Raw genomic sequence first — 141,585 nt, forward strand, 5'->3', positions numbered from 1 at the left:
GCTTTCTCTTTTGCGTCTCCTTTGTCTTGCCTTGTAGGTTCTTCTTTCTCAGTTGCAGGCGTTTCTACCTCTTTTTCTTGCTCTGGCTCGATCACTGGTTCATCAACCTTCACTTTCTGAACCCCTTTTTGCTTGTCTTGAGGAGTGATCACAATTCCACTCCTGGTTACAATAGATTTGCAGTCTTCCTTAGGATTCACAATAGTATCTCCAGGAAACTGCCCTTGAGTTCTTTCAGCCAACTGCCTAGACAACTGGCCTATCTGACTCTCCAAGTTCCGGATGGAAGCATCCTGGTTCTTGTGGTAAGCTCTTGTCTCATTAATGTGATCATTAGTGGTCTTTGACAGTTGTATCATTGCTTTCTCCAACTCAGATGGCTCTTTTTGTGGCAGAGGAGGAGGTTGTAGATAGTTGTTGGATTTATAATCCAAGCCACTCCCTTGGTTCCTCCTTTGAAAGTTATTTCCTTGGCCGCCATTCTGATTCCTTTGGTAACCTTGAGTATTCTGTGGAGGCCGTGGATCATACCAAATTCCATTGACCTGGAATGGTTCAGCTTTATTGAGTGTAGGGCATTCATTAGTGTCATGCGGCTCCTTGCAATACTCACAGTTAAATATATCAACCTTGGATGTTGAGAGCTGCATCTTGTCCAGCTTGGCATTCAAATTGGCCAATTGCTGGGAAATCACTTTGTGCTCAGCTAGTGATGCATCATTATTCCCCAATTGTAAAATTCCTTTTTTGGGCTGAATAGATGGGAATGCTGCTGCCATAGACGCATTCTCATTCCTTGCCATTAAATCCAGCAGCTCTAAAGTCTCATCTGCTGTCTTCTTTCCTATGGTGCCACCAGCTGCACCATTGACAATCATTCTGCATTCTGGCGTCATCCCATTATAGAAGACTCTGACCTTCTTTGTATCTGGCAAGTCATATTGTGGACACTTTCTGATCAGCTCCTGGTATCTAGTCCAGGCTGCACATAAAGTCTCTCCTGGTTGTTGGGTAAAGTTGGTGATTTCATTCACCAACTTATTGTACTTTTCCATGGAAAAGTGCTCAGCAAAAAATTTAGCCGCCAAATCCTCCCATGTTCTGATGCTGTTGGGAGCTTGTCGATCCAACCATTTGAGAGCTCTCCCGGTCAATGCAAACGGGAACAATCGGAGTCTGATCGCATCGTCTGACACTCCGTTGTGTTTAGTTGTATCACAGATCCTTAAAAATCTGTCTATGAAGTCATGAGGATCTTCATAGTCCTCTCCACCAAACTGAGTTTTCTCAACCAAGGTGATGAGTGCTGGCTGGATGTCATAATTATTAGCAGCAATCGGCGGTTTGACAATACTCGAGTTTGGCCTTGTGAATTGAGGAGCCAAAACTGATTCCATCAGCTCAGCTGCTGGTGGATTTTCTTCTGCCATCTCTGTTTCTACTTCAAAGTGTGGAGTAAAATTTTCTGCTTCAGAATGTGAAGTAGAAGCCTCTGCTTGCCTCTTTTGCTTGGTATGTTGTCTTATCCTCTTTGCAGTCCTTTCTATCTCTGGATCGTAAATCAAAGTTGCAGGATCAACTGTACCACGCATAAACTAAAGCAAACAGATTAGTAACACAAAGATCCAAGCAAGAAAATCAAAAGTTATAAATAACTTGGCGTAGTCAATCCCCGGCAACGGCGCCAAAAACTTGATGCGTAAAATCGGCAAGTGCACCGATCGTACCAAGTAATAAAGAGTGAGTAGAGTATCGTCTCCACGAGGATTGAGGCACCTATGTTGTTATAACTATTCCTCTCTTGTTGGATTAATCAAAATAGGTTGAGAATGATTGTAGTTCATGAAACAAACTAAAATAATTAAAGTAAAAATGTAAATGATTCCAAAAGTGTTTTCAGAATACAAGAACAAAAGATTAAGAATTGAGAAAATATTTGAGAAAATATTGCGGTAAAGAGAAACAAACATCTTTCTGATCCCCACCTTGCAACTTGGATTACGTTTACATTTACCTATTCAATTGATCGAACAATTCATCATCTTTTATATGAGTAGTTAAGCCCTAATCCCTTAGTGACTTTAACCTTGTTAACTCTATTAGAATCCTAATCCCTTAGAAATCCCTTTTCGAGTTAACCCTTAGAATCAATGAACCTTTAACGTTCGCTGTTCATGTAGCCTATCCCTAGTGCGTACATGAACAGTTATCTTATTCTTTGTCAGGAATTAGAATTCCAACATCCCTGTTGTAAACCCTAACCCTCGCAAACCTACTAGATTGATCAGTTCCAATAGAATTATAGAATGAAGAACAAGAAAAGATAAATGCAATTAAAATAGATAAACATAAATTTCAACCAAGGTACAAGGGGTTCACATCAAGGGTTGTGACCCTTACCACAATGATAAAACTAGCCAGACATGTTCATGTCTGACAAAATAATAATAAAAGAGAGTAGCATTTAAAACCTAGAAGAGAAAGGGAAGATGAAGATCTTCCGTCTTGATTGATCGAACCCTTGAATCTCTGAGAAGCTCCAAGGAATCTCCGCTCTATTTGTTGTTTTTCTCTCCTTGATTCTCCAAAAGTCCCTCCTTCTTATGTTTCTGATCCTTTTCTTAGGTTTTGGGAAAACCTATTTCCCTTAGCACTCCAATTGGGCCTTATTTTAGCTGATTCGCACTTAAATATATATCGCCCGCGCACGGGGCGCCAAGCCTGGCGCCCCAAACTTGGGAGAAACAGAAGCTGAATCTGTAAACGGCGCCCCGGGCGCCAACTCTGGAGTGCCGTGCGCCAGTCCCGCGCTCCGTGCGCCAACTCCCGCGCTCCGGGCGCCAGGTTGGAGCGTCGTGCGCCACCTCCCGCGCTTCGTGCGCGACCGAAACAGAAGCAAATCGTCGATTTGGCGCCCCGTGCGCCAAGTACCGCGCCCTGTGCGCCAGTTTGGCGCTCCGTGCGCCAACCTCCGCGCGTCGTGCGCCAGCGGGAAATTTTGTTTCTCCGTTTTTGCTCCTTTTGCGGTGTTTCCTGCTATTTAAACATATAACTTGAGTGAGAACATGATTGAGAAGGAATAATCAATATTTCTTGCATTCAATGACTATTTTCACTCATTTATGATTAATTCCTTGCTTCTTTCAAGTTAGAAAACATCATATGCTAGACGCACATCACCAAACCAACTTATTTCTCATGCAAGAATTTCTTCTATGATAGCACAAATGAGAAATATGTCCTACTTTACCACAATAATTACATACAATGTGTTTGCAAGATAACTTGTTCTTTTCAAGCTCAACTTTCAAATTTTTGGCTTTCTTGCTATTATCATTATCCAAGCTATTATTTCCACAATCATTTATAGGTTTCCCATGTACAAAAGTATCATTATTATTTTCATTTTCAAACATGGAATATGAGCATGTAAGATTATCAATTATGGAAAATTTGGATGATAATTCCTTAACTTCATTATCAACATCAATGCAATTTTTAAGAATGGTTGAAGGTTCACAATTCAAGGATATGTCCTCTTCTTGAAAATCATATATATTTTTCAAATATTCAATTTGATTTTCAATGAAGCAAATACTTTGTATAGAAGCCAAATTTCTATTTTTCAAGTTCAACAAGCTATCATTCAAATCATCATAAGCACATTGCAAATTATCATGTGAAGGAATATAATCAAGTTTGCTATTTGTTACCTCAAGTTGAATGTCATCATCCTCAAAAAGAGATTTTGAGATTCCTTGATTACTTTCAATTTCTTCTTGAATATTTCTATTAAGATTGTCTTCCTCCAATAGGTTTTGCTTTACTTGCTCTCTATATACATCTTCATGCACAACGTTATCATTAACAGAATAGATAGCAACAAGAGTATCCCATATATCTTTAGCATTCTTACAATGTTTGATCTTGGCATATGCATCATCATATAAACTTTTTCTAAGCATTTGCATAGCCTCTAAATTGAAGACAAAACATCTTTTATTGAAATCATTCATGCAATCTTCTATTTTCAATGAAAAATCTTTATCTACAACATGTCACATATAAAGATGAATTGATTGAATAAAAACTTCCATTCTTTTTACCCAATATTCAAAATCTTCACCATCAAAAAATGGTGGTTTATCACATTCAAAGTCTTGCATTTTTTTGTTTGATTTAAAATTAAATTATATTGGAAGCCCCAACAAGGATCTTTAACTCTAGGTGGTTAAACCTCTAACTGAGTACTAAGCTCTGATACCAATTGTTAGGAATGTGGCTTTCATACTCAAGAGGGAGGTGAATTGAGTATTACAAGATTTTTGCAAAAGCCTCATTCTAGTTTCTAAATAATCATTTCAAGCAAACTTTGATATGTAGAAAGTTAATCAATATATTCAGACAATCCATAATATATAATACATCACAATTATAGAACTCATACTAACACATACAACATATCAGAGAAGCAATTAAAGTGCTAAAACTAAAGAGTTTAGAGTTTATAGAATTGCAAACACAATATATCCTGGTTCGGTCACCACCACTTGTGACCTACGTCAAGACTGAAGCCGCTCGATCAACTCTTTCACTAATGGTCAAGCTTCACGGATGCTCGACAAACCTTTACAATCTTCTAAGACTTCGAGTTCTTGGATACCTTACAATCTCCAAGTTTACGGGTAATTGGTAACCTTACAATTCACGCCAAATTTACTTAGGTTGCCACCTCTCAAACAATGGGTCTCACAACCCTTTCAACTCAAGAATACAAGGAGGAAAGTATTTAGAAATGAATATACACTGTCAAAGTGTGGATATACAACTTGAAGCACTATGGGTATATGAATTTTCAAGATATGAGGTCAAATATGTTTGATTTTTGAAAGATATGAAAGAATATGCAAGTGATAGTATAGAAGCTCTCAAAGTATGCTTAATATGTGTCGGAATGGTGCCCAATTATTTTTAGAGTCATTGAGAATGCATATATGATGTTTCCAAAAACTAGCCGTTTATATCCGTTGGAAAACTAGCCGTTTATAGCCGTTAGGAAACTAGTCGTTTATAGCTGTTGGGATCTCATTTGAAAAACTAGTTGTTTTATAGCTATTTATAGTCGTTGGGAACACTTTTGAAAACTAGTTGTTTTATAGCCGTTGGGATCTGTTGCAGTGGTAATCAATTTCCAACTTGACAGCAAGAACATTGTTTCGTATTTTCGCTATAATTTGAGTTATACTTGTCGGATTGATGTAATCTTGGTCTCGTTGAAAAGATAAAAGAGAGATCTACAACATTTATGAAGAACACAAGATCCAAATCCATCATCTTAGAAACGAAAAATTGTATGGAAGACAGCAGCAAAATTAAACAACAAATTTTAAGTTCAAATGTGTTCTAGCTTGCTTCCAACTACTTTTGTGAAAGATATTGACTTGATAAATATGTTTTATAGTTATAAAATATGTCAAGGATCTTTTCCTTGAATTTTTCAAATTTCTTTCAAGTATATAAAGGTTATGATTATGCAATTTGAAAAACACATTTACTTTGAGAAAAACTTTGAGCTCATGCAATGCAATCTGTCATATACCCTCACATATATTCTATGTCTTAAAGATATATTCTAAATATGATTTTAGACGTAGCTTCATGTCTTGTGTCTTGGATCTTTTCTTGAACTTGATGCTTTGACTTGTTGAATATGACAATGCTTTACACTTTGTTGATTTTGATCATTTTTCATCATGGTTATGATATTGAGCTTCTCTTAGATGTTGTCCATGGTTAGTTGTCTTTGATCTTATTATTGCTCTTCTAATTATTCCTTGTTGCTCTTGATCCAATGATCTTGTCACTTTTTTTTGTTGCCATTTTGTTATCATCAAAACATACATTGTATCTACACATACATATGATAATAAGCGCAACATGTTTAAATAATTAGACGCAAAATCTCTTTTCATAAATCACTAAACTAAACCTAGTATAAAAACGTGATTAACTTTTTCCTTTTCCTTATGTATTGCAATATTTATAGCCGCTTTGGTCAAAATGAAATAGACGATATTTTGCCTGTATTTTTAACCACTGAGAGTAGTTCCCACCATGATGAATTTGACATGATTAACATTTTAATATAATCCAGGCATAAATATACATACATAAATCATATTGCCCAGCCATCCATCATAACCATCAGTTCTTAAAATAATGTCTATAATGTTACTTACATTATTACATCAACTACGCGAAAGAGATGTAATCACCTAAGTAACATAGACATGTGCGTACATCACTAACAACATATACAAACTATCAACATGGCATAGGCATACCCTATGCTCTCCAAAAGAATAACATGGCATATATAACTTAAAATAATAACATATCATGTACATATCAAAATAGCAGTCAAAGTCATGACTATCATGTCAGGTAATATCTCTCCTCTGGCCTCTTGTCGAGCGATGCCTCAACACCATCAGCTATTGTACCTGAAATGGTAATCCCCATAACATGGGGTGAGATAATCATCTCAGCAAACTAAGGGTCTTTGGAGGGCTCCTACACCCCTAGGTTTACTTTAGGCATAACCATAATATAAAAATCATTCATGCATCAGAATATGTATATAAATGATGTGTGCTATAAAGAATTATACTGGCAAGAAAATACAACATGTATGCATTATGCAAGAAAACACCGTTTTGCAATATACCCGTTTAAGGAAACATTGTCTCATACTATGCATAAGGAAACACTGTCTTTTGCATCTCACAAGAAAATATCGTCTTGTGTGGCACACAAACATTTATATATATATATATATATATATATATATATATATATATATATACACCATATAACAAATCATTTTTAACATACCATGTCAAACAACCATCTTCTTTCGGAGTCTAGTGGAACATACGGGGGATTAACCTCATCGATCGAAAGCTTACCTGTCAAGCAATATCCTCCAATACTCATTGTATCCAAAGGGTCACAATCTCACCAAATATCACAACCTATTTCAAAGATATGAAAATAATTAGTATATAAACTAATCTACCACATTCAATTCAACATTATCTTTTATCTATTTGTTTAATATGTGTCTTAACTCATTTCACAAGGTCCCATATTAATTTCTTAAGGTTTCCCTATCTTAAATAATGTCCCACAACTCATTTGAAGTGGTTCAAGTTCTCATTTGACAAGGGAAATCAGTTTCAGCAAATTTTCCAGGAGGTAATCAATTACCTACCCAGTGGTAATCGATTACATATCGCAGTGTAATCGATTACATAAAAACAGACAACAGAAAATCCAGCTTTTCATGGTGTCAATGGTGTTCCAAGCCCATTATTCATCAAAACACAACTCTTCCAATAACTTATCATGCATTATAACTCATAGGTATATAATTTAATTTTTTACATATCAAAACCCCAATTTACAAAACCCTAAATCATACCATTTCCATAAAATCAAATATAAAGGGTTATGCTTTCTTACTTAGGAGCTTCAATAACCAAAAAGGAAGGAAATCCAAACTTTCAACCAAGAAAAACTCCTCCCTCAAGCTCCAACCAGATTTTCGCAGCTCCAAAGGGTGAGTTTTCTCACTGAAATCATTTAAACTATTGTTGTTTCAAGGATGGGGTGAAGGAAGATGGAAGAGAGTGATGATTTCTTCTTGTTTCAATAGTGAATAGTGTAGCACAATGGGAGGGGAAGAAGAAAGCTCTCCTTTGTTTGAGAGAAAGAGGCAGTCGCAGGTGAGGAGAAGAAATAAGGAAAGATTAAAGTGTTTTAGTGCTTTAAATGAGTTATACTAACCAGGTGGGTATACATTTATCTATCCCATTCACTTAACTCTCTTTCAAGCTTAACACATTGACTTTAAATATTTTTGTGGGAATTTTTACTTTTTTGCTTTTAACTTTCAGATAACTTTTCCTACCCGCATTTTACCCCATGGCTGTCACTTTTAACTCTTTTTCCCACAATGACTTTAATTCTTTTAATTAGACTTCTCCTCTAGTTAATTCTTCATTAATACTATTAATCCTTAATAAATTCGAAACTTCATTAATTACTGGTTAGGGTCATTATATTTTCAATTTTTCAAAAAACCTAAAATTTCAGCTATACAAATCACTAGCTATATCAGAATAAAGTCATTCAAAGTTACAAATCACTGAAAAATTCAAGTCTTCAAACTAAAATAAATTTTAAAACTCTTGCAGAGTTAAAAAGGATTAATAAAAAATAAAAAAGCAAAACAAGATAGTTTGCTATCAATAACATCCAAGATACCAAGTCTATAAAACAACAAGATTTCAAGTCATCATCTTTCAAAAATAATAAATACATAATACATTGGATTGGTTTGGATTGGATCGGTTATCACCAACCAAACAGAAAATCGATCCAATCTAATTAAAGTATGCTAATTTTTTGTTTTGTTTTTTGGTATCGGTTTTTCGGTTCGGTCACCACGATTTGAATCAGTTAATGAACATCCCTATAATCAAGCATGTACCACTTGAACCAACTCCATTTGGTACATTCCTTATTTTTTGTGATAGAAAGAGTTTGAAACTATTTCCCACGTATTACTTTTCCTTTTTGTTTCTTGTTAGATTATTAAACCTAATTTGGACCTTCCTCATGCAAGATTATAGGCCCAATCTGTGGAAGGCCCAATAGGCCCAAAAAGATCATTACTTAACGAAGAGGGAACGCGAATATCCCCCGCGTAACTTGATGATCTCACAACCGCCTGACTATATGATCAGTTGCTTAGACAATTGGGGCTACACGACATCAGCTGCTCAAAGCACCTTGACCCACATATAAACCAATGCCTAAAGATGGGCACCTGCAAGCCATAAACATCTATTAGATTTAGCCTAACTATAAGCATCACGCCTAGAGATTAGCATGAGAAGGTGATTACTTTCCACCAATAAAATTGAACACCGCCGTATTAAGACGTCATAAGCAAGGAACTCATTTACTATAAATACAGAGGCATATTAAGCCCAAGTATAATCATTTTTCTCATCAATACTTGAACACCTTAAACTCTTATTGACTTAAGCATCAAAGTGCCTTGCAAATTCCCTCTTAGTCTCCTCCAAAGTACCAGTGGTGGCTCAACCATCTCGCAAAACATCTTGCCAACCAGCCAAGCATCTCCTAAACAACATATCAATGCAGGCAACTTCAATAGTAGCTACCTTTATCATTGTGTATAGTTATTGGACTGATCAAAACCATTTTAAGTTTTAGTATTTTATCCGTAAAAAACAAATCAAAACAAAGAGCAAGGGTGAGTTTGATGCATTTTTTTAATATATATATATATATATTAATAATTATACAAATACGACATTATTTTTATTTTGTTTCCTGTTTTAAATTTTGAATTTTTTTCTTTATTTTCTTTGTAGATTTTAAAAACATGAAATTTAGTAAAAATAAGGTGGTATTTAGATAATTATTAATAAAAACATAAATTAAAAAAGAAATAAAAAAACAAATCTACCCTATGTATTCACTCTCCCTGATCAATTTTCTTAAGCTTTCTATTTTTGTGCATGCGTATAATTGAATGTAGAAAGCATTTTATTTAAATTTATTTAAAAATTTTTAGGAGCCCCACTATACTATTAACTTTTTTTAACTGTCATTTAGATTTAAACTTATAAGCTCTCACACATTCAACAATTACTTCACCACCACTAACTACAATCACGAAATTTTGTTATGTCTTAATTAATTTGTTCGTTACAACTACTAGACGGCTAAAGGAGTTAGCAATGATTAAATATAATTACTTAATAGTATAAAATGATTAAGTTCGTTCATTCTTCTACGAGTTAATAAGTAGTATCCGGATATGCATATCCGGATATCTCAAAGACCATATCCGGATATCAATATTTGGATATCAATATCTGGATATTCATATCCGAAAATTTCGCGACAAAATGCAGTTTCTGCATTTCGCGAGATATCACTTCAAAGGTTGGGTTTTTAACCCATTCCAACGTTAAAGCATGCATTTTTATTATGTTCTAGGTTCATATATCAGTTGGTTACTTGAACAACTCATTAAACATGCCAAGACTCCACTTTTAACCAAGGAAACTCAAGAACAAGAGTGGTGATCATACCATAAGCTCAAAACAGAGGTGGATGATGCTCTTGAAGCTCTCACAACAGCTCCACAAGTCTGACCTTCAAAGAACACGAAAATGGTGATCAAGGTTGGTCCTTCCTCGCCAAAGGTAGCTTCTTGGACCAACACCAACAAGACACAAGCTCTCAAACCACCTCAAGCAATGAAGTCAGCCCACAACTCACTTCACACAGTACCACAACCCAAAAATGGAGCTCACCACACCCTTACCAAGATAGTTCCCACTCACCCAAGGTGTTTTGATGAAGGTTCCAAGAGGAAAATGGCCTCTTGGCTCACAAAGAAAGGGAATGAGGCAATGGAATACTTCACAAGCTGACCAGCCACCAAAAACTCCCGTAGGATAAGTGTTATGGCCTAGGGTTTAGTGTCAAATGTTGTATATATAGTGTTTTAAGAATTAAACACACAGTATTAGCGCTAATTGCTACGCTTAACATTTTAATCCCAAACTTAGGATTCTGAACCTACTCACTTTTCTAAGATTTATCATATTTTTATTTTATTTTTCGCAGCACCTTTCCGGTACGCGCTTTTCCGTAGCCAGTATCATTTCTGGCACCATTTCTCATTATTTTAACTTGAAACTTGTTTTACAAGTCCTCTATATTATTCTAGTGACATATACAAACTTTTTCGTAATTTTCCAGGATACTTCATCGGTACGCATTTATACCGAGTAGCAGAACCGGTATCTGCACTTTTTGTCAGAAAAGCGACTTTAAGCATTATTAATTACTTCCTATAATTATTTAAGCCTTCCCATAATTATTAGGGTAAATTATGGAATCATTTCCTAATTTCACATAATTAATTAATTAACTTCCTTAATTAACGGTGCGGGTTCTTACAGCTGTCTGTCACGACATCCATCTTCAATTTTCCATCTGGAGTCGAATTATTCAAGGTCACCACCAGAGTATCCCAGCTTTCTGGCAACGAGCTCAACAGCAGCAAGGCCTGCATTTTGTCATCAATTTTCATCTCAGCCTTTGACAGCTGATGCACAATACCTTTGTAGATGTTGAGGTGTTCAATCATACTCATGTCGTCCTTGTATTCAAGCTTCACAAGTCGGCGAACCAGGTGTGCTTTGTTCCTGTGAGTCTTCTTCTGGATCATGGACTCTAACTTTGTCCACAGCTCGTACGCGTTCGTGAACTCGGACACATGCTCAAAGAGGCTTTTGTCAATATATTTTCTTATTGTAGCTACCGCCTTACGACTCTGAATCTCCCACTCCTTATCGGTTTTGCCTTCCGATTTCTTATCAAGGATAATGGGCTCATATAAATCTTTGCAGTAGAGATGATCTTCCATTATCGGTCTCCAATAGGTGAAATTGTCTGCGGTCAGTTTGAACATGTCCCCATTATAACATCCCGAGCGCTGACAAGGGTAGGGAGTGATCGCCGGTGCGAATGGGCATGGTGCGAAAGCGCACAAAAAAGGAGCGGCTCCTGGCAGGCTTCTAGGGACGGGGGTACATGAATGAATCGAATCAACACCCGAAAGAGAGGGATTCCAGAGATTGTGCTGGTATGGGACGATACAGTTGGAAATAGCTTATAATAATTAATTGGTACTACCTATACTAACAAGATGCATCTACTTTTCGGTAGCCCGGAACAGAAGAACTCCATAGTTAAGTGTGCTTGACATGGAGCAATTCTAGGATGAGTGACCTCCTGAGAAGTTTTCTCAGGAAGTGTGCGAGTGAGGACAAAGCATGCTGAAAAGTCTCGTGTTAGTGTGAGAGGACAGTCGTTGATCCTTGCAAGTTGCCAGGCTTTACAAGTGGTATCAGAGCAGGGCCTCTCTTCCAGTACGGTGTGGTTTGAGGACGAACCAGGCGAAAGCTGGTGGGCATGTAACATCCCGGGCGCTGACGAGGGCGGGGAGTGATCGCCGGTGCGAAAGCACACAAACAAGGAGCGGCTCCTGGCAGGCTTCTAGGGACGGGGGTACATAAATGAATTGAATCAACACCCGAAAGAGAGGGATTCCAGAGACTGTGCTGGTATAGGACGGTACAGTTGGGAATAGCTTATAATAATTAATTGGTTCTACCTATACTAACAAGATGCATCTACTTTTCGGTAGCTCGGAACGGAAGAACTCCATAGTTAAGCGTGCTTGACTTGAAGCAATTCTAGGATGAGTAACCTCCTGGGAAGTTTTCCCGGGAAGTGTGCGAGTGAAGACAAAGCACACTGAAAAGTCTCGTGTTAGTGTGTGAGGAAAGTCGTTGATCCTTGCAAGTTGCCAGGCGTTACTCCCATCATTGGTTATGCCACTGGTCTCCATCTCGTCTCCCTCAGAACCCGTTGAAATCGAGCTCTGATACCACTGTTGGGAACTCGGTTCCCTCAAACTCGGCTTCTACAGCCTTTTGCAGAAGTAAGTCAGCAAGATCCTGATCTCGGATCTCGGTAATACCTCGGCCTGAACTTTATCAGGTCGGGCAGCGCAACGAAAAAAAATGAAAACAAAAACAGGAGAGAGAGAGAGAGAGAGAGAAGGAGAGAGAGAGAGAGAGAGAACACAAGCAGTTTTAAAGTGCGAAAACCTTCTCCAATGAAGAAGTAAAAACTCACAGGACCCTAGTCCAGATCAAAAATCCACCATGAAAATAATGGTTACAAAGAATCAAATTCACCAATGTGGTGGTTAACTCAACCTCTCCAACAATGGTGATAATCAAACCTCCCTATAGATGTTTCACTCAAACTCTCTCTAGAGATATCTCAGATACAAAGCATAAAGCTTTGCTCAAACAATTTTCTCTCAAATTTTTAATCTCTCTCTTCTTAACCTAGCCTCCACCCTCAACTAATGAATATATAGAGGAGGTGGAATTTAGGGTTTAAGGTTTAGGATTTTTGGGAAACCCCTCAATGGGCTTGGGCTTAGCATTGAAGGAGGAAGCCCAATATATATATATATATATATATATATATATCTTTGTCCTATGCATCATTCTTAAACATCAGCTTTTATTGTTTTCTTTTCATTAATTTGCAGTTTAATTTGTTTTTGGTTAAAAAAATGTGATTGCCTATCGGTTTTACCCTAATTCGAGAATCAAATTCAGAATTATATGGAATGAAAATTTTCTATTTGCTATTGATTAAGTTGATTATATTTATCATTTACTGTTCACTGATTATATGCGTATATGGTGATCCTCCGCTAATGTTATTTTTGTTGAGTGCCTCAAGTCTTGGCAGTTTATAATATTGAGTCTTTTAACCTTCTTTTCTGTATACTTGCATGGAAAGGTAAGGGTATTTCTTTGAAATTACTATCAAAAGTGCTCCTCACTGCATCATAAGTTAACTTAGGATCAAAAACAAATATACATATACTAATGTATCACATATTCATTCATATTTATCTAAATAAATAGTTAATTACTCGAAATATAATTGTTTATATTATTTAGCTCTAGTCTCATATCCAATATATCATGTACGTTGTTAATAAGAGACAAAAAAAAAGCTTTATGTGATATGAACTTTAATTTCTGTGAGCTTATTGCTAGAAAATTTTGATTAAGTAAGCTGTATTTTTCATTATCGTATTAAGTATCATTCTGATACATCACTAGGAATTGCACTTAATCTTAGATTCTTAGTCAAACAAGGTGTTGTGCATGCTTTGATCCTGGTATTCATATATGAGAAGTTTTTTTTTTGTGTGGCACTTGTGGTTCTTTTTGTTTGTGTTTCTTTTATTTGTTATCTGGCTTGTTTGTCGTGTAAAATTTGAACTTTTTACTACAATTTGCAAGCCTTTCTAAGGCATTTGTTTATTTTTGTTGGTCATCAGGTACCATATAATGCAAAATCTAATTTAATAACTTCATTTGTGATTTCTGTAGTGCGAGAATGGGCATTTTGCTTGTCGTACCTGTTGAGCTCTTGGAAGGGAGTGTCTTGAATGCTCATCTTCAATTCCTCACAACGGTTGCAGAGCTATTTAGAAAGTGTTGGGATCTATTAACATATCATGCCTTAATGCAAAATATGGTTGCAAAGATACATTGAGTTACAGAGAAAGGAATAACCATGAGAAGAAATGTATCTACATTCCATGTTTCTGCCCACACAAAGGTTGTTGCCTCATCAAAGGAGTTATCCCTCCACTTCAGCAATAAACATAAAACTTCTAAAATCCAATTTCTATACAATAACTCTTTCCATGTATCCGTGAATCCTTATGATGAATTCCTTATTCTTCAAGAGCAAACAGATGAAAATTTGTTTATTCATCAGTGTTGTTGAGAATATGGGAAATGTGGCACTAGCTGCATCTCAGCCATGGTATGCTTATGCTATAGTCGCCACGTCTCAGGGATGCTGTCTAATGTTAAAGTCTTTTACCAAGAACATTCAAGGGGCACTGCAGATATTCCTTCATCATGGTTCCTTGTGATTCCATTTGACTGTTTTGGTTATTATGCATCTCTCCATCTGGAGATTTGCACAAGAAGATAGAATGCATCACACTTGTGGGTTCATTTTTAGATATAGAAATTAGTCTTTGTTTCTTTATGTAATTTTTATCTTAGAGTGAGATGAATCATATTCCTTATGCGATCAAATGTGCTCTATATACATATGTAGACAAACAACCTTGACTTTTTTAATGAAAAATGTTATTAGTACCTAGTTAACTAGAAAGTACGTGCATGAATACATAGGTTTGGTGTTTTAATATTTTAATATTTAATTATTTATGAGGAAACTTGTTTAGTCAAACTCAGTGGCGGAGCCAGGATTTAATTTTAGTCGAGGCCAAAAAATTTGACATATTAAATTATCAAAATATTTTCGTAATTATACAAATCTACTAGGAAAAAAATTTACTTAAAATTTTTAAAGTGATAGGATTGATGTTATTTTAACAAATAATAAATATTTCTTTAAAATTTAAAAATATAATATAAAATTAAATTAGTCAAGAAAGTGCAAATTATATGTATATATACATATATGAAATTTTCATGTGATTTTTATGAACATTTTCATGTGATTTTTATGAACATTATTTCATGTAATGTTAATGAAAATTTATTTCATGTGATGTTAATGAAAATTTATTTCATGTGATCTTTGTGAATAATTTTTTTTATCTTGTACATTTTAATTTGGTTTTAGCCTATAAACTTTAGTTTGCAACTTGGTAGGCCTTACAAGTCGTATTAGGTTTTTTATAATAGGTCAGGGCAGACCTATAAATCAAGTCTTTAATAGGCCAGTATAGACTCTAAATATTTTACATAGGCTTAGGCTATCAAAGCCAAAACCTGGCCTAACTTGGCCTATTTATACCCCTAGTCATGACCTGTGAAGAACATCAATGTAGAGGGACAGCAAACTTCATAATTAAAAAGAAACATGAAACAATTAGTGAAAAATGTCTAAAATCATTTAAATGACATTGGATTCACATAAATTATTTAATCAGTGTTTAGATATTTTAAAAATTTTAAAAATACAAAAAAAAAAATAAGTTGTTAATGAATATGTACAATAAATTTTCATACTCCGTATATATACATATTTCTTCATTGATTTTTCTCTTTAACAGTTTTCACGGATTAATCGCCAAAATTCTCATTCCTGTTGTGAAATCAAATACAAAAAACACCAAGAAATAATTCAATTCCATTACCAATAATTGTAGCTCTACATTAAAATAATTTTTTAAAAAAAAGGTAAATGTAAAACAATACTCTATTTTTTAAAAGAAATAAAATCAATAAATACAACCACACAAAAAAAGTTGTGAATAAAAAAAAGGGCATCAATTTCATAAGTATCTCAACGCTTACCAAAAAAAATAATAAGTATCTCAACTCATTTAACGGTCTGTTTGGAGCACCTGATAAAGAAGATATGATATAATAACTTATCATATCCTACTTTTATCTCTTGTTTGGTGGGTCAATAGGATATGATTAGCTTATCCTATTGTCTCATTTTATCCTATTCAATACATGATTTCTTATCCTGTGGGGGGAGCTGGGTTAGGATTCAATAGGATAGGATACCAATATTGGATACCCAATATATCCCCACGCTATCCAATATATCTCCACGCTACTCAATATATTTATATTTATTGCATTATATTTTGTTTTCTCTCTCTCCTTTCTCCTTCTACATAATCTTATCAGATTGCTAATCAGGTGCTCATCAAACACATGACATAATATAGACTTATCAACCCCATATCATATCCTATCCTTATCGGCCTCGTATGTTTATTGCATTTTTTTGACAAACTAATTTTAACAAATAGAATTTCTCGTTTCATTTCATTGATAAATACTTACATAAACATAGCGCTCCTAAGTTAGCATACTAAATCAACTACATCATTTATTCACATATTCATATATAGATAATCATTACGGCTAATCAATAACAAATTATGAAAATTTATTATATGATTGATCTAGGGCACTCGATTTGGGGCATATATGTTTAGGTAAGTATTTTTCTATCATTTCAACATTTAAGGTAGGTTATATTCACTAGCAATGGCGGAGTTAGGATTTGGAGGTGGGCGAAAATTAAACTTTTATCTTGCATAATATTAATATTTTCTCTACTTCTTGACCTCGTACTTTTATGGATCTCATTTAGATAATTTCTTACTAAAATATTAATATTTAACATGTCAAAGACTGAAAAAATGTACTAATGGCGAGATCCAAAAATTGAATCTTTTAAGTTAAAGCAAATCCATTTTTTCTATATGAAATCATTACACAAAGAGAAACACAACCAAGCAAACGAAAAGAGAGCAAAAATGTGGCAAAAAGGCAAAGCTTTCATTAACCCAAACATACCAAATAAAGATGAAAAAGAAAATGCAGAGAAGAGTACACATAATACATACATTAAGTAAAATGGAGGTAGATTTCAACTTGAATCTCAAACCAAAACTTCCAGAATAAGCACGTTTAGCAACAAAAACAGTACCATGATCCCAAACCCTTCTAGCAAAATTCAAACTCAACCTCCTCATCTTCAAACCCTCCTCCACAACACAGTTCACCTTAAAATATGGTGACCCTAGCCTTCAACTGCATCAATTTTTTTTCTTCAAAGTTTTTGAGTTGGGGGTAAGGGAGTGGCCGCCCACCTTAACCTCACCTAGCTCCGCCCCTGTCCACTAGGATTAAATAATTGTGAGGAGCTTAAATGGTTCGTGTGAAATAGCAATGTCATCGTTTGAAAATATTTCAAAGTGTATTTTTTTTTTTTTTTTTTGGGGGGGGGGGGGGGGGGGGGGGGGTTTTTTTTTACATACGAAGTGTGTTGTTATTACGTCCTAATTGGGCCATAGCGAGTATTGGGCCATAAAATTTATTACTGTCAACATCGGATGGCCAACTTCCAAACTTAGGGAATTGGGTCCAAAAGTGACTGAAATTATGGGTTTATTTGATTGTATTTTATTTTATTTTTAAATTATTTTGTAAAATAGATATGAAAATAGATATTTTTTGTGTTTTTTTAAAAGTTAAAATTAAAATACAAAACAAAAACAACTCAGATATATTATCTAAATTTGATTCTACAAGAAAAAAATAATTACAATTTTTAAATTTTTTTTACAAAACAACCCTTATCATTATCAAGCAGGTTTTTTTTTATTTTTTGTTTGTTTGTTCTGAAAGCTAAAAAAACTATTTTTAGAAACGTTCTGGCCTGTGTTTCTAATGCGTGGGATAAAAACGTTAGGCGTAATAATTTGTTCATTTCCTATTCAGGTGCGTATACAGACAGGGGCTTCGGGTGACCAATATAAATTAAAAAAGAAATCGAACAAATCAATTGAGAATAAATAAAAGTTCAGTGAAATTATGCGTAATTAATCAATATTTAATATCGATGAGGTAAAAATCACTGTTTTAAAATTCCACTGCATCTTGGAGTCAACCTCGTCGAGTCACTGATCCTCTCTAAGGGTTCAAGTTAGTAGTTAGACCCTACTTGCACATTGAGTCGTTGATCTCTCTAGTCCCTAAAACCCCCCGGTTGAACCTATAACTCCCGAGTCAGAGGGGTCAAAAATGTCATTGCATTTTTTTAAAAAAAATTATACACGAAATGACGTCGTTTGATGTGTAAAAAAATATAAAAACAAAAAAATCGTTGCTGCCTAAATTTAGAACTAGATTTGAAATATGAATTGTTTTTTTTTCTCTTCTGATCTTCTCTCTCAAATCCAGACTCAGTCTCCCTGATCCAGTGATTTTACTCTAGAATCTCCACCATGTTCGATCTTCTCTCCCCGCTGATAATTTATCGTGCCGCTGTTTCTCTTCTGCTATTCTCTATTGGGTAAGAGATTTCCTTTCAGATGCTATTTATGGTGTATAAGAAGGATAAGAAAAGCATGAGTTTGATGATATAACTTTTTATTAATTCCGTTGAAATATGTGTTTTATACGTTTAATACTTTGATTAGCTTGTGAATATTGATTTGTGGATGTAATTGGTTGAATTATTTTAAGTATATTTTGAATCTTTAATAACTGGTAATTTGATTTTTTTGAAATTTTTATATAAATTATATATTTTTATTTTTTTAATGTATGAAACCGAGTCAGGAAAGTGACCCCGTTACCTGTCCGTTAAACATGTAACACCCTGTAATCTCTAACCTTCGCCGGACCGAATTTGTAAACAACGATAAAAATGACCTTCGGTATACTCTGATTAATGAAGGTAATGTTTTGTAAAGTTTCCTTTAACGGTGACGGTGGTTTCGCTATAAGCTCCTAGAGGGCAAAGGGAGAAATTACTTGTAGGGACTCCAATACTGCTAATATTTGAGCAAATAGGTTTAAGTAAATAAGGGAAAATATCTACTTTGAGGTCTTCTTCATATTTATAGACTTTGAATGACCAACTTAAAGGTTGTATGACACGTTTCAACGAGTGGATACCAAAGCCGAATGTCATGCATGATGCATGTAACAATACCATTTACTATAATGTTGGTCGTGATGTGCTTGCATGTCATCTATGTGAAATGTATTGCCACGGTGGTTCAACAGGAGGCAGCGACAATTTACAATAACACATATTATAAAGATTCAAAAAATAGTTCAAAAATTGCATTACATTGCGTTACATTTTTAATTTCAATTATTAAATTTATTAGATTATGATTATTATTTTATTGAGTTTAATATAAATACTTATGATATTTTATTTTTTTTGCAAAATTAATGAGTATTATAAGTTTAATTTTATTTTTTATGTGAAATTATTGAATATTAAATATAATATACATTACATAAATTAAAAATATTATTTAATATCAAAATGTATCTTAACATATCAAAATTTAATATTTTTTAAAATTAACATATCAAAATGTCATGTCATATCCCGTGTCTATAACGGTACAATATAGGTGACAATTGACTAAGGTGTCGTTGCAATTTAGGGAAATGCTTAATTTCGAAGGTTAATAGACTGGACCTTAAAGTTTGTGGATTGGCCCAGAGTATGTTAGGTGATAGATCTATTTTTATTTCTCTGAAATTTATGCTGAAAAGCCTGCATGTTTGGTAGATTTTTTATATTTTTTTGGATATCGAAAAAAATGAGAGTGAGTTTTTAAGAATATCATATTTGGTATCATTTTTTAAAAGATTTATCCAGTAAAGTGATTTAGCTGGTAATTCATTTTGTGTGTAAATGAAATATGTAAGCTATTGTTAAAAATAGCATCTAGAAGGTGATATTGTTGGGTCGATGGGAAATTAGAAAAAGTGATGTGAAATTTTTGACAAAAATAGCCCTTTTTTTAAGAAAGTGATTTAGCCCTCTTTGGCAAAAAGAAAATAGCAAAGCGGGGGTATATTTGTAAAATCACATCAAATTTTGGGTTAAATTTTGGTCTATTAAACAAATTTTTGATCACATTCTTGAAAATCTCATTTTTCATCACATTTTTTGTAATCGTGATTCTCGAATAAAAAAAAAATTCTCCTATCAAACACCCTTTTGATAGTTTTGATAGTTAATTGGCTAAAATCAAGGCGTCTATAGTAGAAATTTCATAATCTTAATCGTTAACATAAAGCATGAAGTGTTAAGTGGACTTGCGTTGTAAATGATCAAAAAAAGAGTTTATTTTAGCGACACATAAAGCATGAAGTGTTAAGTGGACTTGCGTTGTAAATGATCAAAAAAAGAGTTTATTTTAGCGACTTGTCTTATTTTAGGCTTAATAGATGTGCATAGAATGGTTCAGATCTGTTATTAATAAAAACCGAAACTAATCGGTCTTAATGGTTTGTTTTTTAAATTAAATCGATTTTTTTTTCAAAATCAATTTTTTTGGAATCAGTTTGGAACTTTTCCCAAATTGGATTATGATTTATAACTGGTTCCATTTGTAACCTGTTATGAACTGGTTTTAGATCAAAAATAATTTTTTATAAGAAAGTTCATGCAAACTTATAGCACCAAGTTGGAGCTCATGAAAAATCGTATCATCTACAAACAAAGAAAGAAATAATTTCAAAACAGTTTTGGGGAAAAAAGGTATAAACAATTATCTAATGATCGAGCTGAATTTTGAATAGTTTACTCACTGCAGCACTTTAAGGAACAGTGACTAAAATGTCGTTGGTCATCGAGTTTTTTACTTAAATGTCACGTGAGCAAGTTCGCTGGGCACTGTAGCGAACTCTGTTTGCTGACGTGTCACGTTTTTAGTGGACACCAAGTTCGCTACACGTGATAGCGAACTTGGTTGAAAACTTGAAATACATATTCCAACCAAGTTCGCTACCCAATGTAGCCAACTTGGTACCTTTTTTTTATTTGGTACTTGTTATCCACTAGAAACGTGACACGTCAGCAAACAGAGTTTGCTACAGTGCCCAACGAACTTGTTCACGTAGCATATTGGGAAATGACACTGTTCGCGTGGCATTTAAGTTAAAAACTTGGTAAAAAGCGACATTTTGATCGGTGTTTCACTGATACAGTTTTTCATTGGGACCCTTGAAATGCCATTTTTTACTATCAATTAGTTTGATCTTAAATTCAACATTAAGTAAACACAATAATAAAGGGGGGGAAGTTAATAATGATGTCAATAACATAATTACACTGTAAGGTCTGTAAGGGAGATCCCATTACTGTTCCCCATATGCCTTTCTTATCTTCATGTGATAACTACTGTGTTTGTTTTTTTGTTGTATTTTCGTCTTTCAAAACCCAAAAAATATATTTACATTGCTCTAGTTTATATCTCAAGTCTCAAAGCTTTAATTTGCCCCATTTTCCAGTTTCTCAATTCATTTTTCTTAAAATTCACAAATTCTTCAAACTGTTTTGTAAAAAAAATATTGTAGGAATAATAATATGAATTCATTAAATCTCATATTATTTGTGATGCGAAATAACACCTCAACGTTTGCTCCAACTTGCCCCTTGGCAAGCATATGACCCCTAATATTAGGTCCATTTTAGAGGTGACAATTAAGTTGAACTCGACAGGTTAATTCGTCAAAACGAGGCGAGATAAATTATATATTTCAACCCACCAATCCACCTCAACCCGTCCCGCTTAATTGAGGGTCAAAACGGGTTGATGATGGGTCGGGACAGGTTGGCTAGTGGGTCAGGTTTTTTTTTTTAATATTGGGTAGTACTTTATTTGTTACTAAGCTTTTGTGATATGAAATTTTTTGTATCTTGGTACTCCCCTAGAAATAAATAAAGAAGAAAAACTTTATTTATAACAAAGGTTATCCATATATGGAGGCAAGAATAAGTTTCTAAGAAATGTATAACTGAATATTAGTATACATTTAGGTTTGAGATTGAAAAAAAATTAAGGGGATTGTGAAATGAAAATAAGTAATAGTATAAAATTAATAAAATATAATTTATTTTTAATTTATTTTATTTTTTAGGCGGATTGACCCGGCAACCTACCACAAAATGGTGAGGGTTGAGATTTTTAACCTATATCAAAATGTGGGACGAGGCGGGTCAATCTGTTTTTTAGCAAGTTGGTGGCGGGGAAGAGCGAACCGACCCATTTTGCCATCTCTAGTTCATTCCATTGATCGAGAACAACACAATTTTTTTTATTACTTTTGTTTTTCTCAGGCACAACTTGTGCATTATTGTTTTCTATTTTTCTTTTTGGACCCACAATCAGAGGTTATTTGACCATTGTGCCCTTTTTTCATTTAAAAAATATCATTTTGCCATCGTTCTAAAATTATACATCTGTTTGACTAATATACTCGAGTATATGACAATATACTCGAATATATCAAGTCTTATGAACATATATCCGAGTATATGATCCAGATACTCGAGTATTTGTTGTTCTTAGACATGTACTCGAGTATATGGGCATGTACTTGAGTATATGTTTAAAAAAAATTTTACAAAACTTTTCCAATGCGTAGCTCTCAAAAAGTTATGTGAAATAAAAAAAAGCATCTGACTTGGACAGTCAAAAGTTATGGTCTTCCGAATTTTTATTAAAAAATTCCAAAAATTTATAATGCCAATAGATTTTTTGGTACCCACGAAGCTCTTCCTCACGTTACTCATAATATTGGACTTGACTCAGGTAACCTGAGGAAGAGCTTGGTGGGTATCCCAAAACCTATTGACATTATAAAATTTTGGAATTTTTTTAATAAAACTTTGGAAGGCCATAATTTTTAATTTGGGTGTCCGAATCAGATGCTTTTTTTTAATCCACATAACTTTTCAAGAGCTACATATTAAAAAAGTTTTGTAGAAATTTTTTAAATATATGCTCGAGTACATGCCCATAAACTCAAATACATGACCAAAAATAACAAATACTTTCATATCTAGGTCATATACTCGAGTATAAGTTCATAAGACTTAATATACTCAAGTATATGGTTATATGCTCGAATATATTAGTCGGTCAACACTCAAATAAGAGCAGATATATATTAGCCCACAATAAGATTGTGTGGTTGCAGATTCGTACTTCGGAGATATAAATAGTATGCAAAATAAAAGTTGTTACAAGCCTACATCCTTTAAAAAAAATTAAAAAGCGGTGACACTTTTTCGAGGTTAAGAAGAAGAGAAAACGTTACTCATGACGTAAATTTGCGTCATTGTAGACGAAATAATATTATTTTATTTGATATATAATTGATGATTTTTTACAATTTTTTTCTATAAAATTAAGAAAAGAGAGAAAATAAACAAAAGATTATAAAAAATAATCAATTATATACTAAAATAACAATGTTTTATCTAAAATAACACAAAGCTATATCATTTAAATGACAAATACTTATTTACAATAATTTAACAAGATTTTGATGCCATGATTTATGACAGAATAAATATGTGTTTTAATTAATTTGATTAAAAAACCACTTGTTAATAATTTTTCAATTTTTTTTTATGAAACTAAATATTAGAAAAAATAGTCACTTTTTTTTATAATTTTTAAAAAGTTAAAAAAATATTAATTTTCTCTCTTCGTTTCTCAAATCCTTTATAGAGGTAGAAGATCACATAAAATAAGTAAATCTCTTCTAATAATATTTTTTTTCATACATACGATCAAGGATATGAACCCTTACTAACATACTCACTATCTATCAACCAACAATGCTGCACTTTGTTGCTAATAAACTATGCTTTTGGTACTGAATTTAACAGCCCGCCAAAGCTGTAGGGCGCGTACCGTCTCTGGTTAACATCGATACGTCACCGTTTTGTGAGTGTTGGCGGTTCTATTATGCAATTGTTCTGATTTTCTGATTCCATTTCATTCCCTTCTCGTTCTTCTCAATTTGCCTGCGAAATTCGTGAACGAACCTCACTCTGCTGCTACACCCCATGGCCTCAGGATCAGGTACAATTGGATTTCCTCTCCCCACTTCACTCCTCATGTTCTTCAATGTTCTAGATTTTGTATTGGGCATGTATTCATACACGATTGATTTTTCGAAGTTATCAAATCTTTACAATTCTGGGTTCTGGGTATCAATTACTCGTCGAGAACTTTCTCAATTTTGATATGGGTTTTCGAATTTTAGATAAATTAACAATTTAAGGTCAGCTCTTCAGCTGAATTTGCATTCAAGGTCATTTCATGTTTAGAAATTGGTTTTCTGCGAATGAGTAATTAACATTGAGCATATCTGAATCGATTTTAAATTGTTATGTATTTTGGTCTTTTTGCAGATTTTGCGTTAGCAGTCCCTTCTGAACTCGAGTCAGTTTTGAGGTTGAAGACTGTTGACTACTTTGTTACGAGGAGGCCATGGCTTGGTATGTATCACGCTGCTGAACTGGTTATTTTGGCCTTTATTTTTCTATTGTAGTAGTTATATCGTTTGCTCTGTCTAGCTGTCTTATTATATTCATTTCTCATTGATTCTCTGCGTTTTTTTTTTTTTCAGATCTTTATGGAGTTAATGTGAGACCTGTTGCGCCATTTGGAAGTGCTAGTAGAAAGCCTTATGTGGATTCTGCACTTATACATCGTTGCTTACCGGATGAGCTGCTCTTTGAGGTATTTCATATCGTCAAGTTACAATTTTTGGTTTTGACCTAATGGCTATTGTTGACAGTGAATTGTGTGGGACTAGTTACTTTGTGCTGTATACTACTTCAGATCAGTCACATGTGATCTAAGTATTTGATGTAGGGCTGTTTGGTCATGTTTATGAAATTATTTTAGAACACATTATTAAAGAAAGTTAGCAAATATTCTCTCCCTACACTGGAAACTTGTGAGGTTATCCGTTTTACATTCTTGAAATCAGCTCTCTCTCTCTCTCTCTCTCTCACACACACACACACACACACACACACACACCTCTTTCGAAAGAGAGAGTCTGTGCATTAGATAGTAATTTTTGCATTGTTTTTGGTCCTACAGCATTGAGTGCAGAAACTGTTTTTATAATAGGAACCATAATATGAATCACCTAAATCTTTCACTTGTTTAAAACTTGCATGAATCTCTCTTCAAAGCCTTTTTACTGATTTTTGCACAAATCAGATGCAGTGAAAATTCATATGTAGAATGGCTATAGTTGTATACAAGAACAAACTCTCAGAGAGATATTTACTGAATTTATTTTGTAGGTATTTGCTCGAATGACTCCATATGACTTGGGAAAGGCATCTTGTGTATGTCGAAAATGGAGGTACACAATTCGTAACCCTGTATTTTGGCGCAATGCATGCTTGAAGGCTTGGCAGGTAAACTCAATAGAGGTTTTGAATATGGAAGTTTTACTGCATAAGTCTTTAACTTCTGATTATGGAGCCTCTTTTATGAAGCTCTCTGGAGTGGTAGAAAACTATAAGATACTTCAATCAAAATATGATGGCTCATGGCGGAAAATGTGGCTCTTACGACCGAGGTTGCGGACTGATGGTAAGAGAAGCTATCTCTTATTGTATAATCTTATTTTCTGCTCCTCATATTGATTGGCAACGTGTGATGGTTAAGTTTTTTTATCCTAATTTAAATAAATGCTGCATAGAAGTGTATCATGTTTAAAGGTTGGATTCTGATGTTGATTAATTACCTCCCTTCCCATCCACTGCAGAAGACCAAAAATAAAATAAATAAATAAATAAGTAACTTAATATGAAAGTGAACTGTAATGCCAAGCTAAAAAAAGATGCACATGATTTTCCTATTCCTTTTAAGTTCTACTTTGTTGGCTAAAGCTAAAAAGAGATGCACATGATTTTCCTATTCCTTTTATGTTCTACTTTGTTGGCTAACCCTTTATCTTATTATGGGTCCCTGGATTTACCCTTTACCCTTTATCTTACTATGCTCCCACCTCTCAGGTCTTTATGTGAGTAGAAATACCTACATTCGAGTTGGAGTTGCAGAGTGGAAAACCACTAATCCAGTTCATGTGGTATGCATTTATATTTACTTGTATTGCTAGGCAATAGACCAATACTTTTACTTTTGTTAATCTTTATTAGCTTGCCATTAAGTAGCATGTGATTGACTAGCTTTTCTGTCAACTACTTATCAATATCATGTTTTTGGAATAAGATGCTTGCAGCAGTGTGCTTAGTTATAAATAAATTCGAAGTTTTAGGGAGTGTTTTCTTTACTTTTGTTTGGTTAATACATTTTCATTAATAATTACTAAAATGTTACATTGTTTTTGTTAGAGAAATATAATATAAAACCATTAATGTGACTTTACTTAACAGTTTAAGTTTTTGGGTTGAATTGGTTCTTTACATGGTATCAGAGCCCCTCTGTCCAAGTGGTCATGAGTTTGTTCCTTATTTCCCCCCATTCTTTTACAATACTCTCAACAGAAATAATGATGGACCCAAAGAACCATGTGGGCCTGCTTTTGTTAGTTAGGCATAGTAGTGTTAGTTAGGGTAAGGGGAATTTCAATAAAATTAGTTAGTTAGGTGATTGGTATCTGAAGTATGTTGATAAAGGTAAATAACATAGTTGGGGGTGGTTAAGGAGAGAGAAATGGAAGAAAGTTAGTTAGGGAGGATGCTGCATGGCAGGCTATGAATGGGGCATAGTTATCAAATGCGGATTACGGTCGGTCGCTGCCGACCCCGAAAATGTTATAGCACTATGCAGGTTGCGGTATAGTGGAATAAAATCTAGATATATCACACATATAAATGCTCAAAAATAAAGACACTCATAATGAAATATATAATCAAAATCTAGATATATCACACATATAAATGCTCAAAAATAAAGACACTCATAATGAAATATATAATCACTATCATATGTATAATATAGAGAAATATGAGTATTTGAAACAAGTTATATGTATAATATAGAAATGAAATTTGAGGTTCACTATCACTATCTTCCGGTGTTTCTTTCTAGTTTTTATTTTCTGTTTCATGGCTTCTCTCAGCCATAGTAATTCATATTTTCGTTGATTGGTGACTATAAGGAGCTTGTCTCCATTTTTGTTTCTTCAATTCTAAATCAGTAAATTGAGGCTTCATCATTTTGGTATCAAAGCACTTCCGATCCAGCGGATGCTTACTGGTCCAAAATTTTGAGGGAGTGAAAACCATGGAAGTACATCTTGAAGCTCTGGAGAAAGCAAGCATGTCAGAATTCAAAGAAATGATGCAAAAAATGTTGAATATTTTAGATGAGTTGATAGAGAACAATGAGACACCAACCTTTGAAATCAAGGTGCACGTTTTCAATGGCAATGTTCTGACGGAGAAGGTGGAATCAAGTGTGGTTTCAAAACCAAAAACCGCTACAGGAAAAAGGGATAGAAAACAAAGATGGGTTTCACGATTGGTTTAACAGATCATAAAATATTTTCAAGGCTTGCTCCAACAATGATTGCATTCAAAACCAACAATCATTGAGGCAAAAAATGGGGAGGCGCTAGAGACCGAGAATGGGGTACAAAAGATTGAGGCGGAAGATGAGTTGTAGAAAAAGTTCATGACAGAAGGAATGGAATGGGGAGGTGCACTCAACTTCCACATATGGATGACAATGGGTCATGCCTAGTTGAATAGCTGTTATGCCTTGTACATGATGGAAGAAGTGAGTTGGGGGAAGAAGGAAGGGGAGAATTGGAACTCTGCCTAATGAGTCTGAATTTTGACCTAATGGGTTAGACCCAAAAGAAAGGGTGGTTGGAAGGAAAAAATAGGCTCCACCAACCCATTTAGGTCACTTCAATAGTTATGTTGGACTAGGACCCACAAGTTGTAGCGATTAAATCTTTGGAATGGATTGTGAAAATAATAATGGGTCAAGAGAAAGGCAAGCTGCAGGGGCCACAATTAGTAGACCAAGAACACGAGAGACAATTTGTGTGGGATTTCCTTCCACGATTCAATCATGTTAAGGTTAATGTAGCTAAAATTACTCTGTTTTGTGGCAAAAAAATGCCATAGAAAACAGAGCACTAAGGATAACGAAGACACAACAATTTTCAATGGTCCAGTAGGATCCAATGCAATTCTTCAGCTTCAAGCATAACAGGGTCAATATGCTTCAAATAATGGGATCGGGGTGGAATACACTTGTGGCATGATCTTGGCTCTTCTGTCACCTTGAGGACAAGGTGAATTTTGGAGGGGGAGTGTTGATAGGCATGTAAAGTATGTTGATAAAGGTAATATCAGAATTCGGGGTGGTTAAGGAGAGAGAAAAGAAAGAGAGTTAGTTGGGGAGGATGCTACGTGGCAGCATAGTTATCAGTATTGTACAATACACGATACAATACAATTCACAAGTTCAGCAATACGTATCGAGGGGGTGTATTGGAAAGGGTGTTGTATCGGACAATACAATACTGTGTCGTAACATACGATACATATCGTGTATAATACGATACAAAAATTAAATCAAAATTTGTAACTTTTAATATAAAAAAATAAATAAAGATTTGATTTGTGATTTAAATTAAAAAAAAAATTAAAAATTATTATTAATAAGGTAAAGAAAATAAAAATTTGATTTGTTATTTAAACTCAAAAATCAATCCGAAAAATATGTATTAATAAAGGAAATAATTAAATAAATATTGTAAATCTCTTCAATTTTCAGAATAAAAAAATAAATTAATAAAAAAACTGATTCAATTGAAGCTACAAAAGGTTGCATAAATAGAAAGCAAAAAAGTGTGTTTTCAAAATATCTTTACTGAGTTTACTTTAGCCTTATAAAGTCAAAAAGTTTTCAGCAAGAAAGATTTTTTTTTTTTTTGAAAACCATTCAAAGGCTATAAGCTTCGAGCGAATATAGCCAAAACCATTCGGTGCCTTTTTGAAATTTGGATTTATATAATATTAATTATATTATGTAATTTTAAATTATTTTTTATTATATTTCCGTATCTTACGATTCGACACGATTCACAATACACGATAAAAAAAATCAGCCAAACAATACACAATATTTATTGCGATTCAACAACCTTGCATGGGGAAGGAATTTTGTGGGGTATGGGAGGTGAGGATTATTTGAGAATGGGAAGCTGATAAAAGTTGGGGAATATGTTAAGTGGGGTAGGCATGTATTGAGTAATTGGGAGAATTAGGGGGTAAGAGGCACGGCTGGCAGTCCTCTGGTGTTTCTATCTAGTTTCTAGTTTCCGTTTCAAGGTTGTTCTCACTTCTCAGCCATATTAGTTCATATTCTTGTTGATTGGTGACTGTAAGGAGCTTATCTCCATTTCTGTTTCTTCAATTCTAATTCAGTAAATTGAGGTTCATCATTAGGTCATTGGGATTATAAATATAGTTGAGAGAATACATGTAGAGGAGTTAGATAGTTAGTAAGAAGAGAGGCAAGGCCAGAGACTAGGATTTCTCTGGAGGTTAAGTTGGAAGAGAGAGTCTATTATTGTCTACCTCACTCATCTCGAAACTCATCTGTTCTCTGATGAGAGGAATTTATCAATCAAGATTCAACTTGTACTCTGTATTTTCTCATTTCTAAATTCTTGAGTCAGTTTTTTATCAATGAAGATTCAAACGCAATTCTTGAGCCAATTTCAATCATATAGCTGTAGCTTGTTCCAGATTGTTCCTTGGAGCTTATGTGCTGTTTCATTTGACCATTTCTCTACTTAAATGTCGGAGTAATAAGACAAAATGTGGGCCAACTCATCCATGTAATGAAAAGCCAAAAACAAAAGGAAAATGTGGAACAAAAGACAGCTAATCGTGAAAAAGCCATCATCCACATATAACAGGCTTTAAAATGGTTTTCATGCAATCATTATTGCATGAAAAGAAGCATGCATGAATATCATTTTCGGTTTGAAAAAAATAATGCACTTAAGTGAATTTCAGCTCATGAATTAACGTATATGAATCAGAGCTCAGAAGATAATGTGGAAACTGAATTTTGGGTATGAACCTTTGATTGATGAATCCCATGAGACTCTAGAGAATGCTCAACATTAGAGGGCTTTTCATGTAAAATTTGGTCCCCCCCCTCCCACCCCCACCTGCAAGTGTGTTTTGCACATTTATTCTGTATGTGCTAGGATAGTTGCTTGATCTGGATTTACCACATACTATTTGGTGCCTCTTTGTCACTCGTAAACTTCAATTTACAAAGCGAAATCATTGTTTTTTTTTTTTTTTTGCAACTGAGCAATGCATCTAGGAAGTTTCCTAGACCCATTTAAAGTTGTTTAAGAATGTGGGTTTTATATATGTTTGTCAAAGAATTTGAGTATACAAGTAATACCTTTGTAATAGCAAACCATAAGTAAATCTTATTTTGTTTTTCATTTATTCACATATTTTTTTATATATAATTTTTCTCCCTATTCTGCAGGTCTGCTATTTCCGGTACATGAGATTTTTTCCGTCTGGGCGATTTCTTTACAAGGTTATAAATCTGTGCTGTCTTAATGCATTTAAATTATATATTTTCTTGTATCTGATTGTTTGGGATGTTAATTTTGTGTTATCTAGAATTCTTCTCAAAAGATCAAGGATGTGGTGAAGTTCATGAACTTTCGATCATATAAAGCAGACTGTGTTTATAGTGGCCACTACACATTGTCAGATGACAAGGTTATGTTTTAATTTTTGTCAAATTATGTAATTGAGTTTTTCCAGCTACTAATCTGTCTCCTTATATTCTCTTTAATCTTAATTATATGCAGAATTGAAATTTTCTTTCAAGGAAATTATTGCATATGATTTATATTTCTTTATTCAGATGTTGATGCATTTGCAATTGATACTATCATTGCAGGTTGAGGCTGCTGTCTTGTATCCAGGCATGCGACCTACTGTTCTGAGGATGCGCCTGAGGTATTTGAAAAGAACTCTTTTATTCCCTGTCTAATTAGGTTGGAATTTGATGTGCCATTATACTCTTGATAAGAGAATAGATCAAATATTCATTAAAATTATCTTCTAACTGGTGGAGGATGAGATGTTGAATTCAGAGAAATGTTTCCACTTTGATAAGTTAAAGGTTGTTTTGAATTGGAGTTTACCAATATTCCATTGATGCCCCGTAAAACAATTCTCTCGATTCCCTCCCATCTCCAACCCCAAATATTACATACCTCTTCAGTATGAAATAAGAAGCCAGCATTGTTTGTGCTTGTGAAGTGAGCAAAACAGAAAAGCAGGATAGAATAAGTTGTGATTGGATGAGAATGATCTGAGCTGAGGACAGTTTGTTATTAGGAATTTACTACCATTGTGTTGTCTGACATTCATTTATTATTTCTGAAGCTTCTTCTAATGCTTTAACATCTGTACTGGTTTAGAAGAATAGGACCCGTGTGACCCAGGAAAAGTAGTAATAATGGAATAACTATAGGTGAATAGTCAATAAAGATAGAACATAGAAGATTGAAGTGGACTATGGAACAATGAAATTTAGGCCAAATCTATAGTGTTTCAGATATGAAGTCTTGGTCAGTATGATATTCACTTAAAATTGAATTTAGCCACCCAATGGGTGTAGCTCAGTTGACAACACAGGCTGAGTAGGTGGGGAGAGAACCTGTGTTCGATTCCCATCGAATACATTTTTGGAGAGGGGCAAAAAGCTTTAATTGTGACTAAGTCCCGACTTGGGATTAGTCTCATATCTAGTTCAAAGAGTTGAAGCTTATGGGTATACCCGGAGGGCCATTTTGTCTCAAAGAGGTAATTAGAGTCGGTATACTAAAAAAAAAATTGAATTTATCCAAAAACTGATTACAAATACAAGAGTTCCCGAGGGCATTTTTGTAGATGGGTTCTAATAAGCCTGGCATCCTAACCATCCAATTACACATGCTAGTCACGTGACTTTATAAATGACTTTAGAACAACATAATTGACAAGAAAAAGCCGGAAACTTGAAACGAGACAGCAGAAAACACTGTGTCTTCAGACAAAATCAACTGCAAAGCTGACTGAGGTTGATCCAAAATACAGAGATTGAAGGAGTTAGCTGAACTCTGTTAAGGAAGGAAGTCAGATTTCTTCTACAAAACACATGAATTAGATTAATATTCCAATCTCGTTGGAGATGGAGGCGAATGTCCCCAATAATGTTACCACACAGGTCGCAAGAAGAACACTATCCTTTACCAGATGCAACACAACACTTCTGAAGAGTCAGACTCAAAAAATATTACATACCCAGATCATCAAGCTTGGATGAGACCACCTTTGATAGCGCACAATTCAGCCTGCATGTTAAGTGAGTATCAGCAAAGAACCAAAAAAGAACGTATTTGACCACTACAAATAAAACATAAGAGAAAGTGTAATATTAAATAAATAAGCCTGACCTGTACAACATCCTACCATGACAATATTTGTACTGTGATTACCTTAATAAGTCTATAAATCACTTAAAAAATAATTTGTACAAAATTATAATAAAATCATCGAAATCCAAAATATAATTATAATTTATCCTTCTTTATCTTACATCACTTTGATATGTCCACTTGGCATTTTATAGTTGTGGAAGATTTGTTTGCATGAGCTTAAACAGTTGTTCTCTGAAAAATTGAATATAGAAACAGAAGAGTTTTTTATCCTTTGAAATTAGCTTGCATTTAGAGAAAGAGAAGGGGAAGTGTGTAGTTTGTTGGATTTTGCATCTTTTTTATTCTTTTGAAACTCAACTTTCCTGACAGTAAGAGTTGAACTTTTCTTTTGCACTATGCTTTCTTCTATGGATCTACCTGTGGTATAGGTTAAGAGGAACAACTGCAGGGGCTAACAATCGGATGGATTTGATATCACTTCTCACTAGTGGTGTGAACAGTAGCGAGGCAAGTTCACCTGAGGAGGACATTCTTGGTGTTGTTGGAGGATGGCAGGATGATGAAACACACAACCCAGATGTGCCAGCAGTCTCACATAAGAGGGGCATGACTGCCTTTGTCTTTGTTCCCTTCGAAGAGGTACATTTTTGTCTCACTTTTAGTCTTTTTCCTATTGGCTTTCAGGTTTCAGCAACCTAATTGAGCAATAAACTTTTTAATGAGCCCCTGCCTTCAATGAGCGTTTCATCTCTATTTTTGTTTTTGTCTAAATAATGTCTTCAATGGTTTTTAAATTAATGTTATAAAGTAAAAAATTTCCTTAAACTCTATTTTAGGCTTTATATTATTTTTATTAAAGGGATAGTTTTCTTTTTCCTTCGGTAGACAAGGGATAAAGTTCATATATGTAATATCATGCTTTAATAAGTCCTTTAACTTCAATTTTAGTCAATCAAGTACATTAACTTTGTAAAAGTTATTAAAATTGAAATTTTTTTGCTTAACGTTGTTTAAAAATATACATTAGTTGCTAGCATATAAGTAGGTTACGGTGGATGACAGATTAATATTACTAATAAGTACAACCTGATTCTCATATTTTTAAAATTACTTTTCTTTTATCTTATGTTTGTAGAGGAGCATGTTAACACTTAACGCAAGTGATAATACCCCACGAAAGGCCAACGAATAATTATTAAAAGAGATTCTTTGGTTCCTGTTTAGGCTCTTATCACACTTCGTTCTCTCTGAAATCTGAATACTGCTTAAATTTTTATTTTATTTTTTGTGCAGGTGGAGACATCTGTTTTGAATCTTCCTGTGGAGAAAATGGATTATTTTGTACCTGGTTGAATGATGCCTCAAAATAAAGCTGGTGCATTCGTAAATATTCCGTAAGTTTTAATATTAGGCCATTGGAATTTGTGTAATTATATGTATGGATGACAATGGGGTGTTGAGATTGATTCTGGGTTCATGTTGCGGAACTATCTTTCTATTCTGCTTTCTGCACTTAGATTGATGATGGAATCTTATTCTCTATAATAATACCGATTTGTACATAAGGGGAATAATGTAGTTTGTTGCAAATAATGGATTCAGATGTTTAATTGTTGTCTTTCGAATCATAACATTATTCATTCGAGAATTTAAATAATTTTTTTTCTCACTGCGTACACTTTTGATTTACACGAAAATGGTCCAGATATGTGATGCGCTGAGAATTGACATGATTTTTTTTTTTCTAACCTGTAGTTTGATTTAATTTTTGGTGTCATTTTGCAGTTCATTCTTTATAACGTAATTATTTTGTATTTTTATATGTTAACTTCAAAAAAAAAATTGACATGATGTGTGTATATATAGACTTAGTTATAAAGAGATTAGATGATAAATTATAAAAATGAATTCTCCGGCATAAAAAATCAGAATGGTTGCTTTTTTAAAAAACGAATTTACAAAAACTCAACTATAAGTCAAGGGTTTTTTTTTTAAGGTAGTCAAGTTATTTTTAGTTATCCATTATTTTTTATTTATAAAAATCACTTCATTTAGGGTGTGCATGACAACCATTCTATTTCCGAGCATTGTTTCTGAAAAGAAACAATTCCTTTTTATTTTTGTGCCTTGAAACAGTTTCTGAAAAAAAAAATGTGTTTGATAACATGTTTTATTTTTATTCCGAGAATGAGAATTGTGTTTGATAACACAACAAATAATATAATAAAAAACAATTCCTATTAAATATAAAAAAAATTTGGATCATCACTTTTCTTTTCATATGGCGTGGTTGTGGTGGTGGCGGCGGCGACGGTTGTGACGGCAGTGGCTGCGATGATGGTGGTGGTAATGGTGGCAGCGGCGGTGGTAGTGGTGGGGATGGTGGTGGTGGAGGTGACGACAGTGACTACGACAATGGTGGTGGGTATGGTGGTTGGTGGCGGCAACAATGGTAGCAGTGGCATGGTGGTGGTGGTTGTAAAGGCATCATGGTGGTGGTGGTGGCAGTGGCTGCAGCGGTTGTGGTAGATGATAGTGGTGGTGGTGATGGTGGCGGTGGTGTAATGGTAGCGATGGTGGTGGTGGTTGGTGGCCGCGACGACGACGACGGTGGTGACAGTAGTGATTGCGACAATGGTAGTGGTGGTTGGTGGTAGTGGTGACGTCATGGTGGTGGTAGTGATGACGATGAGGGTGGTGGCAGTGGCGTGTGATGGTGGTGATGACGATGACGGTGATAGTGGTGATGGTGGTGATGACGATGACGGTGATAGTGATGGTGGTTGTGGTAGTGGTAGTTGTGGTGGTGGTGACGGTGGCATGATGGTAGTGATGGGTGGAGGTGGTGGTAATGGTGGCGGTGGCATCGTGGTGGTGACATCGGCACTAATGGTACAATGGTGGCGACAGTCGTGTCGGGATGATGGAGGTGGTGGTGATGATGGTAGAGGTGGAGAGTGATTGAGAGAGATAAGTGTTTCTCATTTTGTACCCGAGAACAAAAAAACAAAAAAAATTTGATTCTTTTTTCTGTTTTCCAGCACAAAAATTAAACCGGTTCATCTCGGGAACATAAATTAAAAAATAATTGATTCCGGGATAGTTGTCATACACGCCCTAAGAAGAGAGCTTAGTTCTCATCACTCCAATCCAAGCAACAAGGGAAAGTTGTTTTTTTTTTTCGAATCCTTAATTTCACATGTGATCATGTGAAAATTGATCCGTTCATATAAAGTTTTAGGGGTTTATGTCTGTAATGTTACAGAACAAAACCCCCAATTTCCTGCAGACACAATGTCTGTGGGGTCCACGGTATATTTTTTTTGAAAAAAGAAAAGAAAAGGGCTCGCGTTGTTTTCCATGTATCTGTAGGTAAAAAAAATTATGTTCCTATAACATAACTTTTCAATTTCTCAAAGTTTTAACATGAGTGGATTGATTTTTTTTCTTTTTCTTTGAGAATCAATGAAAAGGTGAAACAAGCAAATCTATCACGGTAAGCAAAGGACATGTGTCTAATTAGTTGTTAGTCATACCAAAAGCTTTTTACTTACAGTTGTTAACTGCAATTTGATAATATCAATATATCATGAACCATAGTTTTCAAAAAAAAATATCATGAACCACCTCCAATATACCATAAATAACCACATCTAAGTAATAGAATAGCATCAAACACTTTTGGCACAAATGGTAAGGACTAAGGAGTTTGAGTCCCTTAATCAAAAGTCTCGAGTTCGAACATTGAGAATGAAAAAAAGAATTTGGGAGAGTTGTTCCTTTTAATAGAATCTGACAAGTGCTCGAACCGAATATAGTCCGAAAGATGAACCAGTTAGTAAACTAAAAAAAAGTAATAAAATAACGACATAAGAGCTAAAATTAAAGAGTCACATTAAGAATGGTAATTTGGGTTGATATGAGATCATATAATCCGAATTTAATATGAATATAAATATACTTAGTACAAATTTAAAAATAAGTTAAAACCTTCCACACACATAACTTAACACAAATAAATGTTACTTTCTCTAGTGTTATGTTAATACGACATGATGCAACACAATATGATACAACACGAAATGGATAATTTGTAAAAAAATCAACATAGATTAATTTTGTGTCCCCTGGTTGACACACAATAGACACAAATTTTTTCATGCCAATTTTTTTGTTAACACAAATACTATACGAATTTGAAAACACATCAAGCTGAACCCGAATTTTTTGTATGGTATTCATGTTGTTTTAGTGAAGATGTTGAAAATTATAACCCCTAATAACCATGTAATTTTTGCTTTGTTTACTTAGGTTTTTTTTTTTTACGAGAAAAAAAGTGAGAAATATTTGCGAATAGAGTAATAAAACTTGGAGAAATAATTTTTTTATTTTGTAGGAAAATAATTATCTTATATTATAGAAACAAAATTACAAGGGGTGTGTGGTAAGAGAAGAGAAAAAAAGAAGAAGGTGGAATTCACCCCTCCTCCCTCCTTTGAATGTGTAAGAAAGTTATTTCTCTCGTGCAAAGTGAGATAAGTATAATCGTAAAACATAAAAGCAACGGGGCTTCAAATAATGGTTTTATGGTATTTATAGAAGGGAAAAGTGTTTGTTACTTTAAATGACATAACACTCTGTCCTTTTAAGAGAGAGACAAACACAGAAAAAAAAGTTATTTAAATTTTAAATTAAAAAAAAAACACCCACTTTCTATCTCTTATGATTTCTATTTTTCCGTGTCTATCTCTCTCCTAAAATAAGATATCTTACATGATTTAAACCGTATCCATTTATAGAATTAACTTAACCCTCAAGCAAGAGAGGCAAGTCAAAATGCTTTAGACACATTACAATCTAAACGTTGTATCTGCTATTCTACTCTGGTCTTTGGCAACAGAGAAAGAAAGCCATGGTAGAAACAGTTGCTAGATTAGCCCAGTGGAAAATCGACGACTTCGGACCTTGTTCCTACAAGAAATCGGAGCCTTTCAAGGTCGGAATCTGGAACTGGTACTTTTCAATAGTGAGGAATAGGTGCCTCTCCATTTATCTTTTTCCAGAACCTTCTAAGGAACATCCACCTTTTGCTCGATTCATTCTCCGAGTCTCCAATGCCGGCTCATCCCGCAGGTTTCATATTTCCCCTGGTATGCTATGCATCATTAATTAACACCTCTTCTTCTTCTTCTTCTTCTTCTCCTTCTCCTTCGTTTAAACCTATTGGGTCTTATCAAAACCTAGTTATGATCTTCTAACATGTTTTTCTTTAATTCACTTCTTTTATGTGTCTGATATGATATGTTCTTTTTTATTTGTTAAAATGGGAGAAGGGGATAAACTCTTTTTTTTGAAGATCAATGGTAAAGTAAAGGCTTCTTCTTTTTTATATGAGGTTTAGTTTAGTTTAGATTTTTAGACACTGAAATTTTGACTAGAGCATATTCTTTGGTCTTGTTAGGAGGTAATCCCCATTTATATGACTTTTGTTCTGAGGTTTAGATTCCATTCCAAACAAAAATGAATGACAAGAGCATTTTAATGTGAGCTCTGAAGATAATAAAGCAAAATAACGATCATCCTTTGAAGCAACAATTCTTCCTAACCAATGTTTATTTCAAGGCCTTTTATTTATACCTGAAGTTCTGAGCCTGGTGCCCTGTTTTCCTTACTCGAAGAAGAAGTATGGATTATATAATGAAATTGCAATTACCTGAAGCATGTTTCATATTGCAATTCAAATTGGCGAATAATTTGAAATTGCAATTGTCTGAAGCTGTTCCAAGATTATATAATGAAATGCTGACATAGGTCGTGTCTTCATTTCTTTTTGCTTGTAATGCTGCAGTTCATGAAAGGCTGCTTAGGAATCATGATGACTTTGTCTGGCATGTTGATACTACTTTTGTTGGCCGCTTCATTATTGATGTTGAGTTTCTAGACCTGAAGATAAGCCCCCTGAATGTGAGTTCTCCTATACTTGATTTTTATTATTATTATTTTATAATACACGATATTGATGTACATAAATGATTCTATATTTTCTTGAGGAATATAATGGTTTCCCTCTAACTATTTAATCGTTTAGCCTAGACACAGAATATATCTAAATTATTGCGATTATTCGAATCCAGAAAACAGCCTCTTTGCAATTATGCAAGGATAAGGCTGCGTACAAGGATTTTCTCCACCCGCCACTCGCTAGTCGGGTTTAACGGGGAGTGGTTTTTTGTTCTGGCAGATGACATTCTGAATACATGCCCCTGAAGTTGGTTTGAGTTACTTGCTTAGCATAATTTGTTCTCTATAGACTAGAACTGTCCCCAGCCCTCTGAACTAGTTTCAGGTAGTTGCTGCTTAACCTTTGATCTTTTATTGTGAACTCAGGGTGGAGAAGCACGTTCAATATGGCCATCTGATGGAAATTTGCAATCCATTATAGCTCAAAGTAGTACACTTCGTTGCCTTGCTCGCATGCTTGATGAGGCTATACATGCTGATCTAACCATTATCACTGCTGATGGTACATTGAGAGCTCACAAGGCAGTTTTGTCCGCAAGTTCTCCTGTGTTCCAGAGCATGTTTCATCACAACCTGAAGGAAAAAAAGTCGTCTACAATCCATATAGAAGACATGTCACTTGAATCCTGCATGGCTCTTCTAAGTTACTTGTATGGAACAATCAAACAAGAAGATTTCTGTAAACACCGGCTTGCATTGCTTGGAGCAGCAAATAAATATGACATTGGTGGTCTTAAAGATTTCTGCGAGGAAAGCCTACTGGAAGATCTTAACTTAGTAAATGTTCTTGAGATGCTAAATGAGGCTTGGTTTTATCAATTACACAAGTTAAAGAAAGGATGTTTTAAATTCTTATTTGAATTTGGTAAGATATATGATGTTAGAGATGATGAATTAAGTTCCTTTTTCCAGCATGCTGATAGGGAGCTAATGCTGGAGATGTTTCAGGAGGTGCTTAAACTTTCGAAACCAGTATAGGTTAGCATGATGAGAGTATTCTTGGCCCCTTGGATCCTGTAAATGATATATTGATGTGTATAATGACATTTCCTCTTTCTACATTTCTGCACAACAATGATAAGGATTCATAAGCCTTCAACAACCCTGTGCTTATAATGTCAAATAAACAAGTATATTATTCAGTAGTTGATGTGTAGAGTTATTAACATTTCTAATTTTTAATGGACCGAGTCCTTTCCACTCACCCTAACACACATTAGTTTTTAATATTTTTATTTTTTTTAATGATCTTTACTTAATACTTTTTTAATTTATTCTCAATTATAGATATTTTCCATTCGTTTTATCTCATTCCATTCTATTTTATTCACTATTAGATATCTAAACATAACCTTAATTTATTTTTATTAAAGAATGACATATATCATCATGCTTAACTTTGCGAACACTCAGATTTTGTTCTAAGTTGATGGCAGTGGAAACGTACACGTTTTGCACCGCAGACCAGGGAGGCTTCTGTGCCTTGTTATGAGATCTAGGCAGCATTAGAAAAGTGTTGATTCTTTAATTACTATTTTCATGAAATAAACTTCATTAGTTACCCTTAGCAAATATAAAAAGCAATAGCTGGAGCAGAAAATATAACACTTGATCCCCAGTTCCGCATCATAAAATATAGTGGTGGTGGGTATAAGAATCTTATACATTCACACTTATATGGACATGCCAGCGATTTGACAAATTGAGTATATGATTTACCGAATACAAAAGCAACCCTCTTAACACTGGGAAGTCAAACGTTATTAGCGAGACAAACGGACATTAATAATTCTTAGGTGAATTGAAGATTTTAGATATGCTTTGCACCATAAATCTGTATACATGTTTAGCAGTTTAATTAAGGAAAATAATTATCTCATGTTATATCTCATGCAACAGAGACAAAATAGTGGGTCTACTATTTTTATTTTTTTTTAAATAGTGGACCCCACAATTTTATCTCTGTTGCATGAGGTAATTATCTCGTGCAACATGAGATTAATAGATCCTTTTAATTAATGTATTTATACATCTTAGACTCTTAGTATTTCTATGTAGCATAAACTACTATTTTGATCACTTAAAAAATAAGTTAACATCAAATTGATCCGTAAAAGATTAATAACATTAATTTAGTCTCTGAAAAATAGAAAGTGATATCCTGCTAGTTCTTCTATTAAGCTCATTCAGGATACCGTCAAACTTCATCTTATGTAAACTACTGTTATTTGCCTAATTTAATTTGCAAAAATTAAATGAAACTACCTTCACAGTTCACACACTTTCCCCACGTAAGCACTGTACACTTTAAGAGAAAAACAGAGTAGAAATGGTAGCAAGAATAAGAAGGTTGAGGATAAAAAATAAGGCTTGGGGTACCTCTTGTTTAAAGATTTTTAACTGAGATTTTTCAACATATTTGTCTTAAATGAACCAAAGTATGGGAAAACTATTCTTATGCCGCATGTGATAAATTTCTCTTCTACATACTTTTCGATAATACTTTTTTTTTTCTTTCTTTTTTTACTTTTCAGGTGGTGGAGCCCACAAGTTTATCTCTATGACATGAAATAACTTGTCTTCTTTAACATGAAATTAATAAAACTCCCCAAAGTATACACATAAACAAAGAAAAACAATCACCTAGTACCCTTTGCCATAGCCACCATCCTCCTACATCTCAGACCTTATTTGCTGATTATAGCTGTTGTATAACCTCCACATTCAGCCTTCATACATAAACAGATATCTCATCCCTCATGGAACCCTATAATAACAGCCTAGTAACTCAATCATTTCACCTTTTATAGTTTGCAATTCTCAATTCTTATGGTGCACCTTTCCATCATGTCTTCCTTCCTACTCATGAAGGCTAAACACATGGAATTTGATGCGGTTCAAGCTCGATTTAATAAACCACATAAGCATATTAAATCCACAAAGGACTGAATTTGATGCGGTCCTAACTAGGCTTGATAGAAGGACTAATGTAATGTCACATTCCACCTTCCAATAACCAAATTGATGTGAGCATAATCTTTAGGGATAAAAATAGTAGTTCACTCTTATTATTACATATTATAATTCACTCAAGTCCAATGCTCAAGTTGTTGATTCAGTTCTTTTTATTTTTTTTGTTGGACAAAACTTTTATTCCGAAGTAATCAAGTAAAGATGTGTTTATATTTAAATCTAAGTAGTTGAAATCACAATATACTTTAAATTAAATTAAAAATGAATATATTCTAACGTATTAAAAAAACTCATATCAAGGTTTGTATACCCGCGTTGTATCAATGGCGGACCCAGGTGGTTGTCATTGTCTGCACTTGCAGACATAAAATTGTAGGGGAAAAAATTCAAATGGGATGTGTGATTCAAGTCAAGTAAAAAATAAATAAATAAAAAAATTGAAAGAAAAAAGGTAAAGAGTGGAGGAGAATCACATGAGATTTTTCACCTTTTTTTGGGAAACAAAACGGGCCAACTGTGGATCAAATAGACATCGATAAAGATGGGTTTTTGATCGATTAACCCCTACAATTATACTATATTTTACAAATGTCTTTTTGTGGTGTTTATTTATTTTTTAGGAAAAAGTTCACCAATGCCATTGTAGTTTGCTTTAAAATCATCTATGTCCTTGTATTTTTTTTTATCACATATGCTCTTGTGGTTTGTAAAAAGTAAAAAACCACAGGGGCATATGTGATAAAAAAACATACTCTTTTGTAAATCACAGAGGCATATGAGATAAAAAAACCACAGGAGCATAAGTGATTCTGGAGTAAACCACAGGGGCATTGGTGAACTTTTTTCTATTTTTTAATTATCATTATCCATTATTTCCTTAAAACTTTGGTTGATTCATCGAAGTTTTATTTTTGAAGTGGAAGCAAAAATTGAATCATGATTATGATCTTTAAAAAAAAGATCGGGGGCGCCCCCGCCCTAAATGTGCAGACATAAAGAAAATTTTCTGAGTCCGCCACTGCGTTGTATTATACTTTATTGACGAGGATATTAATTTATTGTAGTCTTAGTTCTTTTATATGTGCTAATCATATATTTTACTTAATTTATTTCTTAAAACGTTTTTTTAATTATAGAAAAAATGAATATAAGAACATAAACTTATATTTTTACATCATTGATTAGATCTAAAAAATTATAAATGTCAAATAATTTAAAGAACCGAAGATATGGTCCAGCAGACCAATCTACTGAACCAATTCAAAACCTGTCTTATGATGGCAAAACAATTTACATATTATTATTTAAATAAGAAGTTACGAAAACATAGTATTTTGCAACTAATTTACGAATTTATAGCAACCACTCGCATTAAAAATGAGCGTGACTAGTCGCACCCCAATTAGGCGCAATAGGGTGCATGGTCACGCCTAATCTAGGCGCGTTCTGTTCAGTGTTGACACGTGGTACAAAAAAATTAATAGTTTGACCGTAAAATTTCGAAAATCATAACTTTTGACTCGGGTGTCTGAATTAGATAATATTTTTTTATTCCACATAACTTTTCGAGATCTACATAATGACATCTCATTAAAGGAGATTTGGTAAAAAAACATTTCGAATTTTTTTTCGAATTTGCAACAATGATGCCACCTCAAGAGCATTTTATGTCCCGAAATTATCCAAAAAAATGAACTAGTACGTTTATTTGGATTTTGGACTCATTTGCCCATTTTTAAAACAAAAATGTAGGTCCATGTTTGACCGATGACTGAATGATATAATCGATTACATGGTCTGTGTAATCGATTACATGAGCTCAAGTTTACCATAAAACTTGGGAAGACTATAACTTTTGATTTGGATTTTTTTTTTATTTCACGTAACTTTTTGAGAACTATGCACTGGAATATTCCCGGAGGATTATTTGTTAGTTTTGGAATAACATCATTCACAAAGATAAAATATGTCAACAGGGCACACAAAAATATTTTTTGGGAATTTTTTTTAACCAAGGGAATTTGCCAACACGTAGCTCTCGAAAAGTTACGTGGAATAAAAAAACACCTAATTCGGACACCCGAGTCAAAAGTTATGACTTTTAAAAGTTTTTGCAGTTAAATTGTTAACTTTTTTGTGCCATGTGTCTACACTGGACCGATTGTACCAGATTGGGGCAACCTTGCACCCTATTGCGCCTAATTGGGGGGGGCGACCAGTCACATTTATTTTTGGCGCGACTGGTAGCTATAGATCTATAAATTAGTTCAAAAATACTATATGGGTTGACCTCTTATGATCACACTGTTTGAAATATATAAAACCATTAATATAACCTCACCTACTAGCTTAAACTTTTGGGTTGAATTGGTTTTTTATATGGTATCAGAGTTTCGTGTCACGGGTTTGATTCTCACCACCCTCACATTTTCTCTTGTGGAATTTCTTAACATAAGTAGGTGATTATCTATCCTTCAAGTCCAGTGGACTCTCATGTGAGTGGGCATGTTAGAGATATATAAAACCATTAATATAACATCACTTAATAGCTTAAACTTCACGCCTAACCCATAGCCCCGCGACAATGTACACAAAATCAAGACTTCAACACACCACGAATAAAGAGTTTTGCCCTGTGACCAAGATTAGCCAATCACATGTTCCACGATGGCGTCCTCCCAACTTACTGTAGGAACTATTGAATTTACGCTGAAGCAATTTAAAACCTAGTACATTGATATATTTACCGAATCATCATTGTCTCACTAACACACAAGACATACATTTTTAAGCGCAGATCTATGAGCAACCTCCTTGTGTGTAAAATCCCTTCACGAACTGATCTCATATGCGTCACAACACGAACAATCTCCTTGTAGCTGGTTGGCAGCAGACCTTCTAGACTATCTCTCAAGGGGGAATAGGACAGTGTGTGGGCACTCTCTCACTTTTAGGAAGATGAACTTACCTCAACCTCTTCTACCACAAAGTAAAGACTCTAGAAAGGCTGATGACGTTAATTGTAGAATATATATAGGTTCCAAGAAATCCTAGCCCTAAGGTGAAAGGGCTCTAGGTTTCTTAGGCTTTTCTTACAACTAAGCCCAATTGAACTTTAGTGAAAGAGCAAAACCCAACATTTACCTATATATACAAGGATTTCACCCTATGTATGCATTTCATGACGCTTTTCACCTCACTGTTAACTAACTTGAGTATCAGAATTCTTACAAGTCCACATCCTTTTTTACCTGCCAAAAATCCAAAATCATTACACTTGAACAAATTGAATACAACTGAGGGGAATGGTCTTAAATTATCTATTGCCAAAGTGAACCTTTAGCTTTTACACCATAATAAGAAATGAATGAATGTTTCTCATGTTGAAAGAGATAATTTTATCTCCTACACATAAATAAAAGTGTGTAGGGTTAATATTTTCTTTCTTTCTTTCCTTTTCACATGACCCTGAATAGGCCCCTCACACATTTTTATGGAGATAAAACTATCTCCTATAATATAAGAAATATTAAATAAGAAAATCAGGAGGTTCTGAAAGAATAATTTTGGTTGCAGCAAGTCATGAGAAACTCAATGAGATAATGCACCCCACAATGTATAAGGATGGGATATCATGTGACTATCTTTGAGTCACACGAAATCAACCTGCCCATATTTTTTATTGGAATGGAAAATATTAAGAATTGAATATAATTTCATTTTTTAAAACATTTTTCAGTTTTGATTGCTTTGTTATATAATTTAAATTTAATTGATAATGTTGTGGTGATGATAGTGCAAAAATATGTGTTGTTAGTTATGGTGATACGAGTGAAAACACAAAAAATGCATAGAACATAATGCAATCACATAAAACAAAAATGCAATATGCAAGGTAGAAAAATTACAGAAAATTAAACCCAAGTAGTATTGTATATTGTGTCCTTAAGGCAATTTTACCCCCTAAATGGTGCCTAAGGTTCGTTGACGAATACCTCTTAGAATAGAACGAGTTACCTTTGTTTTGACGGTGGCACAACCAGAAGAAACAACATCGGCGGACATGATGAATGCTTGATCAATCGCTAGCAAAGGCAATATATGAGGATTAATTTTGACAAAGTTCGACAATAAGTTAGGAAAAACAAGTTGTTTAAATTTACTAAACATCGGTATATATAGGAGATGAATGATCACTGAAAACACGTCGAAGAGGTGCGACTGTTCACAAATGAAAGGCATGACTATTCACAAATGAAGAGGCGCAACTATTTTGTTACGACTTCGGCAAGTGCACCAGTCATAAAAGTAATAAAGTGTACTAAGTACGAGATCGTTCCCCTAAGGATTAGAAATTCAATCACTAATTCACTATTTAAGCTTAAGTTGGACAAATGATCAAGATAATTTTATGAAAACTAAACCAAATAACAAGCAAAAAAGCAAAATTTGAGTTACTTGACAATCAAGAAACAAAGTTAGGATTTCGATTTTCCCCAATATCTCATTTATGTTATGAATTAAAACCTTAATTAATCACCCTTTTGTATTGCCAATCAATTCCCTATGTTAATTAGAATTCAATTCCTTGACATCCTAATTCTTTATTATCTTGAAAGAATCCTAGTTCCCCGACTATTCCTTAAGAAAATAAGCATTAAAATAAGAATCATAAGATTGCATAAAACCATATGTCTATCCTTAGAATCATAATGATTATGATGAATTCATCATGCATGATTCATGTACCAACATCCTTTGTTATACAATCACCCTAAATCATTTTACAATATCAAACTCATAAAACACATTAAGAGAAGATAAATTCATTCAAATAAAAAGGGAAAATTACATTAAAGATCAATTCATAAACATAAAGGTTCAATTGGTTTCTATCTAGCCTAATTACAAGAAAAATCTAGCCTAACATGGTGGAATCAAGAAAACAAGAAAGCTTCTCCAAACTCCATTGGTATGATGGTGTGACAAATCTTCAAGGCTTCCAACTTAATCTTGAATCCAAACGATCTCCGACTCTCCAAACCATGAACAATGTGCCTCTATTATGAAACTGAACTTCAGCCATCAAGTCTTGTTTGTTTTCTTAGAAAAATAGCTTAAATATGTGTAGGAATCCTTGTTTTAGGTGAAAATTACGTAATGGGCCTTAATTGGATCACAACTGGGCTTTAAAATGCACAAACACACTATTTTGATAATAAAAATATGGTTTCGTATTTTGGGCATAACTTGATCTATAATATGATCTTGGTTTCGTTGAAAAGATAAAGGAGATATCGACAACTTCGGTGAAGAACATAAGATTGAAATCCATCATCCTGGGTACGAAAATTTGGTCGGAAGACAGCTTCTGAGATATTTTCACTAAATCATTGCTCCTCGTTTGTAGCTTTAAGTCTTTCTAGCTTAACTAATGCTCCAATTCAACTCAATTATCCTACAAAGCAAGCAAAAATTATTCACATAAATCAATAATTCAAACTCCATATTTTTAGTCAAATAACTCAAAGTTTTTATGTTTTTGACTAAATATAAAAGTGATTTTAGTTCTTAAAAACATGATATAAGAGTTTATCATGTTCTAACTTCTTATTCATAACCGCTTATAGAACAAATGTCATATTATGAATTTAAATTGCAAATGTTACATATATAGTAGCTATATAAATTTCATTCTTTTTAAAATTGATGTGAATTTCCCTATGAAAGAGACACACAACTGTCTAGGACAAAATTGCTTGTGTTATGTAAAGCAAGCTATTTATTTCAGTTCTTGACGGCTCCACAAGGACCCTCCTTAGATGCCCTTTAAGGTGCATCCGCTAATTAAGGTGCATCTTCAATATAGTAAACGAATGAAAATGGAATGTTACAACTGGTTTTAGCTATTGCATATCAGAAAAACGCTACACAACAGAATTTTGATAACGAATGTAACACAACAAAAATAAAGTTGGCATTTTCGTAAAGCAAGAGAGAAAACAAGGTTAGAAATTCTTATGGGGATCTAATGTACAATTGTCGCAGTCGCAACTCTGTCACGTGATGGCCATCGTCATTTTGTCACGTGATGGTTTGTCATCATTAACGTTGCAACAGCTTTTAACGCTTACATTTTTATTTATTTTTTTAAAAAAGTATTATTGCATGTGATCCCTGCAGTTTTGGCGTGCACTTGGAGATCTAACCATTCAAACAACTTGCGCTTTCTTTTTTTGCCTTAAAATTACTAAACATTAAAATTAGATTAATGATTGAGATCTCCTGTATATACAACTATAGAGGATATTCTAGATTTATATTTAATTATGGGAAAAAATATCTAATGTTACTTTAGATAATTTTGTCTAATATTCTCAAAATGGTATCATTTTGAAATTGATAAATTAAAAAATTAGAATAATAAAAACTATTATAATCCTGAAATAAACTAAAATTACAAACACACCATGATTTTCATCCCAAAACAACGTCATTTCGGTGAACATTAGACAAAGTTATTTAAAATAACTTTATATATATATATATATATATATATATATATATATATATATATATATATATATATATGAGGTATGATATTCTCACTACTAATTTTTTCTACTATCACTTCACTACCACTTTAATCACCATTGGATTCAAAATTTTTTTTTTTCTCTTCATTCAACTTTTCCTCTAATCCAATGGTGATTAGAGTGGTAGTGAAGTGATAGTAAAAAAAATGGGTAGTAAGAATATCCTAACTATATATATATATATAATATCTGCAGACTATAGTGTAACTGTAATGCAAAACTCCTCATATACTATCGCACAAGCTATTATTAATGCAGTGGATAATACATTTGTCCTATTTTTATTTTTATTTTTGGTAAAACATTTGTCCTATTTTAACTAATTTACAAAGAAAAGTTATCATGAAAAAAATTATGATTTCTTCATGACAGTGCAATGTATAAAAGAAGAAAAAAGTTTAAAAATATGTTTAATTAGTTATTGTATTTTTTTTAACGAAAGCCCTATTTTAGTTCCTTACTATTTTTATTTCAAGATTAAATCTTTCACCAACTAATTTCTATAATTTAGTCATTTAATACTTTTCAAGTTTAATTTACGCCAAAAACACTAGTGCACTCAAATTAGTAAAACACTAAATATTATATATTCCTTTCTTTTTTTATGTATCATTTAATTTCATTTTTGTCCATCTGTACTCTTCTAATAAGAAAATATTTTATAAAATGAATTAACATCCTTATAACATTATTTGTTTCTCCTTATGTAATGACACGATGTAGAAACTATAAAAAGAGTGTACCAAAAACAAAGTTTCTTATACAGAGTAAACAGTTGTTATTTCTTTAAAAAATTAATCATTTTCCCATAAATGAATATATAATTCAATAATTAACCTAGAACAAGGGTATACCATAAAAATAACAATTTCTTATATATAGTTACAGTTATTTCATGTAGTAGGATAAAAGCTGTCTTATGTTGTGAGACAAATAAAATGGGATCTATCTATTTTATTTTATTTTTTTTAAAAAAAAGGCATATTTTTTTTATATGAATGTAATATAAGAGATGAATCTCATGCAATACGAGTCGTATATGATTTCCTTAAAAAAAATCCTCAAGCTAGTTACAGTTAACCCTGTCTATGTGCAGTGGCGGAGCCACATGTTAGCTGGGTGGGGTGGGCTCGGCCCGGCCTAAATTTTAACAAATTGTATTTATCATGTATAATTATATAATTAATTATAATTTGGCCCCGTTTAAAATTATAATTTAGCTCGGGCTAAAATTTATAGTTTGGCCGTATCAAAAAAATAAAATATATTTGGTGAGAGATTTGGATAAGTTGTATTAAGTTATATGTTCCATTTTCACTTATTTAATAAAATTAAAAATATGTAATAAAATTATAACCTTTTTGATACTGTCTATTCAGGTATTTTGTATTTAATATAATTTAAATATATTATGATATGAACTAATTAAAAATAAATACACATATAATTTTTTGACCTGGGCTCCGGTTGGAGTCTGGCTCCGCCACTGTCTACGTGGCAAATATTTATTCGCTTGATTTAATTTCTTGCAATATAAAATAGTTATTTCCATATATTATATATGAATAATATATGTAGCTAGCCATCCAGAGAGAACCAAGTCAATACAAATGACTGTTACAACTAACAATTCCAAACAGATACACACACAGAGAGAGTCCAAGTTTCTCTCCGAGGGAGACGCACCCGCTTCAGTATTTACACTTTGACTGAGAGAAGCGATTAACAAGTTACAACAAGGGAGGCTTTAGAGAATGGTGAGGTTGATGAAGGTGTTGGTGGAGTGGTGGTGGTGTTGTTCTTCCCTTGCACTTATTTTAACAGCCGTCCACGGTGACAATGTCACGTACGATGGAAGATCCTTAATCATTGATGGCCAACCTAAAATCCTCTTCTCCGGTTCAATTCATTATCCTCGTAGCACTCCTGAGGTACCTTCACTACTTTGTGTCTTTTTTCCCTCAAAGTTCATAATTCATATATGCTTTTTTGGTACAAAAAGTTCATATACTATTACTATGTTTTATTGTATGTTTATGGGGTTGAGAGCGAATGTTAGAAACATAACAAAAGAGAGATAGAGACGAGGGAATCATCTTATTCTCATTGTCATTGTTAGGTAAGAAATATTAAAACAATGTTGCATTGTCCAGAAAAACTGTGAGCATTGACACAGATAATTCTGGCAAAGGGAAACTTTTGGCATAATCTGACAGGACAAGCTGTTTTTCTTTGGTGTTATTGTAATACGTGCAACTGTTGGGCTTCTAACTCTATTTTATGAAGTATTTTAATTATGTTTAACTACTTTGTCATAATTTTGTACTGTATTGGCATGTATGTTATGTGTAGGATTCACATGGGCAGGCCCGTGAGAAAGCTAGAGTTCGTCCTTTTAAATTATATATAGTTTGACTATTATGTGAGTGGTAGTGAGCTTATACTATTTTAATGTGCTCGTTTCGTCCCGATTGTCTTCAGCGTTTGACTGGATCTTGTTGGAGTAAAGCTAATAGGATTGAGTTTTTTTTTTTTTTTTTTTTTTCCACTTCAATATATATATATATATATATATATATATATATATATATATATATATATATATATATATATTCTGCCACCAGTGATAAAATTATCTACATGATTGAAAGAATAATGAAAGATATTTTATGAATTTTATTTATTTTATTTATTTTTTTGTTATACAATTTTAAAAAAATATCCTTTATTAATTCTCTAACCCTCAAAATGATGTGATTTTGGGGTCGCTATAGATAAATTTATCTTCTGTGGCAGAAGAAACAATATGGTCAGGATTATTTTACACTATTATAATTTACACATTTAATTTTGGTCATTGATTATATTTATATTTAACGGTTCTAATTTACTAGATATGCGAGTCGTTAGATGCAAGCAATTTAATGATCAAAATTTGGTATAAAACTCCTTATTCTTATATCATAACTTACCCCATATATATATTTTGGGGGTGCCGATATCAAATTAGGCATGATAATTAATATAAGCAGGATTAATTACAACGTTATTTAGGAATGGAAAAAATTTATATCCATTTTACATTGAAAAGGACGGTTATATTAATACAAAATTCTGAAAATCAGATAGTAATTTGCTCAAATTTAAGACCACTTAGGCTCAAATGAAGCCAGGGACAACATGCTTTCGTGTAGAAAAGTCATGTGTTTGAAAGGGTAAGAGCCAGATGAAGAAAAAAAACACCTTTAAATTGTGAATTGTAATGTTCTTTATTAATTTTAACAGATGTGGCCTAATTTAATTGCGAAAGCTAAGGAAGGGGGATTAGATGTCATACAAACTTACGTGTTTTGGAACCTTCACGAACCTCAACAAGGCCAGGTGACCTCAAACTCGTTAATATTTTCTTCATAATTATTAAACTTATTACTTACAAACAGAATGACACGGTTGTGATTTTTCACTTGCTTTACAGTATGAGTTTAGTGGAAGGCAAGATTTAGTGAGATTTATTAAGGAAATTCAAGCACAAGGTTTATATGTGACCCTTCGAATTGGACCATACATTGAGAGTGAATGCTCTTATGGGTAAGATCCCCTTCCCGCTATTACTTCCTAACATTTTCCAACACAAAGAAATTGCTACAAATTAAAACATAGTCTGATTCCATTATTTTAGTTATATTGGGGACTTCGACGATACTAATCAATGTGATGATGATTACGAAATACATAGAAGAGATTGACTTGCGCTTTTTTTATTTTTTTGTGCAGGGGTCTACCAATATGGTTACATGATATTCCGGGTATTGTATTTAGATCTGATAATGAGCAATTCAAGGTACCAATTCTCCTTATTCTTAATTCTATCTAGTATACTTTGAACAACATAAACGTGTCTATCTATTATAATTTTATCCAACTTGGTCTAAAAACTATTTAAGTATTCGGGTTATGTTTCCCTAGACGATAACACATGATTTACTCTCTATGCAATATTTTCCACTCAAACTTGGTATTCACATACCATTCATTCATTAACTCTTCCTTCATATTATTAATAATGACAGTTTCACATGCAAAGGTTCACTACCAAAATAGTCAACATGATGAAATCAGCCAATCTTTATGCTTCACAGGGAGGGCCTATCATATTATCACAGGTTTAAACTTTAAGGCAACAACAAAGACTTTGCAATTATATATCACTTTAATTCATATACAGTGGTATTTATAAATGGTTCATGGTCCGTGTAGATTGAGAATGAATATGGTAATGTTGAAAGGTCGTTTCGCGACAAAGGACTGTCCTATATTCGTTGGGCTGCCCAAATGGCCGTGGGACTCCAAACTGGGGTGCCTTGGGTAATGTGCAAGCAAGATGATGCTCCTGATCCGGTGGTTAGTCTCTATATGAGTTATTTTACTTTCCATTGATTTATCATAATGTTTCACATATGAAGAATTTTTGTAACAAAAAAAAATATATATGAAGAATTTGGAACACTACTAACTTGTGCTTCATTCAAGTTCAAGGGTAATATTATTAATTTGTGACAGAAAAGAAGATAATAATTAGCACCTATCATTGGATTATCTGCTCAAATAATTAGTAATTCTTACTAATTCTTATCAAGCACAATCTTTGATTCATAACACATAATTAGTTATTAATTATATTATGACATCTATAAATTAAGTCATGCAATCTGCAGATCAATACGTGCAATGGTATGCAGTGTGGGAAAACATTTAAGGGGCCAAACTCACCTGACAAGCCTTCACTGTGGACAGAGAATTGGACAAGTTTGTATGTTCTTGTGGAATTCTTATTACAATTTACAAACCATTTTTCTTGAAAAGGGTAATTTTGAATTATCAAAGCGTCTTACTATACTAATGTCATTTATTTCACGTTAAAATTTGTAGCTATCAAGTCTTTGGTGGAAAACCATACTTGAGATCAGCTGAGAACATTGCGTTCAATGTTGCCTTGTTCATTGCAAAGAACGGAAGCTATGTCAATTACTACATGGTATGATTACTGCCCTGTACCTTAGCCGTGACTGTTTCTCTCATTCTTTCTCTCTTCTTCTTGCTGAGCATGTGCGTAGGTAGTTCAACACAGTTGATTATGGCTATTTTTTTCTTGTTAACTGACGTGATGGATTTGATGCAGTACCATGGAGGAACCAATTTCGATAGAATAGCTTCTGCTTTCGTAACAACAGCTTATTATGATGAAGCCCCACTGGATGAATATGGTATATGCTTCTTTCCTTTCTCCATTTACGTAAAATTGCAGATATTGAATCACTACGTGATTGACTATGCTAAGTTAACCAGGTTTAGTTAGGCAACCAAAATGGGGCCATCTTAAGGAGCTTCATGCTGCAATCAAGTCATGTTCTGAATCTCTACTTTATGGAACTCAAACTACGTTCAGCTTGGGTTCTCAACAAGAAGTAAGAAAACTAATTTCTATATAACTAAACTAGTACTTGAACAAGTGAACCGAGGGCGTGGTGAATAACCATTGATAAAAATTTCAATGAAGTTATAAAGGGAAAAGTATTTCTCCACTCATCGGAAATAAAGTTATCTCTAGTAAGCTCAAAACGACATAATTTTAAAATTATAAGATTAAAAAATTATAATGATCTAGACTAATATAACCCTGCAATATATTATAATTACAAAAACACCTTGATTTCTGTCCAAAACGACGTTGCTTTGGGCTCACCAGAGATAACTTATCTCCGAGAAATCCTTTACCCATTTATAAATTACTCTCCAAAAGCTGAATCTTTTAAACAAAATTAATCATTTCCATTCCTCTTCTTCAGGCTTTTGTTTTCAAAAAGAGCTCAACAGAATGTGCTGCCTTCCTTGTAAATAGTGAAGATAGGGATGTCACAATACAATTTCAAAATATTCCATATGGATTACCCCGCAAATCAATCAGTATTCTACCAGACTGCAAGAATGTAGCATTCAACACCGCCAAGGTAAAAAATCAAATGCCTCAGTATATACTACATTTATTTTATATGAAAACACCTCTACTGGGTAGTTTCTTCTTTCTTGCCATCTTCCTTTAACCATTATTTTTTGTATTAATTTAATGAGTTACACAAATATAACGATGCCAGTGAAAGGCGCTTCATATTTTTTATGCTTTTGTAGGTAAGCACTCAAAACAATGTCAGAGCAATGAAACCACAGTTACAGTTCAATTCAGCTGAAAATTGGAAAGTATACACAGAAGCCATCCCTTACTTTGATGATACTTCATTAAAAGCAAATATGCTATTAGATCAAATCAGCACAGCAAAAGATAGATCTGACTATATGTGGTACACTTTCAGGTAAAATAGCAACATAAGTACATAAGCCAGCTTCCACTTAAAGATGTTTGCTATATTATAAATGTTATTCTTTACTAAGATAGTTGTTGACTTCTTGCTCATGCAGGTTTTATGACAACTCTCCTATTGCTCAATCTGTCCTTAGAGTACACAGTGCAGGACATGTTTTGCATGCATTCATCAATGGAGTTTTAGTAGGCAAGCTCTAATCTCACCCCCGAGGATTCTGTTTCTTTGGATAGAAGGAAAACATCTTTTTTGGATAGAAGTAACAGTATCAATATTGTTACAGACTTGGCCATTACATAAGCATCACTTTAGATTATAACGCACATATTTCTTTCATCTTCAATACATTATACACCGCTTGCTTCACTTTATCTTTCATACTAAAATTTGAGACGTTGGGCTCTATACATGCTTTTCACTGTAGGTTCTGCACATGGAAGTCACAACAAAGTATCTTTCATCATGGAGAACAATGTTAATTTGATAAACGGGGTGAACAACATTTCCTTCCTTAGTGCAACAGTTGGATTGCCGGTAATTGTCTCAATTGTTAGAGTTAATACTTCTTTTTCATTCATCGTCAACAAGCAAAAGAAACCACATAAAAATGACAAACGTTACATATTGAACTAATCTTCATAAACATTGTCAATTTCAAGGATGATGTACCAAGTAACATGCAAGCAATTTTTATTTTTATTTTTCTGTACATAACATGCATGGCTATTTCATTTGCTGTTTCTTCTACCAAGATTTGAGATCACGGTAAAGACTAAGGACTTATAGCGAAGCATCCTGTACTACTGAACAAATATCTGCTAAGCATGCCCTTGCAGAATTAGACAAAGTTTGTTTAAAATCATACAAAACAAATATTAGACAATATGATAGCCAAAGAATGACAATGGATTACATAAAATGTGCATTTATTTCTGCATGAAGAATTCAGGAGCATATCTAGAGCGCAGAGTTGCTGGTTTGCGTAGAGTGGAAGTTCAAAGCAGAGACTTCACTCATCAATCATGGGGATATCAGGTGATTATCTCTTAACAATGACATATTGATTTAGTAGATTGCAGTTAAATGAGATCTCAAATATCAATTATGTTTCTCTAATCATAAACCATCTTGACATCTATGCGTAATGTACTTCTCAGAATTTAGTTAACATTGCTTTTCCTACAACTGCTAACAAATTTCTGTTTAATCTACCCCTATGTACTATCATTATATACTGCTTAAAATTTAAAATTATAAGAAACATAAGTGTGTTTGAACTGTCTGATTACTAATCATTTAAACTAAATATTATCCACTGCATGCTGATGTTAAATTTTTTAATGAAGGTTGGATTGTTAGGAGAAAATTTGCAAATCTATACAGCTAGCGGATCAAGTAAAGTTCAGTGGGAAAGTTTTCAAAGCTCTACTAAACCACTCACATGGTATCAGGTATATTATCATCGTTAAAATTTGTTGTTCAATTATTTTTCCTAAACAATGAATGGATAATCATGGAAGGAAGCCAACTAAATATGTTAAAAAAGGTCATAGTTTTTTGTTTCTCCTACTACTTTGTGCTAGAGTCTGTCACTACCCTTTTTATGGATTGGAAAGGAGATGAAGATGTTAATTACTTCCTCATCATAAGTCATAACTGCTGAGTATTTATGTAAATGTTATTCTAACAGTACATTAATATCTTATTTCACTGCTGATTAACAGACCACATTTGATGCACCAGTGGGCAACGATCCTGTAGTGCTTAACCTTGGCTCTATGGGAAAGGGAGTAGCTTGGGTTAATGGCCAATGTATTGGCCGATATTGGGTATCTTTCCACAAACCCAACGGAACTCCTTCACAGATATGGTATGTTCCAATGCCACAAACTTTTTTTCTTTTCTTTTTAGATTCCTACTTACGAAAATAAATTGTGAAAAAACACACAAAGGTATAATGATTTCATCTTTCAAGGGGTCTTCCTCCGCTCCTCCCAAAAAATGATTAAAATTTAAAATATTTATATAATTATTTAAAAACAAAAAAGATGATTACATTTTAATTAAATTCAAAAAATAGGTATACTTTTTATGTCGTTGTGTTATTTAGTAGCTACTTTTAGATAATATTTGTGAAAGAAAAAAAAAGATAAATTTCTTCTACCAAACGATTTTTTTTTGTCCTTTTAGTAGTTCTGAATCATCATTTTCTTAAAGTACCTGACTTTTCAAACGAAAATAACAGATATTTATGGAGTACCTTGTGTTTGAATAATTGATTTTCTATTTTTCTTCCCACTTCGGAATTTGGATTTTACACTACTTATATAACCAATAATATAATTAGTTCCCTACCTGCGTGTCAAGCATTTATTTACTAACAACCGAACGTTTTATTTAGGTATCACATACCCCGATCTCTGCTAAAATGTACTGGGAACCTACTAGTTCTACTGGAAGAAGAAACTGGGAAACCACTTGAGATCACTCTAGACACAGTTTACATCACAGTGAAAGATCGCACATCATGAGTAAACAAGAACGCTCTATCATGGATACTTTTTTGGAAATAACAAACATCATTGGATTGATATCTATTTTTGTAGCATTATTCTTCAGGGTTATTGTAAAGGGGTTACCTATTACATGGACAGAGAGCGCAGAGGTAACAGCTAAGGGAAAAATATATGTTTGCATGGCTCTCTCTCTCTCTCTCTCTCTCTGATACAAATTTAGATATTTTTTCCAAAATATAAAAAAGAGGGTCAATTTAGAGACAAACTAATGGTCATTAATTGTGACAAATTTTCAATATCTTCGTTAACTGCCCTTGTCAACAAAGGGCATTCTCTTGGCAGATGATATTTGTCATCGATAAACGGCTAATACGAATTATACAATATAAATCAGAACAATCAAATAGACTTTGGGGTTTTACATAAGACCCCTATAACATATTTAGTATTTGATCATAATCATGGTGATATAAACAGTTAGAAGTATATGGGATAAATTCCACTTATCTAGAATTTCAACTACGAAAGAGGAAGCACAGGGCTTAACAATACTATTTGAAGGAGCACAAGTTATGAGCTAATAATAAATAGAAAAGCAACCTAAAGTAATGGTATATAGTAACAAACCAAAGTGCAATGAAGAACTCAACAAATCACATTATGTTAGGTATCTGAAACTGAATCTGTATTATTCATCTATAAACTGTCTTTATATGAGCTTCTGGAACTGATATCAACAAGATATTGATAGAGAGACAGTGTAGAAATTCACCAAAATATGGAGGTACAGCAAGAAAAAAAGAGAACACTGCAGGAGCTTCGAGGGTCCTGCTTCATCCCAACCTAAAACCAACCTCACTTCTTTCCTAACCCCCTTTTCTCACCCCCACTACCCCTTATACTCCCCTCTGACCCATTTTCTTTCAACCATCTGTCCATTTTGTTATGCTGCAGGTACCCAACGTGAAAATATTCTTCATGTTTCCTTGTTGTTTCCCTCATGGCCCCCTGGGACTTGATCCCCTGCTTCTCAAATTTTCCCTCATAGAATATACCTTAGTTATGAGGGATCTATTACATTATTTTACAATATCAATCCTAGAAGTTGGGGTTTTACATAAGACTCGTATAATATATTTAGTATTTGATCATAATCAAGGAAACATGAGAGAAATCCACTCATCTAGGATCTCAATTATGAAAGAAGAAGCACGGTGCACAACAGAAGTATTTGAAGGAGCACATGTTATGAGCTAAAACAATAAAAAGGAAAAGCAACGCAAAGTAATCTCTTATAGAAACAAAGCAAGTTCCAATGAAAAATTCAACAAAACACATTACTTTTCAATACCAATGCTAGAGTGAACATCACCCTTTCAAAGTACCTATTGACATAGCTCATAAAAAATAATGGAGAAAAAGGCAAAATGTGCTGCCACTTGATGTCATGCATGCAATGGTACTTCACAGTAAAAACATCAAGGAGTAAGTGTCAAAGACTGGAAATTTTATACATCAATCCATGCCACTAGAGGAAGTGCATAGGTGCATATCAACATTCATTAGACAAAAGAACATGTTCAAGTACACATTTAGAGAATGATAGAGCAAGTTCACGAGTTGCAGCAAAACCCCCAGTTTTTTTCCCACTAATTAAGCTATAAGAACTGAAAGAGCAAAAGTCGAGTCTTTTATTCTTTAGGAGCTAAAATCAAAGGAAATAATCAATTAGGCAAAGTATTTATTTACATGGAAAGCAAAATCGGAAGTGGAAAAATACATCTTTCTTCTTTCTCTTCTGATAAATAAGAAAGATACAAATATGATCAATTACAACAGATCAATTTGAAGCTAATAATAAAATGCAAAGAACAAGAATGAAGGCCAGACACCGATCATTTAACAGTATGTATAATGGAATAACCTGCATCTAGCAGATTAGACATCATCCTCCATCCAGCAGTGTGATTGCCACCATGATCTATCTCATAAATTCTTGACAGTAGCATGTCTCACCTATGTCTCGTGCTTTTATATCCTGAGAGCAACACCATCAGTAGATCTCACTCTAGAGCAGAAAAGGAAAAGGTAAATATCTTAAATAACTGCTGTTGCAGAAGCCAGAAAGTTGAATGTCGAAGGGCCTAATTTATAAGGTCAAGATTGACTGACTACAATTGCTTTTCTTACCAACTTCTTCACTGTCTTCTATCTTTGCGGGTTTGTGCTGTTTGATAGTCAACAGATGTGAAGGTAGGAGGGCCTTTTGTGAAGGTAATTCAGCTATGAATAGAAGAGTTTGAGCCCAGCCAGCATATTTACCATATCTGGTTACAAATGCCTCTGCAACACGATTGCAGAGCTTTGGTGTCAACTGGGAACCTGCAAGCTCAGGTAAGAGATACTTTGTGGCAATCTTACCCAAGTTTAAAATTGATACATGCAAATTAACACTCAACAGTACGGAGATGATAAGTTTTTTTGTATAAAATAATTCAATTAAGAAAGGAGAAATTACAGACATGAAGATCAGGAATCCTCCTAAAGCTACACAATGAAACTTACAGATAATTTTTTTCCCCTAAATGATAAAATAAATCCACTCTTTTGCTTTCATCTTTTTCTTCTTATATATCCAAATTCCCTTTCATTAGTACATTTTAGCACCTCACTCTATTACAAAAAGGGATTAAGTTGACATGCTTGCTGCATGCTGTAACTATATCTATCATCTAGAAAAGAACATTAAAAGGGCAACCCGGCGCTGTAAAGCTCCCGCTACATATAGGGTCCACTGAGACCCATTGTGTGCATCTATAGTAGGCAGCCTTACCTTGCATTTGCAAGGGGCTAATTACATGATTCGAACCTGTGTCATGTGACAACAACTTTAACCGTTGTGACAAGACTCAAGCATTGAAAAACAGACAAAAGACTTGGACATTGACACCAAAATGAAACAATTCGGTGACAAGTTTCAACTTGAAGTACTTGTTGGTGAAAGTAAACTAGTAAAGAGCTTACCCGCCACACATGGGTGTCAACAGGAATGGCATGGTGCTGATCAAGTGAGAATAGAGCTATACAAGCAGCCACTTTAGGACCAACACCAGGTAACGTAGAAAGGGCACATATAACATCTTGAAGTTCCATCTTACGAAGAGAGAGAAGCCATTCTTCCCCTCCACCAGGTTTTGATTGCAAAACTTTTAACGTGCCAATTATATACTTAGCCCTATTACAAGGAAGACAATTTAGTCATCATCACATGACATTGATATGAAAAAAAATCAGAACAGTTATAAATATAGGAATAGGATAAAGATAAACCAACCTGTAACCAAAACCAGCGTTTCTAAGCTGTTGCTCTGAGATCAATGAAAGCTGTTCCAAAGTGGGGAAAACGTGGAACTGAAAACCCCCAACAGTACCCAAGTAAGTTCCTAAAGATGAAACGTAATCGACCATCTTGGTAATCCTTGAAATGTTGTTATTGGAAGAACATAGAAACTGAATCAAGCACTCGAGAGGGTCTTGCCTGAGAACCCGAGCACCGCACAAATGGCGTGCCAGCTCAGCGAACCTTGCATCGGAATCCGAGAACACCTTCCACGTGTCAGCGAGACAAACGCTGGCGTTCAGGAAATCAAGCAATGAAGTTGTGACATCGGAGTCTGTATCGGAGTGAAGGCAGTAGCAAACGTCGCCGTTTTGAAGGTGCTTGAGGGATAGCAGGTGGGACCCAACGACACCTGTGTATTGTGACGGTGCGGTGTTTTTCCAGCGGAAGGTTTGGCCGGTGGGGAAGGTGAGGGGCAAAGAAAGCTCTTGTCGTGTCACATTGAGAGGGACCCACAAGGAAGCTTTTGCGGTGGTAATGGAGCGGCGGGTTTGGGTTTGTGGAGGCGTTGAGGGAGGTGGCGCCACCGATTTTGGGGATCTTTTCCTCTTCATGAGGGGGAACGGGATGGGTCGTCTCAAATTCAATGAGTTCATGTGCAAACGCTTCAACCTTAGGTAGCAGGGACAAGGTAACGGGCTCACGGCAACATAGTGACGGGTCGGGTCGTTACTCATTATTGGGTTGTGATTCTCTGGTTGTTGGGCTTTCAAATAAAATCATAAAAGAGATATGATTAAAAAAAATAAGCTAATAACACCGTCGGTTTTCTTTTTCTTTTTTTATTTCTTTATAAGGGAATATCTTTCTCACCTAGATAATTTTATCTGTAACAAACAAACAAAATGGGACCCATTATGCAAGATAAAAAAAAAAAAGCTAATTGTCTATTTTAGTTATTTTTCATCAATATCATCTTCTAATATGATAATGATTATCAAATATTAAGTTAATAAACTTAAAAGTACTTCAAGAAACGATTTTATAAATGGAAAGAAACAATCAAACTGTAAATGCGCTTAACAAGCAATACTAGAGTTCTTATTTTTAGGTTCTGTTTTTTTTTTATAAGTAGAAATTTAGTTAAATATAATTTTATAAAAACTCTTATCTTTAAAATAATTTTTTTATAATGAAAAAATAAGTTAAAAGCTAAAAGATTTCGGGAGTAGTTTTTTTAATATGTATGTCTCCTTTTGGAATTCTCAAATTTATTTTTCAATTATACTCTTATTCAAAACTTTTTTTTATAAATTTTATCATTTGCTCTTATAATTTAATGTAATCATAAATCATTTGACCTCTTTTTTCAGAACAATTTTATATAATTATAAAAAAAAATATATTATTTTTTAAACTCTTTTTTTAACTTTAACTTAAAATTAAATTTTAACTTACAAAAAATGTGTCAAACATGCTCAAAGTTTCATATTTGTAATTAAGGAAGATTCAAACTTCAATTTCAATGCATTTTAGATAGCTAATTAAGTTTGGGCATCATATTATTTTGGAAAAAGTTCAAATAGCCCATGATTTTCCTTTGAATTACTTATCTGTAATATCTGCCAACTAGAAAGGATTAATAATTATTTCCACCAACTAATACGAGACTTGCGTGTTTTATCCTTATGCACACACTTTTTGAAAAAACTTCTTAGAAAGTCATTCATTGTATAATCACTCCAAGTGAAACACACTTAATTATGAAGTTCTTCCACTCCAGGCTATCGAAAAGTAGATACATCTTGTTATTGTAAGTAGTACCAATTAATTATTATAAGTTATCCTCAACTGTGTTGTCTCATACCAGTACAATATCTGACATATTTCTTTTTCGGGTGTTGATTAGATTCATTCATATACCTCCAGCTACAAGATTTGGAATGAGTTGCTTATTGTCCATGCCTCTTTTGCATGAGCGATCACTCTCTGCCCTTGCCAACTCTTGGGATGTTACATGCCCACCAGCTTCCGCCTGATTCGTCTTCGAACCACATCGTTTTGGGAGAGATGCTCTGCTCTGATACCATTTATAACGCTCGACAACTTGCAAGGGTCAATGATTGTTCCCACGAACTAACATGAGATTTTCAGCATGTTTTATCCTTACTCACACACTTCCTGAGAAAAACTTCTCAGAAGGTCACTCATCTCAGAATTACTCCAAATGATATGTATATTTATATTTTCATATAGGATATGTATATTTATATTTTTTTAATATATAAAACTGGATCAGCATAGTGATTCTGTGACCCCTGACTTCGGCCGGATCGATGATCGGGTCGAATTTTTAAGCACCGATAAAAATGCAATTTTTTTGTCAAGGCACTACACCAACAAATTATTACTTTTTAAGTAAGTTAGGATTATTATTTACTTTTTAATACAAATGGAAGGCACATAAGAAAATAAAATAAAAAATAGCAAATAGATATTTGAGATTTTATTTAAAGAAAAAGAAACAAGAATGATGAGGGCAGCTCAAGCTTCACGTGTGTTGCACTCCCAAATAGGAAAGTCGCGTATCAATCACGCGCTAATGGAGTCAGCCCGCCAGAATTTTACACTACACCCACCACCATTCTCATTCTGGTAACATCAGCAGAGACGCACATCAACACAGTTTTTGCCCCAAAACTCAAATCCAGTGTTGCCTAACGTCTCTCACATACACGCACACATACACACATCTGAGAAAGAGAGAGAAAGAACGATCCTCAAAACTCAAAATTATTTTTCCCAATAATTCCATTTCCTTTGCGCCAATCAACGACCCCACAAACAATCAAAATTTTCCCACAAAAACGCACTCTCTCTCTCTCTCTCTCTCTTAAACCCCCCTCTCCCTTGTTGCCATGCCAGCTTCCCCTTCAGGTATTCTCTTACTCTCTTAAACCCTCACTTCTCTCTCTCCTCCATTTCTCTCTCTACAATGCCAACCCTAATCTTCCAATTCATGCAAATTTTCATTTCATCTTCAATCTAGCATATGTTTTCTCAATTTCCTTTTTCCTTTGTTATTATTATGGCAGAAAACCGAACCAAATGGAGGAAGCGGAAGAGAGAATCTCAAATCAGCAGGCGTCAACAAAAGCACGAAGAAGACGACGACGACGAAGAAGAAAACCCCAATGCGGAGGAAGATCACCTGGAACGCGATTACGATTCGGAGGACCAAACCCACCACAACCACAACCACCCTAATTTCGAGATGGAGGTTCTCTCTGACCACGTGGTCCAGATTTCGCAGTTCCCTTTTGTGATAAAGCGCTCAGTGAATCGTCCTCACTCGTCTGTTACCGCAATCGTGGCTCTGGAGCGTGTTATGGAGTCCGGCGATAGCAGCAAGGGTCAGCTCCAGAATCCTCCGTTTTTGGAGAATGTGTCACATGGACAGCTCCAGGCACTCTCCACCGTGCCCTCTGATAGCCCCGCTTTGGATCATGATCGCAGTGATTCCTCTTATGTCATTACTTCACCTCCCATTTTGGAAGGCCGTGGCGGTGTTAAGCGATTCGGAACTAGGGCTCTCGTACTCCCCATGCATTCAGGTTCTCTCCTCTATCTCCTTTTCCTATTTTCTTTTACTTGTTCGGCATCTTCCTGTTGGGATGAATTTCAAAGTTCTATTCTGGGTTGGTGGGGTGGAATAGTTTTTGAGATTTTTAAGACTTCCGCTTCAAGTTTGAACTTTGAGCACTTTGAATTGATGTTAATTTTGAGTTTCTATGAGCAGATTGGTTTTCACCGGCCACGGTTCATCGACTGGAGAGACAAGCAGTGCCACATTTCTTTTCAGGGAAATCGCCTGATCATACTCCAGAGAAGTACATGGAATGTAGGAACTACATTGTTGCACTATACATGGAGGACCTGGGGAAGAGGATTGTCGTTTCTGATTGCCAGGGAATATTGGTTAGGGTTGATAATGAAGATTTAACTCGAATTTTCCGGTTCCTTGATCACTGGGGGATTATCAATTACTGTGCAAGGATGCCAAGTCATGAGCCTTGGGATGCTTTGTCCTGTCTGAGGGAGGAGACAGGTGGAGAGATCCGTGTGCCATCCGAGGTTTTGAAATCCATTGATAGTTTGATTAAATTTGACAAGCCCAAGTGTAAGCTCAAAGCAGATGAAATTTATTCGTCTTTGACAATACGTAATGCTGATGTCTCTGATTTGGACAACAGAATAAGAGAGCATCTATCTGAAAATCATTGCAATTATTGTTCTCGTCCTCTTCCTGTTGTATACTATCAGTCTCAAAAAGAGGTATGCTGGATTTTTGTTTTAAATTTAATAATATATCATGGTCCTATGGGTGTCCGTTTCTTTTTGTCATATAGGTAACGTGCTGGATGAAAAGATGAATAGAAAGTGCTTCAGTTATTTAATAAGACCATATGACAATGCATGTGTATGGAGAGCTGTCGTTACATTTAATGTTCAGTATATATATATAGCTGCTGTAGATAAACCCTCTTTCAGTTGAAAGATTATTTGGTCAACTTTTAAAACTGGTTAATAAAATCAAAATTAAAAATCCAGAAATAGAAGTTCTTTAATATTTCTGGGAATGTTGCATTAACCTGTAATAGAGTAAAGGCTACCAATAGCCTTCGTTGAGTTGTTTGTTAAAGCTGTTCTGTTAGCTGGGTTTGTTAGGTTCTGTTTAGAGTTTGTTAGACTGTCTCACATTGTAACTGACATTAGAATAGATGGTTCCAGAAGCTTCTCTGCCAAGCTTCAGCTTGTAGTCTCTATATAGTTCCAGTTTCACTTTAGAACTGGGTCAAGACATTCAGAAATGGCTTACTCTCTTTTCTCTCTCTCCTCTCTCTCTGTGTGTGTGTGTGTGTGTGTTCCTCTTTGAAGCTGACATTCTGAATAAACTCTACCTTCACTTGGGTCAATACACAAACAAATCAAAAGATAAAAAAGAAGTGAGATTTGGTTTGTCATCTGAGGGGGCATCTAGCGATGTTTTGTCGCAAGATGTCATTTAGAGGGAAACATACTATGCTGATTATTTGCTGCTACTTCTTGAACCTGAGTGTTTGTTTATAACTCTTGCTCAGTGTTATGAAAGTGACTCCCAAATAGTCAGTAAACTGCTACTGAATTGCTTAGAAATGTTATGTTTGTGTTATGTGAAAGTTTATTAATCAATTTACAGGGAAAAGCACTTATGTGAAACTATTTTTTCTGATAGGATCAATGCATCATTAGGTCTTGTTAGAATATTGGGGTTCTTATTGTTTTAGGAGTCCTATTATGTTTAGCGATGTATTAGGTTGGGCTTGTACTATATTAGTACTTGACCTACAATATTTGTGTTGATAGGAGTATTGGATTACTGTTCTCGGAATGCCTTTTACATTATGTGGTTAATGTATACCAATGTGCACTATATTTTAAAGTTATTTTCTTTGTTAGGTGTGTTCATTTGTAACAAGTTGATGTTTACGAGCAAAGTATAAGCTTGAAGGAGAGTGTTAAAATGTTAGTATTTATTGTTTTACAAATCATATTTTGTTAGTAGTGTTTTTAGGCTAGGCTTATATTAGTTGTACTACACTAGTGCTTGACCTAGATATTAATATAAATAGGAGTACTGGATCAGTGTTTTTGTATTAGACATTTCATCTCTTTAATAATATTTTCTATCTTCTCTCTTTTCCATGTTTTCCTTCATAATTTCCGATAGGTATTTTTATATGAAAGGAACTCCCATTTTTCCAGGATAGAAGAAGTTTTTAGAAAGAAAGTAGAGAAAGTACCACCAGTGGAAAATAAGGAATCCTCATAAGTAAAATAGTAACAAACATTGAGCCAAACTGGCTCAAACATATAATAAAAGCTGTTCAATGTCATGCCTGCAATCATGGCTGTGATGCACACTAGCCTCAATGTCAATTGGGTCTCCTAAGTTTTCTTGTGGTTTGTAACTTCCAAATGATGTTCTTGATGAACTTGGAGAAGTTTTAGTTCTTGCTATGTTGTCATTCCAGCTAAATCCATTTCTACAACGTCTCCAGCCATGTTCGTGGAGCTTAGATATATTATTTGATTGTTTTTCATTTTTCATTGCCTTCCCCTTGAAGTTCAACATTGTTCTAAAGTTTGAAATTGGGGATTCCTCTTGCAAGAGAACTTTCGCTGGTCACCTTCTGACAATGCTTCTCCCTCCTGAGTCTGGGAATCTCCCCATCCTCATCCTCTTGTTCATATTCTGCCAAGATTGTAATCCTCATACTTTTTTGTGGGCACTTGTGCATGGGGACCAACTATGTTGTACCGACATGGGACATGACACGATACGACACGCCGACATGTTAATTCTAAAAAATATTAGATTTCGACACGTTAGGACACATTTTGATATTAAATAATTTTTTTAATATATATAATATAGTTTACATTTAATATATATAGTAGCTCATAATAAGTCATATAATCAATCCAATATTCAAATTCTATAACATAAATATAAAGAAAAAATAATTTTTCAAGTCAAATTTCATAACAGAAAATATTTGATTTATAAATTAATTTTTCATGTTTAGTTAAAAAAGATAAAAATAAAATAAAATTTGGATATAAACAAAAAAAAAGTGTCGGAAAATGTTGTCAGCGTGTTGAAAAATATTGACTCGGTGTCTGAAGCGTGTCGCGGTGTCGGTGTTCGACACATTTTTTTCCATGCATCAGAGGGGACCAATTGGTTACCCCACCGAAAATATTTACCCAGTTGCCTTCTAATATATTCCTGATATGGCAGCTGTTTAATTCCTCTATTTTGTTGTGGGTAGTGGTACACACTAGTGCTACCCAGTTCCCTTATAATATATTCCTGATATGGCAGCTGTTTAACTCCTCTATTTCATTGTGTTCACGCTAGTGCGCTACTAGCACTGGAGTTGGTTGTCTGAGTGTATTGGAGCTTTATCCCTCCCAACGTGCTCCTGTCTGAATAATTGACCGGGCTTGCAACATCGCCAATTGGGCCCAAAGATGACTGTTCTTGAATTAGGCTGGTTAAAGCCCATTGGAGCTGCTCCAATGAACCCCATTTGGGAGACAATTCCTCCACCTATGTCATGCTGGAAACTTGCTGTCAGAGCATTCGGCTGCTCTTCCACATCTTTAGCCAAATTTGTGGCCTTTGTGATGTTGTTAGGGTCATGCATCCACCCACTGCATTTCACTTTAATCATTGATCCTCCCAAGAAATACCCCAAGAGTTCCTTTGTCGCGGAGTAGATAACCTTTCATATACATTGCACAAATTTCTTCCCCTGAATATTTGTATCATTGCTGCCATCAGCCTTTCCCAGGTCAAGTCCAGCATTTTCTTCCTCAAAAAACAGAACTATTGTACTGTCAAACCTTCTATGCTTACAAACCCTAGTTGAACCTTACAGTCAGCCTCGTCTGCTGCACCTCAAAGAATTTCTCGTCATGAGCATGCCCCCCATCTGGTCGTTGCCATTGTGGTTTGCAATTCGACCTTTCTTGCCCAAGACAGGCATTCATCGACAAAGTACTCTGAATCCCGTCCAGTTGTGTCTCTGCCTTCTGCTTATTCGGCCATGAATTCAATGTCTCTCGAGTGGGTTGTTCCTTGTCTTCCTCCACCTCAAGGCATTAACCTGTTTTTCATCCACATATCAATAGTTTCTGAATTCCTTCTAAACCATCAATATTCTTCTGGACTTCTGCCCCATTTGCATGCAGAGCGTGATCACATTCTGTAGTTGCAGATTGTCTTCTTCAAAAACTCTACCAAACTATCTAATGCTTCTACCTTTGTTCAATTTCTTCTCCAATAAGAGATGCTGCAAGCCCGACCAAATTGTTACCCTCCCAAAAATAGAATTCGAGATTTCAGAGAGGGAGAGCTGAGAAAAGAGAGAAAGTGAAAGAATGCTTCTATGATGGTAAAACAAAGAAAAGTGAGAAATCTCCTTCCAAGGGTTTTTCCTTCAACAAAGGGTTTCCCTTTTTACAACTGTGCTAGTACTTGGTTCTCCAGTATCAACAATTCATAATGAATCTTCTTCTACCCGCTTCTACTACTTAAGCTAACCACCCAACCAATTTTGTGACTAATCTTAATCACCTAATTAATTCTATAACTACTTTAACTGCTTTGCCTCAACTTTTTTCATTCTTGTGTCCTGTGTCGCATCATACACTAGAATTTTTTCTGCTCTTAGTACTTATGTCTTGAAATTAAGATCTCATTAAGACGTCAATAGATCATCTGTCTTTTAACCATAATAAAGACTGATCTGACAGCTGAGAAATCTTTGCTATTTTGTGTTGATGTGTGTGTGAGAGAGAGAGAGAGTCTTTTTGCTTGATTAATTCAGACTATTTCAAGTTTTATGCAAAATTACTTTTATATGTTGAGTGTTCCTTTGCCTGATGAATAGTACCAAAAGTTTGTAAATTATGGGCCCATTATGATGACCCTTCTCTATACTAAGTAGGCTGCAGAGTAACTTTGAGCACCTTTTTCATAATATGTAATTAGCATTTCATGTTACAGGTTGATATTTTACTCTGCACTGATTGCTTTCATGATGGGAGATTTGTCATTGGTCATTCGAGTATAGATTTTATAAGGGTGGATTCTACCAGGGATTATGGAGACCTAGATGGGGATAGTTGGACTGATCAAGAAACTTTACTGCTACTGGAAGCAGTGGAGATTTACAATGAGAACTGGAATGAAATTGCTGAGCATGTTGGTACCAAGTCAAAAGCACAATGCATTCTTCATTTTCTCCGTCTACCTATGGAAGATGGAAAATTGGAAAATATCAATGTTCCAAGCATGTCTTTGCCATCCAATGTGATGAATAGAGATGATAATGGAAGATTGCATGGTTACTTGAACGGAGATTCTGCAGGTCTGTTTTATACTTCTAAACCAACTTTCTTTGATATGGTTTTGATTTCATATCCTGTTCTCACAGGACCTGTCCATCAAATCAGAGATTCTGACAGCCGGCTTCCTTTTGCAAATTCTGGAAATCCTGTTATGGCTCTGGTAGGTGACTGCTAACAATATGCCTAAGTTATTATTTAATTAAAAGATGTTCTTGAAAACATGTTTATAAATAAAAATAGGATTTGGTCATCAGTAGTGCACCTAACTTTTTGTCCTGAACTTATTTATTCAAGTTTATTTATAAAAAACATTTAAAAGAAAAAACTAATTTCTTCAAGCTGCGTTGCTTTTCCTTGAAGGAGCAAGTTTATTGATCACCACACTTGCTTAAAAAAGCAATAAAAGTATGATATACTAAGAGGTTGTATCTAGATATGTACCTAAGTTTCACAACAAACTAAACTGCCTTTTTATCTGCAGTTCTTTTGAAGAGATTCTTACATGTCTGGTTTTGGTTGATGTATTCTAAAGGTTGCCTTTTTAGCCTCTGCGGTTGGACCGAGAGTAGCAGCTTCTTGTGCTCATGCTGCATTAGCAGTATTGTCAGAGGATAATTCTGGCAGCACGTCGCAGATGGAAGCACCAGGACATGATAATAGGTGAATGTAATTGTCATAGCACATGTTTTATTAGATAAAGCATTTTCTCCTTGGTTGTTCCTCATTGTTTTTTGTACACATCTTCTGCTTCTGTATTGTTCTTTTTTTTTTATATCAAATAATTTTCTTTTATTAAAAAAAAATGTTATACAGAACAACCGAACCTTACCTAAAACACCCCCAAAAGAAAAGAAGGGAAGACAAGATTTATTAAGTTGTACTATAGTAGCATCATATGGGTGGGTAGAGTGGGAAAATTAATTTGAACTTTTGTTTTTGTGGTTGCTACGTTTTTGTGGTTACTACTTTATGAATTTTGTACTAAAAATCAATATTTTTCACCCATGAAGGAAAATTCCAGAAAACACACATTGTAGAGATGGTGGCTCTCGTGGAGAAACTGCAAATTCAAATAATCAAAATGGTCAGTCATGGTCGCTGCTTTTTTCTTTTGCTGATATGCATTCATGCCCCAACCTCCAATAAGACCGAGTATGTAGTTTTCTTCTTTAGAAATGCTTCTTTTGATTTCAGACGATAAGGCAAAAGTACTTGGTTCATGGGGTCAAAGTGAAGGTAGGATAACCCCACTCTCTGCTGAGAAAGTTAAAGATGCAGCTAAAGCAGGCCTCTCTGCTGCAGCAATGAAAGCTAAATTGTTTGCCGATCATGAAGAACGAGAAATTCAGAGACTATGTGCTAATATAATTAATCATGAGGTATAGCTGTTGCTTTTTAACTTTTCCAATCTTAGTTTATTCAACTAAAATATCAATATACTTCATCTCTCCTCCGTCCGTTTCTATTTGGTTGGCATGCATGTATACACACCAGTTAAACATTTTTTTGCAGAATTAGGTAAATTAAGCTATTGGAGAAAACTCAAAATCAGGTGCAGAACTAGTATTTTGATGTGTTTAACTTACGTTAGTGGCTTGCTGTTATTGACAGTTGAAAAGATTGGAATTGAAGCTGAAACAGTTTGCGGAAATTGAAACATTGTTGATGAAAGAATGCGAACAAGTCGAGAGGGCAAAGCAGAGGTTTGCTGCTGAACGGTCCCGCATTATATCAGCACGTCTTGGAACTGGGGGAGTCACACCTCCAATGAATGCATCAGGTGTTGGTCCTTCAATGGCTAGTAATGGCAGCAATAGGCAACAAATGATCTCTGCTTCTCCCTCGCAGCCTAGCATCTCAGGGTATGGCAACAACCAACCAGTTCATCCACACATGTCCTTTGCCACACGACCTTCAATGTTTGGGTTGGGGCAAAGATTGCCCCTATCTATGATACAGCAATCGCAATCAGCTTCTTCAAATGCCATGTTCAATGCCCCTAGTAATGTGCAGCCCACTACCAATCATCCATTGTTGAGGCCTGTATCAGGAACTAACTCTGGTTTAGGTTAATTAGTATGGAGTAGATGTAAGTTTTGAAACTTCAATGGTGCAATTTTATTTGGTCATTGATTTCAGCAGTGAAGAGGAAATTAGGGTGATGTGCCAAGAAAGTTATTTATAGAGCCTGTAATTGGTTCCAGTTGATTGTGAAACTGTTGCTTAGAGGAAATAAGTAGCATTTGATGTTCCATAGTTCTAGTTTCTTTCCTGTGGACTTTAGGTACCGTGAAAATTTATTGTCTTCAGTGACACAAATCTTGTTTAGTTAGATTACACAAAAAACTAATTACTTGGATGAATAAATGACCAGGATATGGTGACTTGTGTCTCCACTGCCTATGCTGTTGTACAATTTAGTCCACGTTACTTGGTAATGTCTCTATTGTGCGGCTTGTCCCATCTCATGGACACTGTTCTGATTCTATTAGGTGCTCAGCGTTTTGTCTGCAAATGAGTTTTTAAGATTTAAGTCCTCTATTTAAAAATAGAAAACAGTTTCACTTGAAATAAAAAATGAAAAGAAGCTTCATGGGAGGGAGGAATGATCAGGAGAAAGGAACAATTCTACTGAAAATGGTTGCAATACGACCATTAAAGAATGTATGATCTTCACTTAATTTGTGCCTTCGACTTCAATGGAGTAATTGTCGCAACCGCATATGCTTGGGGTTTTATTATTTCGAGAATTTTCAAGACCATTTGACGACGGGGCTTACACTAAACTAGTTTTCTTATTAAGTAAATATTCTTTTTGGTCCTCAGCAAATTTTACGATGTTCGCTTTAGTTCCTAGCAAATAAAAAGGCTCAGTGTGGTCTTTAAAAAATTCAAGATGAACTCATTTTAGTCCGGATTAATATGTATTTTTTTTGAATTTGTGAGAAACTACAATTTCAACTAAATGAGTCTATTTTGAATTTTTTACGGGTCTATTTTGAATTTTTTAGAAACCACAATGGATCTTTTTATTTGTTAGGGACTAAAACGGATATTATAAAATTTGCTAAGGACCATAAAAGATATTTACTCTTCTTATTAACTACAAAAGTAATTCTTTTTGTGAAATTTGTCACTTTTGTTTTCAATATACTTGTTACTGGATGAATTTCAGGTGAGTTTTACTAAACAGAGAATAGCCTAGATATTTTAGTAGAACTCACATAAATTAGCAAAATAATATAGAATATTATAAAACATGTTGGAAGAAGTGTATCATTATTCTCAGTATTAATGTTTTACAGTAATACATGCAACATGCACATGTGGGACAGCTCACAGCATGGAACTCTCCAAGTGCAAGGTCGTAAAATTAGGGGTGTCACTTGATCGACACACAATACAAAAATTTGTGTTTGGATTGATCAGTAAAAAGTTCATATTAAAAAAATGACTCACAAAATTTATGTTGTGTTGTGCGTGTGTTATATCATGTCAAATTTGTGTCGATATGTATTTTTTAATTATTTATTATTATTATTTTTTTAGATTTTGACCAATTTTTTAAATTGTTTTGGTCCATTACTATTTTGACTCTTAATTTGCATGTCATTCATGTTATGCGTGTCAACTCATAAAAAATTTGTGTTATGTTTATATTGAAGATTTGACACGAATAAAATTTTTTGTCATATTTATTTTGCATGTATTCGTGTAATGTCAAATTCGTGTTGTGGACCTATTTTGACACGCCACGTGAAATTACAATCTTTTTCAACTAATAATTTTGACAATTAACCATTATCATATTGTCGTTGCTCACTAATATGACTAAAAATGATTGTGAAGTTTGTTGTTTATAAACAAAACCCCTTCATGATTGGGGATGCATTTGATCAGTAGAAAAGCAACACGTCCCTATTTTTATGTATATTTTATTTATTATTTATATTATTTTATATAACTGATCCTAGTTTTAAAACATTATTATATTTTATTTTAGGGAAAAAAAATATTATTTTAAATAAAATTACCGTGTTTTAATGATTTTTTAGAAGATTTTATACTGTTTCTCATCAACAAAATTAGTCCAAGGCGACCTGTGAAAAAACCCTTGCTACTTGTATAGACTGTTGCTGCTAATCCACGAGAATCAATTGGTAGTGAAGCGTCAACACCATTGTTGGCAATTTCACCTTTCTCAATGAGTATAGACAGCAGCACTTCTTTAGCCACACAATTTCCTGTTTCCCAAGTCAATTTCTCTTTGGAAATCAAGGTATGCATGGCTTTCACTTCATTCCTCTTAGGGTTTGGAAACTATGAGAAAATGAAAGTTGAAAAATCCCTCTGTAAGTTACTTCCTCTGCTACGTGTTGTAGACAAGCAGCGGTAGAAGGATTTGATTTTTTCTTTCTTTCTTTTAATAGAAAAATAAATTCCCTTAGAAACAACAAACTCTGTATTGGCAAGGAACGTCCATGAGCAGTTCACATAGATTTAACACCCATTCTACGAATTCTAAAACTCTGCCACGTTTATTATGTCTTGAAGCATTGGCACGGAAAGATAGGAAGAGAGAAAGAATAACATAAGGAAATGTTGAGTTTTAGAGTAACAACAACTTAGCCTTATCCCAGCTTCTTGGATCAATCAATGATTTGATGCTTACTGGGCTCTATTTAAATCCAAATTGAGTGAAACCATTTAGAGTAAGGTCTTCTTTATATGGTTTCTCCTACTGTTATCCTAATTCTTAAGTCTTTGTCTACCCCTTTTGATTTGACTATCTTCCATTTGATCAAGTGATCAATACCAAGGTTGTCAAACTTGGGATAGATCGTAACAAAAAAGTAAGATCATACTTATTGCATGTAAGTAACACTTTAAAATGACAATTTTTCAACTAACATTTAGGTACATTCTAATTCATAATACATATTGCATGTTAGTTTGCAAGAAGTTCCTCACTACTAATATTAAAATTTTGATCATTAATGTTGTGTAATATAAAGAGCCAATTCAACCCAAAAGCTTAAGCTTTTGGGTGAAGGTCTTTTTAATGGTTTATATTATACTCTAACACGCCCTCTCACACGAGAGTCCATTGGGCTTGAAGGGTAGACAGTGCACAGGCCCATCTACCTGTGCTGAGAAACTCCACAAAACTTGATTAATTATTAATTAAATGGAGGGCGGTGAGAATCGAACCCGTGATACCAAGGCTCTGATAAACCAATTCAACCCAAAAGCTTAAGCGGTTAGGTGAGGGCCTCTTTAATGGTTTATATTATACTCTAACATGTAAGTTGCTTACTTGTCAGGGAAACAAAACAGAGATTATCATTTTTGGTTATGAAGATCATTTTCTGGTGAGTACTGGTGGAGCTGTGCATCTATGTTTTTATGGTGACAGTTCTTAACTTTCTGTCTACTTATCAGGTCATTGCCACTCAAATAGGAACCATGGGGACAATACTGCATGCCAGGTCTGCATTTGACTTCTATGCAATATCATCATTTATATTTATTGAGAAATATTTTTTTTTAGTTAATTTCTAAGTAATTAAACCATACCATCACACTCCTTGGTCATCACAGAATAATTTTAATTCTAATAGTATATGTTTTGGATTTAAACTGTGGAACCCTCATTGTTTTCCCCCCTTTTCTTTCTTCTTGGCTATTCTTCTATGAGTGCAGTGCATTCTGGTATTCCCTCATTATTTAATTATTTTCTGACCATTATTTTTCTATACATATGCTATTCAAGGCATTCTTAGTGATGAAGGGATGGAAATTCATTAGACCATGGAATTTGGAAACATAAAATGTGGCTTATGGTTATTCAGACACATTATCATCAAATCAGTAGCTTTATGGATGATATGTTGTTATTTTGATAATATGTACTGGTATTCTACAATTAGAGATGAGATAGACTATCAGTCTTTTTAGGAAAGGGATGATCATGTAGGATATCGTAGATCATTCTTTTTATGAGGTTTGTTTGGGTGGTAAAATGCTAGCATAGAGATGGAAAGTGCATCTGAGTTCGATTATTTCCTATACCAACAAAGTTAGCCAAATATTGGGCTTTTGAAGTAAATTTAGGTGGGAGGACCTAGATAATCGTTGTACATCTTGCATAACGTGAGACTTCATTGTGTTAGATTGGAACATAAGTTTCAATATACCTTATAAAATGTTAACAATGTGTAGCAGTTTTTTTTTTTTTTTTTTTTTTTTTTGTCAGAAAAAATTGGTGCTTGACAACTTGGGGCGTCTCTGGGTTCGGTTGGAGGTAGTTTTGGATCCAATCTACTCATCAAAGCTGTGGGTTGGGTTGGGGTAATTTCTTTTTTCAGCTCAACCTAGCCCAGCCCTCTCATGAATGGGTTAAACCCATGGGTCTGATATACATTAAAAGAAATCACTATTAAAATAAATTTCAAGATACAACATTGGAAATTCATTACACATAACAAATTTTAACGAAAATCAACACAAGAGTTAAACAAACATATGTAAGTGTAAAACATGGTTATCAAATCATGAATCCAAAGGCATATTTTCTGAATCACAAATCAAAACGAATGGTAAATCATAAAATTGATAATCAATATTTAAAAATAGCATAAAATATATTTTGATAACATACTGGTATTCTACAATTAGAGATGAGATAGACTATCAGTCTTTTTAGGAAAGGAATGATCATGTAGGATATGGTAGATTGTTCATTTTATGAGGTTTGCTTGGATGGTAAAATGATAGCATAGAGATGGAAAGTGAATCTGAGTTCGAGTATTTCCTATACCAACAAAGTTTGCCATAGATTGGGTTTTTGAAGTAAATTTAGGCAGGAGGACGTAGATAATCGTTGTACATCTTGCATAACGTGAGACTTCATTGCATTAGATTGGAACAGAAGTTTCAAAATACCTTATAAAATGTTAACAATGTGCATGCAGTTTTTTATTTTTTTGTTTTTTTATTTTTTATTTTTTGGGAAAAAATTGGTGCTTGATAACTTGGGGTGTCTCTCGGTTCGGTTAGAGGTAGTTTTGGATCCAATCTACTCATCAAAGTTGTGGGTTGGGTTGGGGGAATTTCTTTTTTTCAGCCCAACCCAGCTCAGCCGTCTCATGAATGGGTTAAACCCATGGGTCTGATATACATTAAAAAAAATGGATAAGCTATTATGCCTATCTTTTCTCATACCTACTTTACCTATTTTTTTCCAATACCGTTAGATCAGAATCTTAAGAGGAGAGACAAAGGATAAAGATTGGTTGAGATTCTAATCTAATGGTGTTAGAGATGAGTGGGTAGAGTAGGCATTAAAAAAAGGTAGGCACAATATCCTATCCCTAAAAAAAATAATTGTAAAAATAAATGTCAAGATACAACACTGGAAATTCATTACACATAACAAGTTTTAATGAAAATCAACATAGTAAGAGTTAAACAAACATATTTAAGTGTAAAACATGGTTATCAAATCATGAATCCAAAGGCATATGATACGAACCTTGGGAGAACCTCATCCCAAAAGCTAGCTCAAGAGGTAGGAATGCCCAAAGTCTATATAATCTCCACATTAGTCACCCATATAACCAATGTGAGACTCCAAATCCCATACCTTGCAATAGGATCGTAACAACATACTTTCCCAATGAATGGTAAATCATAAGATTGATAATCAATATTTAAAAATAGCATAAAATATATCTTGTCATAATGAAACATTATAAACATCTAGATAATAACATTTTAAAGCCAAATAAAGCATTTTATAGTTAGCAAATTGAAATCTAGATTTCAAAACAAATCAAAATTCAAGTCAAATCCACTGGTTGTCTTCCTCAAGGAATCCACTGATTTTTTCAAAGCCTCTATCCTTGGGTCTAGATGGTCGGACCAAACTTGTTATAGGCTCAAGGTAAAAGTTCTTAGATCTTAGAAAGAGAACTGAGAAATAGTGAAGATAGAAAGAGAAAGAACTATTCTATAATGGTTTATTAAATCACAAACAGAGATCAAACATAAGAATCTTCCTTTGAAGGGGCCTTCAAAGAGGAAGCATTGCTCAAACAGTCACATATATGCGTCTTTTTAATGCCAGGAAGGAAGAAGGGGTGTCAACCAATCCAACGTTCAACGTTTCTGTTATATTTGGCAAAAGGGATGAGGTAAGTTTGCCTATGTTTGGAATTATTTGTTTTCCTTGATCATATCTGTGAAGGTTGTGCTTCTTGTTTACTGAATGCTTTGATGCAGCCAATGTTAGTAGCATGTGCACGTCAGTTGATTGAGCATATGAGGTAGGTACCCTTCCTTGTATAGAGAAGCTCTCTTATTTGTTATTAGACATGTTCTGGAGTTTTCAGCTTCAATATTGTAACTTCTCCTCCAAATTAATATAGGTTTCAAAGATCCTTTCAAAACAGTTGTTAATACGTGAACCTTTTGCTTGAATAATTTAGTAATTCGTTTTTGGAAATCTTATTGACTATCTAATTCCTGGTTTGCAGTTTGTCTGGCTCCTCCAGGTCATTGGTGCTCTCACTTGGTCTTAAAGACCATTCTGCGGTACATTTTACTAATTTGGTCTTCTTTACTGGAAAGTAAAATTGAAAAAAACAAAAATGAATAAAGAATCCTCATATTCCAGTGTTACGCAGGAGACATTGAAAGGTATTGTTTATGCTGTGATCGACAAAAGGCTGTGGTAACAAATTGCTGATGAAATGTCAAATTTCAGAATTTAGTATTCAGAACTGCCACGTAGCTCAACCAAGTGGAGTCGGTAAGTGATATTTAATTACAATATGCGGACTATTTTTCTACCGTATTACTTTCAAAAGTAAATCCATTAGTTTATTGACGTCTGGCACTTTCAGATTGTAGAAAGCAATTGACATTTATTATTGCAAATTAATCACATTTCCTGCTGATAGATTTGACGGATTGAAGTATTCCAATTATTGATAATATGTTGTACAAACTTGAGTTAATATTATTTTCAATGAGTCATTTATTTACTGTAATTACATTCAACGAGTCAATGCAGTGATTCGATTTTAATGTCAAGTGTTGAAATTTATAACAATTTTTTAATATGAAGTGTTGCACACTCTAAATATGTGTGAAAAAAAAAAGTTTAATTGATCTTTATACTGGGGTTAAAGAATAGGAAAGTGGAGAAATCAACACAGCAACTTATTACTGGGGTTTCTTTATTCAAGAAATTTCGAGACCATTTTATCGTGGGGCTTACGCTAAACTAGTTTACGTATAAACTTCTGCAATACAAATAAAAATCATAAAATTTTACACCTTAGTACTGTAGTACACACAATTTGCACATGTGGGACAGGGATAGGGTTGTTAAGGTCGTAAAATTTCAGTCACTTTCAACCATTCATTTTGAGAATCATCCATCATGAGATTCTCATTGGTCACTAAAATGAATGGAAAGCAATGTGAAATTTCCTGTTTATGGACGAAACCGCATCTTGGTTGGTGATGCATTTAATTCATAGCCTAGATTCCCTATTCTGGTAGTGGTATATCAGCTAAATCTTCTCTATAAGGAGTATGAGTCAACTCTAATTGACCGTTATTCAAAAATCCCTTTTCCAAGTGGGTTTGCATTTCAGGGTCATTCTTCGTCTCGACAAACGTCTTAACAGTGTCTTTTCTGATGGTTAGATAGATAACTGAGATGATATAGATTGCCATAAGAGGAAACACTATAATCCCAACGAACACATTTGCCACCTTTGGTAGACTGCTGTGAATTAGCCAATCCACGAAGGCAGTACTGAGGTAGTACACATTGATACCAATGATTCCCGAGCCTAGTATCCATGAGATGATAGTGATCTGCAAGAAAATTATGCCACATTTTTTTTTTCATATTTTAATTAAAAATATCTCTAATCTTGCTTTAGGTTTAATGGCTAGTGGCCAATAATCACTATATAGAGGGATAAAGTGGCATACATATATAGACGAGGTAAGAGAGCAACTTACTATCATAGAATTCTTGTGAGGTCCCATCTTGGTACTGCTGCTGCTAAATTTAAGGAGTGGAATTAAAGCGAATGGAAGCTCAAAAGAAAGTATCATCTGCAAAACTATTTTAATTAGTGTTCATGCATAATTGAATGGATACATATGAAAAAAATGTCAAATTCTAGAATATACAAACCGATGCGATGATAATAAGCCGACCAGCCCCTGAAGGACCACCAATGATGGAGACAATAAGACTAGGTGTTATGGCAAGGCTTCTAGTTATCAAGTTCCTTATCCATCTCTTCAACTTTAAGTCCAAGAAACCCTACATCACCATCAAAATAACAATCCAAATTCAGTAAATCCTTCTACAAAACCTGTTAATTTTTTTTAAGCAAAAACAAAAGTGTTTAATGATATTTTCTAATGACCTGCATGATGTACTGCCCTGCATAGGTTCCACTAATAGCAGAACTCTGTCCTGATGCTAGCAGTGCTATGGCATAAATGGTTGAGCTTGATCGCCCCAACATATTCTTCAAGTAATGGACATCAAAATTTCATGTGAGATAACTTGGTGCTTAATTAGGCTATTAAACTTAAATATTATGATTGGATTATAGCAACTGAATTGTGAATTAGCTTAAGAACCTCGAGAAAGAAAGAAGCGGAGTTAAGTGTAAGATCTTTGCAGTGATCAGTATTTTCTGCAGAAAGGTTGCTGGCAGAGCAAACAGTGCCCGACACAGAAACTACTGCAACGTTGATTAAAAATGCCACAAACAGCGCGAAACCACTCTCTATGAGAAAGTATCTACATGCATCCTATATAATCAAGTAGATATGTCACGTAACATGAGTCTATGTGTATTATATTAATCAAAGATAGCCCTAAGAGCAAGTAAAGCTAGCTACATAGAAATTAGATGTTCCACTAGGCACAACTATTTGAGTGGCTGGATTTGAGTTTTAAGTTGTCGAAACTGTTCTTTTCAAATTTAAAGATTAACACATATATAATTCTTTATTTTTTGAGTGCCTTACATTGATTCCGCGCACGGAATTGGGTATTTTTCTAGACAGCACAAGAGCAGAGTGGAGGAAAAGGTTGTGCCTGCATTTTGTCAAAAGCAAAATTTGAGGTAGTGAATAACTTAGTTTACTTGGTGGATTATGTCAATGAAGTTTTAACACGTTAGAAATTTACTAGTTAGCATAATATTTACTTTATGAAATTTAATAATATTATAAGACTTTATGAGATTAGTGTATGCAAATTTGGTGTTTTAAATTTGTTAAAGAATATGGCATATTTAAGTGTTTTTAGTGGGAAAAAACCAAAATAAGTAAAGACCAAAAAGTACTTGTTATGGACAAATGAAATTAAAGGAAAAGGAGAAGAGTACGGCATGACAAGGGCACCCAAAACAGCAATGGCGTCGCCTGTGGCTCCTTGACCACTGAGTTTTGGCACAAACATTCCCTTCAATACATCAGAAGCAGGTGGTTTTACGTAGCTCATTTCTCCAAAGAAACATGCAGCCATTACAAATACTAGCGTTGATATCAACAGTTCCAGCTTTCTTACCTGCAATACCCAAAAATAAAAGATAAAAATAATGTTAAAGGTCGACAAAACGATTTCCAGTGAATTTATTGCTAGATAGTTTAGCTACGGTGCTGTTGAGAAAATATAGACCAAAGATAAAAAACAAAAAAAATGTAACATATGTAAATCATATTCAATTTTTTTAAATTATGATATCTAGGAATAGTAGAGTAAGAGTATCAATTCAGATCGAGCCGGTTCATTTGGACTGGCTCGATATAGGCTAAGAATATATTTGAATTCTCTCTTTTTTAAGCTAAAAGTTACTTATAAAATAAAGCTAAAAAAAGAGCTTAAAAAAAGTTAAAAGTTGTTTGGTAATTACATAAAATTTTTAGCTTAAAAGTTACTTAAAAAAACACATATTTCAAGAAAACTATCTCTCTTTCTCTTTATCTTTATAGCTCTTCATTTAAAAAAAATCACACACAATTCAAAAAAAGCATATAAGAGCTTAAAAAAAAACTCCTCATAGGAGCTTTTATCTTTTAGCTTTTTTCTTCATTATAAAAAAAAAGTTTTTCATTATAAGAGCTTTCTCAAAATCTGTTTGGTCTAGTTTATACTTATATGTAACTTCTAGTTTAAAAAAGAGAGAATCCAAACAAGCACTAACTAATAACTTCTAGTTTAAAAAAGAGAGAATCCAAACAAGCACTAACTAAAATGGGTGTTGGCTCATAGTGGATCCACTAAAATTCAGGCTAGTAAATTATTACTCTATATGGGGAACAATTTATTTTGGGTTGGCTAATTGGTTCGCATTTCCTTACTTATTTATATAATTAGAGTTTAAAATTGTTCATATTTCCTAATTATTCCAAAAAGGTAAATTACCCCAAATCTCTGCAGACTCAGGAGCAAGAGAGTGCTGCAGCCAGTCGTTAGAACTCCTGCCCATAATGGAATGTTGAAGAGTATGTTCAGCGCAAAGGCTGTGCCAATCACTGCCATAATCAAGTTTGGAGAAAATTAAAGAACATAGAAGCCTAAATAGGAATAGAAAGTGTATCATATTGGTTTAATTGAATGATTTTGATTGAAAGGGGAGAGAACAAGACGATGATTTAACAATAATAACAAATTAAGTACCTTCAGGTATGTCTGCAGCTATGACAGCAATCTCGGCTAATACCCACAAGCAGTACCTAACAAATAATGGGTACTCAGCTTTACATATTTCTGCAAGGTGTTTCCCTGCCAAATTCAAATATCAATTAACAATATCTCATAAACAACACTTACATTTTATCACAACTATCCCCTTCTCTCTCATTTTTTATTTTTTTTTTATTTTCTCTCACATAAATGACTCACTTTTCCTTTATTAAGGTTCTAATTTTTTATGCAGCTTCTTTGGATGGAAAAGGTTACATATTACAAGTACAATCACACTCATATTCGAAGCATAAACACAGTGTGTGTTGACCATTTAAGTTCACTGAAGCACGCAATAACGCATGAATTGTTGTATTAGTTTTGGATCTTACCAGTGGTAACGCCAAGATTTGCAGCCAATGACTGAATTATAAGCGCAAACACCAGTCCAATAAGTATCACCCACAGCAGCTGAATATAGCAACAAGGCAACAACTTAATTTCAACTTTAGAGCTTTATTTTATATTATTTAAGGTAACAAAAACTTAAACCCATAGATCATTTTGGGTTGTGTGGTTTATATTGTTACTGTGAGAGAAATATAAAACTATTGATGTATCATCATCCAAAAGCTTAAGATGATGAGTGAGACTACATAAATAATTTTATATATCTCTAATATACCTCATCATAAGAGAGTGTAGTAGACTTGAAGGGTGGATAATGCATAAGTTCATCTATCCGTGCTAAAAAATTCCACAAGACTTAATTATTTATTAATTAAACGGGAGATAGTGAGGATTGAATCTGTGACACTGAGACTCCACTACCATGTAAAGAATTAATTTAATTCAAAAGTTTAAGTTAATAGGTGAGATTACGTTAATGTAAAACAGTTGGTTTGTTTCTTACTAGTATACCTTATGGAGTTTAATTTTACGCAATTATTGCAGAAAAGGGTTGCCTATGACTCACAAAAAAAAAAGGAGTTGTCCCACAAAAGTAGAGTTAACTTTTGCTGTTACACTGTGTAGTTTGGGGAGTACATAACGTGTGGCAGATAAATATTTACGTAACAAATGGATAAATGTTTTTCTGATACCTTATATCTGTGATTAGCTCCAGCTTGCAAATCAGTTTCCACTGCGAAAACGCAATAATCAGTAAGCACACGAACGCATATATATAAAAGTCAGACAGGGAAAAAGATGGAGACACATATAGAGAGAGAGACAGAGAGTTACAGTTTCCAGGATCAAGGTAAGCCAAGGAGACGAGGAAACCAGGACCTACATATGTCAGAAACTTTCTCCACTCACTTTTCTGTGTCATTGCATCAAGTGTTATATACAACACTTATTGGCTTCACTGAACACTGAATCAAATGTGTGGGTATTTATAGTTATAAAAAGATCAAAACCGCCAATTGTTTGGCATTGACACTGATCGATGTTCCATCTTCTTGCCTCTAATTACTCATGGCAAACCAGCACGTCGCTGTCTTGAGTGTAAGCAAATTAGGCATAGCGGGAAGACATTTAAACCTTCACATGGTTGAGATATATAGTCCTACATTGGTTATATGTCCAACTAATGTGGAGTTTATAAGGCTCTGGGCACTACCATTCTTTGAGCTAGCTTTTGGGTGGTGTATCGCAAGGTTCTTTACATAGTATCAGAGCCTCGCCGCCCTCCAATTTCTCTTGTGGCGTTTCTTAGCACAGGTAGGTTGGGCCTGCTGCATTGTCCACGCTTCAAGCCCAAAGGACTCTCGTGTGAGGGGGCGTGTTGAGATATATAGTCCCACATTGGTTGTATGTCCAACTAATGTGGAGTTTATAAGACAGGGCTCTTGTATGAGGGGGCGTGTTGAGATATATAGTCCCACATTGGTTGTATGTCCAACTAATGTGGAGTTTATAAGGCCTACCACCCTTTGAGCTAGCTTTTAGAGTGGTGTATCCCAAAGTTTTTTACATACATTGATTGACACGTACACCAATAATTCTACACCTCTTAATTAATCCACCCAGTAATTATTTAAAGGAGAAAATATTAAATGACTTTTAGATTATCAAGATACTAAATGCTTTGTTTTTTAATTTTTATTAACAGCCTAAAAGGGTGATGAAATATTTGGTGAATATAATATAAATTGTCTATCAACAGTGGTGGTTTGAGTTCCTCTATATGATAGAATTAGATTAGAGCCTTTACAATCACAACTCCATTATAGGGAAGCAAATCGACACTTAAGCTAGGGTCCTACTACACATGACATTCGACAATATAATCAACTAATAATCACATACTATCAAGAGTATAATCTTTTCTGAAACCCACAGAACTGTTTATATGGTGAAAACGGGTTTGTTTTCGGCGTAAAGTACGCTGATGTAATAGTAATCTAGTGAGTCATAGCTTAAGCTCAACCAGAGAATTGCCAAAGGCTAAGAATAACGGGGAGGTGTTAGGCACGGTGACTCCGTATTTTAACAACATAACAACAAGTTGAATTGATTTGCAAAAGGTGTCTCATTAAAAGTAGAAGAAAGGTATATACTGGTGGAGTCGTGGAGAAGAAGATTCTCCGATGACGAGCGAGTTGTGTGGGCCTCAGCGGCGGATCCAAGAAATTAATGAAGGTTGAGCACTCGATAAGTTCAAGTACATATAGATTTGGGTATGATATATATGAAACGCGACTTGCGAGCAGCAGCTGTCGGCTGGTTGAGTCTGGTTTAGATCTAGATCTGGACGGATTGTGACTCAACTAGACCGATGATGGAGGAAGAAGCAAATGTTTCAACTTCCAATAATGGAGATTGAGGTTTGAGAGGAGATGAATCAATATGTAGATGCAAACGATGAGTCTGTTGTTAGGTTTGGATAATGAAGGTGGAGGAGAAAAAAAACGAAAAATAAAATAGAAGGAAGAAAATTAAAGGGGTAAGATATCATAACAAACAACTAAGGTTACTACCAATCAATTTCACTGTGTTGATCCAACGGTTATATTTATTTCTTTCTTTGTATGGTTATGATCCTCATATTTAATGTAAAAGTATTAAATATGGAAAATTATAACCATACAAAGATGAAAATAAATATAAAGTATTAAATATGAGAAATCATAACCACACAAAAATGAAAATAAATATAACTGTTGGATCAACATAATCGATCTAACGATTAAATTAATTAGTAGTAATATTGGTAGTAACTCTAATTGGTTGTTATAATATCCTACTCCAAAATTAAATTGGAAAAACTTGAATTTTAAGATAAAAATATTTTTATATTTTTGCATCATATTTCAAAAGTGGGTATTTGCCTCCCTTTTTCATCAACCTACATCCGCCGCTCTGGTGGGCCCACTAGTTGTGATACAAATATTCTCACCTAATGCATAAGATATGTGTGCATGAGAAGTGACATTTAGTGTGATAAAGCAATATTTGTCTTATTTTAGAGATGAAAGGATATGATTTCTTGGGAGAACATTTTGGGTACAACAATAATATTGAGAATTTGGTGCAAGAGTGTATTTTATACTAAGTTTGACTAGTAATACTTAGTCTAAAGTACAAAAGTAATTTTTTTATTCTCTTTCTTAAAAAAAAATTGCTAATGTGGCACAATATCATTGTTTTGTCGTAGGTACAACGGTGGTATTATAGATTTTTCCCGGATCTTAGTTGCCGGTTCAATGAAACAGGCATGTGTGGCCGGTCCAAGAACTCCCAACTTGATTACTTCGTTGGGTGCTTGTAGTCACTAGGGTCTAATATAAAACGTAAGTGCAGTGTGAACTCACAGCATGATTATGCCTTTTTAATAGCAGAATATGTGGGAGGGATTATTTGCTAGTTGCAATGTCATAACTATGTAAAAAGAATTATTGTTTTTAAACTATGATCTGGCATATTCATATTTGAATAAATTAGCTCAAGCAGTTGTACTAAAATAGTCGATAAGTTGGTTCAGGAATGAATTTATATATATTAGAGTAACAAACTTCATGTTCCCACCCAGTGCTAGTGTAGGTTTAGTTTGTGGTTACCCTCTGTTTTGTTCTATGTTTATAACAGTAAATGAGTCAATATCAAAGCCACATATCGTTGCCCTCTGTTTTGAAGCAGACTGTGGGTGTGTTATGTATGGACTTACAATAAATTTTCTTCAGAACCCTGTATTGATAAATTTTGTGATGGTGCAGGTTTTGTTTGTTGTTGCTTTGCTTTTGTCATTCTTTTTCCTCACTCTTATGTGACTGTGTTTTGTGTGTTTCTCAGTTCAACACTGATTGGCTTCAATGAACACTGAATAAAAAGAACGTGTATTTATTTGTAGTCCAAGACCACCACTTGTTATCATTCAGACAGGTCAGAGTTCCATTTACGTGTATCATGCATGGAAGAGCGAGAAGACATTTAAACCTTCTTCACATTAATTTGATACTTAAACCAATAATTCTATGCCTGTTGATTAGTATTCCATGCAGTTCCATTAACTATCAACGGATGAAAATATTAAATATTTTTTAGTTTATCAAGACAATAAATGTTTTATTTTCTTTTTCTTTTTCTATTTTAAATAATTAAGAAAATGTTAAAAGATTTGTAAAGAAGTTGTGCTATTATTCTTTCTATTATATTATGTCTTTTGATATAAACAATAGAACAAGGCAGATTGACTATTTTATCTTCTTATTTTTAACAGAATTACTATTTTATCCCTCTTCCCAATTTATATATCATTTTGTCTGTTTTATCAAATTACATATCTATATGTTCCTATTTGATGAGAGATTGACCGACACAATAAATATGTAAACTTTAGCCAATAGCTGCAGTTTGATATCTTCGACATAGTGTTCCCGTCCGTCTAATGAAGGGGAAATCAATACCTCATACTTAGATTTTTGTTGTTGTTGTTCGAAACATTAGACTCAGATTGGTGGTGGCGAAACTCCGTCGGTGGTGGCGAAATTTTTCTATGACTGTGACTGTGTGCTGCGAAAATGGTACATTGATTACTGTGAAAATATTGAAAGAAGAATGCAAAACTGGTAGGGAGCTTCAATTTCAGACTGTAATAGAACTTATATGAATGGCTGTGCATCAAAGTCTTCTTCGTTTACATCTGATCAATATGATGCCAACTTAAAAACATGGCTAATGGAAGCGTTGCCTCAAAACTGGTGGTGGCGTGGCATTAGATGGGACACAACAGTAAAGGGCACAATGAGGAAACGGTCCAATAGTAATTTTATACTGTTTCTTTATTTTAACATCCAAATAATATTTTTAGTTAAAAGCACTTTTTAAATATTATATTCAAACATAAAATAACTTTGGCTTTTAAAAAAAGTAACTCACAAAAAGTTCTTTTTTTCAAAAGCTTATCCAAACGGGCCCTTAATTATTGAAGAAACAATACTAATTACCTTTTCAATCCCAAAAGTATTAAATACTTCTATTTTCTTTTTCTTTTTCTTGATAGGAAATTTATGGAAAGAAAAGTTGACTCATTTAATGCAATATTTATAGGTAGGGGTATAAATAGGTTAGACTAGACTCTGATTTAAATAAATCAGATTTGTGTAAAAAATAATGGGTCTGTCCTGGCCTGTTAGCTTGTGTAGGTCCTAAATTATAAGTCTGGTCTGACTTATATTTAAAAAATAAAAATCTTGGCTTAGGCCTGTTAGCCTGTTTAAGCCTATTAAACATTTAACAATTAAAAAAATAACTAAAATAATTTTACTTTATTATTCAAAATTTTTAAAATAATAATTTTATTGATTTTATTTATAATAAAAAATATTATATAGGCCGGCCTGTAGGCTTATAGGCCCGGCATGTACAAAAAAACCTATGGCCGATTTTCTAAATAAGTTTTTTTGAAAGCCTAGGCCTGTTATATTTTACTATTTATAATAAGCAAGTCTGACCTAATATAGGCTAGGCCGTAGCCCCTGTAGGCCGGCAGCCCATTTACATCCCTACTTATAGAAAAATATGTTTCTCATGTTCATGCACAGTTAAAAAGTGAGTGAGACCTATTTTTTTTCTTTCTCTTTCTTCTTCTTATTGAATCCCATCCATTTTTTTATTTGTTGCATCTCTTACTTGTGAAGGAAAAGGACCAAATCAAATTCAAGAGAGTCTCATTTATGCAACAAGCAAGTAATTTTGTATATTGTATGAATATTTTAAAAATTAAATAAAATGATATATAATTAATTTAAGTATAATTTAAAAGGTATAAATTAAAAATGAAAAATATTTTTTAGTAAAATAATAATATTTAAAATTATAAAAAAATACGAATAATTAATTTAAAAGAATTTAAATTTAAAATATAAAAATAGAAGTTAAAAAAACATATATCATTTTTTGTGTGAAATGAATAATAAGATATTTAATTAATTTTAAGAGAACATTTTAATTTAATAAATATATCAAGGGAATCTTGCCTCCATTATTATAATCTATGTTGCACCAACACTGACACGAGAAACAACACAACACTCTGACACGTTAATTCTAAAAAATATTAAATTTCGACACGTTAGGACACGTTTTGATATTATATAATATTTAGTATTTAATAATTTAACAAAAAAATAAAGCTAAACTTATAATACCCATCAATTTTGCAAAGAAACATAATATATCCCAAATATTTATATTAAACTCAATAAAATCGTAATCATAATCTAATGAATCTAATAGTCGAAACTCAAAATGCAATGCAACATAACTTTTGAACTTTTTTGAGTCTTTACAACGAATATTGGAATGTCAGGAAGTGTAACACCCCAAATTCTAACAATTTATAATAGCATAAATAATTTCAATAATTTTTGTAAATAACAGCGGAAGTTCAAAATAATCAAATTTGGAAAGTGTTACCGCCGCACTTGTACTATGGACAGGTGTAAGGCTAAATTTATTACATTAAAAATAAAACCAAAGACTAAAGTTTAAATAAAGGAAATATGTCTTATGCATTTATTTAAATCTCATAAAATTTCTAAACTTAGAAACTAGCTAGAAATATAATATCCGAGTCGTGATCCTCACTGCCCACAGCTAGCCCCATCCTTTGCAACATGCTTCACTGAAAATCTGCTCCCCCGTGCAGGATCATTGCAGTTAAATAAACATAAAAGTCAGCAAAGCTGGTAATCCAAATCCGATATACAAAAATAAATAAATAAATAAACAAATAAAAAATGTTACTCACAATAATCCAAAATAATAATATAACTCAAAAATTCAAATCAAATATCAACTTGTTATTAATTATATTAATCTTTATTTAATTTAGTCTATTTAGTGGGAAGAGAACCATGATAGACCCGGGAAACCCTGTCAGTCTACCCTGTGACCCGGGAAACCCTGTCAGTCACAAACAAATCACTTTGGCCATAATCAATTTACATCTTCCTAGTGTGCACACTTCTTCCCAAAGTTGCTACTAGTATCTCGGGGAACCCTGCCAGACACCACTTTGGGAAGAACGGATACAATCTTTTTAACATCAGTTTCGCATCGGAGGCATAAAGCCCAAAAGTTGTGTTCATCACTTTGAGAGGTACCATCCCAAAGCTATCCTCCCACTATTAAATTTATTTTTTATACAAACATAACAAAATTTTTTCAATATATTTCAAATATATGTAATATCTATTTTCTGTCGCGAATAATTAATTCCCAATTTACCAAGACATATATATATATATATATATATATATATATATATATATATATATATATATATATATATATTAGTGCCTCAATTTATAAAGTAAAGCATAGAATATAAAAAAAAACAATTGAAACTAAATTCATATAACTAATGTATTTGAAATATGTTCATCACGTAAATCGAAAAGTCAGAATTGCAAAGAAACGTATCAGTAGATGGTGAACATACATCTAAATGAAAGTGACGCACAAAAATCGAGAAGGAGGTTTTTTTTTGTTTTGTTTTATGAACAATTAAAAGCAACGAAGTGTAGATGCACTTCCGAAAGAAACGACCATTACCATTTGAATTCAATTAAAGAATTGCACAGAACGAAAAGAATTATTTATAACGAATGTAATTATATATACAGGTCAACACAATTATTTGGGATTATGATTACATACAATATATTTCATATAAAACAACCCTATGATATATATTTAGGATCATAATTACCCTATCAAAATTCATATAAAATTAACCTAAGACTTCTAAGGATTAAGATTACATATACCAAATTTCACATAAAAATATAATCTAAAAATACCTAGGGATTAGGATTACCTGGTCTCCGTTTTCGCTAACTTTTAGAAGAAAATAGTAATTTGGGGCAGAGAACCGGTTGATAATCAAAAAAAATATAAAGATTGAAAATAATTAAAATAAACTTTTTGGAGTGAGAAGAGAGAGAGAGTAGTAGAGGAGAGTGAATTTGTTTGGTTAGGCTAGGTCTCTATTTATAGTTGAAGTTTAGGGCTTATACATTACTGACTCAATGCTGACTCATATATCTAAACAATTTATGTTTGTTGACTCATCCTAATCCAATCAAACATTACCAATCAAATAATCAAACATTAAAGCATAATGATCAATCAAATAATAACAATTTATCACCCATTATTATTATTACTAATTTATAATTTATTACAATTATTAATTTATTGTATTATAAATTACTATTATTTTTCTGGGATATTACAGAAAGTGTCAGACACAAGTCACGACACATCAGAATTTTTGAAGAGTCGGTTCATAGATTATAATAAAGCCTTGGGATATTTAAGAGTAGTAAAGTCTCATATTAATTAATAATGGATTAGGTTAAAATCAACTAAGTAGAATGATGTATCAGAGTCGTGTTCGAGCTAGGCTAATTTGGTATTTGGCAAGAGGTTTCAATGCACTTATAATTAACCCATTGCACATAGCTCAATCATTGTTTAGAAAAGTTTGGAGTCAAACAGAATTATGGCCCATATTAAGCATGACTCGCATGTTCAAAGAAGCAATAATTTGAAATCTAATAGATTATGATCAAATACAAGTCCAAATGAAGTAATACCATAGTTGTAAAACCCGGCCCGACCCGGCCGGGTCGACCCGGAACCCGGTGAACCGGTCATCGGACCGGTTCGGGTTAAGCATTAGAACGGTCACGCATCGACCCGGTCAAACCCGGATAAAACCGGCCAAACCCAGTGACCTGGTGACCTGGTCGGGTCATGTATTTAAAAAAAAAAAAAAACCAAAATTGTTTCATCTTGTCAAAAAAAATGTAGAACTCATTTTAAAACTTTTTGTAATTTTATTTGCTAGTATACTATTCTATAACGACCTCAAATTTTAGCTTTTAATACTGAAGCAATTTGCGGAATAATAAATTAAGAGAATGTGATATATGTCATTTTAATGTAGTTGAATTTGAAAAAATGAGTTCAATGTCATTGAGAGGTATGTTTATGGGGATTTTGAGTTGCAATTTAAATTGTCATAGTAATAGCATTCATTTTTATTTATTTATGCTTCTTATTTTTAAGTTTATTTAATGAACATTGTTTAATTCATTTTAGATATGGAGAATATAATTGAATTTATATGTTCATATTTTTATATATCTATATATATCCGGGTCAACTGGTCCGACCAGTGACCCACCGGTCCGACCAGTGACCCAGTAACCCAGTACCCCGACTGGGTCGATGTCCGGGTCGGGTTTAATAACACTGAGTAACACATATGATTGGTAAAAAAGAGAAAGCAACAAATATGACGTGATTTGAAATCTAAGATTTGGGAGGTATTTTGAATGATTTTATTTTTAGAAGTTAATTATCGTTATATTTATTTTTAGAATTTTAAATTTTAAATTGCTTTGTAATTAGTCTATAAAAAGGAGCTTAAGACCCGTATTAAAGGAGTTGAATTTCATGATTTTTTTTGATAATTATGATTGAGAGCCGCAAGTTATGTCTTTTATGAAATCCTAACTTTTTGTTTAACCACATTTTGTATATGCTTTCGACTTCAGGTTTTGCTGGGGAACAACAATACAATATGAGCTTCACACTTAGAGGGAGATTGATGAGATAGATGACGTTCCACGTTGGTTGGTAATAAGTTAAATGAAGATTATATAGATGAAAGAACCCATGAACCTAATATTTTGAGACTTTGGGTTGAGAGATGATGCCAATTAAGATTTTATTTGCTTTCTTTGGGCTCTTAGTCATCCCTTATTCTAAAAAAATAAATAAATAAAGTTTAACTTAAGGTCTATATAATATTCAATTTTTTTATTAAAAAAAATTCATGTCAGTTTAAGATTCTTTTCGCATACGTAATAATAAGTTTTGCTTTTTAGCATTGAATTTTAGTGATGGGTTAATTTATCATTCCTCGTCCAATTAAACATCGATACATCAAAAGTATCACATCTTTAGTCAATAGCCATGTCATTATCTGCCTCCCTAGCTAGGAATCGTTTGTTGTTTATCAATTTTCTGTCACATAACTTCAAATCGATGTGTATAGTTTAATGATCTAAGAATATTCGGTATATTATTGTGTGTGGTACATAGCATTATTCTTGTATTTAATCATGGACACATAACTTCAGATCAATTATGTGTGTATAATTTCATGACCTAAGATGATTTGTATATAGGTTTGTAAGGTGGATAACATTATTCTAATATTTAATCATTAGCTAGCATAATTTAATGTGAATAACATTATTTTAAAATTTAATCGCGAGCTAGCATAATTTAATCATATTCCAATATTGAGACATGATATTTAACTTGTCAATGAGTTATTATTGGATTTGGACTAACGTTATATTCATCAGGTGATTAGGGATATGTTTGAATTCTATTTTTAAAAATAGTTTTTTGATTTTTAGAAAATAAAAAATAAAAAAATAGTTTGATAAGACTTATTTTATAAAAATAGTTCTAAAAAGTATAACTATTTTTTAGCTTTTAGATTGAAATTTAGAGAATATATTATTTTGGCTTTTAACTTTCAAAACAAAAACAAAAAATACTGAAAACACCTATTTCATTAACAATTATAAGGGAAAAAAAAAGTAGAACTCAATCAAACGTGCCCTAAATCACTAACCGTTTGCATGAAACAGGCAACATAAATCTTGTAGTTAGGACAGAAGAGACAAAATTAATTTTCAATTTTCTTTGACTATTAAATTTTAGAGCATGTTATATTTATAAACTCTTACAAATTATATTATATATTCTGAGAACTACAAACATTTAAGTGTGTACTCCTCGAATTACATAGTATAATTTGTAAACAAAATTTTATAAATATAACATACCTCTAAGTTTTATATGCAATCAATTTTAGATATAATTTTGATACACTATTCTGGGTAAAATAGGTTTACACTTGAAATTTGACAAGAATTTTAATAGTCTTCTTGAATTGGAAATTTGTCTATTAAGTAACCGACCTCTATTTATCTCTTTCTAATATAAGTCTATATTTGTAATGAACTTCGAATTCTCTAGCTTCCTGGTTTGCACGCGGGTCAGATGGCTAATTAATCGAATCGGACAATGTCAATGTGATTTATGTGGCGCAAGAATTCTATGTATCGAAGGCCATTAATTTGTCACAGTTCTGTTCCAGAGTCATTTTCATGAACAAAACAAAATGATTAATTGGTTTAGGTAGTCAAAAAGTTAGTGATCAATGACAATATATATATATATATATAGACACCGGTGTCAAATTTAAAATTTGACACTTTATCTGAGAGCCGTTAGATCAAAAAAGATCAACGACTCTGATTTGTAAGCATATAATACCATTGATTTTTTTGATCTAATGACTTTCAGATGAGGAGTCAAATTTCAAATTTGACACCGGTGTCAAATGATCCTATCTCATATATATATATATATATATATATATATATTCAATTTACTAGTAAAAGGCACCCGTATTTTTTTTTTTTTTTTTGGTACATTGCCAGGAGGTATCCTCATTCAACCTTCTCCGGGCACCATGCCCTCGGAGTACGGCCCGTTTGGGCTAGCCTCTCATTGTAACAGTGGGTGCACTAAGCTTCGCAACCGGAGAAATGACGAGACTAATCCCCCGACCGAAGATTTTTTGGCTTATCCTCTGGCCCCCAAAGATTTTCCAAGAAACTGCTTGAGGCAGGGTTTGATCCCTGCACCAAGCAATCCCTTGGGAGCTCAACTGCCAACTGAGCTACCCTTGGGGGTTTAAAGGCACCCGTATTTTAAGCAAACCAGAGAAGGTAGTGTTTGATAAAGCAGACGCTACACGCTAGTTCATCCATTAGTTATCTTATCGTAGGCCTTAATTTTTATTATTATTAAAGGGAAAAGTTATACTTACAACTTATTTTGATTTACAACCTCTTATAATCATATCTTAACCGTTGATTTTCGTCAATCAACGATTATCATTTATAGCGAATTAATAATCATGATGGATTGGTAGGAGGGATCATGAGGGATTGGTAGGCAAAATAAGGGTTCATATCTTTACTCGTTCCTTATTACGATAATATGAAAAACTATGGTTTATCACATTCTCTAAAAAGAAACAAACAAAGAGGAGCAATTGTGAACCCTTTATTTTGACACATATTATTATTATTATTATTATATTTAAAAAAAATAAAAAGGATGAAAAGAAAAAAAGAAAAGAAAAGGCCCAAGTGAAATTCAACCCAGAAATCCATTGTGACCCAACCCATGACCCATCACTTAACCCACCTCAAACCCTAGCCACCTTACCATTTGCAACTTACGTTTGCCAGCATCACATTTATCTCTTCAGCAGCTATCAACAACTACAGAGAGAAAGGCTACAATCATCTAACCTTCATCCACTCTTTTTCACTCACGCAGCTACTTAATCACAATCTGAGGAAGGCGCCAAACTTCACCACTTAACAAGGCAGAGGTGCCACACTGTAGAGTTGAAAAAGTCTGCACGACTTGAATAAGGTAGAGGCGCAACAAACCATCATACAAAGAAACCGTCCTGGATTTCTTCCTATAAATACCCAGGAGGCTCAGATGAAAAAGGAGATTGGAAGAACAGAGGCTAGAAAGTTATTTTTTTAGAGAGAGATTGTAGTCTGTATGAGAAAAAAATTGTATTTTTAGAACACTATAATAGGTGACAAAGGATAACTGGAAAAGAACATTCTGAATCGTTCAAGGAGCCTCTATTTGTGGATTTTTAAGCCTTAAACATTGCGCGGCATGAAAAAGATAATACCAATCAAACCAGAGTTCATAACACCAGATCTCACACAAGAATGGAGGCGAGTAATCAAAAAGAGTTTTCCAATTTTTCCAAATTTAAATAAAATTGGTGGCGACTACATTTTTTATTTATTTTAAAATTTTGGGTCGTTACAAAGATGGAGGGAGAGAGAGCCTCGGGTATGCAAATAATGAGGGGGCTGTTTGAGCAAGTGAGGAGGAAAAAATAAAGGAAATGATGATGTGGCATGGTCTATTTAGTTACTTAAGTGGGAAGCTACAAATTTACCCTTAATAAACCCTATTAATCCCACATAGTCCATGATTTAAACAATCCAATGTTTATTTTGACATTCACCAAAACTATTTAACGGTATTTCACAACAATATCTTAAAGTTTCTGGTAACTTTTGCGTAGTTGCATTATACCTGGTAACTTAATAATTTTGTCTGAAAATTAACTTTATTCGTATAATTAGATTCTTATCTGTTACGATCTGATAGATCGATATGTCTAATCAGAGATTGATAATTTAATATTAGATCTGTTTGCTCTCTCAGGTACCTATAGGAGAGGTATCCTAAAGATAAGCGGATCACTGTGCACTGTAATACAATGACATAGTCAAGACGTGGGGTGTGTGCTTAGTGACAAGCTAAGAGAGAGGCTTTAGAGTGCGTATACCTTATTAGTTTAACCCTTTATTTATAGATGGTTTACCTGGCAGGAGCGGATTTTTAGGCCTCTTAGGAGTATTGGGGGTCCAATTGTTGATCCATTGCTGTCGTAGTAGGATTAGTATAATTAAGGAATATTTTCTTAATTCCCTCTTAGTTGTTAGCCCTATTTAGGCCTTCTAGAATGTGGGCTGCTTAGCTGTCTAGATAGGATCGTCATTAATAGAATATTCCCTTCCTGTTTGTGTTGTCCTTTATTGGACTTTCTAGAATATAGGCCTTTGTCAGGTCCATAACAGTTGCCCCCCAGCCCGGTAGTTTGGTTGTCCAGGCTGCCGGGATGTAATAGCAGTAATCTCTGCATTTGAATTTCCTTTGCATGTTTTATTCAAGTTTGCAGTTGAATTCTTGCTTTGACTTGGCATCTTCATTGAAGCAATTTTCTTTGGGTTGGAACTTTCCTTGGTCGACTTAATTGGGTCAGCGATTGCAGTTATTATCTCTGTCATTCATTCAGCCGATTTTACTGAATCGATTATTGAATATGTTGTTTCCGTATTTCTCCCTCAACCTTTTTTGGCTGAGGTGGTGTTTTGGTGAGGCAGTGCTTGCCTCCTTTTAACATGGAGCTCGACTTCTCCTTTAGAGGCTTTCGCTTTGAGCTCAACTTCTTGCACTGTGGCTTTATTGATTCAGATTTAGCTTTTCAACATTAATTGAACAAAATGACCTAGCCAAGGTCTTTCATGCGGATTTCGCTTTTTGTTTTTAACCTAATTTTCTTAATTAGGTTTTAAAATTTGACGCGTTACGGTGACTTGATCAAGGTCGTATCAATCTGCCCCTTATTTTTCAAGCCTGATTTCATTTACCACAGCTTGTACATATGTTGTTTATTTTGACAACATTTAGGATTCAGAAGCGTCCTTCCGTTTTCCTGTGCCTCGGCTAGAAGCCACAATCTTGCAGTGTGCTTTTTATTTTTAACCCGTTTTCTATCCAGGTTCTTGCACGTTGCTAGACGTAGGTTTCCAATACCTTGGCTTTATAATATTTAACTCGGCTTCTTGCCAGAGTATCATTTTTTGACTTCGACTTATTTCGCCGTTTTGACTTGTGAGCCATTTCAGCTTGGGGTGTGATCCTTTTTCCAGGATCCCATATCTCCAAACTCGTCTTTATCCCGAATTTTCATCCTGGGTATTTATCCCGGATTAGGGTGTGATCTTTTTTCTAGGATCACATCTTTCCAAATCCATCTTCATTTTATCGTGGATTGAGGTGTGATTCTTTTTCCCAAGATGCCATCTCTCCAAATCCGTCTTCATTTTATAGCGGATTGGGGTGTGATCCTTTTTCCTAGATCTCATCTCTCCAAACCTGTCTTTATCTCAGATTTTCATCCTGGGTCTTTATCCCGGATTGAGGTGTGATCCTTTTTCCAGGATCCCATCTCTCCAAATCCGGCAGTCTGGGTGTTTGGGGTGTCAGGGTGCATATCTGAAGTAGGAAAAATTTTCCCTTTGACCTCTTTGCCGAAGTTTTATTGATTCATTGATCCATGTTCCATGGATTCTTGTTGATCCGTGTTTCGGATTTATTTTCTCTTATTTCGTTCTTTCTTCGGTGCCGGGCTTCATGAGCCGGGTATCGTGTATGTTGTTTCAATATTCCTCCCTCAACCTTTCGGGCCGAGGTACATAGCTTAGACTAGTTGACCAGTCTTTTTGACTGTCTTACCGAGATCTTGACTTATGAGGATTGTTGCTTTCCTCTTTTAATTTTGATTGCATTCCTGCACTTGCCCCCAGTCCAGCAGTCGAGAAATCCAGTTTGTCGGGCTGTATTACTTTAATCCAAGTATCTTTATACTGACTTGCTTTTATAATTTTCCTTTTTTGCTGATTTGAGGATCTTTTGAGATCCTTTTTCATTGATGTTGCGGGGTTTTGTTCCTGATTCTTCGCATGTTTTGTTTGTAGAATTGAATTTCTTCTTGCTATAATTAGCCCGGTTTTATATACCGTAGCTTTATTTATTTGAGCTCGGCTTTGCCAGAATCTCATTGTGATATCGTCTTCAGTTTCAACCTGGCTGAGCATACCGTGTCTTTCACAGATTTTGACTTGATCAGAATCATTCACCTTTTTAAAGTCCGGCTTGCATTGCCATGACGTTCAGAAGGAACAGGGTGAGACTCCCGCTGAATGCAGTTCTATTGTCGGGTTCTTTCCCAGCTCTTCTTATCTTATTTTTCTGACGTTTTTCATCCATTTCATGCTTTTGGATGATTTGGATTTTATACTCGCATCTTGAGTTTTATGCCTCCCTGATAACTTAGATATATTCTTCTAAGTATTTCAGGTTTATTGGTTTGCCGGGTTCCTTGAGGTCTTTAGCATTTTTCAACACCTCTAAGCATTTGGCACTTTCTTGATTTGATAAGCAGATTTTGCATATCTGTTATTTAGGTCTGTAAGTTAGACCATTATGCTCGCCATATGTTCTAGAAGTACTGCAAACCTTGTTAAAATTTTCCTCTATCCGAGATGGATTATATCTATAATTCAGATATCCTCCATATGAGATGGGTTATCTTTGCAACTCGGATATACATTTCTCGAGTTCTTATTCATTGACTTGTCCGGGGTCAAAAAGCATTATACAGATTTCGCTTTTTGTCACTCTCTGTGACGCATGTTTGTTTTAACTTAACGTTTTGTTAAGCCAACATTGATGAAGGTGATCATTGTCTCCTTCAATCATGACCTGGGTTTCATACCCCGGTACTATCCAAGGTAAAGGCAGTATTGTCACATGTCGCACTTGGGTCTTTTGACCTTAGTACGGAGCATTTCGACTTGATCAGAGTTAGCATGACAAATTGCGCTTGTATCTCAGATTTTATGTTGATGCATTATAAACACAAGAATCCATATTTACGAAGGTATCTACTTGTTCCCTCATTTTACTTTAACCCGGATTCGTGGTTTCATAATATTCAACTTGGTTTTTTCCCTGAGTTTCAATTTCAAAGGCGTCATGACGACTTGATTAGTGTCGCTTCAATCTGCCCTCTTGAATCTTAGTTCAGTTTGGATTATGGAAGCGTCCTCTCGCTTTCCCTGAACCAGGCTTGATGTCGCATGCATGTATTATTCTTATATTTGAATCCGGATTGCAATCCGTCTTCCAGTTTATATCCTGGATTTATATTTATCCCGGATTGGATCTCGCCATATCCGTCTTCATTTTATTTTCGATTTGTACCTCGGATCTTCATTTCTATCTCGGATTGGATCTCGCCATATCCGTTTTCATTTTATTTCCGATTTGTACCTCGAATCTTTATTTCTATCTCGGATTGGATCTCACATATCCGTTTTCATTTTATTTTCGATTTGTACCTCGGATCTTCATTTCTATCTCGGATTAGATCTCGCCATATCCGTTTTCATTTTATTTCCAATTTGTACCTCGGATCTTCATTTCTATCTCGTATTGGATCTCGCCATATCCGTTTTCATTTTATTTTCGATTTGTACCTCAGATCTTCATTTCTATCTCAAATTGGATCTCACCATATCCGTCTTTATTTTATTTCCGATTTGTACCTCAGATCTTTATTTTATTGCAGATTGGATCTCGGCATATCCGTCTTCAACTTTTATGATGGATTGGCTCCATTTAATAAACCATTTATATCCCGGAGGGGCGGTCTTCATTTTAACTTGGCTTCTTTTGTTGATGCCTTATATTTAAGGAGACACATTTTGTCTCTTTGAATTGCATTGCTACTTATTCTTGCATAGCTTTTTAATTTGGGCCCCACTTATTTTGTGGTGCCTTTTTATCTGAATCCGACTTCATTTGCCGAGGTCTTTTAATTGGAGTTGGCTTTCTTCACAATCAACAAGAGTGAAATGTCGATATCTTGATTTTAATTTTGGGGAGGCGGTATTGGCCTTTTTCCTCGAGCCTGATTTCTCTTTCCTTGGCTCTTCTTTCAACTTGGCTTCTTTTGCCTAAGTCTCGTATTCATCTTTAATTGGAGCTCAAAATTTTGATCGGGCTTTTTTCTCAACTCGCTCTCTGGCCAAATCTTATATAGGTGGATTTCCTTCTTTATTTGAGTGGATCTGGATCTCCTTCTTTTTTGAGGGGATCTCCACACCACCTATTTAATTATTCCTTGCATTGAAATAAATTATGAAGAAAGAAATTAATAATAATTTTGATTCAATCAATAATTATCCAGTTACAATCAGCAATCAATGATAATTATTCAGCAAATTATAATTGACTATATTTTATGCTATATGATCTGATTGAGCACCCATCATAAAGCTCCATGCTCCCCAATTTACTTGATATTTATTTATACTCCATGAAACATAGGGAATGTGGTCACATGGTGAAACTTGATGCTCATTTTTTCATGATAATATCTGCCGACCTGCTTTTGCCGACATATAATACTAAACACATTCATAACAATGTTGACCAGCTTTCAAAATTATACATCTTGCATATCAATGCTTATGGAAATTTCACAGCATATGAGAATTTGGTCAAGCAAGAAGTCATATAAAATCACGATAATAATTGTCGGGATTTAAAAGTAAGGAAAAGAATGTTTGCTTGTTATTTTATAGCTATCCTGCTTGCAATAGAGGACGGTTCCTACAGTGGGAGTAAGATAAACCAGCTTGGGTCATTTTAATTTGGGCCCATTGGCATGGTTCTAGCATGTTATTCTTGCCTATTGAAATCTGATCCCAGCTTTGGTTATGACGCTGAACTGTCATATTTATTGAAGCCAGAACCCGACTTTGGTAATGACTTGGCCAAGATGCTTATTATTGGATGTTATTCAATCCAATTACCCATCTTTTGTTTGGGAAAATTGTTAGTGGTTACCAACAATAATATTATCTACTTGAGTAGATTGTGCCGGTATAATAACGCGACAATTGAAAATAAATGAGAGAAAATATCTCCTTATCTGACTTGTATTTCCAAAGCCAGTGTTCCATGAGCTTTTTCGACAATGGTATTGCCACTCTTGGTGCTACCATGAAGCACTTTGATTTATTGTATTTGCTACAAGAAGGCAAATTCAATTGCAACCACAAGGATGCCGAGTCCCGCAAGCAATGGTTCAACAATATATATTAAACAATGTTTAAACAATGTCTCTCAATTCGAGATGCAACAATAATAATATATATTGTAAACTAATGTTAGAAAATGCCACGTGTATATATTTATATATATATATTAAATACATTATTTCAATCAAGACAAATCTTTGATTTGTCCACAGATTACTCCCAAAGCATTCAATTTAATCAATAGTGCAATATTAATAAAATTGAAATGTAAGATAATATTAAATATTTTGAATAATATACAAAGATCAAGAATGCTTAGCTTTTGGTGGGTCTGATCAGATTTTGAGAGCAAAACCTTCTTGCTAAAAGGCCTTTTCAAAGCCGAATACAAATTTGGATCTGCATTATTGAGTATCCATTTTGCGTTTTGTTCTTTTGCGATCCAGAGAACGAGGCACATAGCATTTCATTCCTTGATGCTTGATCTGAATCCGAGTTGATCTTTGGGAGGGCGCCATATAGGTAAGCACCCAAAATTGTTGACAGATCCGGCATATGTAGTGGAGCACACTAGGGTGCAGTCTCAAATTTGATAAAGATGAGCTTGGCATACGTAAGATTGTTCGAGATGTATGCTATATATTGCAAATATATATTACATAATAATAGAGATTCTGAATATTTAACAAATATTGAATCATGTTTCATCTTCTTATAATTCTCTCAATGGGGCACACCATATAAAAATACGATCATGACTCATGCTTAATATAATATTAAGATGAATATTTTTTTTCTTGAATATCAATACACTATTGTAAAGATAATCCAAATAATATTAAAAAGATAATCCTTTTCTCAGATATTAAAAATGTTGGTCTTTTATGAAATATTGATATATGATTTCACAAAAATGGATCCTTTCCTCAAAAGATGGATCCTTTTTCCTTCTTCAAGCATAAATTTAGAATAAAAAGAAAGGAGACTTAGCTTTTGCGCTTTACTTGATTTGCCCCCTTCTTTTTAGCCTCGACCTCAGCCATGATCTCAGCCACAATCTCGAAGACGGTGGTGGTCACGACCTCAATTTCATTGTGCCTGTTGAGTTCGGCTTTCATATCTCGGACTGCGAACTTCGATGGGCCTTGGATTATTGAAGAGCTTCATTTTTGTATTTTGCGCTCATCGTATTAGGATTTGGATGTGGCGGTGGCTGCTGCGCTCTCACCACTATTGGGTAGGAATCGAATTTTATCGTTCCCCACAGACGGCGTCAATGTTACGATATGATAGATCGATATGTCCAATTAGAGATTAATAATTTGATATTGAATCTGTTTGCCCTCTCTCAGGTACCTATAAGAGAGGTACCCTAAAGATAAGCGGATCACTGTGCACTATAATACAATGACATAGTCAAGACGTGGGGTGTGTGCACAGTGACAAGCTAAGAGAAAAGGATTAGAGTGTGTGTACCTTATTGGTTTAACCCCTTTTCTATAGATGGGTTAACTGGCAGGAGCAAATTTTTGGGTCTCTTAGGAGTATTGGGGGTCCAATTGTTGATCCATTGCTGCCGTAGTAGGATTAATATAATTAAGGAATATTTTCTTAATTTCCTCTTAGATGTTAGCCTTATTTAGGCCTTCTAGAATGTGGGCTGCTTAGCTGTCTGGATAGGATCGTCATTAATAGAAGATTTCTTTCTTATTTGTGTTGTCCTTTGTTGGACCTTCTAGAATATAGGCCTTTGTCAGGTCCATAACATTATCTAATTTTGCTTATTCTAATTTGATTTCCTAATTTTATGGGCTTAGAGGTGTGCATTTTATAAAATTTAGCCCAAAATCGGTGCAATTTCTGCCAAATTGTCATTTTACCCCTATGGGGATTTTGCCCGAAATTCATAATTTTCACCTGATTAACCCTCTAATTAGACATTTATATTCTATTAGTGTAATTTAATTATTTAGGGTATTATACATCTCAAGGTTGTTGAATCGCAATACGTATCGTGTAACGTTTGACCTATTTGTTGTATCATGTATCATGAATTGTATTGAATCGTAACATACAGAAATGTAATAAAAAATAATTTAAAAATATATAATATACTTAATAGGGGCAGGATTCTTTGACCCCAATGTCAAACTTTGGAATTTGATACCAAATCTTAACCGTTGATTTCCGTCAATCAACTTTTATAATTTTCGCCAATCAAACTTATTAATTAATTATTAATTCCCTATAAATGATAATTGTTGATTTGCGAAAATTAGCAGTTAGGATTTGGTGTAAAATTTTAAAATTTGGCACTGGTGTCAAATGATCCTATCTCTACTTAATATCATATAAATTTAAATTCCAAAAAGTAACTAATCAGCAAAATACACAAGTAACTAAAGTGTAAATCAGTTATTCTCCTATTCATCAATCATCAAGACCAATATCATCACTACTATCACTCTCAGTATCTATCACTGACATAATTAATCTATCACATCTTCTTCATTAGTGTAGTGATCATTTGACTCATCTCCCATTTATTGTTCAACAATCTCATGTCCTTTTCCCTTATCATTCTTGTTAGCAATATCATTATCATCCCAATTGACATTTTCTTTTTCTTGTATGATGATACCTTTACTTTTATCATTCCTATCGGCTTTAAGATTTTGAGAGCCTAAAAAATAAAAATATACATAACAAAATATATATTTAATTAATTACTTTCTTTATTAATACAAGCTTTTCAGATTGATTTTTGAATTTAAATTACAAATTAAATCTTCATTTTCTTTTCCTTATTAAGAATTATTTTTGTAGATTTTTTTTGAATTTAAATCACAAATCAAATCTTTATTTTTTAATTATAAATTATAAATTTTGATTTATTTTTGTATCGTAGGATACACGATACAGTATCTTATCGTATGACATAATATTGTATCATCCAATACAACTTTCTTTCCGATACATCCCTCGATATATATTGAACTTGTGAATCGTATCGTATCGTACGAATCGTATTGTATATAGTACAATACTGATAAATATAATCCATCTCCTATATATAAATGTTAGGCAGTGCGAATATCAAATAGTTCATAGCCCAATTAAGAATTTATTGGGCATGATAATTAAGAATATAAACGAGATTAATTATAACTTTTTTGTGAAGAAAAAAATTGTATACATTTTGTATTAAAAAGGACGATTATATTAATGCCAAATTCAGAAAATTAGGTAGTTATTCACTCAAATTTAAGACCACTTAGATTCAAATGAAGCCAGAAATGCTTTGGTGTAGAACAGATTCAAATCAAGCCGAAATGCTTTGGTATAGAACGGATTCAAATGAAGCCAAACAAGCTTTCGTGTTGAGAAGTCGTGTGTTTGAATTGGTAAGAGCGACATGAAGAAAAACACACCTTTAAATTGTGAATTGTAATTTTCCCCCCTTAATTTTAACGGATATGGCCTAATTTAATTGCGAAAGCTAAGGAAGGGGGATTAGATTTTGGAACCTTCACGAGCCTCAACAAGTCCAGGAGACCTCAAACTCGTTAATATTTTTCCATCTATTTTCTTCTTAATTATGCTCATTACTTGCAAACAGAACGTCAGTTGTGATTTTTTCACTTGCTTTACAGTATAAGTTTAGTGGAAGGCGTGATTGAGTGAGATCTAGGGCATGTTTGGTGCATAGTATAAGATAAGGTCTGATAGTATAAGACCTGATAGTATAAGGTCTGATTATATAAGACTTGATTGAATTTTAATACTATCCAGCGTTTGGCACGGTATTGTATAAAATAATATATTGTATAAGATAATATCATCTATTGGTAATGCACTGTATAATACTATATATGATAAAAATAAATATTTTTAATAAAAATATCTTTTAATAAAAAATTTATATAATTCTTCAAAAAATGTCATATGACATTAATTTTTATAAAAATTTATTGATCAGTGTGTCCAAGATATAAATTAATTTTTATAAAAATAAAAATATTCAATACTTTAAAAATTAATATATTGAAAATTAATTTTATTTTAATAGATTAATATTAAAATAATATATTAATTTTTGATAATTACATTGGTCAACGATGTTAATACGTCAATTTCTTATCAGGCCTTATCCCTTACCCTTAGGCCGGATTAAGTTATACATCGTTTTGATGTATTAAGGGATTATGCTGTATAAGTTTATACTATACGATGGTCACACCAAATAACTGAAAATATCATAACGCATAGTATAAGCTTATACTATCAGGCCTTATACGTCACACCAAACAGGCTCCTATATTAAGGAAATTCAAGCACAAGGTTTATATGTGACCCTTCAAATTGGACCATACGTTAAGAGTGAATGTCACTTATGGGTAAGACTCCATTATTCCCGCTATTACTTCCTAACATTTTTCACACAAAGAAATTGCTACAAGTTAAAACATAGTCTAATTTTCCTCACAAACTTTATCTTGAGCATTCACATAAAAATGGGTGGGGTTCTTTGAGAAAAGGAGAGAGAAAAAATAGGTCTCACACACTTTCATGTGTCCATCTTGTAGGAGAAACATTAATATCCTGTTCAAATGTTGACTTTAATTTTCATGGTGGACTATTAAATTCAAATATGGTAGGCTACTTATTTGTCATGGAAAAACAGTTGCTATGTGGCTATTAGTTTTACACTTGATGCTTGAGCAATTTATAAAGGGTGCTTGAGCAATTTATAAACACCCAAAAGAAAAGCATAGCAAATGCTTTAGAGAAAGAGTTTAGAGAGAAAGCTCAAGTTAGAGCATTTCTAGTGTGAGGGAGTTAGAGAAAATATAATAGTAAAATTATTTTGGGGAAAGTACTTCTTATGTGACTGCAGAAGGAAAAATTTGCAGCAACACAGGATACGCGTCCGAATCCTGGGTTTTTTTTGTTTTTTTTGTTTTGATAGGATCCGCACGTGTATCCTAGGATCCGCACGTGTATCCTAGTGTTAAAAATTTGCTGCAACTTTTCTCATCAGCAGCCACATGAGAACCGACGGACCCAATTATTTTCTCAGAGAAATAATATTTACAATACTCCATATGTCTTTAGTGAATTTCTGAGAGCTCTTCTTGTGGTATTCCCCGGTTGGGTTTTCATCATAAAATTTTGCGTGTCACTATTATTGGTATTTTTTGTACATGTTGATTTCTTGGCAGGTAGAATAGAAGATAAATTTAAATTATATCGTTGGTGTCTAGGAAAGTACGTGGTTCAAAAGGCATATGCTATTGTCGGATAAGTGGCTTCCAACAAGGAAAAGATAACACAACTCTAGAGGGGGGGTGAATAGAGTTGTTTAAAATTTTTTATTCAAAAACAAGTTCAATATAACTCAATTTAAGTACCCCAAAAATACATTTGACCTTTGTTGACTTTAGTGGACAACTAGATTTCATGTCAATTAACTTAGCGAACTCAATTCCAAAATATATAGATAGGTGAAAAGGTCTCAATGCCCATAATAACCAAATTTTAATATCAGAGTTACCTTGATGCAAAAGAAATGAAAAAAGTGAATTAAGAACTTGCTTTATCGGAGAGAACTAAACACAAATGAAAATGAAGATAAGCGAAGAGAGATTCATACCACAGATTTGTAGTGGTTCACAACTCCTAAGTGCATTGCGGAGACTACATCCACTCCCTAGGTAATGAAGGATTAGGTATTTGTTACCACTAACTTTTATCAAAGTGTTTTTACAATCAACCAACTTTCAAACAAAAGCCTAGTAATAACCTATCAATTACCTTATATCAAACTGGTTGCACCGAGCCTTACACTAGCTCCAAGCTCTAAGAGATCACTCAAAAACCAAGCAAAGAATCTAGGCAGTGTGCATCTCACACTCTGATCCTATTTTGAGCCTACCCTCACTAGGGCAGCTATATGCTCCAAGCCTACAAATTTCTCAAGTCAAGCCACCCAAATGTTCAAGATCCTCTTGATCCGAGACTACCCCAATAAGGTCAATTGATCAACAAACAATACAATCAAATCAAACATGTTCTACAATGATTAATTCAAAAACCAAAATATATCAATAAAGTAAGCACCTTTATGTGCAAAATAACAACAATAAAATCCTAATCACTTCAAAAAACTCAAACATACACAAATTGATATTGCTCCAAAAATGAGTGTGTGTGCAATAATAATGAAATACCAATAAGTTCTATGAATTAACTAATAAATTGATAAAATTTTAGTTTATCTTATTTTATAGACTAAATTTACATGAATTATCAAGTCAAATATGTGAAAATTAAGGTTTATTTGTGTAAAAAACATTAACTATTGAAATACGAAGTAAATAATCGACTTTTACTTGTTTTGAAGGTGAATGATGTTAAATGAGAGCAAAATATGAAGCTTAAAGAATTGGAGATCAAGAACTTGAAGATCATGAAGATTCCAAGTGCAAATAGAAGAAATTGCAGTTCTTGAAGAGGAGGCTTAAGCTCCCATTTTGGAGATTAAGCTCCCAAGTTACTAAAAAATTTCTGTACGAGAGGGCTTAAGCTCGCTGCCAGGAAAAAAGTTCCTCTTCGAAGAGAGGGCTTAAGCGCCCAAAACGGGGCTTAAGCGCCCAAATATGGGCTTAAGCGCCCCGAATGTACCAACTTAGGCCCACTTGAATTATCCACCTAGGGCACAGATTCCTTGCCCACAAAAACACATTTTGGGGCAGAATTACATAGCTTTTGACAATTCTTAGTACTTGGAGGCAGAGGGAACACGGAGAAACACCAGTTCATGTTCGGGAGAGTCGGAGACGGATCAGAATCAAGTCTGCATTGGAATTATTGAAGAATTCACCCTTCTAATATGGGATTTGGGGGAGTTTTCTTAATTCTTTTCTTTCTTGATTTTGCTATGTCTGGCTAAATCTTTTAGTAATTAGGGTTAGATAGAACTCGATTTATTTATTATGCTTTGAATAATTCTTTACGTTAATTTTCCTTTTTATCATGAATGAAATTGTCTTTTCGTAATGCTTTATATGAGCTTGAATCTTATATATTGATCTTAGATAAATGCATGACAATAGAAATGTTGGTGCATGATCTGTATCTGACAATTTCATCGTAAGTCTTATGATTCTAGGGATAGACATAGAGTTTTGCGTAATCTTAAGATTCTTGAACTTAATGCTTACCTTTTTGGGGAATAACTGTCAGGCGGGTCCAGGGGGAAGCCAGTGGTGGGGGACCACCACCATGGGCTAAGCTACTCCAAATACACCAAGTGAGTCCGACACCATATCTCAACCCAAAATCTTAAGGCATTGGGTTCATAGGCCGTTCCACTTATATAATCTTCACTTAGCCCATTACCAACCAATGTAGGACTCATCACACTTGAATATCTCAACAATCTCCCCCTCAAGTGTGAAACCCAACATTGAAATGCTCCCCCTGAACCGAGTACCCCAAGCGCAAAGTACTCAACCTGCCTCCTAGCCAATCACCAGGCTAGCTCGTGCCCAACCTGGCTCTGATACCACTGTCAGGCGGATCCAGGGAAAAGCTCGTGGTGGGGGACACCACCAATAACCGGGGAACTAGGGTTCTTGCATGATTGTAAAGATTTAGGGTGTCAAGGGATTGAATCCTAACTAAATTAAAAGAATCGATTGAATTGATATTAAGGATGATTAATTTAAAGAAGGAACTCAAACATAATAGAGAGGTTGAGGGAAATCGAAACCCTAGCTACGTTTATTTTCTATTTAGTAAATTCAAATATTTAAATTCTTATTCTTGTTTTTAATTAGTTTTAATATTTTAAATTTCAAATCAAATCCTGTCACAAATCCAATTTCGATTGTCCAACTTAAGTCGATGTAGTGAACTAGTGATTGAATTATAGTCCTCGTGAGAACGATCTCTTATTCAAACATTATATTACTTGTATGACCGGTGCACTTGCCGTGATTCCCAACATAAATCAATGACAAATGAACACTTAAGAGAAATATCAATTTCTGGTCAAGATAATTTTTATTTTATTTTATGAATGTTCTAGCTAGAAGGATTAATGACCAAAATGTACAATGAATGAATAGTTCAAAAAATAATAATTCTCACTAAATCACTCAATTAGAGTATAAACCATTAAAAATCAAATACTTAGGCCAATAAGAAAATAATAACATTATTATTATTTAAAATGATCGACAATGATATAACAACAAGAGAAAGTTAAAGATGCAGCTGAACAACAGAGCTAGAAACCTTCCACTAATATAACATTTTATCACGGGTTAATAATTATCCATTAGTAAAACATTATATTATAACTTTAACACGGAGCTAGAAACCTTCCTTGCTAAAGTCGCCACACCATAACAAGAGAAAGTTAAAGATGTAGCTGAACAACGAGAAATTCAGAGGCAATGTGCTAACGTTTTCAGTAAATTTCACTATGTCTGCTTTAGTTCCTAACAAATAAAAATGCTATTTGTGATCCCTAAGAAATTTAAAATGGACCCATTTAATTGAAATCGTGGTCCCTCACAAATTCAAAAAAGAGCCTCATTAGTCTCTCGTAAATACTAAATTGAGTCCACTTTGAATTTCTTAGGGACCACGAATAGCCTTTTTATTTGCTAGAGACTGAAGCGGGCTTCATAAAATTTGATGAAGCGGGCATCATACAATTTGATGAGGATCGAAAATGGTATTTATTCTATAAATAATCATAAGGGATAACAATTGTTTTTCTTTTTTGGGGGGTTCTTTAATTCCAGTTGATTCAATTAAAATATCAATACGCTTCATCTCTTCTCTGTTTTTTACTGAGATTTGAATTTATGATCTCGTACAAACTAGTGAAACACGCAATATAAACAAGTTAAACATTTTTGTTTTGTTTTTTTTTCATAATTCGGCAAAATACGCAATCGAAGAACAGTCAAAATCAGGCTCAAGACTAGTATTTTGATGTGTTATAACTTGTTGTAGGTGGTGGGTTCGCAGTTATCGACAGTTAAAAATATTGGAATTGAAGCAAAAGCAGTTTGCAGAGATGTTAAGAACCTTGAGGTCACCATCCCTAAAGCTAGCTCTAAGGGTGGGAGTGCTCAAGGCCTTATAAACCTATATATCTCAACACGCCCCCTCACACAAGAGCCCATTGGGCTTGAAGAGTGGACAATGCAACAGGCCCAGCCTACCTGTGCTAAAAAACGCCACAAGAGAAAGTGGAGGGCGGCGAGGCTCTGATACCATGTTAAGAACCTTGAGGTCACCACCCAAAAGCTAGCTCTAAGGATGGGAGTGCCCAAGACCTTATAAACCTATATATCTCAACAACAGAAATTGAAATATTGTTGATGAAAGAATTCGAACAAGTCGAGAGGGAAAGGCAGGAGAGAATTTGTTGTGGTCTGAGATCACCATTTTTTAGGTGGTCCCTTAGTGTAAATGGAAAGGTAAAATTGGAAAAGAAAAAAAATAACAGGGTAAAATGGGAAAGAAAAAATTAGTGTTGCGAAAGAAAGCACCAAATTATTAGGTAGTCCAGGAGCATATTAAATATTTCCGAAAAGCAGATGTTGATGCTGAATGGTACCACGTGGGAAAGCCAAACCTCCAATGAATGCTTCAGGTGTTAGTCCTTGAATGGCTAGTAATGACAACAAATGATCTCTGCTTCTCCCTCACAATCAGCATCTCAGAGTTCATTCACACATGTCATTTGCCCCACCACCTTCAATGTTTAGGTTGGGGCCAAGAATGCCCCTGTGGCCCTACCTATGATACAACAATCAAAGTACATTCTTCAAATGCCCTAACCCCTAAGTAATGGGCAGGCTGGTTTAGGCTAATTAAAAACCAAAAAAATCACTCCCCGTTCAACCAAAAAGTACATTCTTCAAATGCCCTAAGTAATGGGCAGGGCTGGTTTAGGCTAATTATGTAAATATATATAAATTTTGGAACTTCAAAGGTGCAATTTTATTTTGTCATTTATTTGGGCAGTGAAGAGGAAATTAGGTGGATGAAGTAGAAATTGCTGTTCCATAGTTCTAGTTTCTTTCCCCTGGATCTGCACATTAGGTACTTAAAAATTTAATTGTCATCCGTGACACAATTCTTTTTTAGTCAGATGTAAATTGTTTTCTTATCCTGGCTTGTGTCCAACGTTTGTCTAAAAAGCACGAAGCTCCACAAACAAAAGAAAGGAACACAATCATTTACTAAAAGAAAATGATTGTATCAAGATCTTCCCTTCAGTTGTGACCCGAATTCAATGAGAAATTGACACATCAAATTATTATGGGAGTTTTATTATTCAAGAAATTTAAAGACCAATAGATCATGGGGCTTACACTAGACTATTTTTCTTATAAACTTACGCAATAACATAAAGACCTCAAAACTTACGCCTTAGTACTATATTACACACAATTTGTACATGGGAACAAGGAAAGGGTTCTCAAGGTCCTATAATTACAATGATTTTCAACCTATCATTTTGAGAATCACCAAGCACCAGATTCTCATTGCTCACTAAAATGACTGGAAAACAATTTGAAGTTTCCTGTTTATGTACGAAACTCCCTTCTTGGTTGGTGATCCTTTTAATCTTAATAGTCTAGGTTCCCCATTCTGGTTGTTGGATATCAGCTAAATCTTCTCTGTAAGGAATATGAGTCAACTGTAATTGACCATCATTCAAAAGTCCCTTTTCCACGTGGGTTTGCATTTCAGGGTCATTCTTTGTCTCGATAAATATCTGAACAGTGTCTTTTCTGAAGGTTAGGTAGATAACTGCGATGACATAGACTGCCATTAGAGGAAACACTATGATCCCAATGAACACATTTGCCACCTTTGGGAGACTACTATGAATGAGCCAACTCACGAAGGCAGTACTGAGGTAGTACACATTAATACCAATGATTCCAAAGCCTAGTATCCATGAGATGATAATGATCTGCATGAAAAATTGAAAATTATATATGCCACATTTTTTTTTTCAATTCTCAATGAAAAATATCTCTAATTCTGCATTAAGTTTTAATGGCTAGTGGCTAATATAAAGAGGGATAAAAATCTAAGCTTCTTTTAACCAAAATCAAAGTGGCATACGTATATATAGACGAGGTAAGAGGACAACTCACAATCAGAGAATTCTTGTGAGGTCCCATCTTGGTACTGCTGCTGCTAAACTTAAGGAGTGGAATTAAAGCGAATGGAAGCTCAAAAGAAAGTATCATCTGCAAAACAAGTTTAATTAGTGTTCATGTATAATTGAATGCATATTTAATTACGAAAAGAATGTAAAATTTTAGAATATACAAACCGATGCGATGATAATACAGCGACCAGCCCCAGAAGAACCACCAACTATGGCGACAATAAGACTAGGTGTTATGGCAATGAGCCTAGTCATCAGGTTTCTTTTCCACATTTTCATCTTTAAGTCCAAGAAACCCTACACCACCAACAAAATAACACCCCAAAACCTCTTATTTTTTTAGTTTTTAAAACAAAAACGAAAGCAAAACAAAAACAGTGTTGAATGATATTCCTGTAAAGAACCTTGAAGTCACTACCCCAAAAGCTAGCTCAAGGGGTGAAAGTGCTCAAGGCCTTATAAAGCCCATATTCGTTGCCCATCCAATTAATGTGAGACTATATATCTCAACACGCCCCCTCACGCAAGAGCCCTTTAGGCTAGAAGGGGGAAAATTGCACAGGCTCATTTTTGGTTTACCTTTTTGTGCTTTTTTATTTTTTTTTTATTTTAATTCCACTTTTTAAAGCGGGGGACAGTGAGGCTCTGATACCATGTTAAGAACCTTGATGTCACCACCTCAAAAGCTAGCTTCTGGGGTGGTGTATCCCAAGGTTCTTTACATGGTATCAGAGCCTCACCGTCCCCCGCTTTAAAAAGTGGAATTAAAATAAAAAAAAAACACAAAAAGTAAACCAAAAATGGACCTGTGCAATTTCCACGCTTCTAGCTTAAAGGGCTCTTGCGTGAGGGGACGTGTTGAGATATATAGTCCCACATTGATTGGATGAACAACTAATATGGCCTTTATAAGGCCTTGGGCACTCCCACCCCTTGAGCTAGCTTTTGGAGTGATGTATCCCAAGGTTCTTTACCATTCCCAAATAACCTGCATGATGTACTGTCCTGCATAGGTTCCAGTGATAGCAGAACTTTGTCCTGAGGCTAATAGTGCTATGGCATAAACGGTTGAGCTCGACCGTCCCAACACATTCTAAAAACAATGGACATCAAAATTTCATGTGAGATGACTTGGTGCTTAATTAGGATATTAAACTTAAATATAATGATTGGATTATAGCAACTCATATAGTCAATTAAACTAAGGACCTTGAGAAGGAAAGAAGCATTGTTAAGGGTAAGATCGTTGCACTGATCACTATTTTCTGCTGAAAGGTTGCTGGCAGAGCAAACAGTGCCCGACACAGAAACTACTGCAACATTGATTAGGAATGCCACAAACAGCGCGAACCCACTCTCTATGAGATAGAACTTACATGCATCCTGCATAATCAAATATATCAGGTCATATAATATGAGTCTATTTGTAGTTTATTAAGCAAAGCTAGTCCTATGTGTTGTCTCCTCTAAACAGTTTTCGTTTCAAATTTAAAGTTTGTCACATATAGATTTCCTTATTTTCTGAGTGCCTTACATTGATGCCACGCACGGAATTGGGTATTTTTCTAGACAACACAAGAGCAGAGTGGAGGAAAAGGTTGTGCCTGCATTTTGTCAAAAAAGAAAAAAATTTAAGTAGTGAATTTTCAAAGATACATTCTTATATAAACATAGTTTACTTGATACATTATGCCAATAAAAGGTAAACATGTTGCAAAGTAAGTTAAAGGAATAAGGTGGAAGAGTACGGCATGATAAGGGCACCCAAAAGGGCAACGGCATCGGCTGTGGCTCCACCACCGAGTTTGGGCACAAACATTCCCTTTAATACACCAGAAGCCGGTGGTTTTACGTAGCTAATTTCCCCAAAGAAACATGCAGCCATTATAAAAACTAGGATTGTTATCAGCAGTTCCAGTTTTCTTATCTGCAACGCCCAAAAGAGATATGTAAATAAATAATCTTTAATGTCGAGAGAGAAACGATTTCTAGTGAATTTTGTATTCTTGAGAGTTTAGGCATGGTGCACTTGAGTAAAATTTGAAGTGCGTGTTTGTATACTCTCTTTTTTTTAAGTTAGAAGCTACTTATAAATATAAGTTAGACCAAACAGATTTTGAGAAAAACTTTTATAATGAAAAGCTCTTTTTTTTATAACGGAGAAAAAAGCTGAAAATTAAAAATTCCTAGGAGGAGCTTTTTTTTAACTCTTATCTATTTTTCTTGAATTGCGTGCTTTTTAAAAAAAATGAAGAGCGATAAAGATAGAGGGAGATAATTTTCTTAAAATATGTGCTTTCAATTAATTTTTAAGATAAAATTTTTATGTAATTTTCAAAGAGTTTTTAAGCTCTGATTTTAAAGTTTATAAGTAAAAAATAAGAGTATGAAAACAGGCGAGTCATACAAAGAAACACCGAATGGAGATAAATGATTCAAAGAAAAATAGACAATGTTAACATATTTTAATATCTTAAATGAGATATTTTATATTGTTCATATTTCCTAATCATAACAAAAAGGTAAATTACCCCAAATCTCTGCACACCAAGAAGCACGAGAGTGCTGAAGCCAGTTATAAGAACTCCTACCCATACTGGGATATGGAAGAGTATGTTCAGGGCAAAGGCTGTGCCAATCACTGCCACAATCAAGTTTGGAGAAAATTAATGACTTTAGAGGTCTAAATAGGAATACAAAGTGCCTCTTATTGTTTAATTGAATGATCTTGATTGAAAGGGGAAAGAACAAGGCGATGATGGAACAACAATAACAAATTAGTACCTTCAGGTATGTCTGCAGCTATGACAGAAATCTCGGCTAATATCCATAAGCAATACTTGACAAATAATGGGTACTCAGCTTTACATATTTCTGAAAGGTGTTTGCCTGCAAAATTCAAATTACAATAATGACATTCTCAGAGAGAAAGTATCTAATAAACAACACTTAAATTTTATCACAACTATCCACTTGTCCATTTTGTTTTCCCTCTCTCTTAAAGGGAAAGATTACACATTATAAGTACAATATTAATTATTAGATCAAACTAATTATTGGAGGCATATTCATACACTGACCACACATGTGGTCACACATAGTTTGGTGACAGGATACCGGATGGTTTATACTAAGATTATTTATAGTAGTCCTTGCACATCTACTTCTTCAATTGAGGAGCTGCCACTTAGAGAAAAAAAACAAAATTTTTCTCTTCTCTATATAAATAAGTAAGAAAATATCAATTTTTCTTTGATTTGGATAACTGAATCATAAATGAATCTAGACCATATTAAATATTTCCGTTTATTATGAATAAACAAACAAAGTGCGTTGACCATTTCAGTTCATTGAATCACGTTATCCAAAAAAAAAGAAAAAAGTTCATTGAAGCACGCAATTACGCATGGAATGCTGTGTTAGTTTTGGATCTTACCAGTGGTAACGCCAAGATTTGCAGCCAATGACTGAATTATAAGCGCAAAAATCAATCCAATTAGTACCACCCACAGCAGCTGAATAGAGCAACAAGCCAACAACACAAATTCAATTTTAGAGCTTTATTTTACTAAAGCTAAGCTAACAAAAACTTAAATCAATACATCATTTTGGGCTGTGTGGTTTGTATTCTTAGTTTGTTTCTTAACTACTATACCTCATATCTGTGATAAGCTCCAGCTTGCAAATCAGTTTCCACTGTGAAAATAGCAACAACCAGTAAGAACACAGACAAACGCACGCACCAATTTATACATAAGAGAACCAGACAGAGGGAAAAAGATGGAGACAAGAGAGAGAGAGAGAGAGATTACAGTTTCCAGGATCAAGATAAGCCAAGGAGACGAGGAAACCAGGACCTACATATGTCAGAAACTTTCTCCATCCACTTTTCTGTGTCATTTCATCAAGTGTTATTTACACACACACATATATATACCCTTAAATAAGAGTCACTGTACTATTGAAACTAGCTCGAAAACCCATTAGCTAGCATTATATAGGTGAACCCAAAAATATATAACACTTGAGAACTTGAATGGAAAAATCTTATTAACAATCCCACAGATAGAAAGAAGGAGAAGGACCTCGTTGTTTGAGGAGCCATCGTAATCAGACGGTGTGTGAAGGTTGCTAGATGGTGTCACGTTCACTGCTACTATGCGGTTGCTACCTTCAACACTTACTTGCTGTTGCTGCTGCACAAGGCTTGCCATCACTCTTTCTCTGCCTTTAGCTTCCACTTACTCTGTGACTGTGTTGTTGGGTGCTTCCCAGTGCAATACTTAATGGCTTCCGTGCACAATGAATCAAAAATATGTGCATATATTTATAGTCGAAGACTACGACTTTTTCGCATTCAGACAAATCAGAGTTCCTTCTTCATGACACCTACTCAAGGCAATTCGGCACGTTGCTGTCTTCAATGTAAGCAAATTACGTATAGCAGGATAGAACGAAAAGACATTTTAATCTTCTTCACATTAATTTCATACTTACATTACACCAATAGTTTTATACCTCTTGACTAATTCACCCAGTAGTTCAATTAATTATTTAAGGAAGAAAAAATCAAATACTTTATTTTTAGATTATCAAGATGTAAATATTGTTGCAAATCGACAATTGCACACATATCAAAAACGAAAGAGAGAGAATATAATATAGTTTGATATGGCGATCTAACCTGGTTCATCCAATGTGAGCTACGTTCAGTCTGTTTTTACTATATTTCGTCTCACCGTCAAAATTCTAAGAGTATCCATTTATAATCCAAACCCAAACTATTAAGAAAAATGAAAATTACAGTAAGACAGAGACGCAAACCACGTTTGTCTTTTTGCTGACCCGCCAATAAGGCCCTCGTCAATCAATATGCGAAATATCAATCGGTTTTTAGACATTATTTAGATTATCATTACTACTTTTTCTAAATTGAAAATTTAAGGAAATAAATTTTGACTCATTTAATGTAATACTTTGGGGTATATTGGATTAGGATTTTAAAAGATTTTTTTTGAGATAAAAAATCTTATAGATTTTAAAGGATTGTTTAGAATTGGAGGAATTTTAAAGATTGTTTTAAAAGACTTTTTTTACAATTAAGATTTCATAAGTTGGATTTTAAAGGATTTCAATAGAATTTATAAAATTTAAAAGGACAATATGAATTTATAAGATTTTAAAAAATCATATGAATTTTTAACAAACATTCAAAACTACAAGAGTTAATAAAAAAATAGCAAATAAACGCAATGATATAAATAAAAAAATTAAAACCTAATATAAATTTTTCAATCAGTAAAACATAATACAATTTTTAACAAACATTCAAAATTATTAAGCAACAGATCTCCACATATCTAAAGTTATACTAGTCCTCCATGCATTAGTTGTTCCTGCTCTTGGGTTTGAATACAAATTTGAAAATTATTTTTTTCATTTTGTATCAGAGCTATGCATATATGATTATAATACCCAATCTTTTTATTTATTAAAATAATTATAAATTTGCATGTAGAATCTATAGTTCATGATAAAATTGTGTTTGAAATTTTTTGCAATTGATCTTGGAAATCTTGGGTTTTTTATTCTATGTGATGAAAGTTTTCTAACCATATATCATATGCATGTTTTCATTGAGTATTCTAAGAAAATTTTGAATATGAATTTTTGGGTTTTATTACATAAAAGTTTAGAAAATTTCATAAATTATTTCAATCGATACATTGAAATCTTAAATTGCTTTGGAGCTTTTGAAAAACAAGTTTTAGTTATCTATGGACACAAAAATTGTTTGAAATCATTTTCTATAGCGAAGGAATTTCGTTCATAAATATATTGTTACGAAATATAGGGTTTTTATGAAAGTTTCAATATTTCTTTAAATTCATCTTGTTTCATTAATGTAAAACGAAAATTGGTTTGAGGATTTTAGTTCCCCTGTTGTTTTTCCATTGTTTTATGTTATTTTTAATACAAAAATCATACATTTTTGTGCCAAGAAAATCGCGACCCATAACTTGAAAAATTATTTTTTAAACTTCAAAAAGCTCTAAAAAATCGGCTGTTTTTGAGATAGATTATATTAGAATCTTGTTGGTTTGTTGTTTCTATGTTATTTTGTGATGAAAATCGCTCAAAAGTCTGTTATTTTTGAGCTTTGACAAAGCTCTCATGGCGTAACCAGGTTTCAAGCGGGCCAACCCCAATAGAGAAATATCAAGAAATCCTGGTTAGGGTAAGATTGTGGGGGAGACATCATATTTATATTTCTCACTAAAAAATCTTATGAAATTCACACCAATAGAAAATCTATTAAAATTGTCAGATTTTTGAATACCAAAAGATTGTTTTTCCTTTGTTTAAAATCATGATTGACTACCAACGGATTTGGATAGACTCTAAAATAATCTTATAAAATCCTAATCGAATACCACGTGATTTTTTTTTCAATCTTTTAAAATCCTAATTGAATACTAATAGATTTTTTTTATCCAAAAATAATCCATTAAAATCTTTAAAATCTCAATCTAATACACCCGGTTAGCTTACCGATGACAATTTCAATCTGATGCTCCCTTTTATTATCTCATTCCTTAAATGTTTGTTGTTTATCAGTTTTCTGTCGGGTTTTTAACCCTTTTGCCCCTAATTAAATAATTAATAACCAATTTGCCCCTCCCCCATAACTATCCACCATCCTGCCCCCATTTAGTCGATTAAGTTGCACTTTTAATCGACTAAATGGGCTAAACTCAGAAATTATGAAACGCGAATTTTAGTCGACTAAAAAATCACCTTAATCGACTAAATTGTTTGCACTTTTAGTCGACTAAGCACATTATTTAGTCGACTAAAGATCGCGAAAAACCCTATATCCAGACCTCTCTTGGCCTCATTTTCAAAATATTCGAAATCAAAACTCCTCTATTGGTCTCTTTCTCTTGTTTGTCAGCTGGGAACCTTCCAATCACCCTTCCATTTCATCCCACCACCTCTAAGACATAGTAATTGTGAAATCATTATCATTTTCCTTTATTTTTCAATTGTTTCCCCCAAATCCGAACCCTAACCACTAAAATCTGATTCCTACCCCCAAAATTCGTGTGAAAGATGAGCTCAAGTCCAAACATGTATGTTACCATGATTTACTATGATGGAAAGCATTATGAAGGCCCCAACGGTGTTCATTTTGAAGGAAAAACGAAAATGTTGAAAATCAAACGGGGCACTACGTACAATGAGCTGAAGGGGGGATTAACCAAAAATTAGGGCTACACGGCAGCCATGGCGTTCAACGGATGATCGCCAGGGTAGAGTCTACAGTTGGTAAGGATGCTATATTCTACATTGGTAATGATATATGTGACGATGAAGACGTGGATTATGTCATAGATGCAATTGTGGACCGAAAATTTCAAAACTTTATTGAGATATATGTTGAAATAGACTGTGGTCAATCTTCATCTGCACCTGTGCATGGAAGAAGTCAAAGTCAAGAAGACAGAGTGGTCGAATTATCTGCACCTGCACCTGTCTTAAGTTAGATACCACTGAGGGAAATAGACGAGGATGAGGATGGTCATGACGAGGATATGGACAGTGAAGACGATGGTGAACCCGAGAGTGTTATTCCGTTGGGTGACACCTCAGATACGGACGTAGAGGGGAATTTTGACGCTGATACTAGTTCAGGAAACTTGAGTTCCCAGGTTATGCCACCGCTCCGTGTTGACCCTGTTAGCAGTGGTAAGATTGTAATATAAAGTTTTAATTTTGCATATATATATATATATTTGTGTTTTCTTTCGTACTGACGGATAAGTTTAAATTTGGACGTAGGGTCTGAGATTGAGCCATTTTGGAACGACAGCCCATACTATTCGTTCATTAATTGGGCTCACCCTAATGATGAGACGGAGATATTGTATGGCGACGATGACATCCACGGTGGCTGGCATTTAGGAGATCCATTATATTTGTACCAGGAGTTTCGAACTAAATCTGAAATACAACATGCTGTCAAATTATATTGTATGAAGTCTCATCGTACTGCTGTGGTGGCAAAAAGTGATGACCATAGATTTGTGTTGAAGTGTCGACACCATAATGATGGTTGTCCCTGGTACGTGCGGGCTATGTTGCCCAAGAATGGAAATAGTTGGGTTGTTAGTAAGTGGGGTAAAAAACACACCTGCCTAAACCAAGGCCTTACTCGGGACCATAGACAGCTGGATTCTGATGTAATCTGTGCAGCCATTATAAGTATGTATTACATTCATTTTTATTTATGGTTTAATTTTTCGGTATATTTATTGATTTTGTTGACTTCGAATTTTGTATAGGTATGTTAAAAGAAGATCCATCCACGAAACCAGTTCTTATTCAGGAGAGGGTACAAAGTTTGTATGTATACAACATATCTTATAGGAAGGCTTGGAAGGCTAAAATGAAGGCCATTGTGAAGTTGTTTGGGGACTGGGAAAAATCATATGCCATCTTACCTGGTTGGCTGAACTACATGACACAGATAAATCCTGGTTCTGTGTTCAAGATTGATACGGATCAGTGTTGTGATGAACGACGAGTCTACACCGCTAAGGCTGTCTTTCGCAGGGTATTTTGGACTTTTCACCAGTGCATTGAGGTAAAAGATATTTGTTCCTTCATTTGGTAAACAAGAAAACAACAATAATTACGTAAACGGTTCACAACATGATGGGAACATCAAATAGTTCATTTCATAACCATAATATTACATAAGCTACAAATGTCAAATAGGAAGACCGAAGTCAATTACATAACAACATACACTAGAAACGTAAAATAGAAACATAAACCCTAAATCTAATCCTCATCCTCCTCGGACGCCATCTCCTCGTCATCCTCATCTGACACATCAGCCCCCTGCCCTGCAACATCCTCAATCTGCTGTCCTCGTCCAAGCTCTAGACGAGCAAGCCTATCTTCAACACCCTTGAACCGTCCCTGTATATGTCTAAATCTTTCATTTCCCTTCTGCACGTGACTCTTCCTCCATTTTTTGTGTTTCAGTGCCATTTTTCCTATTTTCTTCAGCGTGGCGTTTATGCCCTTCATGACATCACGTAATGAAAATCCACCCCCAGGCTCAGCTATCTCCTGCTGGTCACCCTCATCATCATCGTCATCATCATCCTCCACCTCGGGCTCAACCATGTCTACAACTGGAGCAACATCAGGAACCTCAACATCAGCCGCACCTGTGAACTGCCACACTCCTGTTTGGGGGTTCTTTGTCATCTTGCACTGCTCCAGTAGACGTTTTCCAAACTTATGATTATACCATGTGGTCTTCTTCAAGGTCACATTACCCATGGGAACATCAAAATGCTCCAATATCCTCTGAACAAGACAAGCAAATGGAAGTGCACCCTTGTGTTTGGCCTTATACATCATCCAACACACGTAGTGCCTCCAGTTCACCGAAGTACCATGTCGGATAGCCCACATGATGGGAATGTCATGCTCCAACACCCTGGAATGATTGAACGCTCGCGGAAACAAAATGTGGGTGATGACATAGTGTAGTATGCGGGACTCCACAGTAAGCAACCCCACCGTATAGGCAATGTGTTGCCCACGGACTCTCCTCTGCTCCTGCACGGCATCACCGCGTGTATATCCTGGAAGTATGGTCCCGCTGTCTGCGTCATATTCCACAGTCTGCGCAGAATCAAAGTCATACCCCAGTAACTCCAACCATACCGGAGCCGTCATGATGATGTCCACCCCGCAGACCCTAGACCTCAGCTCACCCTGATGGTAGCTGAGATTATGGTAGAAGGCCCGTACATGCAGCTCAGAATATGAACACGACAGTTCAGCCAAGGTCCTAAGATGTGATTCCTCCAACCACCTCACAATGTTAAAACCTTCTTGTTCAAAAAAGGCTGTATCAAGTGATTTGGCCCAACAAATCGGTCGGTTAACAAAGTCACGGACAAAAGATTCATGAACCACCGGGTCATTCTCGAACAAGTATCCGAATGGGAGGTCCACAGCAGCGGGGTCTTCCTCTTGTGGCCTTGACGAAGACGGACGGTCTTGTCGTAGCTACTGTCGTCTCTCATTTCCAGTGCTAGACGATCTTCTACGGCCAGCCATGGGAACAACTGTACCTACAATGCAAGTGGAAACAAATATCAATGAACAATAACAATATCAAAAAATTTAAAATTCAATATAAAAAACAAAACCTAATCCTAAAATAAAACAGAAATCAGAAACCCAATCCCTAACCCTAAAACAGAAACAGAAACACTAACCTTAACCCTAACCCTAACCCTTACCCTAAACCCTAAAACAGAACACAAAAATCCATTCCTAACCCTAAACACTACAACCCAAACAAAACAGCAACGTAAACCCTAACCCTAACCCTAACATAACCCTAACCCTAACATAACCCTAACCCTAAGCCTAAGGCACCACATCAACCCTAACCCTCACCCTTACAACAAACTTAGCACCCTACCCCTAACCTAAATCCACAAAACCGCAAACAGAAATCAAATGCATGAAGAAAACCAAAAAAAAAACTAAACTTAAAACCAAATGCAAGTCAGAATACGTTACCTAAATGTCGATTTCGCAAGTGTGAACCAAGGAAGCTTCAATCGCACCTTCAAGGGTTGAGATTCGAACTTGGTTGGAGAGAGGGGGCGGAATGCAGCGATTTAGTCGATTAGGGTTTCAAAATAACCCCCTTTGCGAAATGGGGGGTTTTTAAAAAACCTGATCTGCGATCTTTAGTCGACTAAATAATGTGCTTAGTCGACTAAAAGTGCAAACAATTTAGTCGATTAAGGTGAGTTTTTAGTCGACTAAAATTCGCGTTTCATAATTTCTGAGTTTAGCCCATTTAGTCGATTAAAAGTGCAACTTAATCGACTAAATAGGGGCAGGATGGTGGATAGTTCTGGGGGAGGGACAAATTGGTTATTAATTATTTAATTAGGGGAAAAAGGGTCAAAAACCCGTTTTCTGTCACATAACTTCTGATCAATATGTGTATAGTTGAATGACCTACGATGATTTGTATATAAGTGTGTATGGTGAATAACATTATTCTAATATTTAATCATGAGCTACCAAAATTTAATCATATTGCAATGTTGAGACAAGATACTTAACATATCAATGGGTTTGGTATAATTACTCTCTCATTTTTATTCTGACTCCACAAATCACAACGAGTTTATATGATAACATCAAAGTGAACAATAGTTATTTCTCAAAAATGATTATTTTAATAAAGAAAGAACAAGGGAAAGTCCAAGAAAAACAGGCGGATATTAATTTAATTAACTAATTCCCTGTGAAACAAAAATAGCTTGAAATATATATATATATATATATATATATATATATATATATATATATATATATAGGTAGGATCCTTTGACACTAGTGTCAAATTTAAATTTTGACACCTCATCTGAGAGCCATTAGATCAAAAAAGATCAACGGCTCTAATTTGTAAACATGTGACACCATTGATCTTTTTTTATCTAACGGCTCTCAAATGAGGTGTCAAATTTTAAATTTGACACCGGTGTCAAAAGATCCTGCCATATATATATATATATATATATATATATATATATATATATATATATATAACTCTGTAATTAAAGAAAGAACAAGGGGAAAAAATCAAGCAAAAAAGACGGATATTAATTTAATTAATGAAGTCCCCGAGCATTAATTATATATAATGGTATTATTGGATTTGAACTAATGCTATCTTGTTCAGATGATAACTCACCATTTGCATGAAGTAGGGAACATAAATCTTGTAGAGTAATTTGTTTAAGTCAACGCACAAAAGAATAAAACTAAAAAATTGTGGTAAACTATATTATCAGAGATCAACTCTCTTATTGTTTAGAGAGAGAGAGAGAGATCAACTCTCTTATAACTTTAAAATGTTAATTAGGTGAAGACTTCAAAATTAATTTTATATTTCTAACATAAGTAGGGTTATATTGACAAACTTTTTTTTTACAAACTTATAAATTACAGTGTGTCTGACCGGTAATACTTTATTCAAGAGTGTATTATCAGTCAGACATAGTATAATTTGTAAGAATTTGTAAACAAAAAATTTGTAAATATAACCTTCCCCTTCTAACATACTCACTTATACAATAACTTTTGGCTTTAAAGTTTAGGATCATATTATCGACTACTTAGTAAGGAGACCCAAATTTCTTATCAAGAACTTATCTTCGAAAAGCTTAGATTTATAGGAAAAGCTCAAGATTAATTTTACATATCTAACACGTATAACCGTTTAATATATAAAGAACAATGTATCAAATATGCAAAACCTCTAATAAGGGAAACCTTTGACCTTAAACTTTGTAAGTTCCGAAGTAAAATTTTCGGAGTCATATATATGGTGTTGATGATGAAATTGAGAACCGAATTATAAATTGTCTATGTTTATTTGCTCTGCGGCACATTTTAAATATCTACCAAACTTTTTCTTATTTAAATTAGAAACAAAACTTCGAGATAGGTTATATTCACAAATTTTTTATTTATAAATTTTTATAAACTACACTATATATTTTGGAGAGTATATTCTTAAATGAGTACACTCCCAAAATACATAATGTAGTTTGTAAAGTTAACCTCCAACTTTATAGGAGTGGACTTTCTTATAATGCAAGGGTTCAAATTCTAAAGCCAATTTTTGTACTCAAGGCAAATGCCAATATTTGAAGAAAAATTAATTTTTTCCTCACCCAAAAGATACAGAGGCACGTGGTTCACACACACACAACACACGCAAACACGCACAACACACACGATATACAGACAGACACACACCCATATATAATAAGTCCAATGATTTGTATTACTTGACTAATTAATCTACTTTAAGATAGCTTACTAATTAAAACAAATCGTCTTTGCAAGCCAAGCTTATTAATAAATGGTATTCTTAATTTGATAAAATAAAAAATTAAGGTGATATTGAAGTCGTGGTGCATGCCCCTTTTATCGATTCACCATGCTTAATTTTGGAATACATTCTTACGAAAGCCTTAACAATCTTATCTTGTCTTTCTATATGCAATTAATTTTAAAATTAATCTTGATACACTATCCGTGTAAAATAGGTTTACACTTGTATTTATATTGTCATATTGTTCAGTGAATTTGACAAGAGTTTTAATAGTTTTTGGAAATTTGTCTATTATAAGTAACCGAAATCCATTTGTCTCTTTCTAATATAAGTCTTGTTCGGTCCTAGACAACAGTAGAATAATATTGTAGGGTATGTGCTTAGAGATATCCTATAGACAGATATCTTAGTTGGTTTATGGTCAATATCTCAATCACAGCGCACAAACAATAGACTTATAGCCAAGACGTGAGTGTGTGCATAATGTTGGCAGAAGTAATAAATGAGTTCAGAATGTGTACCTGAGAGTCTTAAACCTTTTATTTATAGGGGTTACCTCTTGGGTTTGGGCTGTGTAGATCTCCCAGTTGATGTAGGATTCAACCTCTTATTTGTAGGGATAAGGGTTTTGATCCGGATAAAATAGAGGCCCAATCATGACCCCATAAGGAAAGCTCAAGCCCCTTTGAAGCACAAGGAACAAGCATTGGCGCGATGCCCACATCGCGGCGTTCCAGACGCGATGTCCCCCATCGCGACCATCCAAACGCGATGTCCCCCATCGCGACGTACAGGCCATCGCGGCACACAAGACTCTATTCTCGTATTGCACATGAAACCTTCTAAGAGAAGTAAACGTAAGGCTCAAGGTAACCCCACCACGCCTTAGCTCCAGTAAACAACGAACAACTCCAGCTTGCCTCAAATCTACTACTAGACCCTCTGGAAGATAAGGCTACACAGGTCCCCTAAATAACCTGCAGCCCAAGGCTGGCCACTCAGAAGCCAAGCCGCCTTAACTAAGGCGGCATCCCAGTCACTATATAAACACATGATATACCACCAAGGTACGATCATTCTTTACTTTCACAGCATAAACACCTGCCTCTGATACTGACTTAAGTATCAGAGTGTCTTCGCAGGTACCCCCATTTGGTGCAACGAGAATGACGAAGGACAGAGAACTCAGGCTCACCCCAACTGCAATACCAGGCCCAGACCTGAAACTACCGAAGGAGTCCAACTGTGTGTGATTTTGGCTTAATACGTATTGGGTCATCCATACCGTATTTGGTCTGATCAAGTTTTATCTTCATTATCTTTATTGTTTTATGCTGTTAGAATAATTGTTTTATTATTCATTAGAAAATTCATGGGTAGGTAGTTAGGATATGGATATATTCCATAACAAGTCTACAACTCCGAATTCACTAGCTTCATGGTTTATGTGTCAGATAGCTAATTAATAGAACCACACAATCTAAATATGTGATTTATTTGGCGCAATACTTCTATGTATCGAAGGCGCCATTTTTGTCACAGTTCTGTAACTTCTGTTTGAGAGTCATTTTCATGAAAGTCGTTTTTATATAATTTATTAATTAGCATACCTAACGTCCGGGATTCACGAGTTAATTTGTTTATTAAATTCACCCATTTGTCAGGAAACGCTGTATTGATTAGCATATAAGAAAGCAAACAATAGAATAAATCTAGCTAGTTGAAGACTCCCAAGGTCTTGGTGATAAATTTATGGAAAAACTTAAAAAAAAAACCCTATAACTTTTTTCATAATCATTTACTTCTTCTCCAAAATTTTGAATCATTTATCCCTCTTACTTAAAGTTTTTTTATCACTTACCCTCCTAAGTGAGGGGAGTAAGTGATAAAGAAACTTTCAAGAAGGTAAGTGATAAAAAAAATCTAAATAAGAGGGTAAGTAATTCAAAAAATTTGTGAGGAGAATAAGTGATAATCAAGAAAACTCATTGGAAAATTTTTGAAATTTTCCCTAAATTTATAGCTGGTTTAAGATGACATGGACTTTAATGGTAGCGACCTGCAAAATGCTTTCAATAGTTTGCAATGGCTTTTACATTGCAACTTAAAAGAAATGGCCAGAAGTTTAATCTAAGAGTAGACACTCTTTTTAGTCTCTGACAATATCTACGAAGTCCTTTTCAGTCCCTGGCAATAAAAAAGGACCAAATTGGTCCCTGAAAGTACAAGAAAAGGGTCACTCTACATATTTGGGAGTTGACATAAGGACTAACATGGCCCTTTTTTTGTAATTTCAGGGACCAATTTGGTCCTTTTTTATTGCCAGGGACTAAAAAAGACTTCGTAGATATTGACAGGGACTAAAAAGGGTGTTTACTCTTAATCTAATAAGTGAAGACTTGTGCTGAATTTATTTCATTAGAAAGTAAGGATCGAATTTGTGACCTCGTGTTCATGTTGGCTTGGATAAAGAACTAATCTAACTCAAAATTTATACTAATAAGTGAAGGCTCAATTAATAATTATATATTATATGTCTCTAAAATTTATACAATATTGAATATATAATGGAAACGTTTGTTATTTTCTAGTCCGCTAGTGTTCGAAATGATTTATTCAGATTTTAGAAAATAAAAAGTACATGTTTCATCTCAATTTTCAATTTAGGTGATAAGAGTGAAAGGAAGCCAAAAATAAAATAAAATTCTTTAGACGACAACGCTCTTTCTACCAACAATATACGGACAACAACAGCATATGTGTTGTAAATAATATTGATTTAGTTATTATTTAGTTTTTATTTAGTCATTTATTGTTGTATTGGGCCAAGCCCTTTGTTGTATTGGGCCAAGCCCATTAGGTTAAAAGTAGGTCAAATATTCTCTATAAATAGAGAACCCTTTGTACAGATTATTTACAATTCTATAATATATTAGAATACCCTTTTCAAGTTGGTATCAGAGCTCTCGATCTGAGGGCTTTGCTTCCGCACATATTATCTTCTTTTTTAACAAAACCCTAATTTCTTTGCCTCTTGCCGCCATTAGCCGCCACCGGAAAATTTTTCCGGGGACCTTTTGGACCAAGGGGACCATTGTTGACCTTCTTTTTCCTCCGATCTATCATTCTACGCAGTGTTCCTCCGCCACAAACGACCGAAACACCTCCGATCGCCTCCAATCAGATCTGTCTTCACCGTTTGGACCACTTTCCGGCGACTTTTTAACCGCGACCACCCACAGACAGGTGTGCGCTCACCGGACGACCACACCAGAAAAATCTCAGCCGGCGAAGCCCATCCACGCGCTCTCACGCACCGCCCCTTTCCCGGCGAGTGAATCCCACGCGCAGCTCCTTTCTCCGGCGCGTGGAGGCGCGTGCGGCCGTGTTTTTGGACCGGACCACCACCATTCTTCTCGTCTTCTTATCTTCTGTCTGGATCTGTAATTATTTTTCTGATCAAAGGTCATTTGATATTCTGTTTGGTTGATTTTATCGCTGGTTGTTAACTTTTTTGTTAAAGAATGGCTGAGCATGATAGTTCTTCGAACTTATCTGGTAAGAGCACACGTTCTATATCTCTTCTTGCTTCTTGCACTGATTTTAAAACCTCATGGATTTTGGATTCTGGTGCAACTGTTCATATGGCTTGTCGTACTGAGTTATTTTGTTCTTATCATCCTACTGTTGGTAGTCATACTATATCCGTAGCTGATGGATCCCATAAATCAGTTATTGGTTCTGGTAACATTCAAATTCAACCTTCCTTGTTTCTTAAAAATGTTCTTTATGTTCCTCAGCTTTCTACTAATCTTATCTCCACTCAAAAACTTACAACTGATTTGAATTGTTCTATCACATTTTTTCCTTCTCATTGTCTTATTCAGGATCTTACCACGAAGAAGACAATTGGAGTTGCTAATGAACAGGATGGGTTGTATCATCTCCTTCCAGACCATGCTAGCAAAAATCAGTTATTAATGACACGTCATCCTTCTACTGCAGAGTCTATGATTTGGCTCCATCACAAGCGTCTCGGGCATCCACCATTTAGTCTTTTGAAGTCTATGTTCCCCTCTCTGTTTCTCAATAAGTCGGTTGAGACCTTTCATTGTGATGTTTGTGAATTTGCAAAACACCATCGAGTGTCATTTCCTTCTAGCACTATTAAAAGCAGAGAACCTTTTTCTCTTATCCATTCTGATGTTTGGGGCCCTTCTAAAGTGCACAGTGTTTCAGGTGCTAGGTGGTTTGTTTCTTTTATTGACGATTGTACTCGGATAACATGGATATACTTGATGAAAGACAAGTCTGAAGTACCAGAGATATTTATTCGGTTTCATCACATGGTTGAGACTCAGTTTGGTAAGGGTATTAAAAGACTCAGATCTGATAATGGTACTGAGTACGTCAATCAACGCCTGTCACAATTCATTTCAGACAGAGGTATGATTCATGAGCTCACATGTGTTGATACCCCTCAACAAAACGGGGTTGCTGAAAGGAAAAATCGTCACCTTCTTGAAGTTGCTAGAGCACTACTTTTTCAGACATCTGTTCCTAGTTCTTATTGGGGAGAAGCAGTATTAGCTGCAACTTTTTTGATCAACCGTTTACCTTCACGGGTCCTAAACAATATCAGTCCTATTCATTCCATGACTTCCTTCTTTCCTTCTGTTCCCATATTGCAGAGTCTTCCACCAAGAGTGTTTGGATGTGTTGCCTTTGTCCATGTTCATAAACAACATCGGAGTAAGTTGGATCCTAGGGCTCTTAAGTGTGTCTTCCTTGGTTATAACCCTTATAAAAAAGGGTACAAGTGTTATCATCCACCAAGTCGGAAATTTTTTGTTTCTATGGATGTCACCTTTCAAGAATCTGAATCTTATTTCCTGGGTCCTCATCGTCAGGGGGAGAATAGTTCTTCAGAAGACTCGTCCCCTTCCTTCTTTAAGTCTGGATCAATCTTCTCTCTTCCTAGTGTGTCTGCTCCTGGTGTGTCAGAACCTTCAAATACACCTGAGATACAACCCATACTGTCTCACCAGCAACCTCAATCGTCTGAACCACTGGTAAGTCCTGAATCTTCTATTTCTTCTGAATCTCCTGTTTCTGATTCTAATATTATTTCCTCTCATGATTTGTCTATTTCTTCTGATATCTCTAATGACTTACCCATTGCTTCTACTTCTGATGACTTACCTATTGCTCTTAGAAAAGGAAAAAGATCTTGTCACAAGAAAACTTGTTCCTCCTGTCCCTCTTGTACTCAATACCCTATCTCCCACTTTGTTTCCTCTGCTAATCTTTCTGTGCAGCATAAAAGCTTTGTTTCAGCACTAGATTCTATTGCAATCCCAAAATCAGTACATGAAGCCTTGAAAGATAGGAATTGGGCTCAAGCCATGCAAGAGGAGATGAATGCTTTGGAGAAAAATAAAACATGGGAGGTTATTGATAGACCCAACGGAAAGAAAGCAGTAGGGTGCAGATGGGTTTATACCCTGAAATATAATTCTGATGGCACTCTTGAGAGATATAAGGCTCGATTAGTGGCCAAAGGTTACACTCAAACTTATGGCATTGATTATGAAGAAACCTTTGCTCCAGTTGCAAAGATGAATACAGTGAGAATCTTGTTATCCCTTGCTGCCCATTACAATTGGGATATAAATCAATTTGATGTGAAAAATGCTTTCCTCAATGGTGAGTTAGAAGAAGAAGTCTACATGGAAATCCCGCCTGGTTTTGATTCTGTGAAAGGGGAAAATAAAGTTTGTAGATTAAAAAAGGCCTTGTATGGATTGAAGCAGTCACCTCGTGCTTGGTTTGGAAGATTTACTAAGGTTATGATGACCTTAGGATACAGACAGAGCCAAGGAGATCACACTCTTTTCTTCAAGCACTCCCAAAATGGGAAGCTTACTGTGCTCCTTGTATATGTTGATGATATTATTATCACAGGTGATGATTTTGTGGAGAGACAGATTCTGCAAACACGGCTTGCCTCTGAGTTTGAAATCAAAGACCTTGGGAAACTGAGATATTTCCTAGGGATAGAAGTAGCTCATTCAAGCAAAGGAATTTTTATCAGCCAGAGGAAATATGTTCTTGATCTTCTCAAAGAAGCAGGAAAGCTCGGGTGTAAACCCTCTAATACTCCTATTGAGCAGAATCACAAGATGGGCTATGAAGAAGAGAGTCCTCCAGTTGATAAAGGACAATATCAACGGCTAGTTGGGAAATTGATATATCTGGCCCATACTAGACCAGACCTAGCTTATGCTGTTAGTGTTGTCAGTCAGTTTATGCACGATCCAAAAGAAAAACACATGCAGGCAGTAGAGAGAATTCTTCAGTATCTTAAAGGTACTCCTGGTAAAGGATTGTTATTCCGACGTGATGGCAATCTATCTTTAGAAGTTTACACAGATGCTGATTATGCTGGATCCGTGACTGACCGTCGTTCTACCACTGGTTATTGCATGTTTCTTTGCGGTAACTTGGTGACATGGAGAAGTAAGAAACAAGATGTGGTTGCCAGATCAAGTGCAGAAGCTGAATTTCGAGCTATGGCTCAAGGCATTTGTGAGTTACTGTGGCTGAAAATTGTTCTTGATGATCTCAAAATAAAATGTGAGGGACCTATGAAGCTGTTATGTGATAATAAGTCCGCTATTTGTATAGCTCATAATCCAGTTCAACATGATCGGACTAAACATATTGAGGTTGACCGCCATTTCATCAAAGAGAAACTTGATAGCGGGTTGATTACCACTCCATACATTCCCACTGGGCGTCAATTGGCTGATCTATTAACAAAGGGGCTTCCTTCAGACAGATTTCAAGAACTTACTAGCAAGCTGGGAATGATAAATATTTATTCCTCAGCTTGAGGGGGAGTGTTGTAAATAATATTGATTTAGTTATTATTTAGTTTTTATTTAGTCATTTATTGTTGTATTGGGCCAAGCCCTTTGTTGTATTGGGCCAAGCCCATTAGGTTAAAAGTAGGTCAAATATTCTCTATAAATAGAGAACCCTTTGTACAGATTATTTACAATTCTATAATATATTAGAATACCCCTTTTCAAGTATATGCCATATTATGAGGTGTTTGATTATACTCATTTTGATCGAACTTTTGGAAGTTAGACTTAACTACTGTCAAAATTGGTAACGGTTTGGATAGTTGAATCTGCTCTGTTGACTTTCTTCTATAGCCAATGGAGAACTCAACATTGTCTCCGCCTTAAAAAGTAGAGTAAATACTTTTTTTTATTCCTAAAAAAAAATACGGTCCCACTTTAGTTTCTTATAAAAATAAATTAGTCAGTTAGTTTCTAACAAATTTAAGGTGGACCTATTTTAGTCCTTTTGAGGGACTAATATGGGTCTTTTTTGAATTTGTGAGGGACCACGATTTCAACTAAATGGATCAACTTTGAATTTGTTATGGACTAACTGACTAATTTATTTTTGTAAAAGACTAAAATGGGGACCGTATTTTTTGTTAGGGACTAAAAATGGTATTTACTCAAAATTAAATTTGTTAATCAATTGTACAACTACAGTAGTCAAAGGCCATCATGTTTTTTTTTTAAAATCAAATATTAGTTATTTGCGTAACATGATTAAGAAATTAAAATATAGTATTCACTTCTACAGTAGAAAGTGGAATTATTCATCTTGTCTTAGTCATCATCACATACATAAGAAAACAAAAATGTTTCAAATGAGTTTTATATTCTTCCTTAATGAGTCACCAAGCCCGGTAGATGTATCCTATCCACACGGTTAACCTTATTTACTTATACTAACTTAGTAGTTAGCACTTATCCAACTTTGATGTTACTGATGATGGTGTCTGCGATTTATAACAAAATTAAAATTATGCTTAGAGAGCTAAGATCCATATTCATATAGCTTCTAGCTTTTCTTGTGGCATTTTTAGGTGAAGTGTACGTGAATATGTTTATATTTAGGTGAATATGAAGAGTGTTAAACGCGATGAGATCCCACGTTAATTGGTAAATGACTAAACAGAGATTATGTAAGTAAAAGAATTTAGAAACCTACTACTTTATAATTTTAGATAGAAATTAGAGAGCATTGTAGCTTTTTTGCTTCCCTTAAATTTCTCTATTCTCTCGATCCCCGAGTTAAAGCAAGCTCCATGGTATACGACATCATCATATTTATTTACTTTTTCTCTAAGACTAAAAGCAGCTTAAATCATAACTTTAGAGTGGTTGGTACATGAAAAAATTTTATTTTTATGGGAAAGTGATTTTGAAATTCTTAATTTTTCATGTTTGGTAGAATGAAGTGTACAATTTTTCTGGAAAAATTATATTCCTAGTATTTTAAATTCTACTTGTATTTATACAAAAAAAAAAAATCTACTTGTACAAAATCCCAACCAATAATATCACTCTACACATGGTATTCTGAAAATCCCACAAGATGGGAAATTTTTTCCAAATTTTACAGACAAATACCCTTTGTCCTTCATCTCCTCCTTCTTCGTTCCTCTGTCCACGATGCTTCAAACCTAACTTCTCCTTCTTCCCTATTCCTGATTCCAATTCTTATTCCCTGCTCGATAAAAACCTCGCCCTTATGCTCCTTTGGCCTCCAAGATTGCTTTTGTGTCCATAGTCAAAGCCCTAGGCATGGCTAGAGCCAGGGCAGATAGGACTGTTCACGAGGCTACGGTGGCGAGGAAGAGGGCTAAGGAGGCTTTGGACCATTCCTTTTGTCTATTCTTTCTCTTATGTTGTTCTCTTTCTTACTCGGTGGGGTCCTCGTCATTTTTTCAATCGTAACTTGTAATTCAATCGTCCTTTTGGTTGCACTTATTCACCTAAGAATCCCAGCAAGTCAATCTGGCTAGGTGCTATTTATTGTTCCGGGATATTCATGCCTTTAAAAGCTTCCCAGAATATAATATCAGTTGAGCTCCCATTATCCATGAATATTCTTTTTACTTGTAGGTTTGCCATGTAAGCAGAGATGACCGATGAATCATCATGTTCTGGGACTATGTCACAATAGTCATCTTCATCAAAACTTATGGGATCTTTTTTGATGGGCAATATGGGGCTTTTGGACGGTTGTTAACAGTCATGATGGCTTTTAGATGCCTTTTTCTCTTGGAATAGGTTTATCCCCCTCTTGCAAAACCTCCCGCAATAGTTCCTAACACTCCAGCAACATTATTGGGCAACTAAGGTTGGTTATGTTCTCGTGCTGTAGGTTGTCCATTGCATTTCCTTTCACATGGGGAGCTTTACCTAGGTCTATCATAGCGCTCGTAATTGGTAGGTGTGTCATCTCTCCTATTATTGATTTGTCCGTAATTCCTCATTTTCTGATAATTTCTTCTAAGAGGATTCCTATCCTGATCGAGACTTCTATCCCGCTTTCTTTGAATTTTGTCTTGTTTACAAGTAAGATAAACTCTTTGAGTTTCCCTTATCTAATCAGAGCCTTAATAGTATTTTTAAGGTCGAAACACTCTTCAATGGAGTAACCTATGTCTTCATGGAAATCACAAACTTAGTTTCATCAAGTCTACCTCTTTTATTCGGTGGAGTAGGCATGGCGATATTGATAAAATCGATTTGAAAAACTTGCTTCAAGATGCGAGATCCAGGTGTATTGAGAGGTGTATAATTGTCAAAAAAAATTATACTTTTCCTCTCCTTGAACCTCTTTTGAAAATATTTTTGGAAATCTCTCTTAAATTCATTGACCGCAAGCTTTTCACTTGGATCTTCACGAGATCGTTTGAAATCTTCGAGATTTATAAACTTCTCGGATCTCGCTCATAACTCTTCAATGGTCTTTGGCCTTTGTTTGGCCAAAGATGTAGAAAATCATCCATCTAGTAGACCATCATTAATAAGATGTAAAGAGACTCGTGGGTCAAGATCTCTTACCAGCAAGGCTTCACCAAAAAATCTATTGAGGAAATCTCGCAAGGTCTTGTTAGCACCATGCTTCATAGTTTTAAGTGCAAGCGTGGATTTGTATTGGGTTTTGCTTATTATAAATCTCACCAAGAATTGGTTGGCGAGATCTTCCCAATTGTTGATTGAGTTTGATGGAAAAGCTAAGTACCACCTCAGAGCAATTTATTTCAATGTTGTTGGGAATGAGACGACAACCTACGCTATCAGGAACATCCTGAGCTAGCATATTTGTCTGGAACTGCTCCAAATGTTCTTATGGTTCTCTTTTTCCATTGTATTTTTCTGTAGTGATTTTTATATCCCTGGAATAGGCAGGTGCATGATTTGCATGGTAAAAGGATGAGCCACTTTGGAAACTTTTTGGATTCTGGTGGAAATTTTGGTCTACATGGTGGTTAGCCTCGCGGCTAACATGAGGCTAGGGATCATCTACCTTTCGATTGCCTTTGTCAAAAGGACCAAGATCTTTTTATGATGGTTCTAGGTCTTACTAGTTTTCATTAGATCTTTCATTATCTAACTGTTTTTTAGGCTGAACCTGTGATTTTTTTTAGCTTTTGCGACTCTGTTTGTTGTTTTTCAATCTTCTGGGCTTGTTGTTTAAGGAGCTCCAAGATTTGTTGGTGGGTCTCTCTAGGGAGACACTGGTGCAATAGAGAAGGTAGTCCTTTGGCGGGATGCATGACCTCCCTTATTTTCGCCTCTAGATGCGTTTTGGGATTTTTGACATCTTGTTCCTAGTATCAACGATTTTTTTATTTGTATGGAGTGGGATTTGAAATTTACTGTTCTCACATATGGTGCCAATGATTAGTCTAACAGCAATTGGGCTACAGCAATTAGGTTGGACCTAATCACACACAGTTGAAGGTATATGATGTTGATGGAGTGAAGGCGAGATAAATATGTTGATGTTAAGATGCTGGATGCTTGGCGAGATGGTTTATTAAGTTGCGAGATGGTTGGACAGCACTTTTGCTTATCTGATAGTTTGAAAGCAACTAGGGTGCTACCTACAAAGACACTTCAACGGTCAAGTCAGTTAGATATCCAAGGAGGTTCAAGTATTCAGAGAGAGATATCATACCTGGGTCAATGGCCTTTGTATTTATAGTGCTTAAGCATCGTGTTTATCACCATCCTTCATAAGGCGGTGTTCCAATTGATTGGTGGAGAGGGATGGCCTCTCTATGCATATTCATTAGTGGCAAGCCTATGTTCAGAATATATTCTGTAGATATTGTCTCAAGCAGGAGCTGCCAACCTTTCATTGGTTCTTGGTGGTGGCCAACTTGCCTGAACTGCTGACCTCGGCAATGATGGTTCCTTTCAGGTTAAGTTATATTGGCTTGTTAGCCAAGTACTTAGCTAGATTCATGTCTCTTTGGCAAGATGTTCTGCCTTTTAGGCTATGTCGTAGGGGTCTTTTAGGCCTTTAGTAATTGTGCTTTTACCTTGCATGTAGTAAGTCTAGACCACTAATAATTTTCACAATAAAAGATCTACTTAATTAGTTTAAGAGTAAATGTAATGAGTTACTCTTTTTTAGTATACAATAAATCACTGCTAACCCACTCTATTCTAACGTGTTACTTTGAATCCTAAGAGTTGATTTTGCCAACATCAACATGTCAACAGTAACCAAATGATAGTAGCTTAGTTGACGCATGGGATCATCTTTGGGAGGAGTTTAAAGCCATAATCCTGAACACGACCCAAATCGGACTAATCATGAAGCGGTAAGTCGATTAGAATATTTCCAAAACTTAAAAATCAATTCACCACTAACACACTTCCTAACTTTGCATAACAAAATTCGAGAAATAAATCATTTAATGTCATGTTTTAATATAAGGGTATTATTAATTACCAAAATATTATATATATATATATATATATATATATATATATATATATATAAGAGCATTATTAATCTCATGTTAAAAGAGATAAGTTATCTCACATAGAGACAAATATATGGGCCCCATCATCTAAATAAATAAATAAAAAAGATTGCACAGTCATCGAAAATTGTATAACATGAGAGTAGGTTTTTCTTTAATATGATTATGTTATATGAAAAATTTAAATTATTTATTCATAAATCAACTGTTACAATTTTAATGGCGAATAATTGTAAAATCAGAAGAAGAAAGTTATCACTTTAACGACTGATCATTGGTAATGAGATTTCTCATATGATATGGTGGATCCATTCCTACAAACCCCACAGCTTTGAATATGATGAATTTATTCTGCAAAATTTTGTATCTATCTATCTTAGTTAACATTAATTAAATGAGATCAAGTTAAAACTTACCAAAAGAGATATATAAAAAGTTTTCAGATTATTAGCTCATAATTTCCACTTGAAATAATAGTGTGCACAAAACAAAACGATAAAGATTATAAGTTGCGGATAAGTTTTCAGTAGTCAATAGAGAGGCTACATCTAGTAAAATTAGAAAACTTTATAGACATGAAGTACTTTAATCGTTTTAGCCAGAGCCATGAACTCAATGCTGAGATTATTTATTGTGGTCTGCATCATCATTTTTTAGGTGGTCCTTGTGTCAATGAAAGAGTAAAATTGAAAAAGAAAACAATAGCAGGGATGAAAAGAAAAAGAAAAAATTAATGTTGTAAGAGAGAGCACCAGATTATTGGATGGTCCTGAATCATAAAAAATTAGAGCTGTCAAAATGGGCCAGCCCGGCCCATTTAGCCCTAGCCCGCGTGGGTTAGGGCCAAAAATCCCGCAGGGCCAAAAAGCCCACAATGGTATAGGCCCACATGGGCCAAAAGCCCTAAGGGTTAGGGCTAGCCCATGGGCCTTCCAAAAATTTAATATGTATTTTTTTGTTTAAAAAAAAAAATCATATTTGATATAGCAATGTATCTCAAAAGTTCTACCTACATTAAAAATAGATTAAGGAGCAACATTTTCTCATTAGTATGAAGTTATCACTTCATATCTAGCGTTGCTTTCTCAGTAGTCTCAGCAGGTACTTTCTTGGATTCTTCTTTCGTCTCTTCGGAAATTGATGCCAACTAAAGGACAGTAATAATCACAGATCTTCTATTGTTTTCCTTCAATTGGACAAAATTAACTTTACCCAATGCAATTTTGCTAGGTTACCCTTACTTCGCCCTGTCAATTTCTCAATTTTAGTTTAGTTTATCATATTAAAAAAATATTTGAATTTGCATTGCAATTTTGAGAAATTTATTTATGATTTTGAGCTTGTTGATCTTTATGCATCTTTAAGGGCATTTTCCCCCTCAAAATTTGCAATGGGATGATGGGATTATTATGTTTATGGCTTCACTTTTGTGTTACCCCTAAGACTGTTTCAAGGAATTTGACCTTTCGGATAGGCATAGAGATTTGTAAGAATTGATGCATTCTTGATTTTTCCTTATGTTCTTTGTTATTTGACTTTTGTTGTTTTGGAGCAGATCTTGTTTTGATGCAATAACCGGATATTTCAATCTCTTGGATTTCAGTGACAGGAACTCTGAAAGGATATGACCAATTACTTAACCTTGTCTTGGACGAAGCTGTAGAGTTTCTAAGAGGTAAATACTAAATAGTACCAGCACTTTGTTTGACATCTAGTGACTCAATGATATATATGTTTTAGCATTTATGAATTTTGAAGACTAATATATCTATAGTGGTAGCTTTCTGTGAGAGAGGTGAACGAATTCATTTATGTGTTTAAGAGAGAAACAATTTATGGAGGGCTAGCATGAGTATTAGTCTGTTCAACACAGGGCAAATATTTATATAAAGACTGTTTCATATGGAACATAATGAATTTATCAATGGTTTATTCTTTTAAATAGTATATTGCTTAAACTTTATATATATATATATATATATATATATATATATATATATATATATATTCTTAAGATAATTTTAAATTTTAGCCTAGTAGCTTTGAGCATAAGCTGCTTCACAAACTCTTATCTTTCTTCATGTTTCTTTGTACTTGATTCGCACTGAATCTGCAACTCTGAAATTGACCACTCTTTACCATGATCAGGATGACTTCTTACCAAGGATAGCCACTCCATTGGAAGATATATTCAAGTCTCTTTTCTGGTATGTCTTAATGACCTATGTAATTGTAGCTCTCTTACTATCAATACAAGGCTGAAGAATGTTTAAGCATACTTAAGTATATGCTGTATTTTCAATCCCCTTCTTATCCCCGGTTCAAGTTTCAAAGTTACAACATGTTTTTCTATAAAAAAAAATCTAATATAGCCCTGATTTCTGTGAAGTTTATTTTATTTTATATAAAAATGGTTTATGCTTATTTTAGAGAAGGTTATTGCATTTTTGCAGTAGCATAATTTGTAAACTGTATACTTGAATAGAAAAAGACTTCATTGATAAGGTGATGCAATGTGAAGAATCCTAGAATAGTATGAACTCTGATCTGAACTGCTACTTGGTAATTGGTACAATGTGAAGCATATGAGTTGATCCTTTTTTTCATTCTCTTTCTAACGTATAATGGAATTTGACCTAATGATATATTGATTAAACAATGATGGGCATATAGCCTTTTGGTACATACACAACACTTGTCATAGTTAAGGACATTACACTTGTCATAGTTAAGGACATTACATTACAATAATGTAAATTACAAGCTGTTTTTAAATTTTGTATGTGATATTCAGTTTATGAACTTCTGATTTATTTGTCAAGATTATTTAAATAGGAAACTGGGAAGAAGCCCTTCTATCTTTAGGAATTTTGCTATATATATTTGATGGATGGTTGGGTAGTTGGTTTTAGTAAGCTGCTTGCAATCCATTCACTAATGTGTTTTGTGGCCAGTCATCACGATAGTATTGATTCAATTGTAGTATTAATCTATAATATTGAGGATTTTAATGGGATAGCCTTGTGACCGGTATTATGTAACTTCTCCTTTCACATCCTCTGTTGAATTTTTTGTTCCTTTCCTGTCAATTAAACTGAATGTTTTAGGCCTTTTACAGAAAAATTTGTATTATTATTATTATTATTATTATTATTATTATTATTATTGATATCGTTTTTTTTAATAATTGTATTTCATTTAATGTATAGGAACTGAAAAATTGTATGATGGAGTATATGAATCAGACTATGAACGTAGATGATGAAGTTGTTTCTGAAACTCCTCATGAAATGTATGGAAGTGTTGAGACAATTAGAGAGAAACATCATATGTTTGGAAGTCTTTTACAAAATTGGTATGGACAAGGATGGTTTTGAAAAAGCTACATGTAATTATTGTGGTCGTGAATACGTAATTGGTAAAAATCCTAAGACCAAGACTAATTATGGAACTTCACATTTGTGTCGTCATATTTCTGTTTGTAAGAGTATGGAAAACTCTGAATCAAAAGACCAACATGAAAAGTCTTGCTTGAGAAAGGTTAATCAAATGACCCATCGAGAATTGCTTGCACAAGCCATAATTAAACATGATCTTGCTTTTAGTTTTGTTGAATATGATTCGATCCGAGTGTGGATTGATTATGTGAATCCTGATATTCTGATGCCCTCTAGGAATACAATTGTGGCTGATATTAAAAAAATATGCATCCAAGAAAAGGACAAACTTAAGCAACTCTTGTCCAGCCTTCCTAATAGAATATGTCTGACTTCTGACGTTTGGACAGCATCTAACAACGAGAGTTACATCTGTTTAACTGTCCATTTTGTTGATGAAAAATGGAAATTAATTAGCAAGATTCTTAATTTTTCTCGACTGAAACCTCCACACACTGGGATTGAATTGGAAGCCGCTATATTTGATTGCTTAAAGCAATGGGGAATTGAGAAGACAATATTTTCTATTACTTTGGACAATGCTGCTGCAAATGATAACATGCAGCTTATATTGTTAAACCATCTCCGTTTGCAGAATACTTTGTTGTGTGATGGTGAATATTTTCATATACGTTGCTCTGCACATATACTTAATTTAATTGTTCAAGAAGGTTTGAAAGTGGCTGCTGAAGCACTTTATAAAATCAGAGAAAATGTTAAGTATGTGAGAGGATCAGATGGGAGGATGATTAAGTTTCAAGATTGTGTGGAACAAGCAGGCATAGACACAAGCATTGGTTTGAGATTAGATGTGTCAACTAGGTGGAATTCTACATATTTGATGCTAGAAAGTGCACTTAAGTATGAAAAGGCATTTGATATTCTCCAAGTGATAGATAAGAATTACAAATATTGTCCGTCATGTGAAGAATGGAGA

General features: G+C 34.4%; 8 protein-coding genes across 12 annotated transcripts; 5 read left to right on the plus strand and 3 right to left on the minus strand.

Moving 5' to 3' along the window:
* Positions 1 to 23,893: 23,893 nt before the first annotated feature.
* LOC133305632 (F-box protein 7) lies at positions 23,894 to 34,134 on the plus strand. Its single transcript, XM_061505892.1, has 11 exons — positions 23,894 to 24,139; positions 24,472 to 24,558; positions 24,690 to 24,802; positions 25,381 to 25,497; positions 25,579 to 25,675; positions 26,101 to 26,174; positions 30,584 to 30,637; positions 30,724 to 30,825; positions 31,010 to 31,068; positions 32,966 to 33,176; positions 33,831 to 34,134. The coding sequence occupies exons 1-11, from the start codon at positions 24,124 to 24,126 to the stop codon at positions 33,888 to 33,890; spliced, it is 990 nt and encodes a 329-aa protein (XP_061361876.1). The 5' UTR covers positions 23,894 to 24,123; the 3' UTR covers positions 33,891 to 34,134.
* Positions 34,135 to 37,429: 3,295 nt separating this feature from the next.
* LOC133305634 (BTB/POZ domain-containing protein At1g21780) lies at positions 37,430 to 39,656 on the plus strand. The gene is made up of 3 exons (XM_061505897.1): positions 37,430 to 37,687; positions 38,386 to 38,501; positions 38,925 to 39,656. The coding sequence occupies exons 1-3, from the start codon at positions 37,450 to 37,452 to the stop codon at positions 39,534 to 39,536; spliced, it is 966 nt and encodes a 321-aa protein (XP_061361881.1). The 5' UTR covers positions 37,430 to 37,449; the 3' UTR covers positions 39,537 to 39,656.
* A 10,225-nt stretch (positions 39,657 to 49,881) lies between these two features.
* On the plus strand, positions 49,882 to 57,035 carry LOC133305624 (beta-galactosidase 16-like). Its single transcript, XM_061505881.1, has 18 exons — positions 49,882 to 50,058; positions 51,413 to 51,508; positions 51,603 to 51,715; positions 51,902 to 51,968; positions 52,198 to 52,290; positions 52,385 to 52,528; positions 52,843 to 52,937; positions 53,057 to 53,162; positions 53,307 to 53,391; positions 53,474 to 53,592; positions 53,974 to 54,135; positions 54,314 to 54,495; positions 54,602 to 54,693; positions 54,929 to 55,038; positions 55,447 to 55,539; positions 55,851 to 55,955; positions 56,229 to 56,374; positions 56,906 to 57,035. Exons 1-18 carry the CDS (start codon positions 49,882 to 49,884, stop codon positions 57,033 to 57,035), a joined length of 2,115 nt encoding a protein of 704 aa, XP_061361865.1.
* A 1,723-nt stretch (positions 57,036 to 58,758) lies between these two features.
* LOC133305623 (N-glycosylase/DNA lyase OGG1) lies at positions 58,759 to 61,068 on the minus strand. 3 transcript variants are annotated; one of them, XM_061505879.1, is made up of 4 exons: positions 60,355 to 61,068; positions 60,045 to 60,255; positions 59,211 to 59,436; positions 58,759 to 59,058 (listed from the first exon to the last, which is right to left on the minus strand). In XM_061505879.1, the coding sequence occupies exons 1-4, from the start codon at positions 61,014 to 61,016 to the stop codon at positions 59,033 to 59,035; spliced, it is 1,125 nt and encodes a 374-aa protein (XP_061361863.1). In that variant the 5' UTR covers positions 61,017 to 61,068; the 3' UTR covers positions 58,759 to 59,032. The 3 variants fall into 3 exon arrangements, with proteins under 3 accessions (XP_061361863.1, XP_061361864.1, XP_061361862.1); XM_061505880.1 differs by having other exon boundaries at positions 58,759 to 59,088; positions 60,355 to 61,067; XM_061505878.1 differs by having other exon boundaries at positions 58,759 to 59,436.
* A 1,992-nt stretch (positions 61,069 to 63,060) lies between these two features.
* On the plus strand, positions 63,061 to 71,716 carry LOC133305622 (SWI/SNF complex subunit SWI3C). 2 transcript variants are annotated; one of them, XM_061505877.1, is made up of 9 exons: positions 63,061 to 63,297; positions 63,456 to 63,974; positions 64,160 to 64,695; positions 68,978 to 69,341; positions 69,408 to 69,481; positions 69,854 to 69,981; positions 70,332 to 70,405; positions 70,516 to 70,700; positions 70,933 to 71,716. In XM_061505877.1, the coding sequence occupies exons 1-9, from the start codon at positions 63,279 to 63,281 to the stop codon at positions 71,392 to 71,394; spliced, it is 2,361 nt and encodes a 786-aa protein (XP_061361861.1). In that variant the 5' UTR covers positions 63,061 to 63,278; the 3' UTR covers positions 71,395 to 71,716. The 2 variants fall into 2 exon arrangements, with proteins under 2 accessions (XP_061361861.1, XP_061361860.1); XM_061505876.1 differs by having other exon boundaries at positions 68,978 to 69,481.
* Positions 71,717 to 73,408: 1,692 nt separating this feature from the next.
* On the plus strand, positions 73,409 to 78,363 carry LOC133305635 (uncharacterized). 2 transcript variants are annotated; one of them, XM_061505899.1, is made up of 7 exons: positions 73,409 to 73,600; positions 74,646 to 74,693; positions 74,764 to 74,810; positions 77,450 to 77,516; positions 77,605 to 77,648; positions 77,859 to 77,916; positions 77,999 to 78,363. In XM_061505899.1, exons 1-7 carry the CDS (start codon positions 73,526 to 73,528, stop codon positions 78,068 to 78,070), a joined length of 411 nt encoding a protein of 136 aa, XP_061361883.1. In that variant the 5' UTR covers positions 73,409 to 73,525; the 3' UTR covers positions 78,071 to 78,363. The 2 variants fall into 2 exon arrangements, with proteins under 2 accessions (XP_061361883.1, XP_061361884.1); XM_061505900.1 differs by having other exon boundaries at positions 78,009 to 78,363.
* Positions 78,364 to 78,879: 516 nt separating this feature from the next.
* Positions 78,880 to 83,580, minus strand: LOC133305625 (metal transporter Nramp6.1-like). The gene is made up of 13 exons (XM_061505882.1): positions 83,532 to 83,580; positions 83,300 to 83,410; positions 83,158 to 83,198; positions 82,447 to 82,525; positions 82,049 to 82,153; positions 81,794 to 81,903; positions 80,754 to 80,935; positions 80,392 to 80,461; positions 79,999 to 80,172; positions 79,779 to 79,883; positions 79,541 to 79,672; positions 79,363 to 79,458; positions 78,880 to 79,212 (listed from the first exon to the last, which is right to left on the minus strand). Exons 1-13 carry the CDS (start codon positions 83,578 to 83,580, stop codon positions 78,880 to 78,882), a joined length of 1,587 nt encoding a protein of 528 aa, XP_061361866.1.
* A 28,246-nt stretch (positions 83,581 to 111,826) lies between these two features.
* Positions 111,827 to 116,586, minus strand: LOC133305626 (metal transporter Nramp7.2-like). Its single transcript, XM_061505885.1, has 13 exons — positions 116,458 to 116,586; positions 116,185 to 116,263; positions 116,028 to 116,068; positions 115,809 to 115,887; positions 115,157 to 115,261; positions 114,904 to 115,013; positions 114,121 to 114,299; positions 113,907 to 113,976; positions 113,582 to 113,755; positions 113,361 to 113,465; positions 112,538 to 112,669; positions 112,356 to 112,451; positions 111,827 to 112,168 (listed from the first exon to the last, which is right to left on the minus strand). Exons 1-13 carry the CDS (start codon positions 116,584 to 116,586, stop codon positions 111,827 to 111,829), a joined length of 1,641 nt encoding a protein of 546 aa, XP_061361869.1.
* Between the last annotated feature and the right edge of the window lie 24,999 nt (positions 116,587 to 141,585).

The sequence above is a fragment of the Gastrolobium bilobum genome, unplaced genomic scaffold (assembly GCF_033153095.1).
Source record: "Gastrolobium bilobum isolate Gb01-03AN ecotype WA unplaced genomic scaffold, APGP_CSIRO_Gbil_v1 utg16477, whole genome shotgun sequence".
NCBI lineage: Eukaryota > Viridiplantae > Streptophyta > Magnoliopsida > Fabales > Fabaceae > Gastrolobium > Gastrolobium bilobum.

Excerpts from the sequence above, each read along its gene's own strand:
- LOC133305632 (XM_061505892.1), top strand. Across the intron at positions 25,676-26,100 it reads ACCGAGGTTGCGGACTGATG|GTCTTTATGTGAGTAGAAAT; the intron begins GTAAGAGAAGCT and ends CCCACCTCTCAG. Across the intron at positions 33,177-33,830 it reads TCTTTGTTCCCTTCGAAGAG|GTGGAGACATCTGTTTTGAA; the intron begins GTACATTTTTGT and ends TTTTTTGTGCAG.
- LOC133305634 (XM_061505897.1), top strand. The coding sequence starts at position 37,450 with ATGGTAGAAACAGTTGCTAGATTAGCCCAGTGGAAAATCGACGACTTC. Across the intron at positions 37,688-38,385 it reads CAGGTTTCATATTTCCCCTG|TTCATGAAAGGCTGCTTAGG; the intron begins GTATGCTATGCA and ends GTAATGCTGCAG. Across the intron at positions 38,502-38,924 it reads TGAAGATAAGCCCCCTGAAT|GGTGGAGAAGCACGTTCAAT; the intron begins GTGAGTTCTCCT and ends TTGTGAACTCAG.
- LOC133305624 (XM_061505881.1), top strand. The coding sequence starts at position 49,882 with ATGGTGAGGTTGATGAAGGTGTTGGTGGAGTGGTGGTGGTGTTGTTCT. Across the intron at positions 51,716-51,901 it reads GAGAGTGAATGCTCTTATGG|GGGTCTACCAATATGGTTAC; the intron begins GTAAGATCCCCT and ends TTTTTTGTGCAG. Across the intron at positions 55,956-56,228 it reads AACCACTCACATGGTATCAG|ACCACATTTGATGCACCAGT; the intron begins GTATATTATCAT and ends GCTGATTAACAG.
- LOC133305623 (XM_061505878.1), bottom strand. The coding sequence starts at position 61,016 with ATGAACTCATTGAATTTGAGACGACCCATCCCGTTCCCCCTCATGAAG. Across the intron at positions 60,256-60,354 it reads AACGCTGGTTTTGGTTACAG|GGCTAAGTATATAATTGGCA; the intron begins GTTGGTTTATCT and ends TCCTTGTAATAG. Across the intron at positions 59,437-60,044 it reads TTGACACCCATGTGTGGCGG|ATTGCCACAAAGTATCTCTT; the intron begins GTAAGCTCTTTA and ends AACTTGGGTAAG.
- LOC133305622 (XM_061505876.1), top strand. Across the intron at positions 63,975-64,159 it reads CGTACTCCCCATGCATTCAG|ATTGGTTTTCACCGGCCACG; the intron begins GTTCTCTCCTCT and ends TTCTATGAGCAG. Across the intron at positions 69,482-69,853 it reads GAAATCCTGTTATGGCTCTG|GTTGCCTTTTTAGCCTCTGC; the intron begins GTAGGTGACTGC and ends TGTATTCTAAAG.
- LOC133305635 (XM_061505899.1), top strand. The coding sequence starts at position 73,526 with ATGAGTATAGACAGCAGCACTTCTTTAGCCACACAATTTCCTGTTTCC. Across the intron at positions 73,601-74,645 it reads ATTTCTCTTTGGAAATCAAG|GGAAACAAAACAGAGATTAT; the intron begins GTATGCATGGCT and ends CTTACTTGTCAG. Across the intron at positions 77,917-77,998 it reads GTCTTAAAGACCATTCTGCG|TGTTACGCAGGAGACATTGA; the intron begins GTACATTTTACT and ends CTCATATTCCAG.
- LOC133305625 (XM_061505882.1), bottom strand. The coding sequence starts at position 83,580 with ATGCCTAATTTGCTTACACTCAAGACAGCGACGTGCTGGTTTGCCATG. Across the intron at positions 83,411-83,531 it reads GACGTGCTGGTTTGCCATGA|TGTTGTATATAACACTTGAT; the intron begins GTAATTAGAGGC and ends GAAGCCAATAAG. Across the intron at positions 82,154-82,446 it reads AAATCTTGGCGTTACCACTG|GGAAACACCTTGCAGAAATA; the intron begins GTAAGATCCAAA and ends TGAATTTGGCAG.
- LOC133305626 (XM_061505885.1), bottom strand. The coding sequence starts at position 116,586 with ATGGCAAGCCTTGTGCAGCAGCAACAGCAAGTAAGTGTTGAAGGTAGC. Across the intron at positions 115,888-116,027 it reads GAGCTTATCACAGATATGAG|CTGCTGTGGGTGGTACTAAT; the intron begins GTATAGTAGTTA and ends TGCTCTATTCAG. Across the intron at positions 112,452-112,537 it reads GCTGTATTATCATCGCATCG|ATGATACTTTCTTTTGAGCT; the intron begins GTTTGTATATTC and ends CTTGTTTTGCAG.